Raw genomic sequence first — 144,179 nt, forward strand, 5'->3', positions numbered from 1 at the left:
TTTTCCCACTAGGCCGCACCTCCCAGGGACTCTACCACCTCCTAGTGGTGCTCAGCTTTTAACATATGGGTCTCTGGGAGTTCCTTTCAAACTGTAGCATATATATTTTTAGAAGATACATGTAAGCAGGTCTTAGAGATTTAGGTAAATGAGATGACATTAGGGTATTTTGAGGATGATAAAATTTACTTTTGGGCTATTTTGGTTTTCTTGGCTTTGCTTTCACATTTTGAAGGTTTTTCCTTAGAGAAGCCTCCAGGCAGTGATGGTGGATCCTTTGAAACTAGGGTCTGATTGAGCAGAGGGAAGATGAAGCTGCCTAGGTGGGGTGATTTCAGAGAGAATAATGCCCACTTATGTCAGTTTAGTTTCAACCATTGTTAGCAGAACCATGCCAGAAATAAAGCTCTAGTGAGAACACTCAGGCCGGGACTCCTCAGTACAGGAAACTCAAAAAGATGTTACAGACAGTTGTCCCAAGTCACGTGGGTGACTGGGCAGATGATTAAACTTGTTGGTCTTAACTTCCTCATCTAATAAAGGGAGCTCTTAAAATCTTCTGACTTTCACTTCCTATGATTCCATTCACCGCAGTATCTGAAACCTCTTTCTAAAAACTGTGTTTGCTCCATGGGGCAGACAAATGATGAACATGAGGTATTTCAATGTTTCTCCTGAATACTTTAAAAGATTTCAACTTAAATTAGACCTATAAATAACTATGTGAAATACTTCACTCACAAGTAAAATAGTGGCAACTGCTTATAGTGTGGGTTATGGAAATATGGAACTACCCATCTGAAAGGAAATCAGTATACAGGTTGGTTGGTTGGTTTCTTTGCCTTTATAAATCAAAATTAATGTTAAGTGTTTTAATCAACTTTTTCGCTGATGTGACCTAAAGACCCAACCAGAACAATTGTATGGGGAGGAAAAGTTTATTTAGGGGCTCATGATTTCAGAGATCTCAGTCTGTAAGTGGTTGGCTCCATTCCTCAGGGCTCAAGGTGAGGCAGGACATCATGGTAGAAGAGTACAGCAGAGGGAAGCAGCTCACATGATGAACAGGAAGCAGAGAGAGAGAGAGAGAGAGAGATTCCACTCTCCAGATACAAAATATATACCCCACAGCCATGTCTTCAATGAGCCTCTTCCTCCAACCACACCCCACCTGCCTCCATTTACTACCCAGTTAATCCCATTAGGGATTAATCCACTGATTATGTTAAGGCTACAATAGAATCATTTCTCCTCCAAATCTTCTTGCATTGTCTCACACGTGAGCCTTTGGGGCATACCTCACATCCAAACCATAACAGTAAGGTTCATCTGAATAAAATGTAAGCCATAGTATCATTGTTGAAATCAAGTGAACTTTTCCTTTGCAATACATTCATGTGGATTCCTAGCTTCTCCACCACTACCCCATTTGGCTTAACTGAATGGGATACTCCTGAGATGAGACACTGCAATCTGCATTTAAAAGGCTCTCTGGGCATTTCTGGTGTGTCATATCCTGCACTTGGGAATGCTCTAACATGGCAGAAATGTCTGTGTATTGTGACTCTAATGAACTAATTATTGGCCTTGGAGCAGCACTTAGAATTTTTATAAACATTTTAGAGAAGTGTGGGGGTGTGGTGTGGGACCTGGGAGGTGACAACTGATCCAAGGCAAACATGAATTGTATTGTTTTGCATTTTCTTGTGTCTGTAAAAATGTTGATTTTCCATTTTTAAGATGGAGAGTTGTAGTCTTGGTACCTCTCTACTCCACACCCTCCCTGGTCTGATAACTCAGAGTGTTCCATCTACGTGAACAAAGATGTCTGCCCTGACATTTGATCTCATTTTAGTTATGTTGGGATTTGTGTTATGTTGGGAGCTCTTTAACCTAGGTAGAGATCACTTTCTTGAGCAAAATTCATCCAAAGACTTAGGGAATCTCTAAGCCAAAGGGCTCCATAGAACTATGGTTCTATAGTTTAATACTTGGTTTCTAACCTTTTTAATCTTTTTTCCTACTATCTCCTCTCCAATTTGTTAGCCTCATTTTGGCTGCTGTGAGAGGTTATGGAAGACAGAAAAGTATTAAACTGCTTCTTTTCCCCTATATTAAGCAAGAATACTAGTCTGATTTCTTTCAAATTTTTGAAGTCTCAAATTGATTTTCTTCCATTCTCATTATCTAACCTACTGAATACTAATTTGGTTCATGTTGCTTCTACTTGAATCATTATGGCCTCCTTGATATTTTCATGGTCCATTCCCTGATGAATTTGGCATTGAGTGGTCAGAAAATTGATTCTATCAATGAGGCAATTCCTAGCTTGTATTTTAGGCATTTTGAAAACCAGAGACATTCAATGAGTTTGAGTAATGAGGATTACTAGAATAAAATGCATAGAATTAAGAAATCCCATGGCAACGAGAGTATTCTTGGACACTGGGAAGTCATTTAGGTTAAAATAGGCCTATAATGACATGGTTATCTTGTTACTCTGTGGCAGACCAATCTCAACTGGACTTTTGCAGCATCAAATATAATGACTTAATCACTCTCTGTATGACTCAAGATCAGACCTCTCAAGAGAGAATCTGCTGAGATTGGCTTTTGTGTTGGGCCACCTCGGTCTGCTGGCCAGCCTCCACATGGGCTGCTTTTGACTTGGGCATGCACAGTTAGTGACTAAGGAGGTAGGGAACACATCATATGAAACTTGGTCATTGTCTTAGGTTGAGTTCCCTTGAAACAGATCCTGAGGATTCATGTGAAAATGACTTATCAGGAAATGTCCTATTGGGAAAAAAATGGTAGAAAAATGGGGCAGTGCGATTCAGGGAGGAAGTCAGAGAAGGAGAAGGTAACTTAGATTCAGTCCCATAGGAGGATCTCTGGAGACAAGATAAGTCATATCTCTGAGGGGTGCTGATCAGAGGCAAAGGAACTAGGCTATATATACTCTTGCATTCAATAGTCTTTGATTAAGGGTTGGCCTGAAGTACAAATTCCAGGAACTTCCAGGTTTTCTTGTACAAACAGAGCAGATTCTGACAACCTGAGGCAATCCTTCGTCAAGGAGATGCAGGAGAACACTGTCAGGAGTAGCTTGTGCTCAAGAAAACAGTGCAAAGACTGGGCTTGGTGACACACACCTATACTCTCAGGTACTCAGGAATCTGAAACAGGAGGATCACAAGTTTGAGGCCAACCTGGGCAATTTAGTGAGCCCCTGTCTCAAAATTAAAACAACAACAACAACAACAACAACAACAACACAACAACAACAACAACAAAGAAACAGACCTGGGGATGTATCTCATCTGTGGAGTGCTTGCCAAGTATGTACTATGTTCTGGGTTCCATCCCTAGTATTGCAAAGAAAAAAAAAATCCAAGGATCCAGTGGGACATGTGTTGAAGCACGGACAGCATCTGCTGTAGCCACTTAAAGAATTAGCTAGAGAAACTTCCTTCACCAGGGGATGTGATCATGACTGACACCATCAACTGAAGAGTATTTTCCCCATATAGCCTGCCCATGACAATAGTAAAGTGGGTTGGGGGCCCAGGATCAGGTTGCAGTCTGTGGTCTACTACTGTCATCTCTACAGCCAGGCAACCTTACAAATGCCTGACTGAAGCAAACAAAAGCTATCACAAATCAAACTCTAGTTAACATGAGCCAGATTCCAGCTGATTCCAGTTTTTAAACAAAAGATAAACTGTTTTCAACAATGTCAACCAAAATAAATTAACTTTCTTATGAAATCACTGAGAAATGTCATTTCAGATGTTTTATAAAAATCCTGCACATCTATTGCTATATAACTCCACTTTTATTTCCACAAACTCTTGTCAGTTTAAAGATCCTTTAGATATTCTATATAACCTGTATTATAACCTTTTAGGATTCCCTGGGAGATGGTGCTTTTTCCTCTTCTGAACTCCCAAGAGATCTAAAATGTATGCATATATATGTACATAAATTTTAGATACATTTTAATAATATTGAAAGATGTATAACAGTTTATAAATAAATAAAAATAAAACACCATATTATAAATTTTGTATAGCAGATTGATTTTCAAAGAATGCTTTTATTGATTTTTGTTTGTATCTCTAACCTATAGTTGCAATTAATGAACAAAAAGAGTTCCAACATGAATGTTGGTTGGTATTTTCACTTGTGCTAGCAAGTGAGACAAAAGTGGAGATGTGTTTTGGAATAAGTGTACATATGTTGGAATGAAGTGGATGTATGTTGGGATGTACTTTGGAAAGACATGAATAACTGCTCAAACATTGTTTACAAATACAGGAGGAATATAGCTTTGATTTTTGTAGTGCTTGTCATAATTTAATGGCTATAGGTACGAGACACTTTAAATTTAATGTGTATGATAGCATTGTTTTCATTATTTTCTTGATGGAGAAATCAACACAATCATCACAATCAACAAAACAGTAAGTCAAGACTTGATTTGTAGCTTTTGATGATCTCCATGATGAAAATATTCTCACCATGGTCAATCTCAAGCTACCTATGTAATATCACTGAACTCAAAACTGGGAAAAGATGTTTAGTAGGAAATTGTTACTTAGTATTTCTATCATGAAGATACAATGGATCAAAATAAGTTCAAGGGTAAAAGAAGTAAAATAATCAGAAAGTGAGGAGTTACTCTTCATTTTAATATATTTGATTAAATAGTAAATTTACATAAGTAGTTTTAATGATGACTGGACTTAAAAATCAACTTGCAAAAATTCTAAAAATTTAAAAGCAGTCTCTTCAGAGCCAGTTTGAGTCAATTATGACAGCTCATTTCCAGTCACCCCTCACAATTCACTGCCTTGTATGCTACTAAGAAAACATTCAATGAGTGAATGAATGGTGGCCAGTTGGAGAGACTAACTCTTTGACACATTCTGCCCTCTTCTTGATAGAGTTCTATCACAGTCCCAGAGGTACCTGAGCACAGAAGCTAATTTTTCTAAACTAATAAATGTCTGATTGGCTTATCTGGATGAAATATAGTGTGTCCCTGATAAAAATCATTCTTCCTGGGTCAGTTAGTGTCCCTTTGCTTGTACCTGCCATATTTCCTTAATAATACAGTTTCTATAGAAGTTTAGAGACCATATTACAAAATGACCTTAGATCCTAAAATATTTTGTGTAGCCTTGATATAGTTCCCTGTTTCTTTTCAAATCCATTGTACAAAATACAATCTGTAACCTAATACTATTCATAACCAACATTACCATTTTGTGATGCTTAATGACATTAAACTCAATGATTTCCTTTCTTCTTCTAAGTATTGTGTGTGGGTCTTTAACTCCTTTAGATTGTCAGATCTCTGTACAATGCTTTATATGAGTCATTTTTGTAGTTGTTATCAATAATTAATTTATGACACAGAATTATCAATAAATATTAAGACTTTCTAAGTGGAATTTTTAATTAAATTCAGGGCAGTGCCAGATTATAAAAGAATTCTTCAAGCAATTGATTGTCTAGCCATTTCAGCTGCTGGGGTAATTGCTGATTACTCCATCATATAGCTTGCTTGATAATTCCAATCTCAATTTCTTTTTCCTTGACTTATATTTCTCCCAGGAAAAAAGGGAAGCAGTACCACTGCCAATCACTACAGAAGTTGATGCTATTCCCAATGCACTCTTCTAGAACTGTTGACACATGAGCATCTGAACTTCAATTGATTTTCTGAAAAGAATGTCAATAGAGCACCTGATTAATTCCATCTCTTCCAGGCAAATGAGATATTTTTATGGAGCATTCCAACTGACCTGGGGTGATTTGGGGATGTTTTCAATATCACAGCACCAGCAAGTGCCAGGAGGGAAGCTGTTCCTTCTTTCTAGAAGTTGGCACCCATTTATTAATTAATTCATTCAATAAACATATACCAGATGTACATGACAGGCCAAACATGATGGTAGGTGCTAAGAATAAAAGACTAACATGTAAAAAGAATGTATAGATCTTGAACAGGGAGGAAAGATCACGGACTTTAGGGTCAGACAATCTGAGGCTGGACTCTTGACTATATTTACCTTCTAGATAATGTGGTATTGGTCAAGTTAATTAAACTTTATAGCCACCTAAATGAGGAGTGATTTTGTCAGTCTTGTGGGGTTATTGTGAGAGGTACAGATGAGATGGTGTGTTTATACAGACAAGGTGCTTTAAACTGGTTCCTGTGACTAAGGCTGGAAAAACACTGTCCCTGTGTTTTTTCCCCATGGAACTCAATTTAATAGGACAGACAACACGTGGAAATACATGACAATACAATAGTGGCTCCTGTGGAAACAAAGAGAACATGGGAAGCTCACCTTATTCCATGTGGTCAGGAGATCACAAGCACAAATATGAACTGGGGCGTGTTGTTTAATGCCTAAATCACAGCTCTCCTATGTGCTAAACAAGGGGTCAGATGATGATATCTAACTTGACAGAGTTTGCATACCTGGGTCCCTGGAACAACTCCCAACAAGGTGTGCCCTGCAATTTCATATTACAAAAAAGTCTATGCAATTAAAAAAAACTGACTGCAGTACACACCCTTATTAACCGCCTAGTAACATAAGAAAACACAACAGTGACAATTGATATCACCCTACCATTGCTGTAAATGATAAAAATTCTCAATGGCAGGCATCACACACACACCTCAGTTTCCTTATCACAGTCCTCCACGAAGCCCTTCTCTATGCAGTGTTACAGTCTGAATGTTCAGTCCATTTGGATCCCACATCCAGACTGGCATTCAAAGACTGACATTTCTGTTTCCAAAGTACTGATTCCCAATGAAGAACACAAGGGAAATAATACCACGGATGTTGGTGGTTCAAATTTGATTAATGTGTCACAAATTCTAAGAACAATGATGAAGACATTTCAATCAGGGAAGGAGGAAGGGGAAGTACTGGGGACAGAATTAAGCAAATTATAGTCCATTCTTTTGTAATTATTTCAAAATGAATCCTAGTGTTATATATAACTAAAAAAGAACAAATAAAGAAAAAGAATACATTTCAAGAGCCTATATTGTTGTAAAATGAGTATGGTAAATATTTCTATTACCTCTCCCACAATGCAAATAATTCCAATTTTCCTGTATAAATTACAAGAAAAATGTAATTGTAGAATTAAGGAATAAGCAGATTAGAGCTATTTGGCTATAAAGACAATGTTTTCTATTTCTTTTTCCTAAACATTTTTCTAAACGTTCTCTCCCCTTCAACACACCCATACCCCCATAATACTTCTTTTATTTCTCTTATTCACTTTCTCCCTCTTCCTTTATTTTTTCATAGGCCACCCTTTAACACACACACACACACACACATACACACACACACACACACACTTTTAGACAAGACACTTAAAGGGGGAACAGTAAAAAAATCACAATGGATTTGGAATTTTTTTATTGAATATATAGATAATCATTTATTTCTATATTGCTTTGGACAATATCTAGCAATTAGGGGACATGACCATATATTTTCTCTTTTTAAACTGAAACATTTTTAGGACATTGAACATATATCACTGTGTACTCATTTCTGTCACATTAATATACATTTGCAAATATTTCAAGCATCCTAGTCTTGTACCATAGACATTTTAGTACTAGCACAAATAAAAAAAAAAACTTCACATAATGGTCACACCCTGCATATTTTGCAAAAAAAAAAAAATTTTGCAAAAAAAAATTTAGGCAGTGAAGTATGGTAATTTTGAACTTGGGAAGTGCTGCATTATGCTGAAGCAGATTTCCCAAAATAATGTTCCGTGGAATATTAACAATTATTCTGAGTTTTAAAAACTCTGTAGTTAGAATCCCATGGGGAAATACAAACACATGTTAAAAGACTCAGAATTTCTGTCTTAGAGAAACCTATTTAGCTCTCTTTGTGCTAGAAAATCACAGCTTTATTTGATTCTAGAACTGATTGATCTAATGTTCCAGGGAATACATTTTGGGAGACATTGATCTAATGCAATAATAATTCTCTTTTTCCTATGCTAAAGAGCTGAGGAAAGGAACTCATTGACTCTGTCTCAGCCTCCAAGGGTTGCCTCTCCCATGGTAGAAACAGACTCTGCTTATATTTTATCCCCAGGCATGTTTAACAAGCTTCCCACTCAGTATCCTGCTCTGTCTTCCAGGATGAGCAGAAGTTCATCCACCAACTTATTATGATCTTGCAGATCTTTAAAGGATTGCACAAAGTAGCTGTGGGCTGGCTTCAGCTATCCAAGCCTGTGCTTTTGTAGTTCAATCAGACGTTGTGCTAACAGTAAACATTGCCTAGAAGAATTTCAGTCCCTGAGGAGGTTTTGTTTAAACTCTTGTATGATCATTGCACCCTGCTGCTTTAGTCTGCTTTTCTTTTACCATAACAAATCATCTGACATAATCAACTTAAAAAGAGAAGAGGTTTATTTTGGCTTACAGTTTCACAGGTTTTAGTTCATAATCAGTTGACCTGTTGCTTTTGGAGCTTGTGGTAATATGGTACATCATTGCATTAGCACATGGTGATAGAGCCAAACTGCTTCCAGGGTGACCAGGAAGCAAAAAGAGAGGCCGGGTGGGGGGGGGGGGGGGGGGAGGAAGGGAAGGGAAGGGAAGGAAACAGAAGAGAAGATAAGAGAAGAGAACAGAAGACAAGAGAAGAGAAGAGTAAACAAGAGAAGAGACGATAATTTTGGTACTGGGGTCCCAAAATTCCTTTCAAAGGTATTCCTCAATGATACAACTTCCTTCCACTATCCCCCACCTCCCAATAGTGCCACAGGTTGGGGACCAAGCCTGTAACACATGTGTCTTTGGGGGAACATTTTAGATCTAAACTATAGCATCCACTCTGTGCACCCTTCTCTCTCCCACCAAGAAAGCACATTGTTTAGACTGCCTTATTAAAGGTGTTTATCCACATAAAAGTTGATCCTGAAACCTCTCAACAGGAGACCTTTGTCCCAGAGTCAGCCTTATCTACTGTCATCAGTCCCACAGGCCATCAGCATTTATTGACCATGTGCTGGCACAGTAATTCCTTCCTCTCAGGGATGTTGGGAGAGTAGAAGGAGTTCATGGGTGAAAAGGAAGTGCTTGGCAAGGAATAATAGCTGGTACTGTGTTTTCAATTTATTATTTATTTCCTAAGAAAGGCAGCCTTGGAGAAAGGGCAGGCTCATCATTGTGTTCTCTGCATGACAGGATTATTAACAAGATGGAGACACTTCCGACTGTCAGGGAATTTATTACTTATTTTGCTATAGTATAGAGGTAAAGAGGTAAAGAGCATGTCAAAGCCAGACAGACCTAGATTCAAAGCAGGGCTCTTCCTTTTTGTCTCGATGACACTGATTAATACACCCAACCTCTAAACTTCCATTACCTAATTGAGAAATTAGAAATAATAATCTAAATGAGAAGCTATATGTCAAACCCTATCAAAATGAGTGACCTATGGTGCAGAGTGAGAATTCAATAAATATTAATTGTTATTTGTATTGTTGCAGTGCAACAATGTTGTGTGTGTGTGTGTGCCTGACTGCAATTATAAGGAATGTTCAGACTGTGAAGACAGACACATTAAATAAATGTAAAACCAAATGGATTGCAAGAGTTCTCTATTCACAAGAGATTTCTTCCAAGGCCCCCGTGGATGACCGAACTCATGGATAGTTCTGAACTGTATATATTCTATGCTCTTTTTTCCTACACCTACATATCTATGATAAAACCTTACTTATAAATTATACACAAAAGATATTAACAACAATAACATGGATTTTATCAATCTCAGCATATGATTTTTCTTTCCTTAATAATTTGAGAACTTTCATCTTTTCACTTAAAAGTAGCACTTTACATATTTTTGGCATATCCAAATTGTTAGCAGCATGTTTGCTCTTTGGGGGTCACTATTAAAAAAATACTTCTACATAGTAATATCATATCACAACAGTGGATTCAATTACTGAGATGACTAATGGGTGGGTAGCACATATAGCTTGAATACACTGGAAAGATGAATAATGATTCTGATCTGGGGTGGGACAAAGTGAGACAATGTGAGATTTCATCACACTACTCAGAATGACACACAATTTGAAACTTATGAATGTTTTACTTCTAGAATTTTCCATTTTATATCTTGGACTCTTGTCGATTGCACGTAACTGAAACCATGACAAGTGAAACACGGATGGGAGGGGTCTACTGTACATGTGCTACACAAATGAACACTAGGAAGGAGACATTATTTCTTTATTTAAAATATATTTTTAGTTGTTGATGGATGTTTATTTTATTCATTCGTTTATATGCGGTGCTGAGATTTGAACCCAGTGCCTCACATATGCTAGGCAAGTGCTCTACTATAGAGCTACAGCCCCAACCCTGGATTAATTATTTCTGATGTGTGAAACAAAAGATATTTTGAAGGTAGCATTTGATTTTGACACAAAAAACTGTGAGTAGACTTCATACAAAGTTGTGGAGGAAGAGAACTAATTCTAGGTGGAGGTAGCAGTATGGGCAAATCACGAATGAAGAAAAATGGCAGGATGTTCTTGGTGAGACGGGAGCAGAGGTTGTGTGTTCATCTTGTTTGGGATGCTGGGGTGGGAATGGGGAATCTGAAAACCAGTCTGGATCCAGATGATGGAGGGCTTTAGATAATGATTTGAGGAGTTGGATCGCCTTTAAAACTGAGTAAACAGAAAGGTTTCTGAGCAAGGTAATAGTAAGACTCATACCTGAATGAACCCAGACCTTCACTCTCTTCCACAGCTCTTTGGAGGCTATTCTTGTTCTGCCACTGGGTTCATGCCTCCTGTTTTCATTTCTGTGATAGTATTTGCCAAAGGAGCAGACATTTAGCAGAGACATTAAATAAACATACCTGGGTTTTATGAACATTGGAGAAGTCTTGCCAATGTCAAGGAACTTTCCCCTCACCATTTGTGGAATGATTCAGAACCAGAAAATGTCTGGCTTATAATCCCTCTGTAGAACTGTGAGCTCAGTTGACCTTTAGAAGCTGTCAGAGGCAGAATGCCCTTCCCCTCAGGATTGCACACTCCTTAGTGCCAGGCACCAGGTGAACTTCTGAGTATTTAATGCTGAACAAAATAGATCTGGGTCATACTCTACCTTCCTGTTACTTACAGTCTGGAATGGAATTTAGATGTTAATTAAATAACCATGTGACACATAAATAACTGGAAATATGATAAATGTCATAAAGGAAAGAGTTGGTGGAGTATAACAGGGTGACCCAGTTGAGTTTGGATAATCAGGCATTACTTTTCTGAGGTAATTATGTTTTTTGGGGAAAAAAAGTGATCCTTCCTCTGCCCTGTAGTCACCAAACTTCCTCTCCAGGGGCTCTGGGGCTTCCTATCACTCGGCGATTACTCTTTATCCAGATGCACCAGACTCCACCCACTGGTTTCATACTCCTGACTGACTCATGCCCACAGTTCCTTCCTCCATTCCTACTCCCAAACTGAAGTCGTGCTACCAGTTTAGCTCATGCTGCTCACTACACATCACTGCTACTCACGTTCAGTCTACACTTCAGAAGCTATTCTTCAGAAATCTGTTTACTCAGTTTGGTGCATTTCCCTAATATACAAAAGAACCATTTCTCTTAAAACTCACTTTTCATACCTAGACTTCTGGTGAGTGCAAAACTTAACCTCCAGTTACATGAAGACCAAATCCTTGCCATGCCCTCATCTTCCCTTCCCTACTTTACCAACCCCAGATCTCTTCTCTTACTCATGACCTCATCCTTAGAAAAGGAAGATTTTCTCATTAACAGTCACTCAGAACCACGTGGCTTCCCACCACCCAGATACTTTAAGAAGCTCCTTTACTATACAACCACCTCCCCTTCTCTTTCTCCCGAGGAGCTTTCCCTTCCATTGTCAAGCATATGCCAACAATTCTTGTTATTGAATTAAACCACTAGGGTTTCCTGTTTCTTCAAGTTATCCACCTACAATTCCCTTCCTTTCCCTGTCAAATCTCTCAGTAAATGGAATACATTCATGGCCTCAACATCAATTATTACCTAGTGTCATGACTACCACTGTATCCAAAGAATTATATTGCACATCTAAATTGTTATCTCCTATGTCCATGTATCTGGTCTAGTGTCTGGTCTAGTACAACACCTCCACTGCCGCCCTTCAATATAATTGTCCTAAATTGTAAGCTCCATGAGCTAGAAAAATATTTCTCACCTATCCAAATTAAATCCCATAATGTTTAGTACAAGTCCTTCTATAAAGTAGGGACTCAATGTTCAAAGCAAAACCTTGAAGCTCTTTTGTCCCTTTGCAGCTCCTTGCCCATATGAGATAAAGTCACAGACTATGATCTCTCATTCATTCAATCACCATTTGTGAGTGCCAACTTCTATGTGTCAGGCATTGGAGAGAAGACAACAAAAAACACACGTTCACTACACTAAAGGAGCTACAAAACTGGGAAAAGTAGACAAAATGGGTAAACCCATGAGTGAGTCTAGCTGTTCTGGTGCTGTGACAATAAGCTCAGAGCACAATGAGGGTACCATGAACTCAACTCTTGTTTGTGCAAGGAAAATTAAAAATTGTCTGGGAAAGGGTATTCCAGACAGAAGCAGAAGCAAAGGCTCAGAGATTGAAAGTGGCTGAGAAGGCAGACCAGCCTTTCTACTGTGTGGTCCATCCTGAATCCAAGAGCTAATACAAAATGTAGCATATTATGGTTGAAAGAATAATAATAACAAAAGTAGCTCAGAGTGAAAAACATTAAAGCCAGAAGTAGAAAGAGCTAATGACAAGGAACATAAGAAAACCAAAGAACAGCATTGGCAGTGTCCTGGTGTGGTATATGGTAGCCTAGACTTGGCTTGTTGAGTCCTGAATCCAGTCCAAAGAGGTGTTTCTCTTTCATCAGATGTTTCTTGTTTCTACTTGGGAAAATATTCTAGGCTTATCTCCATTGTTAGAGGGCCATGCTGTGTATGTAAGTAAACTTTGGTGGCAGCATTCTAACTTTTCTATTTTAAATTCCAGTGAGTTTGGTTGGCCTTAGCCTCTGATAAATCAGAGATATCCACAGCACCAAGTTTCTGAATGACTGAAGCTGAGGACTACCCAACTTGGAGTCTCTTCAGTAAGTAAAGCAAGTAAAGCAACACCCTTAGGTGTTGCTTTATCATGAAAAGTCTTCCAAGCAATACCAATAATGACTAACTGGGGACTTTATTTTCTCCAGTGTTAATAGTTACCCAAGTAACAACAAATTCTCCTGTTGTTCAAAAGGTAGACTTGCTGCTTCATAGAAAGCATCTTGAACCTTGACAGAGCTGAGCTTTAGTGTTAGTTCTGCTGCTGGGTGACTATGTTTAAGTCAGTTAAAATCTCCTAGTTTAGCTTCCACATCTGTAAAATATAGACTTCTATTACAGGGTTGGAAGGAATTTACATGGATGAACAATGATGTGTGTAAAACATGTGGCTTAGGGACTGGATGAAACTTTGTTACTGTTTACAGAAAATTTCTCTAGAGAGGGAAAGTCCCCAATTTTTTCTTAAAGTGAGGAAGGAGGGGAAGATGATTAGATAATCCCGTCTAGGAGACGTTCTGCTGGAGAGAAGACAATCATAAAAGTTGGGGGCTTGTCAACATTCCAGGACAGTTGTTTAACTCCCCAGGCAGCCCTGTTGGGCTTTAGAATGGGCCACCAAGTTCCATGCTTCTGGATGAGTTCATAATGAAATGCTTCCAGAGACAGGGGAGTGGCCCTGTCCTGTCAATTGAGTTGCCCTCACCCCTTTCGCCTCTGGGACCCAACAGTTCTTTCTCGGGACCGCGGTTACTAAGCGCGAGAGCGTCCTTGGCAACTGCCTTCCGCGGGGTTTCCTTCCTGGTCTTGCAGCTCCTGCCTCCCGCCTCTCCCCTGACCGACCAATCAGCTCCCGGCGAGTCAGCCGGGGCGGCCGTTGAGTGGCCCGCGGGAGATGATGCCACAGATGGGAAAGGCGGGGCCAGAGGCCGGACCGGTCGGGGTCTGAGCCTCAGTGGGCGATGGTATAGTGGGTCTTAGACCTTTGCTTTCACCGCCCCCTTCCCCGCCCCTCGCCGGCATACAATGACAGGTGAGTGGTCTCCTCGACCCCTGCCTGCCGCTGGGGTGACCTCCGGCAGGGCAGGGTCCCTCTTGGCCTGTCAGGGCTCCAACATCTGGCCTCAGCATCGCGGGAAGGTCGCGGAAACCCTGCATTCCTCCCCTTCATCTTCACTTCTCTGTCTCAACTTTCTCCGCAAATAAAACCGTATAAACCCAAGACACCTCCTACCCAGTCTCCTATGCTCTCATGATTTATCTTTATGATGCTTTTCAGGGGTTGAGAAGTTATTAGTAAATGAGGAACCAGAAACGGGGCATCCGAGCCCCAGAGTCATACAATTTCCAACACCTGTTAGCAATGTCAGAAAGCCGATAAAATATTCTTCTCCTTTTTTAAAAAAATGAAATACTTCACACAATAAGCATAATATACAAGCATCCATGTACCTAATCCTAGCATTTTTTCCCACTGTGGTGCTGGCCACCCCAAACATGTCCCTATTCCTTCTGCTTCACTGGGCAGGGTTTTGCAGCCACTGGGGAGTCTTAACAATCACCTGGCGGTTCAAAGATAGAATTCTTTAAGTTCAGAGTAGTTAGGTGTTTTCTTTCTGTCCAAGGTCTTTTCTGTTCATCTCTGTTTGTGAAGCTCTCACTTGGGTTTTGGCAGTTAAACCAAGTACCTTATTGTTTTCTTCTAGTGGCTTAGGGTGTTGTAATAAACATTTTGGAACTGGATAAAATTATTCACTTGGTCATTGTAAAAAAAAGAAAGCAAATAGTTTTATTAATAGACAAAGTGTTTTGAGGAGTTTGATAAAATATTCTAATCTTTTTTTAAGTGGAATACTTCACACAATAAGCACAGTAAGCAATTATCCATGTACCTAACCCTAACATAGTTTCCCCCCCTAAACAAATGGTTACAGGTACAGTTGAGGCCTCTCGTTCATTCCCCTCTCTCCTTCCTTACTGTACTCACCTACCAGAATTTAATGTTTACTTATATTCCATGTATTTTATACTTTTACTACTTATTAACCAAAGACCAATATATATGTAGTGTTTTTTAAAAGTTTATGTAATAGTATTATGCTGTACATTCTCTAGGTGATTCACTTTAACTGACATGTGCTAATTCTTACACGAATTTACCAAAAGTTATGTATATATTCTCCTGTTCATGGACTTTTAGTTTGCTCCCTTTAAAAATTATTAGAGAAATATTTTTGTACATTCTGATTTTATACATATTTGAGTTTCTCTAAGTGTACATCAAGGAGTTGAAGAGCTGAGTCATAGGGAATGTCCCCTTCCAAGTTTTCTAGATACTGCATATGGCTGACAAGTGTGTAGTACTTTATACAACATCAATAAATAGAATTTCTTTCCATTTTGGGGGAAGAGAGATCTTTTGGCTTTTCCTTCATTATTCAACCTATGCCTAAAGAAACATGACAAACATTGAAATCTGGTATCGTTTCTTCTGATTCTGTTATAACGTATATGTGGTGATGTTTTATTCCTTCTCTAGTTTGAGTAAGTGAATAGAACTAAAGGAACCAGGGAGTGGAATATGAGAGTCTTTTGAAGTCTATGCTTGCTTGCCCCAGGTCTTAGGCTAGGAATGGGCAATTCCAGTAAACTTTTTAAACTTGTGTCATCTAAAATATAGATGTTTATACTTTAAAATATTTATGATCTTAAAGTCTGACTTGAAGTCTGTGCTAATAAAACATGTCATTTTATTTGAGGCCAGATTTTGTATTGTCAATGAAACTTTCCAGAATTTAAAACGTCTGTGATTGGTTCCATATTTAGCATGTCAACATTTATAGAAGACTATTATAACTCTTTTCAGTATGTAAATACGTATTGATCACACATTAAATGAACATAGCCAAACACTATGTTTGATTGGGTAGCACATGTCTCAATTTCTTAAAATGCTATTTGGTTATAATTAAAACTATAATATAAAGCAATTGCATGATCAAGGGGATGAACTTTTCCATAGCTATTTTCACTCATTTTTTCCTAAGAACTTTGTTCAATTTCCTTGCAAATGTGAGATATTTATAGCATTAGTTAATAAATCTTAGTATGTGCTGCACATGCCCCCTTTGGAAATGACTGAGCTAAAAATTAGAGAAGGTAAACATTGTAAAGGACACAGATCAGCAAATTAAGCCATATGCTTTTAAAAGCTGAGGAACTATTTCTTCCTTAAAAGTTTGGTAGAATCTGCCAGTGAATATATCTAGGTCAGAAGTCTTAAAATATTTGAGGGAAGACTTAATAGATCCTGTTTCTTTAATTACTTCAGGGCTATCTATCTCTTCTTTCATTTTCATTATATCTTTTAACAATTTTATCCATAATTGTTGTCAAATTTCTTGGCATAAAGTTGTCAGTAATATTTATTTATAAACTTTCTAACATTTTCTAGGTGTGTAGTAATATTTTCTCTTTTGCTCCTGATATTAGTAATTTGCTCTCTTATGTTAATAAGTCTAGCAAGAGGTTTACCAGTTTTACTGAGAGGGTTTCATTAATTTTTCCCTAGTTCCCCATTTTCTGTTTCATTGATTTTTCTCTTTATTATGTTTTCCTTCTACTTTGGGTTTGTTTTGCCATTTTTCTAGATTAAAGCACAGGTCATTGATTTTTGCCTCCTCCTTATTTTCTAATAGAAGCTGATAGAGTATAACCATCCTTCCAATCACTATTTAGACACATTTCACAAATTTTGATATACTGTTCTTATTCAGTGAATGCCATTTTCTAATTTCCTGTATGATTTCTTCACTGATTTGTGACTTATTTAGAACTGTGTTAATTTTCTTCAGCTTTGAATCTAATATTTATTTCTAATTTAATTCTGATATGTTCAGAGAACATATGTACTTTGTATGATTTCAATATTTTATGATTATTTGAGACTTGTTTTATGGGTCATAATATTGTCTACGTTGATTAACGTTTTCTGTGCTGTTGGGAATAGTATCCAGTCTGCTTTTTGGGGTAGGTGTTCTAAGATGTAAATTAGGTCCAGATAGTTGTAATGGAATGCAAATAGTCTATGTATTAACCAATTTTCTGTTTACTTTTTCTATGAATTACTGAGAGAAGAATGATGAAATATCCAACTACAATTGTGGATTTGTCTATTTCTCATTTTAGTTCTGTCAGTCTTTGTGTTACATATTTATGTTAATGATTATATAGACATTTAAAATTGTATGTCTACTTGATCCCTTTATTCTTATTTCTATCTTTATCTCTGATAATAGTTCTTGTTCTGAAGTCTATTTAGTAGCCACTTTAGTGTTCTTTTGGTTAATGTTTACACAGTATATATTTTCTGCACTTTCATTTTTAACTTATCTGTGTTGTATATTTAAAACGGGAATTTTCTAGATAGTATATAGCTTAATATTGTTATTTAAAAACTATTCTAAAAATCTATGATTTTTAATTGGATTGCTTAGATCATTTATTGTAAATGTAATTATCAATATAGTTGGATTTATATCTATAATTTTGCTATTTGTTTTTGCTTTGTCTTGTTTTTGTCCTTTTTTCTCTTGAATTAATTATGTGTCTTTTTTGTCTTCCATTTTTTTCTTCAGCCTTGACTTATTAGTTAGAAGTTTGTTTTCCTTAGTATTCACTCCAGGTCAGCAATTCAAAAACACTTTTGGTATCTGGGTCAGGATCCCTTTACATAATATTGAGGATCTCAAAGAGCTTTCTTGTATGTAGAAATATATATACATATATGTGTACATTTATATATGTATATATATAAAATTAAAATTTAGAAAATAAAATATGAATTTATTTAAAAAATAGTATATACTAACAAATTACATTTTTATTAAACATAAATTTCTACAATAAAAATTACTGGGAAATATGGTATTGTTTTACATTTTTGGTAAAGTTCTTTAATTTCTACTTCAGTAGCTGAATTTACTTATATTTTTCATTCATTCTGCTGATATCACATGTGATTACATCTCTGGTAAGCACTATAAATTTATGAGATAACAGGGCAAAAAGAAAAAAAAGTAAGGTGAATAGCATCCAAGTATTTGAAAATAATTTTAACTTTTTTACTCCTGAAAAGGTCTTAGACTGTGCATGGGAACTTAGATTACATTTTTGAGAAAACTACTAAAGTTTGCAACTTGCATTTTTAACTATCGCAGGATATATTTAAATAACATTCCATTCAGTTATAAGACCCTTATTATATTTCCAGCTAAGCCCTCAATCATTTATACTCATTACCATATAATTACTTCTATTTTATAAATGCCAAAAGAAATTTTTGTTATTTTTATTTTAAGTAAATTTCAAAGGAAATTTGAAAAGAAATTTGAAAGTCAGAAAAGTTTTCTTTTTAGCATTAGCACACATGCTTACCATTTCTGACATTCTTCATTTCTTTGTATGGTTCCAAGTTTCCATCTGGTATAATTTCCTTTTGCCTGAAGAATTTCCTTTAACAATTCTTTTATTACAGGTCTGCTGCTGATGAATTATTTTGGTTTTTGTTTCAAAAATTTTATTTCATCTTACTTTTTCAAGGATATTTTCAGTAGATATAGAAATCTAGTTTTACACTTTGATTCCTAGCAGAGGAATAAAGAAAGAAAAGAAGGAAGAAAGGAAAGAAGGAAGGAAGGGGAAAATGATAAATAAGCAATACAATAAAGATCTTGTTTAATTATCTTCTGACTTGCATAGTTTCTGATAATAATTCTGAAGTAATTCTGATCTTTGTTGCTTTCTACTTAATCTGTCTTTTCCCTCTGATTTTGAACTCCTCTCTTTATCACTAGCTTTTAGCAATTTGATTTTGATGAGCCCTGGGATGGAAATTGTGGTCGTGGGGTGTGTGCAGGTATGTGTGTTTATTCTCTTGGAGTTTGTAGAGATTATGATTTCATCATATTTGGAAAATAATCATGTATCTTTACATATTTTTGTCCTCTCCTCTCTCCTAATGACACTCTAAAGAGATGACATTAAACCGCTTCTCCTGTACTGTAAGCTACTGAGGTGATTTTTCTCTTGTTATTTCAGTTAAGAAAAACACCTCTGTGCTTCAGTTTGGTTAGAATTGAGCTCATTAATCTTTATTTATCTAACGCCTAATCTGTTATTAATCACATCTAGTGAAATTGTACAAGTATATATTATGTTAGTACATATTATATGCTTTATCTCTAAAGTTCCATTTGGTTCTTTTGTTGCAGTACTGGGGGTAGAACCAGAGGTGCTTTATTACTGAGCTGCATCCCTGGCCTGTTTTATGTTTTATTTTGAGGCAAGTTCTCACTAAGTTGCCTAGGCTGGCCTAGGACTTGTGATCCTTCTGCCTCAGGCTCCATAGTTGCTGGTATTGCAGGCATGTGCTACCACTTAGGGGGCTCCATTTGGTTCTTTTAAAAATCTTGCATATCTTTCTTAATTATGTACTTGTACTAAATACTTATACATACTTTCTAATCACACCACCTCGCCCATTTCTAGGCTTGCTTCCATTGACGTATTTTCCCTAAATATGGATCTCATTTTCCTACCTCTTGGTTTGTCTGGTAGTTTTTGATTGGATGCTGGACATTGTGCTATTACATAGTTGAGTATCTTGATGTTGTCTGGCATTTAAGTTACTTGTGGATCAGCTTCCTATCTTTGAGGTCTGTTTTAAGGCTTTTTTTTTTGTTTCCCTACAGTGAGTCTGTGGTACTTTCCCTCAGGAAAAGTTCTGACTTTGCTCAAATGTATGCCTCTCTAAGGTTTCCATAGAATGCTCCAAGTAATCACCATTAATTTTCACATTTGATTAGTCTGAGTTCAAAATGTGTCTCCACCTTCAGTGAGCTCTAGAAATCACTCAACTAATAGCTCTGCCATGTCTCTTTGCCAATATTTATGGAAGGTCCCATGATGTATGTAAAGACTTTCTTAGTGAAGACTTACATGGATTCCTATATAGATTTCTGGAGCTCTTTGTTGAGCTCACTTTATTCCAGAATCCTATTTCAAAATGTCTAACTGCCTCAGCCTCCCCAAATTCTGATTTCTTTCTTGGCTCACAAAGTCTGCTAGGCTCATTTTTTAAATTTGTTTTTCCCACAATGGTGTGGAAATTGCCTCCATGTGCAATGCCATTGTAATTAGAAAATTATCTTATTTGTTTCTCTTCTCTCAGGGGTCAGAGTCCTGCACTACTCGTTGACCAAAATATAAAAGCAGTTTTGTATATCTGGTGTAGGTTTTTCAGAGTAATAGTCTAGTCTGGATTTTATTCACCTATCATGGTTGGAGGTAGGAATTTAAGTGTTTAAATGTTTTTTAGGCCATTACAATTTCAGTTTTCTTGACCAATAACAACAACAACAACAATACAGGAAAGCAAAATACTTTGATGGGACATCACCATGCAATGTCTTTTATTCAGTCTTTCTGAATGTCTTCAAAAGATGGTTGGCTAGAGTTTACACTCCAGATGTGGCTGTGAAATATTTTCTCTTCATGTGATTCTTACTGTCATATATGAGCAACTCTACCTTGTGAGTTCTAACTAACTTGAGTTTTATGCTTCACGTTCCAGATTCTAAGTGAAAACCCATCCCTAATTTTAAAAAAATCTCTAAGTGCTAATTTGCACTATCTTGATTTTTCGCAGTCCATATGTCTCCCATGGTTTATGAATTAGGGAAGAGGTGACTCATGTTCAATATTTGACAGTCCTGGGTTGAGATATCTCAAGATGCCAACATAGCCTGTATTAGAAAAACTCAAATGGTATTCTACACTGGGAATTCCTTGGTCAAAATACCAAGTGAGCCATTGGTTAGTGGATCCACTATTGTTAAGAATTATCAAAAGTGAAGTAGGAGTGGTCTATTCCCATTGAAACTTCTTGCTGGAAGAAAACTATATTATTCCTAGATTTGACATGGAGAAAGGGTGAGAACTAAGGCAACCTTTGGGACCCTACAGCCTCAAGTTACTTTGAATTTCCTTTTTCAAAAATCAGTCTTTAAGTTTCAAACTGAAGTGAAGAACAACAAATGGTTACTAAGGCTTCCTTTTTACCACCATTTTCTAAGCTTGCCAAGTAGAAGGTATTTGGGGGCTATAGAAGAGAAGGATGCAGGATAAAGTAAGAGAGCTAGGGTCATGCGTATAACCAGCACAGTCATGGACAGTTAATTCTTTATGTGGGCTGAATGGATTTTAACTTGGATAGACCTACAAATAGATTATATTGTGGATTGGGCACCAAAGGCTTCAAGACATAGCTATTTAACTAATCATTTAAGGATTTTTCTGTTTTTTTCCTCCTGAGTAGTGCATAGAAATGGATCTGATTTTCTTTTTCTTTTTCAGTAAACAGGTCCATAGACACAAATCCCCAAACAAAATGGTATTTGGATACTGAAAAGTTTATCATTGTCTCTGGCATCCTTGATTAAAAGTTCCAGACAATAGAACTTCCTAAAAAAGGATGAAGTGGATCTATGTCTTCTAATATGGGAGATGTACAAAATATGAACCTCTTAAACTTAAGCTTAAAAAAAACATGTTTGAGAATGATAGGAATGAAGATTAGGATAATTCAAGTTTTATATTAAATAGCTCTGTACAATTGTATAAATTGTATATAGATAGATGTCTATAGTATATAAATACCATAAGTTAGTCAGTACATGAATGGGAAAGATCTGGAAAAATACAACTACTTATGAGCTGTTCACAGTGGCTTCTACCATGGAGTTCACTTTTGAGAGAGAAAGGATATTTACCTTTTACTTTACATACACGTTTGCATTACTAATTTAAGAAGCTAATGTTTATTGAGGACTTACTATATGCCATTTCAAATACATAGTATTAGTCCTTGTAACCCTGTGGCTGCTCAAGAGTTTTTATATCAGAGGTACTTAGAGATGGCAAGTTGCCAGGAAAAAAGACCTAGTACTTTCCCTGAAATGTGCTTGCACACCAATCACACAATTTTTACCCAGATTGAATGTTTATTTAGTATGACATGGGAGGATGATGCTGTCAAAAATCCCTTACTGCTAATACTGCTTATAATGATCTAAAGAATAAAGTACTAGTATTATTCCCTAATAATATGTGTGTATGTTTTTATTAGGGAATAATAATAACGATTAATTATAGATGAGGCAGCTGAGACACAGAGAGATTAAGTAATTTGCCTTGTGTCACATAACTAGTAAATAGCAGGGCCAAGATTTCAAACCCCATCTTTTAGACTGCATAATTTAGGTTCTTGATTTTAATTTGTTAAAGTGAGACAATACCACTCTCTTAATTTAAAAAAAAATAAAAATTCATATGGCAAATTTTCAAAAAATGAGACCTTACTCAGAGAAGAAAACAATTTTTTTTTTGATTATCACTTGGAAGCATGGGTAACAAATTAGAAAAATATCTAATGAGTTAGGGAGCAATGTAACTGATACTAAGATTTTGCCATTTTTTTGGTATGTTTCATGAGATTCATTAATATTACTTTCTATTTTTACTTTGTGTTTAAACAGGACAGATTTACAGATCGTGTTTGGGCACCATGGAACCTTTAGGTTCTACTTTAACAGCAACTTACGCCCATCCTCCACCAACACCAACCAGCTTTCTACCAGCCATTAGTACTTTGGCATCAAGCTATAGGAACCGCTTTCCCCATCTCAATTTGACTCACAGCTTGAGCCTTCCTTGGAGACCCAGCACATACTACAAAGTGGCCTCCGACTTTCCGACCTTGGCCCCATACAGCACCAGAGCTCAGAGGCTGTCCGAGAGTACCATGCTTCCCTTTGTTTCCAACAGAACCACTCTCTTTACAAGATATACTGCTGATGATTGGTACAGGTCCAATTTAACCAACTTCCAAGAGTCTAATACTTCCCGGCATAATTCTGAGAGATTCAGAGTAGATACATCTCGCCTTATTCAAGACAAGTATCAACAAACAAGAAAAACCCAGGCAGAGTCAACCCAAAATTTGGGAGAACGTGTCAACGATATAGGATTTTGGAAATCTGAAATCACTCATGAGTTGGATGAAATGATTGGAGAGACAAACGCACTTACTGATGTTAAGAAAAGATTGGAGAGGGCTTTGGTGGAGACTGAAGCCCCTCTTCAGGTAACTATAAGAGTTTATGATAAAAGGCACTGCATTTTGCTTGTTATAGCCCACTGGTTGAATTTCTGAGGTTATTTTATATCAGAATGTGCTTCATTTCACCTGTAGACACAACTTCCTACCAATGAATCTGTAACTGATTTCAGTAATGGTAAAACCATTTGAACACATTCTGCAACTACTTGATACAAAGCAGATAAGACTAATTAAGGAGACACCATTAGAATGCACAATGCTTGAGGTAAAAATAGCGTCTTCTTAACTCTTAAAAAGGCTTCTTGATCACTACTGTTCCTAGATTAAGATTAAACATATTTAAGGAAAAGAATTTTATTCTCTTAGCTTGTGTCATGAACTGCCTCCTGTATATGTTATGATTCTGTTTCAGGGCACAAATTATCAAATGAGACCACCTTACAAAATAGAATGAGCTTTTTAAAATAGAGACATGGGACTGAGGTTAGGCCATTGCCATGATAATAAGAACAGTGTCCAGTTAGTTACTGGCTTTTGAGTGAACTCAAACCACATCTAACCCTAGTTCTACATGATAGGCTCTCCAACCCCATGCTGCCCTCCACCATTGAAAGGGGACATTCCATATTTGAAAATATGCAAATCATAGAAATTATTTTAGAAGTTGTATATGTTTTGATGAGCATAGCTAACAACATTCATCTTCATGTTTGCATGAATTATTTCCTGTGTGATAAGCATTTGCAGTAGGTCTTCACCATGGTATCTGTAGGTAGAAGAGTTTGGAGAGCCAAGGAGCTGTAAAGTCTAGTTGTTTAATGAGTTTGTTGAGCATCTTACACACTGTCACTTCCTGTCACAACCCCTTCCCATTAACCACAAGCACACAAAAACAAAACTCCCAGAATCCTGAGGAAGGTTGGTAGTATACCAATGTTTTTTTTTTTATAAAAATTAATTCATCCTGAATTGTTCAGAGTTAGAAAGCCTCTTATTCTTCCCAATTCGTTCTGAGGATTATTGTTTATAGTATAGCCCCCACTCTGCCTTCATGGATTGAAAAGATCCTTAAAATGATAGTTGGTTGTCCTCTTAATTTCCAGATGAGATTCAGTTTCTTAGTATCCATTTTAGTGATGACTTTCAGTGAGATTATTCTGATTTGAATTTTTTATCTGCAATTTTTGTCTGAATGTTCTTGTGTGCTAGAATACTCTCAAAACAGGATTAGAAGGTTCTTATTAAAATTAGAGTTAGTTGCCTAAACATATAAATCTCAAAAAAAAAAAAAAAAATAGATGATCAGTTATATAAGAAAAAATGCTAAATTTAATAGACAACATTAATTAAATCAATGAGGTGACCATTTGGACTATCAAATTTGTGGTAGTATAAACTTATAACCCTATGATTGGCAAAGGAGCAGAAAACGGGCACTTTATGTATTATTGGTGAGACCAAGGGTTGGTAGAAATTTCCTGGAAAACAATTTAGGAATATATCCTAAAATAATCACAGGTTCTCCCTGGCCCATGAATTCTCCTTCTACTAAGTATAAATTACATTAAATAATTAGAGATATATGTAAGGAAATTTTTCAATAATATTATATCTGGCTTACATACTTTTATATTTTACGCTTTTAAAAAATTTAACATTATACAGTAGACTCATGTCATAAAACAGGTTTTCAACAAAGCATTTTAACAGCCATATAAGGTTCTTTCATACATTATTTATTGTTAGCATCTAAGTTGTTTTTCCATGGTAGTCATTAACCTACTCTGTCTCAGCATACTTTGTGACAGGGATCTACTATTTAACATCAATTGTATAAAGCATTATATATAATTGTAAGGACATAATGGCTTCCATTTTGAAAAAATAAAACAAACACAACAATAACAGAAATACAGTCAAGTTATATTTTCTACATTTTTCTCCTTAATAAAAGCATATTACTTTTATAATTAGGAAGTAATAAATAACACTTTTAAAAAAGCAATACTTGGATTTTTGGCTATGCATATATTTTATATCTTGAAAAATAATCACTCATTTCTCCCTTACTCTTCTTCTTAGAAAATATTTGGAAATAATATCTTTAAGTCTATGTTTCATGTTATAGAACTATTTTTCTTGAACAAACTAATGTCAAGTAACTTTCTCAGATGCTAATTTGTGGAGATCAAATAGATACCATCTGCTTAATTTTGTCAACTTTCCAAATTGGGAATTTTTTTAGGCACTTTGAAGAGGTAATTCTTTATCTTTTAATTTGCACAAAGATTTATTTAGTGGTCACAGTCTTTTTCATAGTAGTGTACCACAAAATGAGAGTGCCTATTGACATATTTTTTTAACATTTTTTTGGAACTGATAGATACAGTTTATGGTCAGTTTGTATTAACATATTCTATTATTTGTTGATCTGTAGGTTGCCCGAGAATGTCTCTTTCATCGGGAGAAGAGAATGGGAATTGATCTAGTTCATGATGAAGTTGAGAAACAACTGCTGACGGTAAATATGGGGGAAATGCTTCAATAAATGGTTCAATAATGAGAAACTTAGTAATTAACTTGTGTTTCTAATGTAGAAATAAAATGGTGTTACATAAAGTCACTTATAAGAGCATATCAGATGTCTATAGCACTTAAATAAGATACATTTTTCATGATTTTAAAAGTAATACATGTTAACTAGGAATTTGAAAATATAGAAAATAGTAAAGAAAGATAAACATTGCTTGCAGCTCCACTGAACAGATATTGACATCAATTTTGGAGTGTTTCAGTCATTTTATTAAACATGCTTAGACATACCACCCAACTCACACAGTGACACACTGACATGTCTTAAAGATTAGAATCATGCTGTGTTTATGAATTTCAATAGTGCTTTATTCATGTAAAGTTATATTGGAATAATTTTTATCATTAGATATTATTTGAAGATATGATTTTTAATAGTTACAGCATTCCAAAATATAAAGGTGCTATCATTTTTTAAAAAGTTGATCCTCTCTTAGAGTAGTTAGGTTGTTTCATTATGCCACTCTTTTTCAATTTTAGTTACACTGCAGTGTGTAAAATTATTACTATTGATAACTGTATAACTGTACATACTTCTATTACATCCTTAGATTAATTTCAGGAAATTAATCTAAGAATATGCATATGTCAAAAGAATATGCATTTGGAAGAAAGCCTTTATACATCACCAAATTGCCACCCAGAAGCTGATAGTTGTATCTGAACTACTCTGCTGATTTCTCCCACAGTCTCTCTTCCAATCTTGATTTAGTTCTGAGTTCTCTGATTTTTACTTTCTGGACTCGTTACCATAAGATCTCTGCCTTTAAGATTTCAGTTATTATGCACTTGAGGCCCTTCCCAATCTCTTTCTCCAATCCAGATATCTTATTAAGCATGAGTTCTACAGCCTTAAGTGTCTCAACAACTATTTTTTAATGTTTAACATGTATTAATTGTACATTTTGATGAGTTTCAGTATCTTATTTCCACACAGGCATATAACATACACTGATCTAAACTCAAACTCCCTTTATCCTCTTCCTGGATCCTCATACCCTTCTCAACCTGCTGTACTCTGTTGTCTACCCCTTTCTAAAGATGGTACCAGTGTCCTCACGTCATTGTGACTTGGGGTGCAACCATTGTCTCCTAGACACCTTTAATCAATGTTCAGTTCTTCTTTCTAGCTGGTTCATGTGAAATTCCCAGACCCTTTCCCTTCCCCAAGTTCCACTGTATAATATACATTTTCACCAATTTATTCCTTCAGGTAAGAACTATTCCTTGACACTCTAATTTCTATAGAAGAAAGTCACCAAGGCCTTCCATTGCTGGCTCCCATCTAACTTCTCAGTTTTGTTTCCTTCTCTGAATAACATTTCTGCTGTGATGAATTTATCTTCTTCATCCCTGAACTAGCTTTGCAGGGTTCCACCTCTTTGCCTTTGTCTGATTGGTCCTTGGTAAGAAATGGGTCCTCGGTAAGAAAGTATGATGATCTAACAATATGGTCATTAGAGTAATTTCACCTTTATATTTTATCAATGCCCTATTTTTTTCAGTGACTCATTACTTTGAGAATGATAAGCAGGGGCTGGGGTTGTAACTTAGTGGTAGAGTACTTGTCTAGGACATGGAGGCACTGGGTTTGATCCTTAGCATCACATAAAAATAAATAAATAAAATAAAGGGATAAAAAAAAGAATGATAAGCAGAAGTTTTTCCTTTGCGTTTTCCTTTCTTTCACTGTCTGATTCTCAGAGAGAAATATGAACTGAAAAAATAAATTCAGGAAATCTTTGGCTATTACAGGAAGTCTATGCACTTCACTCTGTAAAAGTTATGGTCCCTACTGCTGTATGTGAGTAATTATGAATAGGAAATCCTGAATGAAATAACTGCATTAATGGGTTCCTGCTCTGTAGTTTGTTTTTTTTCCCCAGCTTCTGATGAATCTTGCAATACTTAAAATAATCTGCCATGTACCTTGTCATCCTAAATGGGAAGGAATTTGATGAATCTGTTCCTTGGCCTTTTGTTCTCACTGATCCTGAGATGTCTGATAGGAAGTAAAATATAAGCTACTTTTAACAACTTCAGTTCAGCACTTTGCTCATAACCATACATATGGTGTTTTTAAGAGATTTTTTTGAAACTTGGCTATCATTAACATTTCTATTATTGTAGGAGTGGCCCGCAAACATGCCTTTACATTAGAATCATGTGATGAAGGTCTTAAAAATATCAGTGACTGGGACTTTTCCCCAGAGATTCTGATTCAGATCTGGAATGGGGAATGAGCATGAATATTTTTCAAATATTACCATGGAAATATTTTTTAACTTTTAATATTAAATTTATTTTTAACTTGTACATAAAAAACATATACATTAATAGGGTAATAGGATGTTTTAATATATGTATACATTATGTACATATGTATTGAATCAAGTTTAAATACCTATTTAAATCAAATTAAACATATCTGTCTCCTCAAACATTTATCATGCCTTCATAGTAAACATTTTCAACATCCTATTTTCTAACTTTTTGAAATGTTCAGTACATTGTTTGCCATAATCACTTGTGCATGATAGGTCTTTCAATCCGGTTTATTCCTTCTCAACACTAATGAGATGATAAACCTTCAGATTCAATACTGGGGAAGATTATATAAATGCCACCCCAAAACCTAAGATACAGGGCTCTAAGTGGACCATATGAAGCTATTGGGGTTATGACTGTAAGTTTGAGTAGTTACTTCTAGTGTGTATTATAAGTTTTGTAAACAAAGTGTCAATTGAATCTAGAATATTGACCTTTTCCATCATCTCAATAATTATTTTCCCCATTTAAAAGATTGTCCAACTTTGTACAGATAACACTAAGTGTAAAATTTTGAATAAAATATTTATTTTCCAAAAATAAATCAGAGGAAGTTTGTAATGGACTTGTCCATTTTCTGGTAGTAGTTATATGCGCCACTTAACCAAGGGAGTCATAAACTAAATGATTTTGTTATCAATATTACATACCTATTCCAATTGTATTACTTTTATGAAACTATGCTTGTAATATCTCAATCTGATCCAGATGATAGTTGCCATGGAAATCTTAATGAAAAGTTAGAATTAAGAACAAGTGCTTCAAAAATACACAATATTGCTGAAAGAAACGGAAGATGATCTGAATAAAAGGACATACCCTGTTAATGAATTGGAATACTTATTTGTGTTAAAAGAGAAATATTTCCCAAACTGATCTATAGATTCAAAACAACCTCTAGCAAAATTCCATCTGGCTTCCTAGAGGAAATTGAGAAGTAAATCCCAAAATTCATATGGAAATCTAAGGAATGCAAAATAGTCAAATATTACTGAAAAAGAAGAAAGTTGGAGGATTTTCACTTCTCAATTTCAAAACGAATTGCAGGGTTATAATACTTCAGTCAGTGTGGTATTTGGTTAAAGACAGAGAGTACAATGGAAAGAACTCTGAAAACTCAACACTAAAAAAAACAACAAAAAAACAAATAACCCAATCAATAAATTGGCTAAGCACCTGAACGACACTTCACAGAAGATGATCAATCAACAAATATATGAAAAATGTTCACCATCTCTAGCAATTAGAGAAATACAAATCAAAACTACTCTAAGATTTCATCTCACTTCAATCAGAATGGCAATTATCAAGAATATAAGCAATAATAAATGTTGGCAAGGATGTGGGTAAAAAGGTACACTAAAAAAATGCAAATTGGTGAAACCATTATGGAAAGCAGTATGGAGATTCCTCAGAAAACTTGGAATGGAACCACCATTTGACCCAGTTATCCAACTCTTTGTCATATACCCAAAGGACTTAAAATCAGCATACTACAGTGACACAACCACATCAATGTTTATAGCAGCTCACATTAACTAAATTATGGAATCCTCCTAGGTGCCCTTCAATAGATGAATGATAAAGAAAATGTGGCATATGTATATATGATGAAATATTACTCAGCTTTAAAGAAGAATGAAATTCTGGCATTTGCTGGTAAATGGATGGAGTTAGAGAATATCATGCTCAATGAAATAAGCCAAATCCCAAAAAACCAAAGCCTGAATGTTTTCTCTGATATGCGGAAGCTAATTCACAATAAGGAGGGTGGATAGGGAAGAATAGAGTTACTTTATATTAGGTAGAGGGGAATGAAGGGAGGGGAAAGGGTATGGGGGTATGAATGATAGTAGAGTGAAACAGACATCATCACCTCATGTACATGTATGACTGCATTACTGATGTGATCCTACCATATGTACTATCAGAAAAATGAGAGATTACATTTTACTTATGTATGATCTATCAAAATGTATAAATGCATTCTACTGTCATGTACAACTAATTAGAACAAATAAAATTTAAAAATCGAAAAAAGAAAAACAAACGAAAAAGAATTTAAATCTTCAGAAATAAACCTTCACAGTTACCATCAACTGACCTTTGACAAGGGTGCCAAGACAAGTCAATGAGAAAAGAATGGTCTCCTCAGCAAATGGCACTTGGACAATTGGATATTCATGTGTGAAAGAATGGAGCTGGATCATGATATCACAACATATAAAAAACATCAAATGGATCAAATATTTAAATTTAACAGCTAAAGTGATGGAGCTCTTGGGACAAAACATGCGCATAAATATGTGACATTGGAGGAGGTGCTGTCTGTTAGACATGACGCTGAAGCACAAATAAAAAAGAGATAAACTGAACAACATCAAAATTAAAAATTTGGTACTTCAGAATGTGCCCAACAAAGTAAAAGTAAGATTTTTGCAGATTGTATATCTGATAAGAGACATGCATCTAGAATACATAAATAACTATTATGATCTTTGGACAGAAAAAAGATCAGTTAAAAAATGGGCAAAGGACCTGAATAGATAGTCCTCCAAGGAGGACATACAAAAGGTTCGTAAACATATGAAAAATTGTTCAACATCATTAATTATTGTGAAATGTAAATCAACATCACACAATGAAGGGTAGCTTCATAGCCACTAGCTTGGCTACAATAACAAAAAAAATACAGAAAATAACATGAAAATGTGAAGGAATTAGAACAATTATATACTGCTGATAGCAATGTAAAATGAGGCAGTTTCTTGGAAAATGATAGAACAAAGTTACTATATGATCCAGTAATTCTACTTCTAGGTATCTACCCAAAGAAAAAAGAAAATTTATACCCCCCTGAAAAAAAAACTTGTACCTGAAAGTTTATAGTGGCGATATTCATGACAACCCCAAAGTGATAAAAACCAAATTTCTATCAGCTAGTGAGTGGATAAATAAAATATGGTCTAGTCATATAAAGAATGCTATTAAGCCATGAGAAAGAATGAAGTGCTCATGTATGAATGACTCTAGAAGGCAGAATGTTAAGTGAGAGAAGTTGGTCATGAAGAACTATATATTGTATGATGTCATTTATATGGAATTTCCATAAAAGGGAATTTTATGGAGTCAGAAATTGGATAAGTGATTGCCTAAGTTTTGTGGATTAAAAATTGGGGTGGCAACTAATGGGGTGCTTTGTTCTTTTATGGGGAGGTAATGAAAATATGATAAATATGGTTATGGTGATGGGTATAACAACTCTGAATATATTCAAAAACATTGAATTTCATAGTTCAAATAGTTCAGTTAGGGCACGTGAATTTTATCTCTAGAAAGCTATTCTTTAAAAAGAAGAAATTTTAGAGCTCTATATCTTCAAGGTCAGTAGTACAGTTTGCTTCATCTAAAATAATTGAATCTGCAATTAGAGTAATGACTCATGAATTGAGGGGGTGCCTTGGTCACTGCGAATTAATTCAAGTAGTGAATATGTCCTATCACTTACTCAAGGTAGTGGCATTGGCATATATTTTTTAATATTATTATTATTATTATTATTATTATTATTATTATCATTTTACCAATTGGGTCTCAAGATTTAGAATAAATAAATGAGCATTAGCAAAAAAAAAAAGACGTAGCCGTAAAAGGCCTACTCTTGAAAGATATGGACACAATGAAAAATTTTTTCATGGATTCTTTTGACTGTTATATTCCATTCATGAAATAGGTTGAGAATTCCTAATTCAAAAATCTTAAATCTGAAATGTTCCAGAATCAAAAACTTTTTGACATCGCAAGAGGAAAATTCCACACCTGACCTTGTATGATAGGCCACAGTTAAAACACAGAAATATAACATATAGTTGTTATATTTCTGGGCTTGGTCCCAGCTGGCCAATTTCCTTCCCACAAGTGACTTTTCCTCCTTACTGATGTAGAAGTGGAAAGCAAAAACATTCTAAGTGCAGAGGCTTATTGAGAATGTGCAAGCAATGAGTTCCAATGATGGAGCAACATCTCAGCCTTTCAGCACAGTCCACCCCAGATCTCAGGATGGAAAGAACATTTGGGTGGGCTCTGACCACCACTAATAAGAACAACTCTCCTCACATATGTTTCCACCCAAACAGGTTGTGGGATTGAAGGCTTCTCACAACCAGCCATGTTGGAAAGGACAGCTGCTTTGTTGGTCATCTCTGAGATTCTGAAACAAATGCTGAGAATGCAAAGCACTAATGAAAGGAAACACCTCTGCTAACCAAACCCCAGGATCATTGAGAATATGAGAATATTTGATGACGATTCCATTAAATAGCATTGTATATAGAAATGAAGTGACTGCTCACATGGGTGAGACCTGCCAGTAGCTAGATTCATCTGGGTTTGATCTTAAAAGTTTAGTTTTAGTAGCCTATTCTACCTGTTAGACTGTGGGAGTTTACCCACTTTCCCTAATCTTAAAAAGACTCAGAATCCAGGTGTGTGGTACATACCTATAATTCCAGGAGGCTGAAACAGGAGGGTGGCAGTTTGAGGCCAACCTGGACACTTTAGTCCATGTCTCAAAATAAAATTAAAAGGGCTGAGGACATAACTGACTTTGCTCAGTAACTTAGCGGTACTTGCCTAGCATGTATAAGAACGTGGGTTCAATTCCCATATGTAAATAAATAATAAATAAGTAAATGTCTCAGTTACTGTGGATAAATAGAACCACACATATGGCTTCAACCTACTGGGACCAGGATTGGGTTTAACAATGACATCCAAGAAGTGATTTATATCTAATATTCAGGATATAGCCCAGGGCTAACACATCTCAAAATTTATGGTCAAATCACAAAAGTTCTTGTGAAATGGTCCATATTCCTCGGCTGAGAGTACAGCAGAGCTTACTTCTCAATTGAAGATTAAGTTCTAACATCATGCAAATTGTTCTTCTTGCAACATCAAAAGACCTAACACTTATTGAGCGCTTACCATCTGCCAGGCACATCATTATCTACCCAACAGCCTTGGGAAAGGTATTATTAGTCTTAGTTTATAACTTGTCTTTGCTCACAGTTTAGCAAATGGCAAATCAGCATTTGAACTAGCACTGTCTGATGCCAGAATATGTCTTTAACCACTCATCCACCCAAGACCCGGGTGGATAAATAGAACCACACATATGGCTTCAACCTACCGTGGGAGTGAGGCAGCAAGTGGTGATGTTTAGCAAAGGACTATACAGTCTTTGTTGTATCTACTTTACCCTTGTCCAGAGAATACAGTTCCCAAGAGGGAAATTGTAATGAGAGAGGCTTCACAGAAATTTCAACTGCTCAGATGGTAGGATAAATGGAAATTTCTTCAAACAACTGGGCTTGATTCCTTATTACATTTCCATCCAGAGCTCTACAAAATAGGCCAGGTTTTAATCATTATGGCCATTGAGATGTTGAGAATCTCAGAGAAGTAGCCAGGGCCATTTCATTCATGAAATCCATTATTCCTTGCCAAGTCAGGATTCAGAAGTGTTAGACCCACTTTCCAGCCTCCTAAATGTGCAGTTCTCAAATGCTGTGCCAGAACCTTTGATTCTCTAGGTGGAGGCTGCAGACACAGGTCTATTGGATCCAGACTTTTCTCACACTTTGGCCTTCTGTGTGTACCCACTGTCTTCTAGAAGTTTACTTCTTGTAGGCTGGTAAAGGAATGCTTTGCTCTCCATTTACTTCTGCTGTGGCATTTCAAGGTCACCTCCATGTATGAATAAATTGATAAGTTAACATGGGGGACAGCTCCAGGAGTCCTTGGTTATAGCCTTTCCCTAGTCTCATGAACTCTTTACCCCCATCCATTCTGACATTCACATATGACATTATTTAAATGTACATGAAAAAATATTGTTTTTTTAAAATATCAAGAGTTTCATTAAATGCATTTTCCCCGTTAAAATTCATGAAAGTTCCTCTATGTGCAGTGTGTAACCACACTCTACATAATGTGAACATACTAAGATGTAGGGTTTTAAGTGATACTTTGCAAGGATAACTCCATGCATCTTTTGCTAGCATCTCATCAAAACATGCACACACACACACACACACACAACATACATACATACCAAGTCATTGAGACATGTGAAATCAAGCAACACGAAAATCTAAGACCGGTGCAGCAACCTACAGCAAGGCTGTGTGAAAAAACTTGGCTACCTGTGTGAGCAGGAAGAACTTTGGTGTCAACATACGGTGATAGAAATTTAATTCCTTATTTGCTCCATTAATTCAGAGTATTTAAGAATCAGACAGTGGAATTGTCACTGTTGGTATACTTGATACTTTTATGTTAAATAATAAAAGAAGACAACTTATATAGGTGTTTAGAGTGAAGAAAGTCTTTATAATAAAAATAACTGTTTTAGTCAGCTTTTCATCTCTGTGTCCAAAAGACCTGATGAGAACAACTTAGAGGAGGAAAAGTTTATTGGGGTCACAGTTTCAGAAGTTCAATCTGGCTGACTCCATAGCTTTGCACCCTGAGGTGAGGCAGCACATCATGGCAGGGAGTGGCAGAGGAAAACAGCTCAGGACATGACAATCAGTAGCAGAGGAAAACAGCTCAGGACATGACAATCAGGAAGCAGAGGGAGAGGGGAAGAGGCCACAGGGAAGATGAACCCTTCCAGGGCACACTCCCAGTGACTCACCTCCTCCAGCCATGCACCACCTGCCTACAGTTACTACTCAGTCCATTCATTTAAATTTTATCTATGAATATTTTTGCATTAACAGAAGTTTTGGGAGGAAACCTCATGTCCAAACCATAACAACAGCAAAGGCAGAAACCAAGAAGGGATATTTGATAGATTTCAATATAAAAAATACCATGCACAAAATATAAAGGCAAGGGTCAAAATGGCATAAAAAATTATAATATACATGATGGGGAAGGACTGAATTTTAAATATCTTTAAAACCCTTAAAATTAATTAAGAAAATACAACAGAAAAAGTGGACAAGCAGGTGAACACACAGATCACAAAAGAAGAAAGTCAAATGAGAAAAAACTACATATTATATTAACTTGCAAATTCAGACAAATGGGCTCTTTATTTGGGGGAGCTCCCATCACATTGGCAAAGATGTAGAGGAGCGATAATGGCTACCTGGGGAAGGGGTCAAGACAAGTGAAGACATTCATCATTGTAGACACATAAATCTTGGAAGGGCATTTTGGCTATACTTGTCAAAACCTTGGAAAAAGTCGTACTCTTTGGCATCATCTAAACATTTATTGAGGTTGTTAACAACAATATTGTTTAATGTCATAGGAAATTGTTCAAGTTTAAAATACCACAAAACAGTATTTATAGGATGGTCACTTTTGATGAAAAAGTTATAAGAATAATTATGTGATTATGTATACTTTTTAAAAATGTCTTCTTGGTGCTATTCAGAGTTCATAAATTTTCTACTGTGAATATTAATTTCAGAGAGCAATCAATGTTTGTCTTAAAATCTCTGATAAAGTACATGTTTATGGAACAGTGCATTCATCCTCACAAGCATCCAAATGCCACCTGCCTGGTCAAGTGGAGAGTTATGACTAACATGGTGTTGGCACAAGTGTAGAAGCTGGGCTTGGGCACAAACAGTATCACAATTGACTGACCTCCATGTTTGGATCAAAGAGTTGGGTCCATTGAGGATGATATGCACTTCCAAGGACAAGCTCCTGTTGGTTTCCCCTTTTCTATCCTTGATTTACATTGATTTTGAAGAACAGCTATTATAGAAGAAAACACACACTTAAGTTCAACCTTGCTTATTACAGGGGCTTCAATCTATTTTTTCTAATATTTTAATTAAGGACAAAGATAAAAAAAAGAGCAAACCTCTAAAATTTTAATCATATCCCAATTTGCTCCATAATATTATTTCCCTAGAGTCCTTTAAGGAATGAGTCTTAATATGTTATTTAGATGTTAATATCATGGGGCATACAGGTGAATAAGTAAATGCAAAATTGCTTTCTTGCTTAACAATTTTCAAGAAACAAAGTTTTCCTTATTGCTGACTTTGGATGTTATGCTCAATAATGAAAACATTAATGTATTTTTTGTTTCTTTTTAATTGAGTAGGAAGTTGATGTTATTCTATGTTGTCAAGAAAGAATGAAGCTACATTTGGATAAGGCTATTGCCCAACTTGCGTAAGAGCTTTACCTCATTATACAATTTAAAAGTTATCATTGATCTGTACTGTCATGCCTCCCATTCATATTTCTCTTAGCTTCTTCTAAGAACACACACATGCACGCCACACACACACACACACACACACATTTTTTTATTCAAAGGTTGAGATGAGTGCTTTAAATTTTTTAAAAGAAATAATTCTGAGACCCAGCTTCCCTGATTACATCATTATAGCATCCCCTTGCATTTTAAAGAATATTTTTCTTAGATGTTGATGGACCTTACTTTATTATTTTTATATGGTGCTGAGAATCACACATGCTAGGCAAGCACTCTACCACTGAGCCACAACCCCAGTTCCCCCATTGCATTTTGATCATTTATTTATCTTTTATATATTTTTTTATCACTGGGGTCCAATCTCAGGAGATTCTCTTGGGACCATCTTTTAAATACATACAGAATACAAGCCCTTCTTGCCTCCTTCGCTGCTGTCCCTGGTCTAAGACACCACCATCTCTCACCCAAATCTGTGATGGTCTCCCAGTGGCTCTCCCTGAAGCCTATTCTTATTCTAGCACCAGAATGATCCTTTTAAATTGCAAGTTGAGAGTCTCCATTTTTATTCAGAGGGAAGCCTGACCCTTTCCAATAGGGCCCTGCATGATCTGATTGTCCCTTTTACAAGACTTTACTTAATGCCAGATGGGGAGATGTTATCTTGATTATCCTATTTAAGATCATAACTCACCCTCCTATCCCCCTCAGTCCTACTTTGCTTTTTGAAGTTCTTCTAATAACATAAACTCCTTTCCTTATGGGTATCCTCTGTCTCCTTCCAGTAGAACATAGCTCCTTAGAGAGGAGGTGTCTCTTTGATCCATGGATGCATCCCAGGCTCACAGATACAGATACATTGTGCCTGCCATGTCGTGGGCACTGAATGATTATTTGCTGAGTAAACTATTATTCTAAGAGCAAAGAATGACTCTATCTCTTTAGGAGTGAGCTGTGGGTCTGCCTCTATCTGGCAGGTCAGGGAAGATCAGATCAGTGCTCACCTGCGTCTCTTAATTTGCAGGAGTGGGACTGCTGGAGCGTAGAGCTAGAGAGGACACCAATTCCTGATCTCTCTGTTATTTGTTTTTATCTTTTGTATGGTACTGGGGATTGAACCCAGGGCTTCATACATGCTAGACAAGCATGCTGCCTCTGAGCTACATCCCTAGCCCCTCCTAATCTCTTTTAAAGAACTCTTAGCTCCTTCCTTGGAGGTTGATTTTGACACTTGGTTTATATCTCCTGGCAAACTTCTTAGCCATAGTATGAACACAAACTGAGATCATGGATGTATAGGGAGGCTTGGCTATAAAGCCTTTCTTGGGCAATAATCTATACTCAAAAATAGAGGAGTTGATGGTTGGGATATAGAAGAGGAAACAGAAGGAGGAAATAAAGGCCCAGGGATGAACAAATTACTTGAAACCAATGACCTGTCTGGAACTCTTGGAGTGTGTTAAGAAGATGCCTGGCTCCTGTTTATCTATACCTCTCTAAAGTTCCACCACATCCCGTGGAAGGGAAAGTGTGGGCATGGCAAGACAGTGTTCCAATGACTCACATGTAAGTCCATCTCCAATGAATGCTGCTTTTGATTGGGAAGTTGAGTGTGTGAAGGAGAGACTGGGAGAGTGAGAATGAGAGTCCCAACATAAGAAGGCTTCCTTTTCCTTGTGGCATGGATACTAAGCTTCATTTGCCCATTTCGTGTTCCAGAGCTAATAGAGCTGCCCAGCATGAGCTGGAGAAGGACCTAAGTGATAAACAAGCAGCTTACCGGATCGATGATAAATGCCATCACCTGCGCAACACTTCAGAGGGCGTCAGCTTCTTCCGTGGAGTGGAGAAGGTGGATGCGACGTAAGTCAGGCACACACTATTTCTGTGACTCATTTATTTTTAACCCTGGGCCACTGTACCACTGAGTTATTCTCCCCCCATCCCTTTTTATTTTTATTTTTTTTAATGTTGAGACACGGTTTTTGCTAAATCGCCCAGGCTAACCTTGAACTTGAGATCCTCCTGCTTAGCCTCCTGAGTAGCTGGGATTACAGGTGTGCATTACAGCACTCAGCCACTTCTGTGATTTATTATGTCATTCATTCATTCATTCATTCATTCATCCATTTCTTCCTTCCTTCTCTCTTCTTTCAAAATAATGTACTTTAGGGTTGTCTCAGTCAATTTTCCCTTGTTATAACAGAATACCTGAGATTAAATGATTTATAAAAAAATACAGGTTTATTTGGCTCACTGTTCTAGAGACTGGGAAGTCTGGTGGTAACTTCTGGCATGGACTTCTGTACTGAAAAAGGAAAGGGTGAGCGAGCACATGCAAAAGAGAAAGCTTGGGGGGCAAGTCACTAACCCCCAACACCTGCTGCAGTATACTGGGAATGGAACCAAGGAACTCATGCATGCTAGGAAGTGCTCCATCTCTGAGATATACTCCTACCCATTTTCTTTAATTTTGAGACAAGGTGTCACCTAGTTGCCTACCCTTGCCTCCAACTTGTGATCCTCCTGCCTCAACCTCCTGAGTTGCTGGGATTACAGGCATGTACCACTGTACTTGGCTTACGCACTTTTATAATAATCTGCTCTAAGGAAAACTAACCCACTCCCATGATAATTAACCCACTTTCTCAAGAAAGGCATTAATACCTCTTAATGACCTAATCACTTCTTAAAGGCTTCACCTCCCAACACTGCCATGATGGCAACCAAATTTATGAGTTTTGGAGAGTACGCACCATGTTCAGACCATAGCACAGGTTAAAATGGGAAGCACACTGCATGTCTGGAAGGTGAGGGACACACCTAGCTTTGGTTGTGTTCAACAAGCACATCCTGCAGTCAGGCCTTGGCAATGACATCATCCTGTATTCTTTTTGAAAAAGAATATTTGTTTTTTTATTGTTTGAACTATGGAAACAACACCTATGTGGTGCAGAAACCTCAAAATACATAGATGAACACACAAAAAATCACATGTTGCCAATTCTTGGATGTCCTGGACTCTGTGACAGCCTGAAAAAGCCAAATTCTTTCTTACTACTGCTTGTGAAACTTATCCTGTTAATGGATTGTTTGCCAGACTCCTGGATGAAATCTTAGGCAGGGTTCATGGATTTGGCCAGCCACTAACTTTAAAAATAATCAAATTGATTGAGGAGAAAATTTACACACAATAAAATTAATCTAGTTTAAATGGTAATGTCAATGGGTTTTGACAAATTTGAATGCCTATGTAACAATGACCACTCTTGAGATAGTATCAGCCACCTAAAGTTCTCTTGTTCTCCTTCCCATACTTATGTCCCCTCCCACTTCTAAAGTGACCCTCAAGTGGATTCTCTCTTCTGGAGTACCTCATCCCCAACACAGCCCTCTCTGTTGGCTCACCTGTCTGGGTCACAGTGCCAGTTACCAACTTGAACTTAAAATTCTTTAGGTGTGAGTAAGAAGCAGACCTTGTGTTTTAAGTAGTTCCTACAAAATGTCTCTTACTTGACTTGAGGTGAGCAGGGAGCATCTCCCTTGCCTTCATGGAGGGTGTGAAGTGATCTGGGATGGAACCTTGTACTGTGATTAATAGCCCTTTAAAAGCCCTCTTCTGTTTCTCACATAAATTCTTAGCCATCTCTTATAGAATGCTAGGGTACAGGGCATCCGTAGTGTTACGAACTTTACACAACCATACACTTCATTAATTTTTTTCTGCCACTGAATTGGCAGAAATAGAAAATGGGTTAGCAGTAAAATAAGGAACAATTAAGAAAAACTTAAAATAAGCATTGCTCTGATGTTTGCATTTTATGCGATGCCATGGGGACCAGTGACTTGGGGGTTTCTCTTTTACAGGGTAGATGGTGGCCTGCAGACCCAATGGGCTGATTCATCATTGTCACCACTATCTGGATATCCTTCCCTTTTTTAGGGTCTCAGTGCCTGAGTCCTGGGCCAAATTTACAGATGACAATATTCTCCGCTCTCAGAGTGAACGGGCAGCTTCTGCCAAACTAAGAGATGAGATTGAAAACCTTCTGGTTGTGACTGCCAATGAGATGTGGAATCAGTTCAACAGAGTGAACATGGCTTTCACCAATCGCATTGCTGAGACTGCAGATGCTAAGAATAAGATCCAGGTTCATTTATCAAAGGTAAATCAACCACATGTGGTACCCCTTAGCTGACCTGGACAAGGCAGGGTTCTCTGGGACCACAAATCTCTCATCACTCCCAGAAAGACACCATAAGGCACATGCCCTCCTGCCCATGCAGAGTAGGAAAAATTAAAAACAGTACAAAGCATACCATTTATTTCAGCCAGGTAGCCAGGTGTCAAAATGAAATTGGAACCCACTGGTGTTTGGAAAACAAAGAGTGCACTATGTAGGGAAAGGTTCTTCGTATTTAATGGAAACACAAATATTATTATTAAAGTTTAATGACTCACTGTATATAACTAAAAAGTGAATTTATTATTATAACATATGGTAGGAGTGCTTTCTGTTCAATGATTTCAGACCCTTTTTCTGGACTACAGAACCAAATACAGGAAACTATTAGGTAGTTCAAAGTATTCCTGATGTTGTAAACTTTTAAGTGCTCTAAATATGAGGGTTTTACAATGACAGTAAAAGAAAGAATTCATTCAGAAATCATATGTTTCAAGATAAAGAGGTAGCCCCTTCTCTATTTAGTATCAGTCTTGTAGCTCTTCACCATTTCTGTGGACTATGCTGTATGTCCTCAGTCATTTCTTAAGAGCCTGACACTGCTACTCATGTTGCACCTAATTGAAGGTGCCATGTTTTCCAAGCCTGCAGCAATCCACTCTGTCTTCTTGATGCAATAAATACTAATTGAGCCAAACAAGTCACTCCATTGTGAAGGGCAAAGAGAAACTTAGAATATAGTCTTTTTTATAGTAAGATTCTTTTTAAATTGTTCTAATTAGTTATACATGACAGTAGAATACATTTTGACACGTCATACATAAATGGAGTATAAATTCTCATTCTTCTGGTTGTACATGATATAGAGTTACACAGGTCATGTAATCTTATATGCACATAGGATAATAATATCCAATTCATTCTACTGTCCTTCCTACTCCAATGCCCCCTCCCTTCCCTTTCGTTCCCTCTGTCTAAAGTACCTCTATTCTTCCCTAGCCCCCACTCCTTATTGTGAATTAGCATCTGCATATCAGAGAAAACATTCAGCCTTTGGTTCTTTTGGATTAGCTTATTTTGCTTAGCATAATATTCTCTAGCTCCATCCATTTACCAACAAAGGTCATAATTTCATTCTTCTTTAATGCTGAGTAATTTTCTTTATTCAGTCATCTGTTGAAAAGCACCTAGGTTAGTTCCATAATTCAGCTACTGTGAGTTGAGCTGCTGTAAGCATTGATATGATTGCATCAATGTAGTGTGCTGATTTTAAGTTCTTTAGGTATAAACTGAGGAATGGGATAACTGGGTCAAATTGTGGTTCCATTCCAAGTTTTCCGAGACATCACCATACTGCTTTCCATATTGGTTGCACCAATTTGCAGTCCGACCAGCAATGTATGAGTGAACTTTTTTCCCTACATCCTCGCCAAATTGATTGCTGCTTGTATTCTTCATAATTGCCATAGAACATATATTCTTTGTTTCCAAGAAGCTCGTATTTGTGGAGAAGAGATGCATGCATATGAAAAGCATGTGAGCAATTGATAACAATAGGAAATTACAAATTGTGATTGCCAAACAAATGCAGAAACTGTTTTTGGGGGTTTAGAGGGAGAAATGAATATACCAAGTGTGTTAACATCCTGAATAAAGGAAACAAGCTAGCAAATCAGAGGTCAAGTTAAAGTATACTAAAAGGCCATTGTGGCTGACATGGACAGAGTGTGTTGTAGGAGGAAACACTTATAAAAATAGGTTGCAGTCAGATTATAGAAGACGTTGTGAAGGTGAATGGGGTCAGGATAGATGTATTTTTAAAGATTTTTTGGAAGGCTGATGTGATAGAGTTTCTTTGTTAACCAATGTGTTATTCACTACAGCTGGCTGCTGTAACATAAAGTAACTGGGTGACTTTAAAAAACAATAATTTTTTCACAGTACCAGAGGTTATAAGTCTGAGCTTAAGGTATCTCCAACCTCTCTCCTTGGCTTCTAGGATGGCATCTTCTCCCTGTGTCCTTGCACTATCTTCTCTGGGTGGGTATATGTATCCAAATTTCCTCTGCTTATAATGGTACCAGTTGTGTTGGATTAGAACCCACTCTGATAACATCTGCAGAAACTTAATGCCTCTGTAGAAACTCCAAATATAGTCACATTCTAAGGTACTGGGTTAGGACTTCACCATATGAATTTTTTAGGAAGGGACACACCGTTCATCCCATAAATATATTCAAGGGAGTGTGCCTGGCATGTTAGGGGGAATATTCATATAAATGTCACATTGATCTGCAATTCTGTGTCTTAGAGTAAGGCAGGACATGCATGTAGAAAATCCATTGGGAACAATGCAGAAAGCACTACTTGTAACTGTAGATAAAATACTGTTTAATAGAAGGAATGGTGATTTCCATTGGTGAGATATAGGCATGCCTTTATGGAGTAGGTGACATCTGAAGAAGGCCTTGATGAAGAAAAATGTGTAAAATGATTGTTAACGGATTGCTGAAAGCTTGGGAGAGAAGCAGTCCAGGTTTACATGACAGACTTAGGAGCTCCTGAATTACACAGTGCTAAAAAATGTGCTGTGTGGACTCTCTATGGGGGATAAAGGATGTAGAGGCCAAGTTGCCCAGACAAAACTTGTTCTGGGGGTAAATGAGGAGTAGGTAGAAAGAATAACAGTTAGCCAGAAAAAAGAGGCAGGGTTTCAAGGACAGGGAGGTATCCAAGAGGCTCAAACTTGACTAGACGGGCAGTTTCATGAGATCAATGAGGGCCAGAGACAGATTACAGGGGTAACCAGGAGAATAAATGGGTAGAAAATGGAGAGAGTGCTCACAGGTCATGACTGAATATGTTTGTCAGTGAACATAAGCAGAGAAATTGGAGAGGAACCTATTGGGATTGAATGTAAGGGTGGTGGTAAACATATGAGAATTTTTAAAGGAAAATTGGTGTCAGTTGGGGCATATCTCCAGGTAACAGGGAAGGAGTCAAGGGGAAGGAATAAGCAAAGGTAATGGGGGAGATGTGGAGCTCAGTGCTAGGAGAAGGGCAGGTATTCAGGTAGAGGGGGAGGAACCAGGAGAAGACCTAAATCTGTACAATTTGGGGAACCTCTGTAAGAAACAAAGAAGATTAAAATCAGGAGTACAAAATTGCTGGTGCTCTTCCTTTCAAGTGAGGCATTCAAAAGCTGAAACCCAGTGTGCTTCATGGCAAACTTTCGGGAGCAGGAAAACAACTGTCAAGTTGATAGGAAGACAGAGGGGCAAGGAGGGAGGGGAGGGCTTCTCAAATCTCATGGCCCCACTTTCCTCCCTTTATACACAGATATGCACTGGTAAATAATTACTAAGGGGTGATCCAGAGTGGGGTGTGCCACGAGTAGCCCTGATTTGTAGCATATGTCAGTTTCTGTGGTGTAATAGTCCTACCTCATCAATTTCAAGCCACCAATGTGAGGTCACTGGACCTAGAATTGGGAAGAGAAGCACACAGTGAGCTCTCTAGAGCACACCCAAGCAAGATCTAGCACCACACTGAAGATTCTCTGGAGGATGGGGTAGGAAGAAACATGGTTCTCAGGGAACCAGCCTCCTTCTCCTCCCACAGGTTCAGGCTGGTAGATAGGCAAGAGGCCAGAAGCAGGCTGCTAAGGGATTTGCAGAGATTTACATAGTTGCTTCTCTTTATCACAGACACTACAGGAGATTTTCCAGACTGAGAGGACCATAGAATCCATCAAGAAGGCCATCAAGGAGAAGTCTGCCTTCCTGAAGGTGGCCCAGACCAGATTGGATGAGCGAACAAGGAGACCCAATATAGAGCTCTGCCGAGACATAGCTCAATTACGGTAAGGAGGAGTACGCAGCTGGGTGGGAGGGAAAGGCACCAGGGCTTACCCCAGTACAGCCCATTAGCTTGAGAGCTTTCTATAACACACATCATGTAGGTACCTCTTTAAAAATCTTAATAGTGGGAAGTTGTGGGATGGATGGATAAGTTACCATTTGTGATGATGGAGAAGCTCTGGAGATGGATGCTGGTGATAGTTACACAGCAGTGTGAATACACTTAGGTCACCAAACTGTACACTCAACCCATGGTTAAAGTGGTAAATTTTATGTTATATGTATTTCACCATACATTCTTTAAAGGTAATGATATCAATACATCACAAAAAATGTGCTGATAAACACTTAACTCATTCAGAGCGTTCAAGGTGATGTTTGGGTTTCTGAGAACTTCCCTGGAGTCTTTGGAGTTTCCAGAACACCTATCTTACTTGTAAGAAGCAGAGGTTATTGGTTTTCTGTGTATTTCTCAGTGTGGGGGATTCTTGTCAAAAAAGATACTTTGGGTACCAATTCCACTGACCTGTCAACATTCATTTGCTCTCTGTGGTCTCTTTTGGGCATTAATATCTGTTCTTGCCATTAAGACCATCCTTGGTATCCTCTGAGACCCCTGAAGTTTACATTTAGGCTTACTTTAGTATTTTATGTTCTCAGTAGAAATAAAAACAGCTGCTCTTCATCAAGCTCAGCTCTGACATACACATGGCAGGAAGATTCTGACTCCACAGTCCATCTACTAAACACTACATGAATCTTATTATTTAAACTTTAAAGACCACTTTTAGGATGTACTCATAGGAAATTGGCCAAGATTCCCCCCATCTCAGTCTTATTCTGGCATCCTTTCCTGTTTCTCAATGCCTGTTAGTCTGCCTTTTCCTTCTGGAGTCCATCATTACTGTCCTTAGATCATGAAGCACTCCACACAGATGTGAGTCAAACTGATAGTGACTGGAGGAACAGAAGGGCAGTGCTTGACCTCCCAAAGACTTTCCAGTGTCACTTGCCTGGTCTTCTACCTTGTCTCATGGCAAAAGTCCCTTTTCATCAAGAAGGATTTAACCTAAGAAGAGACCTACTATGGAATGGGCACTGCCAAAGAGAACATCTATGGTTGGAGACAGTGACCTCCTGGAGGGGGAGGAAAGGAAGGATCTTTGTGAGACCAACAATGATGAGGATGATCATCATCATAATATTAAAGACACTGATGATGACAATAAACGCAATGATAATAGCTGCTACTATATTTTCATCTACTTTGTGCTGAGCACTGTCCCATGCACTGTATAGTATCATCATTTTTCAAATGAGGAAACTGAGGCAGAAGCAGTTTGAGTGACTTGGTCCAGGTCACACGTGGTGGTAGAAGAGAGCCATGGTTTGAATCTTGGCCTGTCTTATGACAGACAAGGATGTTTTAATCATTGGAAGTTGGGAGGTAGTGAGATGCCCCAAAAGCAACTCTACTCGACCAAATGATTTGCTTCTGTTTCCTCATCTTCTATAGTGTATAATGCTTTATCCGTCCTCTGTCATGTACTTGATCTCACTTGATCTTCTTAATGCCCATAGGAGAGGAAATGATGAAGTCAGTGACATATCCTTATCTCCTTTATACACAGAGAATGAAACTGAGGTCACAGAGGAGATTGTTATTGTTAAACACTCTTCATGTATGGCATCCTAATATAAAGTGAACACATGTTGTTATGAAACATGCATAGAATATTCAGACAGTCCCTGATTTAACGATTGTTTGACTTAAGAACTTTTGACTTTATGATGGTGTGAAAGAGTACCCAGTCAGCCATTTTTTTTTTTTTTCCACTTCAAATGGCATCCAATTACTTACAGGAGATGGTCAACACTCAATGATAAATAGACTTTGTATAGGATGATTTTGCCCAACTATAGGCTAATGCGAGTGTGCTGAGCATGTTTAAGGTAGGCAAGGCTAGGCTGAGATGATCGGTAGGGTAGGTGTATTAAATTTTCAGTTTGCCATGGATTTATCAAGATATAACCCCATTGTAAGTCAAGGAACATCTGTACACAGACTTCATTCCCTAGATTAGCTCCACATAGGCATTTACCCATGCTGTATGGTTCTCAAAGTGTTTTCCATAGAACCTCTCTTCCTACACAGCACATTATTTGGGACAAAACGCCCTTTATCCCAAAGGCTAGAAGTGACTCTGCACAGCCAGCCTGGAATGTCTCCCTGCTTCAGAACATACCCACTTGGCCAGGTAGGCTTAGATCATGAATTTTGATTTTAGGCAAATATTGTTAGGAGAAGCTGAGCTAACGTTTTAATCTCCAAAAATTTCTGCAGAATCATCAAAAGTAGAAATAGGAATAAATTCTTTAGACAGCCATTCGACAAACTAAGTATTGCTTTTTCTTTTTTCCCTTTGAGTTACTAAAGACTGAACCCAAGGCCTCACACATGGTAAGCTAGCTCTCTACCACTGAGCTATATCCCCAGACCATAAAAGGTTTTGAGCAGCAATTAAGATGACTTTGGATTATCAAACATTAAGACATTCACAGATTCCTCTGAGAGGCTGAGTGATTTTTGCTCTTTCCTCCTTTCCCAGCTACATGGAATTTGCTTTTTCTTTTGCTTCTTGTCAACTTACTAGTATGTTTATTCCTTCTGCTTCTTTATTGACTTTGGGACAATACCTCCTTTTGCTTCTCTCAAGATTTCTTGGTAGAAATCCTTGCCAAAAATATGTAGGATTGTTATTAGGGAGAGAGGATCATTTTCCTTCTTAACCTGATCATTCTGAAAGCAACCATTCAGCTATCTAGTTTAAGAAAAAGCAAAGATCATAAGCTCAGGGGAGTGTGGAGAAAAATTGCTGTTTTCATTTCAAGACTTGTATTTTCACTTAAAATGTTACAAATGGCTCTTTTAAAAGTGATTTTAAACCTTCTTGGCATCTTTGGTGGTAAACCAAATCAGGCTCTACTTTACTTAAATAATCTTGATATTAAAAATAAACAAACATAGTAACTTTATTTGTATTTGAATGCAAAATGATTTTTGTGTCTGTAATTCCAAAAACCAAAAAATAACTAAAAAGTTAATGACTTCAGTTACTGCCAAGGACAGGAAAACTGGGAATGGAAAGTAACCTTGAAAATGATGAAAAATGTATTTCTAATGGTTCAACTTGATGGAGGAGCATGGTGGTGGCCCCTAGCTGTGCTCACAGTGGTGGGGAGAGAAAGACTTAACTGCCTGTGTTCTATGGATTTTAAATTCTTTTATTTTTAATATGATATTTTAATGTATACATTTTCAAACAATCCCTCAGATACATTTTCCATTGGATGAGTATTTGGCCATGAGAAGCAAAGGCTTATTTATCACCCTGCTCTGTTTCCTGCGGTCGGGCTCAGGGTTCCTTTTGAAGTCAGCAATGGGTGAGAGACAAGAGACAGGCCCTGTGGTTTGATAAACAACCCACAGTCATAAATCCCATTCCCAGCCGTCAGCGGCAGCCTCCCCAAAGATCTTTTTATTTGCTAGCGATATTTTATACCCTGGGATCTTTTGTAAAAAGGCTTTCTTTTTAATTCAACTTGCTCTAAACAACAACAAAAAATATGCTTTCAGATGAGTTCTCAGATCTTGTATTCATCCCGATCCAGTGAAACTTGGGTACTTAGTTTTAATTTCTTGCCTTCACCACAGAAATGGAGAAAAAAGCAGTTTGTTAGATGAAAGGAGATGCATGGGGTGAATGTTTCACTGGCTATTTTTTCTTTTTTTTCTTTATGGGAGCTGACATGGGGCTCTTTACAGGTGCCCCCACTCTCTCAGGCTGGATGAAGCTTCCTTATTAAAGGACACCTTGAGGTTCTTCCTGCCTTTGCTTCTTCCACTTGGCATTCTTTTTCCATTGGTTCTGGTCTTCCCCTTGATAAATCTTATGGACTTGGAGCTTTGGGAAGCTCCCTCCCTCTCAAGACTACCTCCTTCACCCAAGACATGGAAGTGGGCCTTTATTCAACAGTACTTTTTGCAATCTTATGAGCTGCAGAAGGAGTTGTGAGACATAGCTGTGAGCATTGCTACCTCAGTCAACCCTGCTTCATGGAGTTGACAGTGTGTAGGGCAGGTCCAAAGCAGACCTTTACGAGTGTCAGTGTGCTACTAAATGGTTTGTTCTCTTGGAATGCACAGGATGGGACAGCAACCTAGTCCCAGGTGTCCTTTCACCTGAGATTGGATTGTGGTGTTCATTAGTGGGATAAAGTGTGGGTTGAAAGTGATCTCGGCTGAGAGGACAGCAGAGGAAGGCAGGCCCTGAAGTCAGAGAAGGTGTACATACATCCAAGGACAGATCTAGAGAGAGGGGATGGTGCAGGGGGCATGGAGTGTCTTTGGAATATAAGGACATGATTTTTTGATTGAGAGACATGAGGAAGGGGGTGAAGTCAGTGATGATCACAGGTTTCTGGTTCTGGCATCTGCAAAGGTGAGATCAGCATTGTGTGAGATGGAACACACAGGTGACCTGGAGTGCTGGGGTCACATCTACTTCATACCTGACCTCTGACAGCCTTGGAACCCTTCACTAGTCACTGACTGATATATGCACCCAAGAGCGTGAGTCCAGAAGGTGGGTATAGTGTGGTGTCCCTGCAGAGTCCCCAAACTGTCTTCATTTGTTTGCTGTGCTCCCTCAGCAAGATGCAAAGATGTTTGCCCCAGTGTGGTGCTTATCAGTGGGGCCTCTTCAGGTAAGCTCTCTAAATGGTCAGAGAGTTAAGTCCCTTCAAATTACAGTCCCTCAGTATCTTAGGATATTAGTTCCAGGACTCCCCATAAGTATCAAAATCCAGGCATGCTCAAGTCTCTTATATAAAATGGTGTAACATTTGCATGTAACCTATGCATATTCTTCTGTATATTTTAAATCATCTCTCGCTTACTTATATTACCTAATACAATGTATAAGCTATGTAAATAGTTGTTATCCTGTATCATTTAGGGAATGTGACAAGGAAAAAAGTTTGTGCCTGTCCCGTACAGACTCCAAATATTAAAAAATATATATTTTCCATCCAAGATTGGTTGAATCCATGGATGTGGAACCCACAGATTCACAGGAGGGCTGTATGTTTATTTTAAAAAATATTTTATTTCTGGCCTTAAGAGTAGTATGTGTTCATGATCATGGTACAAAATCCAGAAAGTGCAGAAATTGAAATAAAAAGTAAAAACTTCTACTCCTTATGCTATCCAGGGACAAATCTATGTTAGTGTTTTGTTGTTATTTACTTCTCCCTATTAGTGAGAGTACTTATGCTGCACAGAATTTTAGATCCTGACTTTTTCAGAAAAGCAACTTTATATTGTGAATTTCTTTCCCCATGGCAAGTAAAGATTCTTCTCAAAAAATGTCACTTGCATAGTATTCTATCATCTGCCTATAGCATTGACATCATTTCAATAGCAAGTTAAATTTGAATTTTGGATAATCACTGAATATTTTTGCATAAACATATCCCAAATATTGCATGTAGTACTTATATTAAAAACACTTAATGCTAAGTAAAAATACTTATACTGAATTTCTTCAGCAATAAAAAGAGAGATGATTTACATGTGGTACAACTTGGAAAATCCTTGAGGAGATTATGCTCAATGGAGTAAACCAGCACAAAAAGATAAATACTTTATGCTTCCACTTACATGAGGTGCCCTGAGTAGTTAAATGCATAGAGACCAAAACTAGAATGGTGGTTACCAGAGTTTTGGGAAAGAAGGAATGGGAATCAAGTTTCATTTTTGCAAGATGAAAAGAGTTCTGTGGTGGATAATGGTGATGGTAACACAAAAATATGAATGTATTTAATGCACTGAACTGTACTCTTTAAATGGTTAACATGGTAAATTTTATGTTATGTATATTCTATCATGATTAAAAAATGCACTTGCACTAGAAAAATTACTCATTTGTCTGAAATTCAAGTTAATTGGGCATCCTGTGAGAATTACTAATAGAAAGAAATGATGAGATGAGTCATCCCCCAAGAACTCTGGTGCCCCTTGGTCAACTTCCTGGGTCTCTGCTTCTGCTCTTTAATTGCAAGGAGCTGAGAGGGTGAGGGCAGGAAATGTCACGAATCCTTAGTATAGTCACTGAGGCTCCACATTTCCTTCTCAGCTTCCTGGATAACCTGGCATGGTTTATAAACACATGTGGGCTGTATGTTTGAGGAGAGGGCCGTTCATTAATCCTCCGGGCTCAATTTCCTCATCTGCAAAACAAAGAAGCTGGGCTTGATGACCCTCTGACTTTCCTATTCCAGTTGTAAATCTCTGATGCCATACAGTTGCTTTGGTATAAAGATTTTAATGTAGTCTGGATATTTTTCTGACATCACAAAATATTTTTCTATTTCTAGGGACATCAATATCCCTATTTGTTCATAGTCATTGTTCTCTTTGTATTTTTAATTTCACTTTAATCTGCTAATAAGTGAACTCCCAAAGTAAAGGCAATTATAGCACTGCCTCACTGTGATAAAATGTGATATAAAGTGATCTCTCCATCTCCTTGGGAGATTGATTTCAGAATTCCCCTCAGGTACCAAAATTCAAAGATGGTTAAGTTCTTTATATGAAATGGTGCTGTATTTGTGTATGACCTAAGCACATCCTTCTGTTTATTGTCATTCATCTCTAGATTATTTATAAATACCAAATACAGTGTAAATAGTGTTATCCTGTATTGTTTAAAGAATTATGACAAGGAAAAAATTCTGTTCATGTTCAATACAGATGCAATTTTTTCCCCTGAATACTTTTGATCTGGGGTTGGTTGAATCCAGTGGATGCAGAATCTGCAGATATGAAGGACAGACCATACTTGGAGTTATGTTTTGAACAGTTTAGAGCCAGAGAGGCAGTAATTAAAAGCAACCGATTGGTAGTTCCATACAAAACTGTAAGAGTTACCTAAATTCCTTGTACCTCAGTTTTGCCATCTGTAAAATGGAGAAAAGCATCGTATCTAATTCTTGATGTTGTTATAAAGGTTAAATTTTCTGATTATGTAAAGAACTTAGAATAATATACATGTGGTGGAGTAATCAATAAATGAGCTGTTATTATTATTTTTTTCTTTTTATAACCTATTCCTATTCTTTCCTTTAAGGGTCATGTGATCACATCATTGGAATATTTTTGGGGCACAAAGGGAGCCCTAGTTTAATTGCTCTTTGGGAAGAGAAAAGACTTTCTAAATTAAAATACAATAGAAGAAATTTCAAAGGAAAAGAGGAAAATATTTGGCTTATTAAAAATTGAAATCTTATGCATAACAAAACATAAATGAATTTGAAAGGCAAACAACAAAATAAGGGAACACATTTTCCAAAAACATAACAATAAAAAAATCAGTATGCCTAATGTATTTACAGAGCATTATGCAAATACTAAGATAAATAGAAACATCCCAATTGAAAAATGAACAAAAGACAGGGAAAGGCAATTAACAGAAGAAATGGAAAATAGCAAATGGACAGTTAGGTAAAATCTAATAATACAAAGAAATGAAAATTATAACAGGGTTGATTAAAATAATTTGAAGAGATACCAGATTTCCATGAAATTATACCATTTTCCGTTCTATTTAATAAAAAATGCATGTTGTTTTTCATCATTGAAACACAATTAGACCTGCAACTTGTTTCAAGGTTTATGTAGCTGATTTCACACACTATCATTTTTCTGTTGTATTAATTTGGGGGGGGGGGGTGGCGTACAGAGGATTGAACCCAGGGCTGCTTAACCACTGAGCCTCATCCCCAGTCCTTCCTTATTTTTTATTGTTTTTATTTTGAGACAGGGTCTCACTAAGTTACTGAGGGCTTCCCTAAGTTTCTGAGGATGGCTTTGAACTTGTGATCCTCCTGCTTCAGCATCCAGAGCTGCTGAGATTATAGGCATGTGCCACCACACCCAGCTCTCATTAAGTTTTCAAAAAAAAACAAATGTATTTAACTCTGGGACCTTGTGGTATTCCTTTGGGATGTTGCTGAGAGGATGGACACTAACATTTGAGGAGTTCCCCATTAAGTGTCCCCCTAGTGGGATATGTTAGCAGGTTGGGTAGACTTCTAGCCACTGAAAACTGTTGGGTGGCCCTCTGCTCTCAACTATAAAGATAATTTTCAATGCCAAAATAAATGTTAAAAAACCTATCTTAAGTTTTCATTTTCTCTATTTTTACTATTAAAAAAAATCAAATGTTTAAAAGTTTTCCTCCTCCTTTTGAAATATAATATCTAATATATCTAATATACATTTATGTGCATGTATAAAGTGTGTGTGTGTGTGTGTGTGTGTGTGTGTGTGTGTGTGTGTGTAAATTAAGATTTCTGGTGCCCCAAGAATATTTTTAGTTCACCTTTTGGATTATGGGGCATAGTTAATAGGAAGGACCTTTATATGATTCTTGAATCATCTACAAACATTTCTTTCTTTCCTATATAAAGTTGTTCTGACATTGGAGTAGTCCCTGTGCTGCTGGGGATTCTGTGTGTCTTGCACCATAGCAGCTACATCTCTGATAGGAATTCTGTAACCACCATGACTTTAATTTAGCTAAAATCAAGCCTTAGGAGTGTGATATCTGCTAATCCAACTATGCTTATTTCCTCACACAGCCTTGTTAATGAGGTCTATGAGGTCGATGACACCATCCAGACCTTGCAGCAGCGCCTGAGGGAAGCAGAGGACACTCTGCAGTTCCTGGTCCACACCAAAGCTACCCTGGAGCATGACCTGGCTGTCAAAGCCAACACCCTGTACATCGACCAGGAAAAATGCATGGGCATGCGCAGGAGCTTCCCCAACACCCTCCGACTGGTTGGCTACTGTTAGGGACCCTGCCAAGAGTGGTTTTGATGGTCCTAAGCAAAAGGAGAACCAGGATGCTGACTTAGCTTTTAACTGAGTGCTATATATATTCACATATTAAAGCATTGTATTGATAGAAATATACCAATTGCTTGTCTCGGAAAGATTTTTGTATGTGTCTAAACCTTATTTTCTACTATCTCGTAGGCTTCTGGGTTATGAGAAATAGATAAAGAAGTACAACCAATTAATGGAGAAGGTAGGCAAGATGATTTGTTGGATTCTTATTGTTTTAGACAGCTTTTTTGTGGTTTGTGACCACAAGACCAAATAAGAACAATTTTAGAGAAGAGAAAGTTTATTTGATCACAATCCACAGATGACTGGCTCCATTGCACTGGGCCCAAGGTGAGGCAAAACATCATGGTGGAAGAGTGGTGGACAAAAGTAGCTCAGGACAAGACCTCAGGAAGAAGAGATAGAGCTCCAATCACCAGGAACACAGTATAAACCCCAAAGGCACATTCCCAGTGGCTCACCTCCTCTAGCCATACCCTACCTGCTTATAGTTAGCACCCACTCAATCCATTCAAGTAGATTAATGTACTGATTAGGTTAAGGCTCTCATAACTTGATCATTTCATCTCTGAAATGTCTCTTATTGTCTTACACTTGAACTTTTAAGGGACATCTCAAATCTAAACTGTAACACTTATTATTCTGTGTATAACATAAATGGGCTGGAAAGCAGGACTGCATTATCCATGAGCCGCCCAGGTCAGGAATCACAGTGCTATAGTTCGGAAGTTGAATGTCCCCCAAAGGTTCATGTGGTAAAGGCTGGATCCTCAGTGCAGTACTATTGGGAAGAGGTGGGATCTTTAGGAGGTGGGGCCTAGTAGGAGGTCCATAGGTCATAGGACTGTGCCCTGCCCTTGAAGGTGATTGTAGACCAGCCTTTTCCTCTTCTTTTCTTTTCTGGCCAAGGGGTATGCAGTTTTCTTGGCCACTTTCTTCCATTGCCACCCAGCACGCCAGAGACCCAAAGCAATGAATCTGCAGATCTTGGCCTAGAACATCTAAAACTGTGACCAAAATAAACCTTTTCTTTTTATAAGTTAATTACCTCAGGTACTTTGTTATGGAGAACAAAAGTTTACTAGCACCTCAAAACAGGTTTCATTTTGAACTCTGCCTCAAAGGATATGCATAGAGAAGTGGAAAGGCCTTTGGGTATGAGGTGGTTGCGGTAATATGAGCAAAAACATTGGTAGGAAAACACAAAGTACATTTGGAACAATAGTAAATAGATATTTTTGTGATTCATATTTTAGGGTATATATAAAGAAGTAAAATAATGTGATACCTGGAAGAGAAGCAGGCAGGAGATTTTCAACTCCAGGTGAAGGCACTGGGGAGCTGATGTGTGTCTCTAGGCAGGGAAAATGTCTTTATGAAAGTAATGCTTGAGCAATGAAAGTTTGAAATGGAGAAATGACAATAGAAACAAAGAAGATGTGCAAAAGCTTATGACAAGTCTACAGGGCTTGGGAGAAATCTTTACATATGGGGTGCTAACAGACACAGGAGGACAAAGAGGAGTTGATGTTAGATGGGATGGTAAAAGGGAAAACTGCTTAAATTTCAGGAGGCCCTATGGTATCTCAAAGGTTGCCTTTTAAAATAACTTTTGCTATGGTTTAAGTATGTCCCTCAGAATTTATGTACTGGAAACTTAATCCCCAAAGTCCTATGTTAATGGTATGTGAAAGTGAGGCCTTTGGGGAGTGATTGGATCCTGAGGGATTTGTCCTCATAAATGAATTAATCCATTCATAGTTAATGGATTAATGATTTTTTTTTAAATTCCCCACACTATGTTACTCAGTCATAGCAACAACAAAAATGAAAGATAAGACAATTGTTTTGATTGCAAGTGAAAAACATTGACATTGCAAATGAAAAACATTGACATGACATGTATTTTTTTAAAAAACAGAGAAAACAAAAATTCACATACAATAAGATTCTTGAAAAAAATTTCCTGAAAATCACTCATTATTACAAAACCCAGAAATAGTGAAGTTTTTCAAAATTTTATTGAACGTTCATTTATCCATGACTGTTGTTTAGGTTACACATGAGGTGTCCTTCAAAAGCTCAATCCAAGAAGTTTAGAGGTAAAATGATTGGATTATGAGAGCATTAAACTAATCAGTGCATTAATCCCCTGATAGGGTTTAACTGGGTGGTGACTGTAGGCAGATAGGGCATAGGAGGAGGTGGGTCATGAAGTGTGCCTTTGGGGTATATAGTTTGTTCCTGGTGAGTGAAGCTCTCTCTGCTTTCTGATTGTCATGTTCTGGGCTGCCTTCCTTCACCACACCTTTCCATCATGATGTTCTGCCTCAAATCAGGCACAAGGAAATGGGGCCAGCTGTCTTATGGACTCAGACCTCTGACACTGTGAGCCCCCAAATAAACTTTTCCTCCTCAAACTGTTCTTGTCAGGTCTTTTAGTCACAGCAGTGAAACAGTAGACTAAAACAACTATATGCACTATACTGTTTTAATTAGTTTTCCTTTGTTGTGACAAAAAGACCTGATGAGAACAATTTAGAGGATGGAAAGTTTATTTTGGATTCATTTTCAGAGGTTCAGTCCATGACTGGCCAACTCCATTGCTCTGGGACTAAATTGAGGCAGAAGAGCATGGTGGAGGAAATGTGCTCAGCTCATGACAGCCAGGAAGCAGAGACAGCATAAGGAGCCAGGGATATAGTCTCCAAAGACACAGCCCCAGTGATGTAAGTTCACCAGCCACACCCAACTGCCTACAGTTACCTACCACCCAGTATCCATTCAAATTATTAATCCATCAAATTTTAATCCAAAGATTAGGTCATGGCTGTCATAGCTAATCATCTAAGCTCTCAATATTGCAGTGTTACCTAACACATGAACTTTCAAGGGATATCCAAACTATAACCTATACATATGTGTGTGTGTATTTCCAAAGATAAATAGTATGTGATATTTATATTTAAATGCATAATTAATAACATATTTGGGATCACACTGCTAAATGTTGCTTGTGAGAATTTCTGCACAGACCAAAGAAGAAAATTAAAATCTTCCATACTTCTTAATTAACTATATATTTTAATATATGTGTATTTTATTTCTCTATATTAATATTTTCCTCTCAAAAAATCAAATCATACTGAATAAAGTAGCTAGCTAGCATTTATAAAGTACTAATTGTGGGTCATACATACTTCTCAATGCCTCAATCACCTCACTTATCCTTTCTCTGTCTAATATACTCCATCCATGTTGTTAAACTTTACAACTTCATTTTAATGGCTTTTAAATATTCTATTATATTGAGGTTCCGGAATTTTTTATAACCATTTCCCTATTATTGGATATTTATATTGTTCCTGTCTCTTCTCTGGCATAAACAATGTAGCAAGATTTAATCTTACTAGATAAAAGTTTGGAAACATTGTTCGTATTTTTCCTTGGGATAAGTTTATAGATATGGAATCCTCAGATCAAAAGTTATGCACATTTTGAAACGGTTTTCACAATGTGTTGTCAAATCGCCCTCCCTGAAGTTCCTGTCATTCATTCTTCATTCCCATCGGCATGTCTGAGAGGGCTTGTCTTTGTGCATCTTTGATAATCCTACATTATATATGTTTTACCATTGATAATCTGGCATATGTATCATTGTTTTAACAGCTATTGGTTGGGAGATTACTGATATAGAATTCTTTCCATTTGGCATTGGTATTTTTTCTTTTGGGAATTGCTCATTCCTCTTAATGGCCTGTTTTCCCCACTCTTAATCATTTTAACCTTCTTTTTAGCCTCTTAAAAACTTAAAGTTTTTTCCACTTATTTTTTAAGAGTTGCCAGCATATAAATCATGATATTTTTATTATGTGTACTGAATGTATATTCTTTGTTTCTTGCCTTTACATTTTTTTTAAGTACAGAATCAAAAACACATAAATGTATTCTGTATGAATTAGACCTTTGTGGTTATGCTCAGAAAGCACTTTCTCATTCCAAGAGTATGTACTTCTAATTGTTTTACAATTTCTCAAATTACACTTAACTATCTGTGATCCCTGTTGAAGTGTTGTGGACTGTATACTAGCTATGAAATGGGAAGATGTGACCGCAGAAGGTAGAGGTTTTCTCTCTTTCCTCTCATATTTCTCTCTACTCTTATGTCCCCCATCCCATCCTCTTAGTGTTTCCATATGTCTTTGTTTTCCTTGCTCGGCCTTAACCATTGTCTATTAATTCCAAACTCCATTTGCTCCTTCATTTTCTCCTCCTCTGCCTCCTGCTTCCTCTACCTCATCCACCTTTCTCTTCTTCCTTCTCCTTTTTCCTCTCTCTCCATCTCCCTCCTCTGTTTCTTAAAAATGCTTTAAGACCTTGGTTAGTCAATTTCACAAAACACCTTAAAATGCCAGAAGAGCCGACATACGGATGATAAACTTGTACCAGAGCTATTTTTGAAGACTGAGGATATCATTTTAGAAATCAAATTGTAGGTTTTGTAATTCTCCCTTAGCTTCTAATGGAAAGAAAGATATATGAATGCCACTAAAACATTTGCCAATTAGAGTAATCAAATGTTAGCAGTCACAATTGTATGGGTTTTCAAAAATATAAATTCCACATATCTCTTACTTGTTGTGTTTGGGGAAAATCTTTCTGACCTTTTCTATGAATCGCATTATTTTTAAATTTTTGAGGACTACATTCTCATGTGGTCTTTTTTACTTAAGTCCATATTCCTGGCATTACAAGACTGTGATGGGAAGAAAATGTAGTGCAGACATAGAAAAAAGTCTAGTTTTTTTGTTATTTTGGTAAACCGTGGGCAAAGCTAAATTTTGCAAATAAACATTTGGTTTCCAGTCTAAAACATTGCTGCTGCTTTGTGGGGGTACTTATTCCAACATTGAAGTCCACAAGTAGCCAAGACTTAGAGAATGTGGTCATATTTAAAAATCTCAGGACTACAAGTATATCGTCTCATGATCTGCCTTTATCTACTTAGGCACAAACTATCTTTAATATTATGTGGCCTTAGAAGGGTTGCTGGAATGTCAAAGGCTTCCACTTACCCAAGCATCATTCAGATTTAGAAATATGTGTAACTGCCCCTAAATAGCCAAGCCACCTATAATTTTAGTAATTTCCATTTATGTCTCTGGAGAGTGTTGTCATAAACACCTCTCACCTGGCACTTTTGCCTCCCAAGTTCATGCTGTAAATAGCTGAACCATGGAGTCTGGTTTTAGGTTATAATTTTTTTTGTTTTGTTTTGTTTTGTTTTGCACTGAGAACATGGATGGATTCCTTCCCTTTGTGTATGTGGTGGGGGTGGAGCTGCTGCTTGTCTTTGTACCTCATGTCTTCCCTTTCAGCCTCTTTCTAGCCTTGGCTCTTGCACTGTTCCCAGGGGGGCTGAATGTACCATTGGTTCCATTGCCAAGACCAGTCTTGCATGCAAAGTGCTCCAATAATATTTTCTGAACGCTATTGTTTTAGTTTTTCATTGCTGTGACCAAATGACCTGACAAGAACAACTTAGAGGAGGAAAAGCTTATTTTGGCTCATAGTTTCAGTGGTTCAGTCCTTGATTGGTCAACTCAACAGCTCTGGATCTGAAGTTAAGAAGAACAACGTCATGGCAGAAGGGCATGGTGGAGGAAAGCATTTCAGGACATGACAGCCAGGACATAGAGAGAGAGAGAGAGAGAGAGAGAGAGAGAGAGAGAGAGAGAGAGAGAGAGAGAGAGAGAGAGAGACAGACAGCACTCTGTTCACCAGGGACAAAATGGAAACCTCCAAATGGCATACCCAATGACCTACTTCTTCTAGCCACACTCTACCTCCTTATAGTTTCCACCCACTTAATCCATACCAGTGGATTAACCCACTGATTAGATAGACTAAAGCTCTCATAATCTAATCATTTCTCTTCTGAATATTCTTGCATTGTCTCACACATCACACATGAGCTTTTGGGGGGACACCCCATATCGAAACCATAACACCTACCCATATTAAAACATCTGGCATGGCAATTTTTCATGCACTCATGGGGGAGAAAGGTAACACCTAATCTCTTCATCAGGGATGGCAAATGGATTTCACCTGAGGTGTGTGGGGCACCTGATCCATTGGGAATGCTTATTTGGAGTGTTGAGTTGGGAGGGATCCTGAGGCTACATTTGAGCCTAGACCTCAAAATAATCTAGAGGTCAAATAGTTCTAGCTGCAGGTAGTCCAGAATGAATAAATGTTGGCACATGCATATCATCACTGCTCTCTTAACCATTATGAAAACTCCTTTTAGTTCAGGTCCTCCTCTTTTAAATCAGAAGGATGCTATGTTTTACCCTACGGCTCATTCCCCTGGAAGCTTGTTTGCTGATTTTGCAAGGAGTTAACAGCAGACCCTTTCTGCTACTTACTTTTTCCTCTCAGCCTGTGAAGACCCCTAAAGACATCACCATAAGCCAAAAAGCAACTCAGATGTCACTGCAGTGGAGTGGAAAAAGAGCCCGATTGGGGATAGAGATACCACTGCTATTCTCAATGATATCTCCTGCATATGGGTAGGCTAGGGGAATCATAAAATAACTTCTATTTCTCATTCATAACCTTTCCTTCCTATAAGGTAAAGGTTAACTTTAAGGCGAAGTTATATGTCTGGACTAGGCTTCAAATTTCCCTTTTGTCATTTGAGTCCCTGTAGTTACTCATACATACGAACACCCTTCCTACTTTCACAAAAATGGGGCCCTCACTTTTCTGAGAACCTGCTCTTTAGGGGAAACTAAAGTATTTTCTGATAACAAAAATTTCTGTTTGTATTGGATAATGTCCATTTGCTTTCAACAAGTTGGTTGTCTTCATATCCTGATACCAGCCCACTCTATGTGTGAAGACAAGACAGAGGGTCCTTAAGGAAAACATGGATGGGGAACCTGAGAGGAGAGTAATGAGCTAGCACTACACACAAGACCCCAAAGCACCACATATACCACAATGGAAAAGATTAAAGCATCAAGGCTTTGCAAGAGTGCTGGATGGGGCTAATGGGGTCCCCAGTTCCCTAAGGTAGAATGTTATGGATGTCGGTCAAGCTCTTGAGGTGTTCCAAATATTCATGTCCTTGTAATGCCTCCCTTCCTTGAATGTGGACTGACTGTGATTACTTAATCCAAAGAAGGCAATGGAAGAAGCTCTGCGCCAATTCCAGACCTAAACCTCATAAAGTCCTGGAAGGTTCTGCTTGTACGCTTCTGGAAACTTGCTTCCACGTAAGAAGTCTGAGATTACCATGCTGTGAGGAATTCCAAGCAGCGACATGGGGAGATTTATGTGGAGGAAAATTAAGTCTTTGTGGTAAATGGATGAAGTTGGAGAATATCATGCTAAGTGAAATAAGCCCAACCCCCCAAACCACAGGCAGAATGTTTTCTCTGATATGTTAATTCACAATAAGGGGTGGGGTGGGGGTTGGCTAGGGAAGAATAGACTTACTTTATATTAAGTAGAGGGGAGTGAAGGAAAGGGAAGGCATATGGGGATCCTACAATATATACAATCAGAAAAATGAGAAATTGCACTCCGTTTATGTCTGATTTATCAAAATGTATAAATGCATTTTACTGTCATGTGCAGCAAAAATTTTTTAAAAAACTAAGTCTTTGGCCAGTTGTTCTAGATATGCTCTCAGGCTAGGCCAGCACCAATGGATAGCATACAGTGAGACCATTTTGGATCTTCCTGCTCATTTGGTACCTCAGCTGACAGCACATTAAGCAAAAGAACTACGACCTTGTCATTGACAGTAGCAACATTCAAACCTTACTACATTCCTCTTTTCCAAAGTAGCTCAGATTTAAATTCAGGTCTTGCACAAGTACAACACAATTAGTGAAACCGAAACCAGAGTTAGAGCTATGAGACAGTCTAAGAAATAAGTTTTTTAAGCCACCATAACACAGTAGGGTACACTTTAGAAGATTTGAGTAGATATTGAGGTGATGCCACACCATCCCAACTGGAACAGGGCAGAAGTGGCACTTTGGCAAGAGATTGTTCTAAACTAACAAATAGGGGTTTGTATTTTGGAGAGAGTTTACAGAAATACATAACAGTTTTTTTTTTAAAAATACTTTTTAGGTGTCAATGGATTTTTATTTTATTTATTTATTTGTATGTGGTGCTAAGAAATGAACCCAGTTCCTCACACATGCAAGGCAAGTGCTCCACCACCGAGCCACAACCCCAGCCCTATATAACAGTTTTGAATGAATGAAATTGTTAAATAAAAACATATTATTGGCCTTATTACTTAGAAAAGAAACCACTTGCCACAGGTGTGATTACACACATAGGAGAGAGTACACTACATTTGTTTTAAATGAACACTTTCCGTATTTTAAGAAAATTATTGATGGAAGTGTCGTCCCTGCTTCCTAGAGTAGAGAACTCAAGAAAAGTCACCACTGATGGTATGCCACTGACCTTCATGTCAAATACTATTTGATTTGTTTTGTATTCTACTTAACCAGTATGTCCCATTAACTTATATTTAGGACACCTATAAAAAAATTAAATTGAGCAACAAATATACCACTTATGGTCACTTCAAAATAAGTATTTATGTTTTCAAAGTTCTAAGCTTTTGAGAAAAGTAGTAGGTGAATGACAAGTATGTTTAATACACATATATAGAGACATATAATTTATATAAAAATATATAAAGGATATGTGAGTTCTATGTTATGATTTCCAATCTATTTTAGTATATTCATGTCAACTTCATTGAAATATTGGCAGAATTGAACACTCTGGATTTAATAGGTTAAATTATAATATTTTGAAAAAAAATAAATGATTATTTTCCATAAGGAAGAATTGTAGCATGGATCAGGTTCAGACAGATCCCTCAGTATTTGTAGGGGATTGATTCCACAGCCCCTTGCAGATAACAAACTCAATGGATACTCAAGTCCTTTATGTAAAATGATGTGACATTTTCATATGACCTATGCACATCCTCCCATATAAGTTAAATCAATTCTGAATTACTTATAATACCTAATTCAATGTAAATGCTATGTATAAAGTTGTTATACTCTATTGCTTAGGGAATAGTCAATAAGGAAAAATTCTGTACATGTTGTATATAGATGCAATTTAAAAAAATATTTTAGTTGTCAATTCATCTTATATTTAATTTATTTATATGTGATGCTGAGTATTGAATCCAGGGTTTCATACATGCCAGGCAAGTACTATACCACTGAGCCACAACTCCAGCCCCAGATGCAATTTTTAAAAAATAATTTCAAACCATGGTTGACCAAATCCAGATACAGACCTCATGAAAACAGAAGGCTGAGTGTAAATGTAAAATATAAAATAATTTTGAGGTGAAGGAAGCTATTGGGTACAATGCAGAAAGTAGGTAGACACATGATGGCTTATTCTACATGCTGAGCAGAAGCTATAACACAGAAAGAAAAAGAATTGAGGACGTATGAATTAAACTTTGCAATTGGGAACCAACTAGGGTAGTCATTAGTACTATAATCAAATTATTTCCAACATTTCACCTTTCTGGCCCTTTGTGGATGGGTACCCCCATGTGACTGAATGGAAGGGAGGTGAGTCATTTCAGGCATATGTATTTGATTGCCAATGTGAGACCCTCCAAAATTCTGTTCCATTTTACATGACAAACCAGAAACATTTCAGATATTTCTTGAGTGACCACAATAAGAATTTACCTGCTTACACATTGTAGCCATGTAACACAGGTAAGAAATATATCTATGGTTTTAAGTCACTGATAATTTTGGCTTGCTTGCTACTACACCCTAATCTAGCCTATCCCGATAAATACACCAGTCATAAGAAACTGCTGAGTACAGGGACTATATGGTGGATGGTCATTTTCTCTGTGAAATTCAGACTCTGTCCTTTCTCAGAAGGCAAGTTGTGAGATCCAAGACGGCGGACTAGAGGGTGGTTGCATCTCCCATTGCTCCAGAATTCAGGATTCAAGAAGGGGAGGTATTGAGAGACTCGGACCACCATAGAGCTGTGGGGTAAGTCTCTCCCACCAGGTGAAGCTCGGCCGGGGTGGCAGGCCCGGCCAGGGGCAGCTTCTTGGAACAGGGCAGGGCAGCGAGAGTCTTCCCCAAACAACCCTGCTCTCTCCTGTGGCAGGCTCAATCCACAGCCAGATTTTAGGATCAGGCCTTCCCAGTGAGAGCTTTTCCTCACAGAGCCAACCCTAAGCCCTGGACCCAGTGGCGGGGCAGCAAGAGACTTCCCCAAGCACCCCTGCTCCCTCCGGCGGCAGGCACGATCTACAGCCAGCTCATCAGAGCAGGCCCGCCCAGTGAGAGCTTTTCCACACAGAGCCAACCCCAAGCCCTGAACCCAGCTCAGGCCCTGGCCTGCAGGTGGCTTCTAGGACCAAGGCAGGACAGGGAGAGGCTTTGCCTGAGCAGCCTGGCTCCCTCAGGTGGGGGCAGGCCCTGTCTATAGCCACTTCTAGGAGTAGGACCACCCTGTGAGAGGATTTCCACACAGAACCAGCCCCCAGCCCTGGACCCAGTAGCGGGCTAGGGGCAGCTTTCTTCAGAAGCACTGCATTATCAAGTTCCTACAAGACTTCAGGCTACTGAAGCCTGGGAGGTGATATACTGGAAATCTACAGGGATACTATAAGCCAATAGAGGAATCTGCAATATCTCAGAGTCCCACTGATATCTGACGAATATTAGAAAACAAGGGAAGAAAATGTCCCAAACAAACCTAGATACTATATCAATAAAACCCAATGAGAGCACAGCAGAAGAAATGTCATAAAGGGAGTTCAGAATGTACATTTTAAAACAATCAGGGAAGGAGACGAGGAGATGAAAGAGCAAATACAGGCATTGAGGGAAGAGATGAAAAAGCAAATGCAGGCATTAAATGATCGCACCAAACAACAGTTAAAAGAGCAAATACGGGAAGCAAAAGATCATTTCAATAAACAGTTAGAGATACTGAAAGAACAAACAAACAAACAAACAGAAATCCTTGAAATGAAGGAAACAATAAACCAAGTTAAAAACTCCATAGAAAGCATAACCAATAGGATAGAACACCTGGAAGACAGAACCTCAGACATTGAAGACAAAATATTTAATCTTTAAAACAAAATTGACCAAACAGAGAAGATGGTAAGAAATCATGAACAGAATCTACAAGAATTATGGGATATCATCAAAAGGCCAAATTTAAGAATTATTGGGATTGAGGAAGGCTTAGAGAAATAAACCAAAAGAATGCACAATCTATTCAATGAAATAATATCAGAAAATTTCCCAGATCTGAAGAATGAAATGGAAAACCAGGTACAAGAGGCTTATAGGATTCCAAATATACAAAATTACAACAGACCCACACCATGGCACATTATTATGAAAATACCTAACATACAACATAAAGACAGAATTTTAAAGGCCGCTAGAGAAAAGAATCAAAATACATTCAGGGGGAAACCAATAAGGATATCAGCAGATTTTTCAATTCAGACCTTAAGAGCTAGAAGGGCCTGGAACAACGTTTACCAAGCCCTGAAAGAAAACAGATGCCAACCAAGAATCTTATACCCAGCAAAACTTACTTTCAGATTAGACAACAAAATAAAATCCTTCCATGATAAACGAAAGCTAAAAGAATTTACAAAGAGAAAACCGGCATTACAGAACATTCTCAGCAAAATATTCCATGAGGAAGAGATGAAAAACAGTGATGCAAATCAGCAATGGGAGGAACTAGCCTAAAGGAATAGCCAATAAAGGAGAAACCAAATCATGTCAAAAACCAAAAATGAGTCAAATGACTGGGAATACAAATCATATCACAATAATAACCCTGAATGTTAATGGCCTGAACTCATCAATCAAAAGACATAGACTGGCAGACTGGATTAAAAAGAAAAATCCAACAATATGCTGCCTGCAAGAGACTCACCTCATAGAAAGAGATACTCACAGATTAAAGGTGAAAGGATGGGAAAAAACATACCATGCACATGGACACAGCAAAAAAGCTGGAGTATCCATCCTCAATTCAGATAATGTGGACTTCAAGCCAAAACTAGTCAGAAGGGATAAAGAAGGACATTACATACTGCTGAAGGGAAGCATAAATCAACAAGACATAAAAATCATAAATATCTATGCCCCAAATATGGGCTCATCCATGTATGTCAAACAAATCCTTCTCAATTTCAGAAATCAAATAGATAACAACACAATAATATTAGGTGATTTTAACACACCTCTCTCACTGCTGCATAGATTGTCCAAAGAAAAATTGAATAAAGAAACCACAGATCTCAATAACACAATCAACAATTTAGACTTAATGCACATATATAGAATATACCATCCAACAAAGAATGAATACACTTATTCTCAACAGCACATGGATCCTTCTCTAAAATAGATCATATTTTATGCCACAAAGCTACTATTAGCAAATACAAGAAGATAGAGATACTACCTTGTATTCTATCAGATCATAATGGATTGAAATTAGAAATAAATGACAGAATAAACAACAGAAACTTCTCTGATACCTAGAGATTAAATAAAACGTTATTATATGATGAATGGATAACAAAAGACATCAGGAGGGAAATAAAAAATTCTTAGAAGTAAACGAGAACAAAGACACATCACATCAAAATCTTTGGGACACTTTGAAAGCAGTAAGTAGAGGAAGATTTATTTCAGGGGCACATTCAACAAAAGAAGTAAAAATCAACAAATAAATGACTTAACAAAACAGCTCAAAGCCCTAGAAAAAGAAGAGCAGACCAACACCAAAAGTAGTAGGAGACAGGAAATAGTTAAAATCAGGCTGAAATCAACAAAATTGAAACAAAAGAAAAAATCAAAAAAACTAATAAAATACAGAGTTGGTTCCTTGAAAAACTAAACAAGATTGATAAACCCTTAGCCACACTAACAAAGAGAAAGAGAGAGAAAACTCAAATTACTAAAATTTGGAATGAAAAAGGAAATATCACTACAGACACACGTGAAATACAAAACATAATTAGAAGCTATTTTGAAAATCTATACTCCAACAAAACAGAAAACCTCGAAGACATCAACAAGTTTTTAGAGACATATGAATTACCTAAACTGAACCAGGAGGACATACACAACTTAAATAAATCAATTTCAAGCAATGAAACAGAAGAGGTCATGAAAAGCCTACCAACAAAGAAAAGTCCAGGACCAGATGGGTTCTACAAAACCTTTAAAGAAGAGTTCATTCCAATACTCCTCAAAGTATTCCATGAAATAGAAGAGGAGGGAACCCTCTCAAACTCATTCTGTGAAGCCAATATCACCCTGATACCTAAACCAGACAGAGACACATCGAGGAAAGAAAATTTCAGACCAATATCCTTAATGAACATCGACGCAAAAATTCTCAACAAAATTTTAGCAAACCACATACAAAAATATATTAAAAAGATAGTGCACCATGATCAAGTGGGTTTATCCCAGGGATGCAAGGTTGGTTCAACATCCGGAAATCAATAAATGTCATTCAACATATCAACAGACTTAAAGTTAAGAATCACATGATTATTTCAATAGATGCAGAAAAAGCATTCGATAAAATATAGGATCCCTTCATGCTCAAAACACTAGAAAAATTAGGGAGAGTGGGAACATTCCTTAACATTGTAAAGGCCATCTATGCTAAGCTCATGGCCAATTCATTCTAAAATGAAATTGAAAACTGAAAGCATTCCCCCTAAAAACTGGAACAAGGCAGGGATGCCCTCTTTCACCACTTATATTCAACATTGTTCTTGAGACTCTAGCCAGAGCAATTAGACAACCAAGGAAATTAAAGGGATATGAATAGGAAAAGAAAAACTCAAACTATCCCTGTTTGCTGATGACATGATTGTATATTTAGAGGAACCCAGAAATTCCACCAGAAAACTTTTAGAACTCATAAGTGAATTCAGTAAAGTAGCAGGTTACAAGATCAATGCTCATAAATCCAATGCATTTTTATACATAAGTGATGAATCTTCAGAAAGAGAAGTTAGAAAAACTACCCCATTCACAATAGCCTCCAAAAAAAAAAAAAATACTTGGGAATCAATCTCACAAAAGAGGTGAAAGACCTCTACAATGAGAACTACAGAACACTAAAGAAAGAAATTAAAGAAAATCTTAGAAGATGGAAAGATCTCCCATATTCTTGGATAGGCAGAATTAATATTGTCAAATGGCCATATTACCAAAAGTGCTATACAGATTCAATGCAATTCCAATTAAAATCCCAATGATGTACCTTACAGAAACAGAGCAAGCAATTATGAACTTCATCTGGAAGAGTAAGAAACCCAGAATATCTAAAGCAATCCTTAGCAGAAAGAGCGATGCAGGGGGTATCCCAATACCAGATCATCAACTATACTACAAAGTAATAGTAACAAAAACAGCCTGGCATTGGTACCAAAATAGACAGGTAGATCAATGGTACAGAATAGAAGACATGAACACAAACCCAAATAAATACAATTTTCTCATATTAGACAAAGGGACCAAAAATATGAATGGAGAAAAGATAGCCTCTTCAACAAATGGTGCTGGGAAAACTGGAAATCCATATGCAACAGAATGAAATTAAACCCCTATCTCTCACCCTGCAAAACACTCAACTCAAAATGGATCAAGGACCTCGGAATCAGACCAGAGACCCTGCATCTTATAGAAGAAAAAGTAGTTCCAAATCTTCAACATGTTGGCTTAGGATCAGACTTCCTTAACAGGACTCCCATAGCACAAGAAATAAAAGCAAGAATCAACAACTGGGAAAGATTTCAAACTAAAAAGCTTTCTCTCAGCAAAGGAAACTATCAGTAATGTGAAGAGAGAGCCTACAGAGTGGGAGAAAATCTTTGGCACTCATACTTCAGATAGAGCACTAATTTCCAGAATATATAAAGAATTCAAAAAACTACACCAAGAATACAAATAATCCAAGCAACAAATGGGCTAAGGAAATGAGCAGACACTTCACAGAAGAAGATCTATAAGCAATCAACAGATACATATAAAAAAATATTCAACGTCTCTAGTAATAAGAGAAATGCAAATCAAAACTACCCTAAGATTCCATCTCACCCCAATTAGAATGGCGATTATCAAGAACACAAGCAACAATAGGTGTTGGAGAGGATGTGGGGAAAAAGGTACACTCATACATTGCTGGTGGGGTTGCAAATTAGTGCAGCCACTCTGGATAGCAGTATGGAGATTCCTCAGAAAGCTTGGAATGGAACCACCATTTGACCCAGCTATCCCAGTCCTTGGCCTATACCCAAAGGACTTAAAATCAGCATACTACAGAGATACAGCCACATCAATGTTCATAGCTGCTCAATTTACAATAGCCAGATTGTGGAACCAACCTAGATGTTCTTCAATTGATGAATAGATAAAGAAACTGTGGTATATGTATACAATGGAATATTATTCAGCCATAAAGAATGATAAAATTATGGCATTTGCAGGCAAATGGATGAAATTGGAGAATATCATGCTAAGTGAGATAAACCAATCTCAAAAAACCAAAGGATGTATGATCTCGCTGATAAGCGGATGATGACATGTAATGGATGGTGGGAGGGGTTAGTGTTAGATTTAGGGTTAGGTTTAGGGTTAGGGTTAGGGAGAGTGGCAAGAATGGAGAAAGGAACGACTGTATAGAGGGAAAAGAGGGTTGGGAGGGGTGGGGGAAGGGAAAAATAACAGAATGAATCAAACAACATTACCCTATGTAAACTTATGATTACACAAATGGTATGCCTTGACTCCATGTACAGAGAAACAACATGTATCCCATTTGTTTACAATAAAAAATAAAAGAAGGCAAGCTGTAGTGTTGGCTGAGCAATTGAGCATGTGCCCTGTGCATTCCTTAGAAATAGCAGACTAAGACTAGATCTTTTGCCCTTTTAGAAAATAGGACTAGTGGAGGTACTCCAAGCACAGTACCTGTAACACAGAGTTGTAGGTGTTTCCAAGTCTGAGAGCCAGGTCAACTCAAGGCACTTGAGTGTCGATTCTCTCAAAGCCTAGAGGGCTGGAATGGCAAACTCAAATGCTGACAGGGGCAGCCAGGAGACTAATTTTCCTGGTAAACCTCTACTATGATAAAACAACAACAACAACAGTACTATCATGAAGATAAGTGGCAGCTGAAATTCAGCTTCTGAACTGAGGAACATCAGAGAGTGTTGGAGAAGTGAAGAGGAGACTTAGAATAAACTGAAGAGCATGTGCTCATCTAAAGGAATCCACCATTCTGCTCTAGCCAGTTCTCACCAGGAATGTGTTTCTGTGTGGTGGAATATCTGTATCCTACTACTGAAGTTATTGTATCCCTACTAAAAGTCAGGAGGCTCTGGCTTGGGGAGATAAGAGAGGGCAAGACTGAAATACTATTATAATATCTTCATATGCTTATTTTATTCAAACAACTTAATAAGTAGAATAGTAGGATCAAGGAGCCCTGATTTAGTTTTAGAGCTTAGATTTATTATATTTGTACTTCAAATTGTAGCATTGATGGTCACTTGGGCCTGAGATGAACAGAGGCCATGGAATGCATGAATGTATCAAACAGAAATGATAACATGATGAAATCTTAATTTACTGTACCAGTTTAACAGTCCAACAGAAAATGGGGAATTGTATCATTCAGGAGGAACTAAGCCTTATAAGCAAAACTTTAAATCATTGTTGAAAATCAAGAAATATGACCTAACCCATACATCCTTGTCTGCATAAGCAGTATTCTAGTATAGTTTAATTTTGTTTATAAAAAGCAAAAAATGTTTGAAATTCTCTAATACAAACTTTGAGATGGCAATAGGGCAACTAGAAGGAGAGGAACAGTAGCTGAAGGCATGGGCTTCACGTGGCAACTAGGGATCTTGCACAAACTCCAAACCGTAACATTGAAGGACAAGGTGGCACAGAATCTTGTGATTCTTTTCCTTTATTTGATTTTACAGACTGGCTTCATGGTTAGAGCATAATTTGGAGATGAACAATTATCAAATAAAAATTTGAACACCAGACTCAGTGTTACTGCAACACTGGCTCTTCAAAGACATTGAAATAGCTAAAGAATGAAACTAGTCCACAAAATCAGTCAAATGATAAAATGCTCAGGAAAACAAGTTATGTGACTGTTATCATCAAATCGGGTGTTTGTTTTTAAAATGCACACACATGCACATTTGGTTTAGGATGTACTACTTTTAAGGATGTTAGTTTGAACTTTTGGGGGCCAAGATAATGAAGCAAAAGACTTATATTTTATATTTTAATATTATTTAAAATTCTTTGATAACAGAGATACATTATTCTTTAAAAATGATGAACAGTAATTTACGTAATAGGGTAAAATCATATTAAAATGATCTTAATGAACAAATTTTAGTAAGATAAAAGGTCTTCTATAATAGTCATGTGAAAATGATGCAAAGTTTTATATTTAGTATGAAAATATCATTGGGAATATATAGTCAAAGGAAATAAGCTAGGAGAAAACATTAAAATCACATGATGGAAATATGTGAAAGAGGATCCTGGGGATCGATGGGGGGTAGATGTTTGTATGATAAAGTCTCCTGATTGGTATAAATTGTAATTTTTTACACATTTCCTCAATCTTTTCTCTGAGCTAAATACCAACCAGTGCCCTTTGCCTTTTCAACCAAAGGTTTCAATTTCTCAAGTTGATTAATAAACAAAATTCTGAAAGCTACCACTTCCCATTGGAAGCCATAAAATGTCTTTTGGAATTGTTTCATATCTTTGATTTAATAATAGGGGCCCCTGAGTAAGGGAGGGCTACTTTCCATGGTAGCATTTTCCTCTTCCTTCCTATCATTCAATGAACCAGATGATTAGGATGAGACTTTTCAATTATCTGTCTGAATCTCCACTAATCTAATTTCATAGACAACTGGAGTACATCCCAGAGATGCTTGGCTGTCTCCTCCACTTAGTGCCGTCATATTTCTGTTGTCTGTGAAGCTTTTGTTCTAAGCATTTCCCATAAATACTATTTTATGTCATTGTTGGCAGCCACACCACCCTTGTTTTTCCTCTTAGTACTATCCAATAGAATATTCTACAATGATGGAATTGTTCCATATATTCTCTGTCCAAAATGGTAGCTACCAATCACAAGTAGGACTTAAAACTAACCAGAGTTCCACATGAAAATTCAGGACACTTAAACTCAGCAAAGTTGTGTAGTCGTTCAATGTAATGGAGCCAGAATAGAGTAAATCCTACATAAACCCAGATCTGCTGTTCCTCAGTGATCTTTCTCCTTACACTGAATGGATGGTCTCATGCAACTACTTATTTTAAAAGTTTTATAGACGGCCCATTAAATATAATAAATGTTTGGGCGGCACTAAGAAATAAAATTACTTCATTGGATCAAAGATGGGTAAGCAATAAAAGAAGAAAAATCAATTCATTGAACTCCAAGAGCCAAGAATAAAGGAAAGTCCCTGTGTTAAGTCTCAAGAACGCTGAGGAAGGTAGGGAGTATCCTCTGTTCACCTTCTGCAGTCCAGAGGTGCTATATCACTGGTGGTGTTTCACATGAGTCATGCTCTATCTCTGTACTTGACAAGCAAGGCTCTTAATCACTGGAGGGCCTTTAGCACTTTCCATACAGAGGCTACATGTGGTAAATCCCACTTATGCCACCCCATGATTTCAGTAAGAGTGAGGCTAAGTAACTTGCCCGATACCCACATTTATTAGGAAACCAAGTCCAGATTGAAATCCAGATCCTTGTGATCTGAGTGTTAGTTAGGGTCTCAGTAGATATAGATGATGCAAACAGAATCTGTGTACTGTCTCTGGTGGTCTTGTATGCTGGATTAAGACATTTGGACTTCATTTATCCTGCTCGCAGCAGGAAGCTGGCAAAGCTTTTAATTAACTTTCAGTGGAAGCTACTTAGGAAGTAGAAAGTGAGATGGATATACTAGTGGTGGTGTTAGAGTAGAAAGGGGAGGGTTTCCAAAACACCTCATGATTTTGCAGCTTAGGGACTCCTATTTCTCAGATCTAGAAGATGACTCAGAGATGCTGGGTACTGGTGATATTGTGTTGTCAAGGAGGGGAATTATTCTGGGAATCCACAGAAATTTGTCTTAGACTGGGGAGATGTTAACTAGCAGCAGATCCTGCTGTGAAAATCTTCAGCAGGTGCTTGATGAACACAGCATAAACCACTTCATGCTCTTCAGATGTGGGAAAGAGTGAGGTTAAGTAGCATGTGCCAGGCTACCTAGTCACATTTAGAAGAAAAGCATGTACAGAGAGCACACACTCAGAAAAGAGCCAGGAGCAGGGAGGAGACAGAGAATTTTCTACTAGAAAATTTAAAGGAAGTCCAGCGTTGGTACCAACAGAGGAACAGAGGTGAGTCCAGGCAGCGTGGGGACAGATGTGTTATATAAGGGGTCATAGGAGGTCAAAGATCAGAAATAGACCTGAAGGATATGAAGGAGGCGACTGATAACTTTTAATAGTTCTCTTGGGGAGAGCAGTGTAGTCAGATAACAGGAATTTAAGAGAAAGGGGAATATATTTCATGGGTAACAGCAGCTGACCAGCTGTGAAAGGAAGGAGAGAAAAGCAACAAGCAGAAAAACACAGTGAAGTCAATGCATGATTCTTCAACATAAAGAAAAGCTGCTCACACTTATAAGCATTGAGTGAGAAGCTGAATATATTAGAAAAATCATACTGTTGGTATTATCTGCTAGTGATAGATGAAATATTTGATAATAATGTTGAACTTATTTTTAAGATAAAACTTACCTTTAAAAAGTTTTTCAGTGGTTTTTATTTGATTATTCAAGAAAACTATGATGGTAAAACTGGGGTAGGCAGACAGATCAATAAAATGGAAAGTCCAAATATGGTCTCACATGCTATAAAATCAACAGTTCAAAACAGTAGGAAAAATTTAGATTATAATGTTGTGGGATATGCTAACATTAAGTCCCAAATTTTAAAAAGCCAAGAAAGTACTAAAAGAAAATGTACTGCTAAAATACATTTAATAATAGTCGAAACATATCAAAAACACAAAATCATAACTTACAAGTGAGTATAGGTTATTGAGACTAGAAGCAAATCCTAGGCAGCTCTGTTAGGAAGCATCTGATGGAGAACTAAATAGCTTGTGGGAAGAAACCTGCATTCTCTGCATCCACATTCTCTGCCTCCATTTATGCATCCAGAATTACAACAAGAGCATATTTAAATTCAAAGCTGGAGGCTACAGCAAGTGGTTCATACACATTTTGATCAAATTGGGTTTGGGAATTTTTTCAAATTCTGTGACATCATTTGGTTATAGTTATAAAGTATTGTCTACCAGATAAAATAGCATCTATCTCTTCCTTTAGTAATTAAAGAATATCACTAAATGCTGGGAAAAGGTTGAATTTGTAGTGATTAATTGGTACCTAGTATTTATCTCTATAAGAATCTTCATTAACTGCCAAATATTTATCAGATATTCTACATGCTACATGAGAAAAATCACTTGGCATTATTTACGTGACCATAATTGATCTTATCAGTGCCATGCAGTAATGTTGCAAAAACAAAGCAACAAATAAATGACTGATTTCAAATACTCATTTGAGTCTTTTTCTCAATACAGTCTTGTGTGGAAAATACTTTATATTCCTGGCCAATACCTCCCTTCACGTTCGTTGCATGCTGTAAAGACCTACCAAATAGGAACCACTTAATTTTAATTTCCAATTTGCATGTATGTGCATCTCAGCTAGTGTGTATAATGTTTAATTCCACCTAGTAAGAAAAGGGACATTGAAGAGTAACTTATGTTCATGGCATTGCTCTTCTTTTAAAGAAATGTTTTGCTAGTGCATTATAGTGATTTGTAATAATGGGGTTAATTTTGACATATTCATACATGCATGCAATAGAATTTAATCCACTTCTGTCCCCTGCACTTTCTTTTTCCCTGCCCTCCTCCCTCTCCTTGCTCCCCTTCTTCTACACTACTAGTCTTACTTCTATTTATTTATTGTTTTTATTAATTGATGTTTTGTAGATACACATAAAGGTGATATTCACTTTGATATATGCATACAAATGTACAAATGCATAGCATAATTTTGTCAATTTCATTTGGCAGTTCCTCTTCTTTCTGTCCTTTTCCCTCCCCCTTCATCCCCTTCCTCTACTTCACTGATCTCTCTTCTATTTTCCTGGATCCCTTCTCCCTTTTCTGAACCCAATTTCCTCTAGTTTTCACATATAAGAGAAAACATTCCCTCCTTGACTTTCTGAGTTTGGCTTATTTCACTTAATATGATGTTCTCCAGTGCCATTCATTTACCAGCAAATGATATAATTTCATTCCTCTTTATGGCTGAGTAAAATTCCATTGTGTATGTGTACCACATTTTCTTTATCTGTTCATTGTTGACAGATACCTGGTCTGGTTCCACAACTTGGCTATTGTGAATTGTGCTGCTATAAACATTGCCTTGAATGCATCACAGTAGTGTGCTTATTTTAGTTCTTTTGGATAAATACCAAGGAATGGGATAGCTGGGTCATATGATATTTCCATCGCTAGTCTTTTGAGGAATCTCCATATTGCTTTCCAAAGTGGTTGTACTAATTTGCAGTCCAATAAACAATGTATGAATATACATTTTCCTCTACATCCTTGCTGCCATCTATATTTATTCATATTCTTGATGATTGCCATTTTAACTGGAGTGAGATGAAATCTCAATGTAGTTTTGATGTGCATTTCTCTGACCCAAAGCCAATATCATACTGAATGGAGAAAAACCAAAACACATTTTCTCTTAAATTAGGGACAAAAAATTTCTCTAAAATTAGGGGAAAGACAAGGATGTTCACTCTCACCACTCCTATGCAACATAGTTCTTAAAACTCTAACCAGAGAATTCAGGCAAGAGAAGGAAATTATAAGGATACAAATAGGAAAATAAAGTCAAATTATCTGTTTGCTGATGACATGATCCTATACATAGAAGACTCTACTGGAAAACTTCTAGAGCTGATAAACAATTTCAGCAAAGTCTCAGGATACAAGATCAATAGACAAAAATCAATAGCTTTCCTATGTTCCAATAGTAAATTGGCACTGCCCTTCTTCAATGTGCCCTGACTCCAGCACACATGTTCCAGACTTCCCCATGACTCACACAATAATTGTTAACTAAAATGAGCACCTCTTCTCCTGCAGCATAAGTTTCCAACAGAAAATGTCACCAGCCACTTTTTCCTTCAATTTATTTCACTTTTATTCCAAAAATCAATTCAAAAGTTGCTACCCTGGTGGTTGCTATGATTTGAATGTGCCCCGTGGATCATATGTTGGAAACTTACAATGTATCAGTGTTGAGTGGCGGCACCTTTAAGAGAAGATTGGGTTGTTGGGGTTCTACCCTTATGATTGGTTTAATATCATTAAGAGTTGTTTTTACCAGGAAAGTGGATTTGTTTAAAAGCAAATCATACCCTGTCCTGGTGCTCTTTCTTGCCCTTCCGCCTTCTGCCAGAGGATAATGCAGCAAAAAAGCCATTTACTAGACTCCGGAGTTATGCTTCTTATCCTACAGAATTGTGAACCACATAAAAATTTGTTCATTATGGATTTCCCAGTCTGTGATATTCTTTATAAAAGCATTAATGGACTGAGAAAGTGGTTTAATCTAACCATAGGCCCAAGTCACATACAATCCCTACCCCTGCCCCACTACATGACATTGATCATTAGATGCTATTCACAGATAATCTCTTTATATGCTATTGATTGTCTGCAACATCCAACTTATGTCTAATTATTAAAGAATTCCATCAGTCACTGTGTATCACTGATGTTGGGCTAAGTTATGCTGCAATAACAACTACCACTTCCCCCATAATCTTATTCAGCAAATTTCATGTCCAGAGCAGGTCAGCTAAAAGCTGTATGTCTTCCTCATTCTGGACCCAGGCTGGTGGACAAGCCATTACAGAACAGTGCCAAGTTGTCATGGAAGCAGGGGGAAAGAAAGCATGATGAGTCATATAGTGGCTCTTCTACTCTTATTTTCTGACTGAAACTGGTCATAACGTCGCTCACACCTTACATTATAGGTAGCAGAACAATGCAATTCTATGATGCATACAGAAGGTAAAGATCTGGAAGTAGGTAGTGAACAGTACAAATGACTTCCACAAGCTTATTCTACTCCCTTTCTGAGCATAAATTTCTATAAATTCATATAAAATTGGGTTTATAGACTTTGGGAAATATTTTGACCCAAAGATGTTTATGCTTTGGAGAAGGCTTTGAATGTTGATTATGTGTTTTAGACTTCTTAGATAAAAGTAACTGGAAAAGCAATAACTTATGCCTTGTCTAAGACTGAAAAAAAAAAAAAAAAACTCAATGGGTTTATTTAAAAGGTTAAATGGAAAATGATGCAAAATCTTCACATCCTTATTTAATAAAAGTTTCTAAACAGATATCATTGCAAAGCAGAAGCAAGTACCTGGGTCCAGGGAAGTCCAATTTAAAAATTCATTGTCAAAATTCCCATTCATCTGCTCAGTTGGGGTTGTTTGTAGGAAACATACTTAGCTATCATTTTTTCTAGCTCATGCAGTTTCATGGTCTATATTTGAACTGGAGTCCTCTTTCCTATTTATATTTATCCTGTTATTTAGAGCTGTGATGTTTATATTACTATTTTCATTACATTCTCACTCTTTAACAAACCACTTTTGAGTCATCGATTCTTTTTTTGTGAATTGAGAATGTAATGCAGCAGAAGAGCAACAACGAAATAAGGAGAAAAAGTTTAAAACACTAATAATTTACAAAAATTAAAGTTGAGTGCTAAATGAATTAAGATAGACTTCATTGTACACAATAGATATATTTGATAAAAGTGGATTTTAAAATATATTCCACTTTCTATAATCTTCAGCAAGAAATGTTTTCCCTTTGATGGATTAGGAAGGGGATTTATTTAGAAATTAAGTTTATAATATTTCTGAGTACAGTATTTAAATCAGAGGTAGCTTACATGCCTTGAAGCTCATATATGAGTGACTTGTGAAAGAACTCTGTATACCTAGAGAGAGATAATGCACAGGACCTTATCTTTGATTATCAAAAAAAATGAAGAATAATCTGAAAAGGTAAAAATTTGAAATCTCCAGAGATCTTGATTTATTTTCCTCCATGCTGTCAGACGATATCTCTCTTAATACCCACAATGAGGGATTTTTCCCCTTTATGCAAGAGCTCTCCCAATTATTAAAGTGACCTCTGCTTTCCCTTCTGACCTGTAACAATTTCTCCAGCATGAACAGAGTTTTCTCCTGCTGGAGTTCTTGCACAAGTCTTATTAAGCAGCAGAGAAATATTTTCATTTTTTTACTTCATTTTCAGTGAATTATTTGGTATACCAATTAATAGCCCTGATATATCAATATAATAACTGGATTTAAGAAGAGCTCTCAGGTTTAACATGAGAGGGGGTATCTTCCTTTCTAGTCACTACAAATTTGGGGACCCATATTCTCAGGTGCCAATAAAGAGATGGAGAGAGATTGGGCCTTAAGAGGAATTCCTGATTGTTACTGGCACTCCTACAAGATAGTAGATATGGAGAAAGGTGAAATTAAGTGGGGTCAGGAGTGAGGGCGGGAGAAAATATGAGCAAATGCAAGTGTAAACCAAGTGAGTGAGTGTGGATTTTCTCTTTATTTATTTTATTTATTTAGTTTTTTATTTATAATCAGATAAAGCTTATTTTAGGAGATAGAATTTAAAGAAGGACACCAGTGAATAGAATGAATTAGGACAGTCAGAAAGTATAAAGAGAATGCCATGAGCAAAGGTATCAAAAGGGAGGGACTGGGAGTTAGGACCTCAGTACATAAAATTTGGAGCAATATGATTCATCCCATAACACAGTCTTCCACCTGTCAGGGTGATGCAGCCTTGGCAGTTACTGAGGGATCCCAAGGGAAGGAAGATTTGCAAGAAGAAAATGGCGGCTTCAAATCTGGTCCCTTCCCCAAAGAAGGGGTGGCTTCCTTCCATGGCTACTTTCCATGGTAGCCTTAGAATTTCTGGTGAGTTTTCTAGTTGCCTGGAATGAAGGTTTCAGGGAGTGGGGAGTGATAGAGGGCATGACTTGGAAGAATATTGGGACCATGTGGTGAAGTCATTTGACCTTGACAAACAAGTCCATGAGAAGACATTAAGGGGCTGAGCTGTGCTTTGGGAAGACAATGTGGGGTATGGGTCTATGGAAGGAGGGCAGGAGGATAGGGAGTGGGCAAGAGAGTTAGAGGTGGATGGGATAAGGTTTGGTCAAAAGTGAGTTTGGCCAAGAGATAGACTGCAAAGAAATATGATTCTTATGAGTAAAGAGGAAACCAGAAATTCCAAAGCTATTCTGAAAGAAGAATCTCTTTGCCAGGAGGGCAGGCCAGACTCAAAGCTGCCGTTTTCTTCACTCAAATCTTCCTTCCCTTGGAATCTTTCATTAATTGCCAACACCCAGCACACTGACCTGTGTAGGGGTATGTTACAGGCTGCATTTGTTGTCCCCAAATTCATATGTTGAAATCCTAACTACTGTCCCTCGGAATGTCACTGTCCTAGGAGACAGGACTTTTAAAGAGGTGATTAAGATTCATCTGTAATGAGGTCATATGGGTGGGCTTTAATCCAATCTGAATGGCATCTTTATAATTAGAGTTTGGGACACAGAAACACAGAGGAAAGGTGGCATGAAGGTAAGGACAGCAATCGACAAGCCAAGGAGAAAGACCTCAGAAGAATCCAATCCACTGACACCTTGATTTTGAACACTAGGTTTCAGAACTATGAGAAAACAAATTTCTGTTGGTGGAGCTACCCAGACTGTCATATTTTGTTATGGCAGCCCTAGGAAACTAGTATGGGGTATATGGAAAGTGGTACTTCCTTTGGTGTCCTATAGCATGGATCGGAGAAGATATTTAAAATAGGCTTTCATAAAATTTGGAAGACTGTAAAATGGAATTCAAATTAAATTAAAGCTCGGTCACTGAACCTGTAAGTTATGGCTTATTTTTTTGAGACCCTAATCATTAAAAAAAGAATCTTTCCAGGGATCAATGCCATTCAATTCCCCTGCTGCCTGTTGGCTCCAGAGGGGAAGTCCTACATGGCAGCTACTATCATTTTGTCATGGATCCATGTGCTCACATGTACTGAGTCAAGGGTTGGGACACAGAACCACAGCAGCCTGTGACTGGAATTTGTGGAAAGAGAGCAGTAGCATTCCTAAGCTACATAGAAAGGCTTGTTCACAAACCAGTCTGGATGACCAGGAAATTCATATGGTCATAGTGTCTCCATGCACGTGCTTGGGGGCCTGTGCAATGAATGGGGTGTTTATAAGAGTTTGGATGAAAACTGTGTGTTCCTGCATCCCTGTGACCTGCCTGTGAGCAGCAGAACAGACAGCTGCTCTCGTCATCTGCACGTACAGAGTCGGGCTGGTCCTTTCCTCTGACTCCAGAGAAACACTGTAAGAACATTCTCTGGCAAAGACTAAGCCCTCCAGGGTGCTCCAGGAAAATAGTTTTTCACACAGGAATTGCCAGGTCTGGATAAACATAGTTCAGTCCCTTAGATGTTTGGAACATGACTCTATACTCATACTTCATCAGAGGCCTTCAAATAACTCACATAAAATCTGGGTCTTGTTCCAGGCAGCAACCGGTCAAGTGTTAGATCCACTGTTCTAGTAACCAAACACCGTGAAGTGTTTATCCTTCTGATATAAAAGCAATCCAGTGAGAAAGCTAGTTTTAGACAGAGCTCGTGGAACTGCATTATGCTCATGTAGGAGGGCCCACCTCCAGTCTTGTTTGCTAATGGTCTTGAGGAGTTTCTCTAGTCTCTGAACCTCATTTTTCTGTTGTCTAAAATAATAAGAATGATGTGTTTTCACATTTCTCAAAAGAAGAAATGCAAATGGCCAACAAATATATGAAAACAATGTTCAACATCTCCAGCAATCAGAGAAATGCAAATCAAAACTATATGGAGATTTTATCTCACACAAGTCAGAATGGCAGTCATCAAGAATACAAATAATAATAAATGCTGGCAACAATGTGAGGGAAAGGGAACACTTATACACTGTTGGTGGAAATGTAAATTAGGATAACCACTATGGAAATCAGTATGGAAGTTCCTCAAAAGCCTAGGAATGGAATAATACCATTAAGCTATACCACTCACTGGTGTTTATACAAAAGAATTAAAGTCAGCATACTTCAGTGATACGTGTATACCTGTGTTTACAGCACAACAATTCACAATGGTGGTCAAACTGTGGAACCAGCTTAGGTAGTCTGTCAATGGATGAATGGAAAAAAAATGTGATATATATATATATATATATATATATATATCTCACATTTATATATAAATAAACACACACACACACACACACACACACACACACACACACACGTGGAGTTTTACTCAGCCATAAAGAATAAAGTGATGTTCTCTGCAGGAAAATGGATGGAACTTGAGACCATTATGTTAAGCAAAACAAGCCAAACTCAGAAAATCAAGGGTCATATACTTTCTCTCATGCATGAAAGAAAGAAAAAAGGGGAGGAAATGGTGGCATCTTATGAAAATAGAAGGAAAGCCAGTAGAATAGAGGAAGGTGATCAAAGGGAGGGAGGAGGAATTAGAAAGGGAAGATAATGTGGAATAAAAAGACCAAATTATGTTACGTATATGTACGAATTTGATGAAGCCCACTATTATGTATAATTATAATGCACCAATAAAAAACCTTATTAAAATGAAATTAAAGAAAGATGTGTGACCTCCAAATTTTTAATCAGATTGAAAAGTAAAAAGGGACTTTGCTTTGCCCTAGGAAAACCCTCAAAGTCTCTGCATATAAGAAGCATTCAGGAAGTATCAGAGATGGTGGAGGTAAGAAGATAATTACCTGAAAGCCTTTCAAGATATGCTTATCACTGCATGAGGAATTCTGGAGACATTCTATGATATCACAGTACCACATTCTTCTTTTTTGTAAAAATCCTGTCTTGAAGTCTAAATGACACAATGGATACTGAATGATTTATTAGATTGGAAATCTTAAAAATTTGAAGTAATATAAGTAAATGATAAATAATATAAGTACCAAGAAGTTCAAAGTAATGTCTAACTGCCCAAATGTGGTACATTTAAACACAGGATCATCATAGTGTAGGCATTCTAATAATACACGAAGGTTTGGAGATTTGTGTTTTTCTAACTACACTTTCATTCATTCATTCATTCATTCATTCATTCATTCAACAAATACATATTTTATGATCTGGACTATAATTAGGCATAGGAATATGAAAATGATAAGACAAGTCCAGTCTTCTACAGACTGATATCTTAGTAGGAGTAATCCAATAAAGAATCATGCAGTAAAGCATAATTATGTCCATAGCAACTGGGTTTTGTATTCATAGTGTCAGCAGTCTGTGAGCAGTCTCCCAGATCTGTGACACTCAGTGATTTTAATTTTGCTGAGGCACAGCATGAAATGTACAGGCTTGAGAGTAACAAGCAGGGACAAGTCACCAGACAATTGAGGGGCTCAGCTGGCTTCCCATATTTCAGAGATGCTTGGGTCTCCATGGCAGCCACAGTAGGTGCTATAAAGTTATCTCAGTATTGTCGTGAATAATCACCTGAGACAAAAACCAACTTCACTGGATCCTGATGGAAATGAGGGAAATTGAAAATCTTTGGAAAGAACAATTGTTCTTACCCAGAAAACAGACATTTTAAGGGAAATAATATAATGTATTGGTGGAGACCAATATGGGAAATCATGACATGCTCAGAAAACATCTCTCATGAATTGGAAGGTTCTTTTCTACGTACAGTGTGCAGTGATAGGTGGTAGATGTGAGGAGATTTGCAAAGGAGAAGGTCTTGAATCAGATGCTTAGAGGATAAGTCATGTTCTAGCCCTGTCAAATGTTGAGAAAGATCCTCACTTGTTTGCAAAACACATGGTCAAAAAAACCAAAGGGATTTCTATTTCTGCCCAGGGTAGAGTAATAGGGATATGATTTATTCTTGGACCAGAAATGACAACAATGAGCAAACAAACATCAGACAAAATAAATAGAATGACAGTGTTCAAGACACTGGGCATCTGATGACAAAGAACATCCCTGAGAGATGAGAAATAAATGAATTGAAACCTGTGAGAGCCCCAGCTTTCAATGCTGTTTCCAGCCCATGGCTCAGGGAGGAGGAATTCAGGAAGAGCCCAGGGAACTCTCCGAGTTGAGGAGAAAGAGCTGAGAGTCTGGGGAGAGTGAGGCAGTTAGAGTTCACAGGGATAGAGTACAAGAGAAGAGAGGAGAAGGGGAGAGAGAGAGAGAGTACACAAGTGAGCTTGAAAATTAGGTAGAGAACCCATCAGCACATATATGTGAGAAAAGAAAAACAACTTGAGACTCAAAGAAAGAGGCATCCAAAAGGAGTATAGAGAGCTATACTCAGTGCTTACACAGAGCTGGGGAAAAACCATTCAGATTGAAGAAACTCATCATGGGATAGAATAGTTGAGGGGTCTTGCTTCTTCAGTGAACAATAATAACTCTAGACTAAATAGAGTTTGACCTACCTAACAATCTTAAAAGGAGAACTAGAAAGGAACAAATTTTTCCAAATAATTTTACTGTATCATGGAAAAAAGTTTAAGAATATGTTTAGGAAGACAAAATAATCTAGCACCCACAAAGTAAAATCCATTGCCTGGCATCCGATCAATAATATAAGGCATGAGCTAGTTGCAGTGACGCATGCCTGTAATCTCAGCTCCTCAGGAGTCTGAGACAGGAGGATTATGAGAGGATTATGAGTTTAAGATCAGCCTGACTCAAAAACAAAACATAAACAACAACAACAACAAAATATTGCAGGGGGTGTGGCCCTGGGTCAAATCTGTAGTACCTACTACTACTACTACTACTAATGTCATGCAAAGAAATAGGAAAAATGACCCAGAGTGAGAAGAAAATAGAATAATTAAAACAAACCCAGAACTGACACAGATCTTAGAATTAGCAGATGGAGATATTAAAACAGGAATAACTATATTTGATATGTAGAAGATAAATGGTCCACATACAAGGATTCAACCAACTGTGGAACCATGATATTTTTTTTTCAAATTGCATCTGTGCTGAGCATGTGCTGACTTTTTTTCCATATAATTATTCCTTAATAAATACAGTATAACAGTTCTTCATAGAGCATTTATACAGTATTAGGCATTATAAGTACTCTAGGGACTATTTAAAGTATCCAAGAGGATGTGAATAGGTTATAAGTAAATGCTACACCATTCTGTATAAAGGGCTTGAGCATCTGTGGGTTTTGGTATTTGATAAGTTTGAGAAACAATCCCTCAGGGATGCTGAGGGACAACTGTACAACAAAAAATCAACCTTATAGAAATTAAAAATACAGTGTCTGAGATGAAAAATACATGAGATGAAATTAATGACAGATTACCCCTTGAAGATGAAACAAGAAGACACAGCAATGAAAAATATCCCAGATGAAGCATGCAAATGATAAGATAATTTTTTAAAAAAGGAAAAGAGCATCCTTGCACCATGTTGTGTAAAATATATGTACTTGCAGTCTCTAAAGAAGAAAAAGGAGTAAAAACAGAACAAAATATTTGGAGAAATAATGGCCAATAATTTTTACATTTTATGAAAACAATAAACCATGGAAACTCAATGAAACTGAAGCACAAGAATGAAGAACATGACATCAATGCATCACATTCAAATTGCCCAAAACAAGTGATAAAGAGAAAATTTTAGAGATAAAAAAAAAAAAAAACCAGATTGTATATTGAGGTAGAAAGAGAAGAATGAAGACAGACCCAGCTTCATGGCATGTGTCCTGTGTAGTTGCAAAAGACACCACCCTTTGAAGGGCCCCATCCTTGTTTTAATGCCTACAGTTACCACCCTAAAATTTTTAATAATTTATGAACAAGTGTTCCACATTTTCACTTTATATGGGGTCTCACAAATAATTCAGCTGGTCTCAGATGATGGCATAGTTTTGATCAGAAACAATGCAAGAAGATGTGAAGTAACAGCTATAAAATACTGAAGGAAGAGGGAAATCTGTTGATCCGTGATTCTATATTCAGGAAAATACATCTTCTAGAAATCAAAGGTAGAAGAAAGACTTACAAAATTGAATACTTCAAACTTGTGTGGTTTACTTCATGTCAACTGTACCTCAATAAAGCTGTTTTACAAAGAGGAAAAACTAACAAAACCCATTTTGTTCCCTGTCTATGCTCTAACCCTAGGTCATTCTCTGCATTTACCTGTATCTATGGGGGAAGGCTGACAACTTCTCCACCCCAAGCACAGCTATCTCTTCATCTTTCCAAGGCACCACAGACATTTTTCAGCAGGTGCACAGGTGCAGATGATAAAGATTTAATGGTTCCCAGATAACTCTCAACGGACCAGTTATAGGAATCAGCGGAAAATATCCCAGATGAGGTGGAGACTCAGAACCTAGAGAATCCTCCCAATGTCTGGTAACAAGAAGACTAATATTAGATCCTCCTGCTTCAGGACAATGCTATCTAGCTCAATCTGAAACATCAGGGAGATGTTCTGAGGTGTGCCTTTAACACACCAGGTCATTTAAAAGTCCACAGTAGGAATGAGCCCCACATACCCACAGTGGTAACCCCCTCATAAAATAATCCACATTGGCTTTTTTCCCCTCTCTCCTTGTCTTACTGTTTATTCCTGGAATCACCTCCCTTGAAAACAACTTGCGTTCCAGTCCTTATCTCCAGGTCAGTTTTTGGAGAAATCCAATTGAAAACACCCTCCCTTTTGATCAACTTCTTCTACCCAAAATTCCCTTCCTCTTGTAACTTGAAAAACCCTTGGTTGCTAACCTCTGCAGAAGATCCTCATCTTTAATAAATCACAGTGAATAGAGGTTTCCTTTGGATCCTGGGTTCTTTTTAATTAGTTAGATGGTTTATAATGTAATTTTGTCCTAACTCCTCTAATTTGACATCTACATCTCCAATATCCGATATAGTTGCCACTAGTGACATTGGGTTATTGTGCTTTTGAAATACGGCTAGCCTGAATTGAGATATTTGCTGTAAATGCAAAATACACTCCAAAATTTAAAGACAATTAAAAAGGATAAAATATTATGATACTTTTATATTAATTACATGTTGAAAAATTTTTATACCTAATTGGGTTAAATCAATTTTATTATTTAAAATTAATGTTTCTTCTTGTATTAGCCTCTGTCACCATAACACATGCCATGATAATTAACTTTTAAAGAGAAAAGGTTTAATTTGGATGACAGTTTGGGAACTTCAATCTGTGATCAACTGGCCTCATTACTTCTGGGCCTGTGGTGAAGCAGTGTATCATGGCAGGAGTGTTTGGCAGAGTAAACCCCTCACCTCAAGAAGCCGAAGAGGAATGAGGACGAGGTTGGGGTCCAATTATCCCCTTTAAGGGCATACCCTCAATGACCTAAGAACCTACTCGAAGGCCCCTCTTCTTTACCGTTCCACCACCTCCCAGTAGTATCCCCAGACATTTATTTGTGCCTTTAACACATGGATACTTGGGGAACATTCAAGATCCAAATTATAGCAGTTGTTTTACTTTTTATAAATGTGACTTTTAAAAGTTTTTAATTTACATATATGGCTCATATTACATTTCTATTAGAGCCTATGTAGAGAGTTATTTTGCAGTTTTAGAAGATAGAAAATGATTTTCCCATCCTTTAATTGATATTAGTTGATTATTATAGGCTTCTTCTATCTAGAGGGCAAAAGGAGCTTGAAATACAATTTCAATACATAATATGGGGGAGGAATAGACCTTTATTGTGCCAGTTTCAGATTGTTTGACACACATAATTTCCAGAAATAATTGAAAGAAATGCTTACAAGCCTACTTCTAGCCCTTGTGATATCATTTTCTATAGAATTAGTTTTAAGTGACAGTTTCATCCTGAGCTAAAAGCTCAAGAACCTCTACCTCTCTATTATGGTTTGGATGTGAAGTGTGCCCCAAAATCTCATGTGTAAGACAATGCAAGAAAGTTTAGAGGTGAAATTATTGGGTTATGAGAGCTTTAACTTAATTAGTGCATTAATCTCCTGACAGATATTAACTGGTTGGTAACTGTGGGCAGGTAGGGTGTGGCTGGAAGAGGTGGGTCATTAGGGGTATGTCTTTGAGGTATATATTTTGTTCCTGGTGGTTGGGGTTTCTGCTTAATGGTGCCATGTCTTGACCTCCTTTCCTCTTCTGCCATAATGTTCTGCCTTATTTTTGGGCCCAGAGCAATGGAGCTGGCCATCTACAGATTGAGGCCTCTGAAACTTTGAGCCCTAAATAATTTTTTGCTCCTTGGACTTTTGGTCACAGTGAGTGAATAAAACTCACTTCCAGCCCTCTAGGTTCAGCTAAGATAGCCTGAGGTACCCTCATCCCATCTGTCAGTGACTACCTCTATGTAAAGAACAGCCTGTCACAGGTTCCCTGCCGTGTCAGGCAACAGGATTATAAGCAAGTTTACAGTTTTGTGTTGTGAGAGCACATGCAAGAAACAAAACAAAGCAAAACCTTTGGTCAATGACTCATGCCTGTGACACACTGGGCCACTTATCTTCTGCTCAGAATTATAAGTTCATTTACTTTTATTATATAACCATCTCAGAGTATCTACTATGAGTCAGAAATAGTGCTTTCTGGGGCCATTTTAAAATTTTATTTGACAATCAGTGGTCAGTTCTCATCTACATTAACTGTAGATTTTTGAAAGAGGTAACAGGGTCATAGGTCACCAAAGCATAGAGCTTGTTTGGTGAAACTTCATCCTCATTACACTCCTGGACAATTGCACACAGATACAATATGGGACATTCCTTATTCCTTTGACCTAGACAGTGTCATTAAGCCTAGAATTCATGCACTCATCTGAAATCCCATCTCCTTCATGGTAAATCTCCAGATCTCTCTGAGTTCCTGAGGGGCATGTTCTGGAAGTTCACTCCATGGATATGCCTGTGACTGCTGATGTATTCTTGAATCACCACTTCATTGATGGCAGGACAGCCCTTCTTACCATGCTCTATGCAAGGCCATTCTTCCAGACCCAGTGAAAAGGAAGAACACCAGCGATCATCAGAAATGGTGCCTTTGCCCAATGTAGAAATCAATGCAGGAAATAGACAAATAAAAAGGAAACACATATCCAATAGATTGTGGTATTTGTTGGGATATATACAGCACTGTAAGAACATAGGAAATGGTTTTCTATCAAGTCCTTTCAGGGAGTTTGAGAACTTGGCCAAAAATAATAAACTGATACTTTGTCTTAGTTTTCTACTGCTATAATGGAATACCTGACTCTGGATAACTTATGAAGAAAAAAAGTTTGTTTTGTTTCATGGTTCTGGAGACTGGGAAGTACAAGATGGAGTGTGCATGTGGTGGGGACTTGTGTTGCTTCAGCTCATGTTGGAAAGCAGAAGAGTAGGTGAACACAGGCAAAAAAGGCAAAACAGAGATGTATCCTCAACTTATAACCACTTGATCTCTCTCATGGTAACTAATCCAGTTGTACAATGAGAACTTACTACCTCAAGAAAAGCATTAATTCATTTATGAGGATTTCATCCCCATGACTCAGACTCTTCCCACTGGGCCCCACCTCCCAACACTGAGGCAATAAGAAATTAAGGTTCCAACACATAAACTTGTGAGGAACACCCTAAACCTAAACAGACCTGGGGGACAAATGCAAGTCAGAGAGTTAAAACAGAGATGGAGGCCACAGAATATACTCCTGGTAGTGAGAAGAACAAGTGCAGAGTCTAAAGACAGAACACACATACGTCAGAAATGCCAGGTAGTAACACAGCTATCACTTAGGAAGGGAAGTGTTTTGGGTAATAGTTCAAAACATCAACTGCCACATTTTGGATTACAGGAGAAAAGAAAGCTTATTGGCTTATAAACAGGCTGTAAATAGGTTTTAATTTTGTTCTTGTTGCAGGACTTCTCATATCCTTCAGAATTCTTTTATATATCTATGAAGATAGTTATCTGCATAGCATGGGAGGATGAGTGAATGTGCCTTTGCTTACCTGTCTGTGATTGTACAGAGGAACACAGGAGGCTAGGTTCCATTACACGCCATCAACTGCTCTGTCTCAAGCTGGAAGAATCTCAGAAGACCTGGACATCTCGTGAGGTGGTGAGATGTTTCTTTTCCCCCCAACCAGGGATTGAACCCAAGTGTACTTAACCACTGAGCCATAGCCCCAGCATGGTACCATGAACTCTCATCTGTGACACAAGTTTGACTATTAACATTTTTTTCTTTGAACACTTATCAAAATGGTGTTTCTTCCATTCCCAGTGCAAGGCCTATGGAAAATCAAATAACAGGAAAACTTTTATGAAGAACAGAACCCTTCTTTAGAAAGGCTGCTAAATTATAAAAATAAGAAATCTCCACACTTAGCACCTCATTGACTGGAAAAAAAATAGTTGGAGTAAGAAGCACTGCTATACAACCATGTGTGAACTGGACTTGTTGGCAGCATTGTTAGTTTGAGAAGTCCTGCTCTGTACTGCACTTCAAAGTGCTCCAACATCCTTAGGACTCTTTTCAGATTTATAGGATTGATTCTACACAGAACCATAAGAGTATCAGCAAATGCTTGAGTCTCCAGAATCTCAGGAATCTTCTCAATCTCTCTGGCTTTACACTCTCCTATTTTGGAGATGCAGCTGGGCCAAATAGTAAGTCAATTTTTTCAGATTCTAGATATGCAGAAGCAAGTGAAAGTTAATTTGCTGTTGCAGGGGTCATTGTCTCTGCCCCAGATGGCATAGAGTCCTTTTCTAAATATAATGATTGATATCTAACCACAGTTCTAGGAATAATCTAGCTTCTGCCGTGTAACAAATGACCCCAAACTCATTGACTTAGAGTAGCAAATTATTGGATCTCACAGTTCTAAGGGATGGCTGGGCTTTCTTTGGCAACTCTTCTGGTCCAGATCACACTCTTAGGTTCTCTCTTTGGTTGGTTCATGTGTCTAGGTCCTCAGCTGGGATGACTGGAGTCTCTCAATCAACATCCTGCATCTTGCCTGGGCTTGTTCAGATGATGGTGGAAAGGTTCCCATAACCAAGAGAACAGGTTCTAATGAGTAAGTACTTTACAGTCTCTGCTTATGTCATAGTTAATATCACACTAGCCAAAGGATGGACAGGTCCAGATTCAAAGAATGGAGGGAGAGACTCCATTTCTTCCTGGAGATTACAGAAAAGTTACATGGCAAGGGACCAGGCATATAGGACTGGGAAGTATTTGTGGTTATTTTTGCATTCGAATAAAGATTGAAGGGGCTCCTGCCTATTGTTCTAACTTGGTAGGTATCTACTGAGTGAATATTATTTCAAGGGGGCTTCAGTTTTCCTTCTCTTCCCATAGATGAGATTAAATGTCCAAAATACATTTCTTCCAGAATTTGGTTCTGCCTGTGGATGGCTTTGGATGCCAAATACCCTTAGTCATTTTCTGTTTACTCTTGCCTCATGGAAGAAGTCAGCAAAGTCCAGTGACCTAAGTAAGGGGAACTGTATGACTTTTGTTTCCTTTATTAAAAAAAAAGAAAAGAAAAAAACTGCTGGTGTAGACAAGGAATTGATGCTGCAGTGTGAAGCTGTTAAGGCATTCACACAACATGTATAGAAGGGGTAAAGGTTGAAAATCGGGTGCTGAAATTGTAGACTGAAAAATGGCTCCCTCAGCCCCCTGAGTGGGAGCATATGTCTGGTGTGCTATATGTGTAGTACCCTGGTGGCCTGCCACAAGGCTTACACAAAGGTTTGTGTAACAACTGATTATTTACCTCAGCTCCAAAGCTGAGTAGCCTATGCATTCAGCCTCATTGTAGGTCTTCCCTCTTAACTTGATGGTATGAAGTCCTTTTTCAGAGACTTTCAGCTAGAAGTAGTCTGTAATTGGCAATCCATATCAATCACTTTCACCCTAGATTCTTTGGAAGAAATCCTTCAGCTGGGTTGTTTGAGGAAGCTGGGATGGTCTGTAGGATGTCACCACCCGGAAACTTCTGTTCCTCTAAGGATGAAGGATTTCCTTCATGTCCCTCTTTGCATACAAGAACACTTGGAACATCATTGATTTTCTGTGCCCCAGCTCCAGTATTCTTCTGTTTCACCTCTTTCTGTCCATAGGTGGAGATTCATTCAAGGGACTTTGAGGACTAGTAGAGAAAAAAGATGTGACAACAAGGGGCAGTGAAAGGCAACAAACTTTATTGGTGATGCTTGCATGAGGAGAAATGCTCTTCATGGTATGATATTTCCCAGGGGTTACAACTCAAGACCCATATCCAAGAGGGGAGGAGGAAAGGAACTCTTAGGGGGAGAGAACATCAGAGAGGGGCTGATATGCCCAGGTGATAGCTCTGCCACTCAGAAGTTCTCTGGGTCAGAGAACTGTGAAGTGCTGTAGCAACTTGAGGTCTTATAACCATGGGGCTCTTCCTCATCCATGGGTAAAAGATATGTGTTGAGGCTTTGCAGGGTATTTAAAATAAATAGGTTCTATACATCTAAAAATCTGGGTTTTTTTAAAGTTACTTTAAAAGTAACTAGACGTATAAACATTTGAATCTGACAGCAGTCAATTTTTGAGCTAATATGTCTCAGCCTGTAGCAAAGAAATGAACAACTCAATATGCAGAGACCATCTTGGGCTCATTTATATAACATCTTAACTGAGTCTCAGGGAACTCTTCCAAAGATCATGAGAAGGGTATTCCCTGAGCCACAACACTGTGTTCCTCCCCAAAAGGAGAATAAACATACGATAAGAGAGCCTGAGCAGTCATGGGGAACAATGTGGCCTCTATCTTGGAGCACTGTGTGACCTCAGACCACATCTACCCAATTCCTCACCCCAGATCATAGCAACAAATCTCGTTGGGATTTCTACTAAATGTTGGCCACTACTGATGTTTTCTGTTCCCTGTCTGGGGAAAATTAGCTGGCCCAGAGTCCTTAGTCAACGCCTTCTGCCTTCAAATCTGCCTTTTCTTTTCCTGAGATCATAATAGTCTATTTCATCCACTGAGAAAGACTAGAATGTCAGTGGAGAGGGCCACATAAGCCAATGTTTCCAGTAGGGAGGTCTATGGAACCCAAATCTTGGTGATAAGCTGGGAACAAAAGTTCTATGGCTCAATGCACTTAGGAAATGCTTTGTAGTCCAGTCTCTTTCTAGGGATTTACAAGGCATAAATGCCTATCAAGGGACTGAAGTATGTAAGAATGAGACCTAGAAGAAGTCTTCTCTAGAGGAACACTTGTGAAAATCCCTTGCTGTGATGAAAAATTTAAAAAGGTCCTGAGGTTTCCCAATAATTGAGGTTTCTCACAAGGTAATGGAATTCAGCTATCAATGTTATTTCATTATGGGTAATATTGTGAAGCTGGGAAGTGAAAGAGCTGGAGTAAGGTAAAAGAAAATAGGAAGAAAGAAAGAGACAGAAAGCGAGAGAAATTCTGAAAAATAAGATAAAATGGTAGTAGGTGATGGACCATTGGCACCACACAGGGCTTTCTCCCTTGGATAATTGACCATAATTTTTCAGGATACTCATCTGAATTGCAGGTCTAACCATGATTTTGCTGTGAGTAGTAAGGATTCTAATCTTCAAAATCACATACCTAAACCAATAAACTTTTGGCACATTAAAAGTCCCTCAAGGTAAAGAAAGATCAAAGTCACTTTTTTTCCTTTTGAGTATATGGATATAATTTTAAAAGGACAGAATAAGATTATCAAACTCTCACTCCACATAAATGCTTGCATTTTTCCATCAACATTATGAGACATACAACTTAGTTCAATATTATCATACTCCCTCTGTGCCTGAATGTGAGACTCCTTTTGAGGTTGTGCAAAAGATGAAGCAATGCCTTGCCAGTGGCCCTCCTGGCCACTCCTGGGAGTAGACCCAGTGTGTACCTCCTGCACTTAAGCCAAAATGTCACAGATTCATTATAATGAGACCTGAGATGCATGATTATTATCCCAATTATCCCTATTGTTCAACTCCATGCAAAGTTGTGTTTCCCATCTTATGTCAGAACTTTGAAACTGTTAGCCAGTCTTCCATTGCTGTGATAAAATACATGAGAGAGACAACTTATAAGAAGGAAAGATTTATTTTGGCTCATGACTTCAGAAATCTCAGCCCAGGGTCAGCTGGCTCCATGGCTTTTGGGCTTGAGGTGAGACAGAGCATAGTGGTGGGAAACACATAGTGCAGGAGAGCTCCTGATCTCATGACATTCAGGAAGTAAAAAGAGAAAAGAAGTGGCATGCCTCCAGTAACCTAACTTGCTTCCACCAGGCCTGGTCTCCTAAATGTCGCACCACCTCCCTGTTGTGCCACAGGCTGAGTGCCAAGCACTTTAGCATATGGCCTTTGGGGGACCCTTAAGATCTAAGCCACAAAAATGCGGTCTTAAAAGAATGCTATTTCATTGCATTCTCCCAACTTTGTAATCTTTCAGGTTTTGCTTTTATTGTTATCACAGTAGATGTCTAAGACTATACATCTGATGGAGTTGAGTGGTTAAGAATACAGTGCCTTGGCTTCAGATGACCAAAGTTCACATTTTGGTTCCACCATTTACCAGCTCTGTGGGTGTCTTAGGGGGCCATAATTCTTCCACTGTGGGATTGTTGTAGGTATTAAATGAGAGGTTTAGCAAGTTTTCCTCCACATTATTTTCAAGACTTACATAATATTTCATCATATGACTATACCAAAATGTACCTTGCATTCCTCTAGGTTTGAGATTTATGGCATTCACATTTTTCTTCATTATAAAATGTTGCAATAGATACCTTTACAGCCAAATTTTTGCATATTTGTGACTATTTTAAGGTAAATTTCTAAAATTTTAATCTCTGAGTGACAATTTTAAAATAATTGCCAAATGAGGCCCAAGCTCACCACTGAAGTCCTCTGGATTAGATATTTCCTAATCTTTAACAATGAAGAGGAAGCATGCTTGAAGCTTTGCCCAGTTTTCCTTTGAACCTGTCAAAAGGATTTGACCTTTGCCAGTGACCTTCCATGCCTGAGCTGAGGTTTCACACTTGAGAAGTGGTTCAGGGACTTGGAGATGAAGAAAACATCTGCCCTCAAGTTCATTCTAAGTGCAGCTGCTGTTCCTCAAGCCAGAGGTTCACAGAGAACACACATGATGGGGACAATGATGGGGTTGTCCCACCATATTCCCATCTAGGAGCTTTTGTGTTCATTTTGTCCTTTTTACTGGAGATGAATGCCCCATTTCTTGGCATGTCTGAATCAAGCATTCCCTTGCGTTATGTTAGACTTTCCTGTCTACCTCACTCCGTAAGGACATTAAAGCTCAAGCTGCCTTCCCAGTAGTATTATGCTGGTTTGCAGGAGCCTAGAAAATCCCTTCATTCCTATTCCTCTCCTTGCCAATCTTATGTGGCAATATGTGACTCAGCTTTCCCACCTCTGTTAGAGCAGAAGCCTATCACTTGGGAGTAAGAGTTTTAGAAAAGTTTCAGAGCCTACTTTCCCAAACACAAATCCATCTCTGACCCTCTCTTGCTTAAATTTAACTGCTCCCAAATCCTTCCTCCATTAGCTCAAGAGATGTGAGAGAAAAGACTGTGTTCTCCCCCTCCACTTGCATCTCTGGAATCTGGCTTCCCTAAGCAAGAATGAATGCATTTAGGAACAAAGAGTTCTTTGTACTTTGTACTTGTTTAAGTGTTTCAGTGCTGGGACATAATCATTCTGTGCTTTCTCTCTCCCACAGGTGAAGAGGCTAAAGATGCACTTTACTCCAAGATGAAGTTGTGAATTTTAAAGATGCCATTTAGGGAATGGCTTGTGCCATTTTGTGTATCTGTAGGTTGCTTTCTGTCTGTCTTTGTTTATAGGGAACATCTTTCAGGGACTTGGACAGGACATAATTTCAAATGTATCTATTTATAGAGGGGTCTGCCATGGAAGTCAAACTAGCTCCTTTCTTTCTCCCTTCTCTTCCTCTTCCTTCTCCCTGTCTCTCTCCTTCCTTTCCTCCCTTGCTTTCTGTCCCCTGCTTTGCTTGCTCTTTTACTAAGCTGCTCTCACCCATGGTCAGAGCAGCCTAAACAAGTCCAAATGAGGGAGAAACCTGGCTTTTGAAGACTCTTTCAGACCAGCTGCATCTAGGCCCAGCCAAGAGCTCCCACGCAGGGCTCTGGCTTCAGTGAAACAGGAAAGGCTTCAACTGTAGCGTAAACACTGTCCAGATATCGATGGAGAGCCTGTGTGATAGATGCTTCAATGACCACTTCACACCTGAATGATGACCCACTTCAGACTTGCTTCTAGTTTGTTCTTTGAGGAGTCCACAGAATGGAAAAATCACAACTAACGGAACAGAGGATATGGTTTCAAGTTCCACCTTGGTCTTCAGTAGCTGGTCCCTGGAGGTAAACTGGTAAATTTCTCAAGCCCCTCTTCTTCACATAAAAATTGTTACAGTGATTCCTCATCCCATAAGATACTATATGCAACAGTATTTTACTAGCTACAAAGTGCAGAAAGGGCTTCCTCCTTTTCTGGAGTCTGCTTGGGTTCCTCTCTGCATGGATGATAGTAACAGTCTTAATGAGATCAACTGTTTCCCACAGGCAGATTTTGCCCCAATTGCTGGTGCTGTACCTGTGACATGGTCCTTCCCATAGGAGGACATGGCTTTGTTTCCAAGATGAGGCAGGATGCTGGAAAGGGGTACTCATGTGATTCTGTGCTCTCTCCCACAGGTGAAGAGGCTAGAGATGCAATTTATCCTAAGATGAAGTTGTGAATTTTAAAGATGTCATATAGGGAATGTGCAGTTAGTGGATGTCCTGGAACATTTTCTTGTCTTTTAATGGAAAAGGAAATGTGAATACCTAAATAGGTACACTATGTCAGTATCTTTCATGAAATAAGGAAATTAAATTTTAGGGTCTATGGAAACACAATGAAAAAAGATAGATGTGCTAGGAATGTGCTAGACACAAGTAAGAGAACACAGGATGCAAGACAGCATGGGCTCTGTAGCAGTGTGTGTTGAGAAAGCTACTCAATGTCTTGCTGTGCCTCACTTTCCCCTTCTCATGAAAACATTTCATAGTGGTGTCCATTCCATAAAGTAAGGACTAAACTATTTGATTCATTGAATTATTTAAATTGGTGACTGACTCCTAATAGGCACCAAATAAGAGCTATTCTTATTATTTTAATCAATAACTTATGAATGATTTGTTGTTACTGCTAGAAGAAAAGCACATGTACTAGAATTAACCACTCTGATGTGATTTGACCTGTATTTCCTCAGAGTAGTTTCATAACTCTCATTTTCCCTATGTGTGAAAGGGAGGAAATATTAATGACAAATGCGATTGATTGGGTGATGGTTCTATGTGATCATTATATAAGGAAAATGGCCCAGAGAAATATTCTCCATGGCCCTGCCAATATAGTGCTCAAAACAAATGTCCACAATAGGTGTTCCCATCCAGCTGAGGAAAGGGCTACTTGAAACAGGAAAGAGAACAGAAAGGCATTTTTCTCATTTGGCCCCATGGAGGTGTGGGGGAGAGAACCCAGTCCAGAAGGTCCTTCAGGGCTTGTCTGCTAGTGATAGAGAGCCAAAGGGATTCAGGGTCAGGAGAGCAGGTCCTGGAAAGAGAAGCTCATGGAAGAAGAGTGGGATGGCTGATTGGAACAGTTCTATCCAGTCAGAAACAAAATCCATACCATCACCCCTCACCCCATCCAACACTCTTCCTCTAAATTTTTAGCTCTTGGATGAGGAATAGTTTTCTCAGATGTGTCCTGGCCTGATGGGCAGCCGCCTCTGTAATACAGCTTTCAGGGTCTAATCATGGGGATAATGTCTAGAGAGGTCAGGAAAACCATGCTCCCCGGTTCCTAGCTGCCCCATACAGAAGGATTTAGGGGTGCTCTCCTTTCTTTCTCTCTCTCTCTCTCCTTCTCACAAACACACACTCACACACCCTGTTTTTCTGGGCAAGACTAAACCTCAACTTGCAAAATACTGTAGCCCACATTGATCTTTACCTCAATTTGGGTCCCACCACAGAAGGGAACTGGAAGGAAAACAGGGACATGCTAACTCCAGACAACTTGGCTGGACAATGAAAGAATTTGGGGAAGAAGAACATTACAAATTACCCATATCTGAACCCCATCTCTGACCACCAACAGCAACATCTCTGGGTGCAGGTCTAGGCTAGGTCATTGGTGAAGTGCTTGGGTGGTTCCAAAGAGCAGTCATGCTGGAAAAAATAAAAATGACTTAAGCAAATGGTAAAAAGTGGAATTGTTTCATTTGGACTGGAAAGAGACTCGCTGTGAGCAGATAATTGAAGAGGACCTTTGGACTTGTTTGTAGAAGACCAAGGAGCCCAACAAGAGATAAAGTTTCTGCAGCAGACAAGGACCTCTCCGAACTCTGCGGGTGCTTCCAAATTGGGGATCCCTGACATAAGAGATGGTAAATTGCCAGAATTCCAATGTCATTCAATGAAACCACATCCCCTTGTCTTAGAGCACTCATCTAGGAGCAGTCACTAGAGACTGGGAACTCTTTTTGAGAGCCTGAAAGAATGAGTAGAAGCTTAAAAGAACCTGAAGAAGATTGTGCCTTTGTTTGCCAACTTTTCTTGACTATCCAATTGTTCATCCAGCTTACCCTGCCTGACAGGTCAGAATGTTTTCTGTAGAGATTTGTTTACTTGAATTGAATTATCTTATGAAAGTCAACATTTAATAATGAGTTGATGAAGGGATCATTAAAGACAGAGCCGGAAGACCCATTTCTCTGAGCTTCATTCTAATATACTGCCAGTGCAGTATATTGGGGTGGAGCAGGTAGCAAAGATCCTTAGCAAATGGACCTGATTTGGTGATTTTGAGACATTACCTTCCTGGGGTGATACTCTGAGGAGTTATCTGTGCCATGTTGAAGTGCTTAAAAGGATGTTGTTGATTTAAATGAAACTTATCCGTATACATAAAACATGACTCATATAGATCCTCACACAGTAGATTTCATCCCTGCAGCATTAACTGGGAGTTGGAGGGAGGGTGCTAAGAATTGCCTGAACTTCTCTGCTAGTGTGCTGGTTGGTACTCCCAGGAAGAACAGCCTTGGCTCCCAGGTTTCAGGCACACCCTAAGCTCTTGTCTCAGTTGACTCCAGACTCCCCATTCCCTGCAGGGCCTTTTGGGATCATGCTGTTCTGGATGGTTCACAAAGTTGGACACTGTCTCTTTAAATAGTAGAGACTGAGAGCTTCTCAGGCCACCATGACATATCCCAGCATTGGACCAACCCCTAAATAAACTGGAAAGACGCCTGGTTTGACTTCAGTTACAGGGAGCACCACCAGGGAACATCTCCAGGAACCTGGTTGAAGGCAGCGGGGCTTAGTTTGACTGCTGTGGGTCACTGGCTTCCCGGTGGGGAGGGCCTTGCCTTGCTATCCTTTGCATTTGACTGCAAAGAAATCTGCGTGGAGGAAGGGGTTACGCTGTGTGGTCTGGTGAGTTTTATTGGCAGAATGTGCCTCTGGGTGGTGTGTGCTTTACAGAGAGAGTTACTTAATTCCCTAACCCCTGCAAACTGCAAAAGGAAAGAACTTCAATGAAGATAGCACATTTGTGTTGGAATTGACTGGAGAATCAGAGGATTTTTACAATTTTTGGTTAAGAGCTGGATATACACCCTGGCTGGGGAGGCAAGAGAATCACCCGAGAGCATCTAGAATCCTACCACATCCAGACTGAAGAAAGAAAGGGGTCCAGAGGCTTTTTCCCTGATGGGAAACAGCTGGCAAGTGATCTTGGCAAGTAGGTTAGGAAGACCCCTCCACCTGTGGCTGGCTAGGTCCTGGGTGTGGCCTAGTCTGGTTGGCAGGGCACTGAGCTGCATTTCTTCTCTGCCACCCGGAGCCAGGCAGGAAGCAAGAGGCTGGAGAGAGATGGATGGGTTCACCTGTCTGGAAGCTTAAGGTGTGGCTGTGACCTAAGTAGTTATTGATTAAAATATTGGGTTCAAAAGAAAGGAAGAAGCAAGCTGTTGTGCACTTATAATGCATGAACTTTTCTAGATGTATATTAAAATTTATTTAAAAGTTTACTTAAAAAACAAAGGATAGGCAAGAAAATCCTGCATTAAATATGCTAATATTTGTGAAGCATTTACAAATACCCAAATACTACCTACCCAACACTGGGTAGGTAGTGAGTACATAAATACTGATCATATAAATAAGAGGTAGAATAGCACAAAACTAGGCAATAATTTCTAGGTCAAATCTGACTTATAAAATGACCCACAAAGTGGAAAAAAAATTCCATTTCTCTAGTCATTCCACTTGCATATGCACTCTCATGTATTGGCATTAAGCTATTTTAGAGCAGGGGTGTGCTTTGAAAAGTGTTGATGTGACGGTTGAATGTGATATTATAATAATAGTGGTGAAAATTTGGGGAGGGGGCCCTTATTTTATTCCATATACTATGCTGACTGCTTTATATTATTTATCATCAAAACCCCTTTGAAACAGACAGTATCAGCCCTCTTTGCAAACAAAAAAACTGAAGTGAACTTCAGAAATGGCCCAGATTCACAACAGAAGGGAGTAGGTGATCAGATTCGTCTGAGTCCAGAGCCAGAGAGCCTATACACTGTACCACACTGCTTTCCATGAACCCTATGTGGCATTTAATGGGAATTGAATAAAAATTTTATGAGTATTCTTTTTAATCCAAAAAGATTTTTTTAAATAATTTAAAAATTACTGCATTTATTTTTACTTAGAATAGAGATATAAGATTAGTTAAAACAGTAGCTACTTTCAAATGGTGAAATAATATGGAATTCTTTGAGTTATTTAGAGTGATAAGGTCGTATGACACAGTATGCTGGCAGGTAGGGAAGGTATGTGTGAAAACTGCTGCATTATTAGCACGCAAAGACATTTCTCAGCTACATTCTGGCTCCCCGTTTGGTGCATCAGGGCTGGCCTGCCTGAAAGCATCTTAAATGGGCGCACCTGCAACAAGCCAAGAAGGGCTAGCCACTCTCTCCCTAATGCTGGGCGGACCACACTCAGGCGGCTATGAATCAGCTGATTTCCCTGGCTGCTCTTCCCCCACCTCAAATGGCCACTTCCCTCACACCCCGTGGCCAGGACGCCAGCCAAGGCTGGGAGCCAAGCCAGACTGCCTCAGGCAAACTTCGCCTGGAACTTATTCCTTGGTAGTCTGGTTTTGCCTGGGCTAGGAGCAGCGGGATCCAAGGTACGCTGTCCCACAGTCAGTCTGGTTCTTCCTCCTCCCCCTAATTTTCATCCAAGCAGGGTCTTCGAGATTGATCCCCTAGAATCTTAGAAGTCAGCACACTTCCTAGGTGCAGACACAGAGGGGACCAGCTGGTGGGGAAATGTCCGGCTAAAACGCCAGGGCTACCAGGCGGTGTCAGAGACCCAGAGGAGAGGGACGTCTTTCAGCGTTTAAGCGCGGGTTCGCTCCTACCGGTAGAAGAATTCGGCCTTAGCCCACGCGTGGGCTCAGTTGGCGCCAGAGCGCCCCGAAACCCCGCGTTGGACACCCGTGGGGCGACATCTGGCTGGCTTGTCCTACGTGGACTGAGGGGGCCGAGGGGCGAATTTATCGGTCAATTCTAACTTTCCATGAGCGCGGCGGAGTCAAGGAGAGGTGGGAGGTGAGAAAGTTCAGCGGCCTCTAGTATCCAGTAAAAGTCGCCTCGGTTTTGCAGAGATCGGCTTTTTCCCCAGGCGCATTAAAGGCCAAATAACTGTCCTCCGCCTGCCCTCCCTTTCTCCCTCCTGCCGGCTCTCCTCCCTGAATCCCGCCCTCCCGCACACGCTGACCCAGAGACACACCCTTCTGCAGCGACGCAAACAGGGCGTTGTTCCGGTTAAAGGGGAAAGCCAGGAGCCTCCCACTGCCCCCTTGCTTCGCACGCGCAGCCCCGCAGCACAACTGTCTTTGGGGACGCCAGCAACCGAGCGTACGACTCAAGTTTGTGCCTGAGGCCGCTCATCCAAGACAACTATTCCTTTGGGCTGTAAGTAATTTGGTGGAGAAAGTGAGGAGATGGGGAGAAACATGGGCATCTTCTGGTGGGAGTGTGCCAGAAGGCTCAGAGAAGGCACCGACTCTGACCAGGTGTCTGAACTGTCTGTCAGGAGCTTGCAGATCCCTGCCTGTCTCATTTCCTTCCTACCTGGGAAGTATACCGTGAGGAGTACCTTTCTGTTCTGTAGACCACCGCACCAGGCGGGGATAGTGGTGGTGTCTGGATAGAGGCTACTTAAGGGCGGTGCAGTAAGACTTGCTGGAGAGGTGTCGACTCCAGGACGCATTGGTAAAGCAATCCTTAGAGTAGACATCCCAGGATTACTGGACCCCTGTGGTCCTCCAGGTCCTAGCCACATGCCCAAGCATCCTCTTCTTGCTCCTGGGCACTAGGAACCATCGTATTTAATTTTAATCCTTCTGAAAGACATCAGAAAGCCTTGTTTATTTCTTCTGTGCTTTTCAGGGTTTCTTGGGATGTGTTGCTTGTGGAGAGAAACGGAGGCTTCGGGGATTGGGTGCTTTTAAAACACTGAAATGCCTCTCTGGCAGAAGACTGTCATTAACTGGTCCTCACGGATGCAACCGTACATATGTTCCAACGGGTCATCCCAACCTTCAGTTCCCCTAAAGTCTGTAAAATGAGGGTCTGGGAGCTTAAAAAATCGGATGGAAGATGTACTGCCAGCGCTCATCAACTGGAATTCTCAGACTCCAGTCACTTCTTTACCCTCTGTCTCTCCTTCCCGCCAGACATCTACACCCCTGAAATCAAGCTCTTAGGCTCCTGTTCCCCTGCCCCGCCCAGACTGAACCGAGGCTGGACCTGGTCCGCTGGGGTCTATGTGCCTGGGGCTGAGACTAGACCCCCTGGGGAACACACACACAGGGCTAGCCCGAGCAGAATGTCCCCCGCCCTCAGGGGCTGCCAGGGAAAGCGCCCCCTGGGCGGGAAACTCAGGGTTTGGGCAACCCTTCCGGACCATTCTTTCCTTTCCACACTCCTCTGGCTCTGCGCTGTCTCTCCGGAGCCGCCAGTTGGTCTACGTAGGCCAGGCCGAGCTAGGGCCTGGACGGCTCCCCTACGCTGGCAAAACTGGGTGGAAACTTGGAGACTAATGGACTGCAGAGCGCTTTGGGGTCTTGGAAACCATCTTTCCTGCTGCGCTCTCGCTCACAGTAGGCTTCTGGTGACTTCAAGCCTCTGGCAGAAATCTGGAGCTAACTTCCCTTATCCTTATGTCTACCCTAGAGGGGTATCCCCATCTGAATCTGTGTTTAGGAGAGCGCAATCTCTGTTCCTTCCCGAGTCAGGGTGTCCCTGGAAGGCTCCCGGACGGTTAGAGGCCTCCTGTGGCATCCACTAGTCATTCTAGAAACTCCTCCCGGGGTGATTGAGACTTGCACACCGCTTGTTTTGTTCCCAAAGCAAAAGATGTTCAGTTGCAGGCGGGTCCAGTTGGCTGCTGGGCGGGGATCTTATGGTCGGCTGCCGCCCCCTCTTGGCAGCGGTGCGGGCGGGCAGGCGGGCAGGCGGGCAGCAGCGCTCAGTGCCAGGCCCGGCATTCCGCTAGCCCGGGGATCCTCCCTCTGCGCGCTCCTCCCTCGCTCCGCTGCCGGTGCCTCTGGCTGACCAGTGCGTTCGGCCTCACATCCAGTTTGGGTTCTCTCTCCGCGCAGGCAGGAACTCCGCTGAACAGAACTTGCCGCCAGAATGCTCCTCCTGTTGCTGGGAATCATTGTCCTCCACGTCGCTGTGCTAGTGTTGCTGTTTGTCTCCACGATTGTCAGCGTGAGTGCCCACCCAGCAGGGGAGACTCTCCGGGTGGAGGGCAATTCCTCACCGTGATTCCCAGCCAATGCCCTCCTGATTCAGAGCGGGGTTGTTATTTGCAGACTACTAGAGGTCTCAGATGTTTCCCCAGAGCGGTTTCCCCCGCTTTCTTTCAGTTTCTGGCAATGTGCCACTTTTCAGTTGTTTTGAGAAAACCAGAGCAGATTCTGGGGTAGAAAGCAAGCAATCGCTGAAATAAGTTAGTTGTTCAGGCTTCTATTTAAATCAAAATAATTTCAAGGCCCATCCACTGTCCCACAGGCTTCATTTGATAAGATTGTTTAGCAGGTTTTTTTCTTGATGCAACCTCCCAGAGGAAATAAGTGGAGTAGTTAAGAAAAATTTTTATCCAAACAGTAGGTCAGACGTGTTGCTTACTTTATAAAATACCACTTTAAGACTTGAAGTTAAAACTGGCTTTTCCAGAAAATGTTTTTAAGTTCCACATCTGCTTTATGGGTGTTAGTCAAACTTCCACTGATGTGAACAGGTCAGCAGAATTACTTGTTACAAAACTATCAGACAAAATAGATTTTAAACTTTTTCACTTGCTGGTAAAGATAAGCACCAACTCAGGTAGTTACATGCCTGTGACTTTAATGTCTTAATCGAAGGCAAGCTGTCCACATGATTTTCTAGTCTATTTGAGAAATAATTATGTAAGAAACTTGTGAGTTGCTTTATCATTTATAGGCATCTTCACAAGATATAAATTATGGGTGATGATAATCTTGTCAAATTGATAGGAATTTTAAGGAAACAGACTTAAAGAGACGGTGGAATCATTTGGGGAATGATACCCAAGACATGAAGGAGGGAAAGATGGTTGAATGCAGTTGTGTCGGGGTGAGGCCATAGCTCCTCCTTCTATACTACTAACCTCTGTACATAATTATGTGTGTTACTTTTCCATTTGCCAAGTGCATGATGTCTGTACCAGACTGCCACCTCTCTGGAGGTTTCTGGATCATAACTGAACTTGTCCAGGGAGTGGCCTCCACCTGTTCAATACTGGGGAGAACAGTGGCAGGCCAGGCAGCCAGGTGGATGGGGCTGCTCATTGCCATCCCTCTGAATGCTTCCTCCCCTTCCTTTCACTCCTCATTGCCTCCTTTGATTCAGGATGTCTGATTCTTTCTAGCAATGGATTGTGGGCAATGGACATGCGACAGATCTCTGGCAGAACTGTAGCACATCTTCTTCAGGAAATGTTCAGCACTGTTTCTCATCATCAGCTAACGGTAAGACTGACTTTTCGAGTCCAAATTTGTCCTTGGGTGTCTGTTTCTCGATTTAGACCTGGAAACACCTATTCGTTGGAAGACATCAGCTAGGAAGTTATTGCTGAAGTGAGGGGGAATGTGACAGCCATGAATCTGAGATGGAAGGAAAGGGGCAGTTGCCTCATTAGGGAAACTAAGATCCTGGGTACCATTGTGATTCTCTCTTCATAGAGAAATGCCCTTGAGTTTCTTCCTAATCACTTTGTGTAATGCTCTTGTTTTTTGTGAGTCAAGAAATGGAGTTACAGGTAAGCGATAAAGGCCAAACCTTAAGCAGATTACACTGGGAATGTGATCTAAAGGATGTCTTTGGCTTGGTGACTGTCTGTGTTCAGAAATGCCCTGCCTTTTCCTGCTGGAGTGACAGCAGACTGTCCTGAGGATGATTGGACCAGCTTTGGGTTCCCTCATTGCCAGGTAACTTCCTAGGTCTTGGACCTCAGTGGTGCCACCTAGTATCAAAACCTTTGAGTGTTTACTTGTTGCAAGATGGGGACTTGAAACTATCTGCAAAATCCTAAACTGAGCCTGGTGTTCCTTTATCCAGAAGATTGCATTTCTCCTCTGAGTACAGAATCTTTGCCAGTGAGTTATTTGAAGCCAGGCTTACTTAGGGTCAAGTTAAGGGGACAGTTATCAGGGGAAGCACCCACTAGATCCCCCAAGTACTCAGAGTAGAGTGAGTGCTCAGTAGGAGTCTTGTGTTTTGGGACAGAGGCTTTGTGTTTTGCACAGAGGTAGAGGTGAATATGATGTGTTGTTTGGTTACTGGGTAAGGCCATAATAATTGGTATTGAAATATTAGTGGGCCTGATTTGATATGGTCTTGAATTCCAAAGGAAGTGTCTTCAGCCTGGAGAGGCAAGTAGCTACAGATAGAGTAGAACTTCCCTGGGTTTGGAAGGCCAATAAAGTACAATTTTAAGTGTTGCTGCAACTACTCATGTCTTCAATATTTATGTTGAAGATCCACACCTCATGAGAAGAATCAGTTTAGATCCAGCTCAATAGAGCAGGCAATGAAATGGCACCATCTCATTTCTTTGCTAGACTTTCTCTCCTGTGGGCTCTGTACCAAGTAGTACCCAAGCATGTTACACACCAAGTACCTTGAACCTCAGTATAAATAGAAGCTGCTAATATACTCATTTGGTAATTTATATGGGTAGAGTAGACAAGAAGTAGATAATTGTATTTTATGTTTCCACTTTCCTGGGGGGAAAGGACAGGGTGAAAGACCCGAGTCCTATTGAAGGGAGCAGTGTGTCTTTTCTCTGAGTGTGTGAGAAACTTTGAATTAAAATCATCCTAGAGATTGCATGGTGAGTTTGCATGGTGGGTTGGCAAATAAGTAAATGAAATATTCATGAATGCCTGAGAACGTGATGATAGTGCTGCTTGTCCCCACAACCACAGCATCCGGTTTCTCCCAGTTCAGAGTCTGGCAGAAGTTCCCTGACGACTCAGGATGGGAATCTTCCTACTTGTTACTGACACCTGGTGGCCACAAGTGGCAACTGAACCCCAAAGGGCAGGCTTTCTGAGGTTCTGGTCTTGGTGTCCACAGGCGCTGTCCCCAAGTGGCATCTGGCCACGCGGGGTTGGCACGGAATCCTGGACTCTTAGGCCCGGAAGGGGGAAGTTTTGGCAGGCATGTTAAAGCCTGACTGAGTTTCAGCAGAAAGAGGTGGCAGAGGAACTGCTAAATTGTGCTACAAACTCTCTGCAGGAAGGAGAGCGATACTGTCCTGTAGCCTGTTACTAACCTGTATTCTGTGTCTGCTGAGGTTGTAAATAGCTGTCACTTGGTGCTAGAAGCAGATCTCAAAGAAACACTGTCATTATATTAAACAGGAAACTTCTTATCTCTTAACTTGTTCCTTGTGTGCCAAGCTAATATTCGTGGATTCACTTATAATGACTTTGAAGTCCTGAGTGTTGGTTCCATATCCATTCAGTACCTTTCCACGTGGACCCCAGAATGTCCATGATCCTCCACAGTTGACTTCTTGGTTCTCACAATAAAGACATTTTGAGGAAATCTGGACTTGCCCCTAAGCAAGCTGGGCTTGTTTCCACTTGGGCTTAAACTTCTAAATTAGAAGTTTCCATTTAAACTTCTCCAGTAGTAATTATCTCTGCTGACATCTTCCTGATGTGTTGGCCTGTGTTACAACTTTAGCTCTGTGTAGTGAATCCTTGGAGGCCTTCTTTGCTTTTTTGATTTTGTTTAGAAATTGCTTTGCAAAGAATAAGGTGAGAAAATGCAGAATTTTAAAAGTATCAGACAATGAACTACTAGTACAAATCATTTACCTTGTCTGTGTTTACTCTTAGAATGTTTGAAATATACTCTGTTAAGTGATTCAAAGTAATTGTTGATCTTGATTTGTAAAGAATATGTTGCAAATGGGAAAATACCTTGGTTTTACATGGCTTTTTTTTTTTTTTTTTTTTAAAGACAGGGGTGTTGCTATATGTCCCAGGCTGGCCTTGAACTCCTGGGATCAAGTGATACTCCTGTTTGATTGAGTAGCTGGGATCTATAGGTGCACAGTCTGCAGGTTGTTTTTTTTTTTTTTTTTTTTTTCAGTGAAGGGACTCCCTTTCATATGTGCTACTCCTCCCTCCAGGGTGTCACCCTTTGTTTGAATGGAGACACCTGGTGTTGTGTTTTGAGGCATTCTAACATTTATGCTATAGAATTTGATGGAGGTATATCAGATCTTTCCCCCAAGCTCTCCCTTTAAACGGGAGTAGTTCTAAGTTTCTTACTAACTGCCTTCCACTCTTCCTGTCTTCCTCTTACTTCTTAAATTTTATTTATAGGCCTAAAGGCAGAGGTTAAAAATAAGCAAACAAAAAACAAAACAAACAAACAAAAATCACCTCAGAAGGCATGTTCTCTCAAGTCTCAGGAATACATACATGAACTAGGGCACCTTGGAGGCCATGCCCTTGATGGTATGGAGCCTCAGTGAGGTGTCAGGGAATAAGTATGGAGAGTTGACTCAGATGCCCAAGGAGTGGGGGCAGGCAGACAGCACCAGAGTTCAGGGGAGGAAGTGATGGGGAAATCTCCGGTGGGAGGTGGAATTTGATCCACCCTCCAAAGGATGGGCAGGATTTAAGTAAATACAGGCAAGGGGGAGGATATTCCCTTGCAGCCGAAGCAATGCATGGGGTGTGATAGACCAGTTGACTAGAGTTCTGGTTAGGATTAGAATTGACTGCTTAGTATGATACATCTTCAAATGGCAGTGACTTCCATGGACTTATTTCTTTCTCTTTTAAATGAAGTCTGAAAGTAGGCAACCCAAGAGAGAGAGAGGATGATTTCATGAAATTGTCAGACACCCAGGTACTTTCTAGCTAATTTCTTTACCATTTGTGGGGGGCGGTGGGCTTGGCTTTCATCCTCATGGACCAAAAGGCTGCTAGAGCACCAGCCGTCTTATCCATGCTTTAAGTAGTAGGGTGGAGAAAGAAGGACAGAAAGAATATATTCTTTTCCCTTTTAATGGAATGCATCTAGATAGACCACACACATTTGTTTCTTTTACTAAAATTTAGTCACACGGTTACACCTATACTTATTTAGAAGGGAACCTGAGAATTCAGCCTTGTGGGAAGTTTAGCTTCTCAATTTGTAGAAACTTAAAATCAGGCATCTCCCTGTAATCTTGTTTTAAAATGAATCTCCTTGAGGCTTGACCACTCTTACCATACCCATTCATATTCTTGTACGATAACTCAGCCGGGTCCTCAACAGTTTCAGGGCAGGACTTAATTATTTTACCACTCTCCAGATATTCTATTGCTACTGTATCCTGGGCTCCGTCAACACCAACCCCAATCTTGCACTGACCCATATTGAAAACTACGAAATCTTCTTAGCCTCTCTCTATTTGTCTCCCACCTTCCTAGTCATGAGAAAAGTCTTGCTGTGGTTAATGATGTTTCTTGAATCCTTTGTTTTCTCCCAATCCAGATGTCTCTTCTGAACTCTAGACTTACATTTCCAGCTGAATACTAACAGTTGCCCTGGAATGTCTGAGGGGCCCCTTCCCAAACCAGTATCTCCAAAGTTAATTTTCGTCTTCTTCCCCCACATCTACCCCTTTGCCTCTTTCTATTGCTTAGTCAGTGCTGCTCCACCAGCTGGTGAGCCCAATGTCTAGAGTGTCTTGACGTGTTTGCTTCTCTCTCCCTTCTCAGAATCACTGTGGGTCCCACAAATCTTCTTGTCATTCTGGAGTCTGTTGCATGTCTGTCTCATTGGTGAGAGCCACTGAGGCAGCCTCTGAGTAGTTGGCTTGAGCCCTTCTTGTTCCTTTGTGATTCATTTTTCATATTGAAGCCAGGGTATATTTTTAAAAATACAAATCTAATCATATTATTCCTGATTTGGAAACTTTTCAGAGGCCTCTCTCATTGAGCTTCATCTCCAGATGAAATCTTTAACAAGGCCCCTAGGAATCTTCCTGATGCATCTCTTCTGGCTTCTACTAAATCTCATCTCACATCTCCTATCATCATCTTCCCTGTCATCCTAGAATTTCAGCATTCTCTTCGTCCCTTAAACATAAATCCCTAATTCTGGATTCTCTCCTTTTCTCCTCTCATTCCCTCCCTTCTTTCTGTTCTTTCCTTCAGGACTATTCATTGCACACCTGTTATGTGACAGATGCTGTTGTAGGCACCAAGGACATAAGAGAGCTTACAGTGCAGCCGGCAAACCAGTCAATAAACACGGGTAATTTGGGAGCAGCTTCAGGAGCTATAAAGAGAACAAGACAGGGTGATGTTTTCAAAAGGGATTGCAATGGGGAGAGTAGGTATCTTTGAAGAATGACCCCTTGAAATGCCCAGGAATCAGTCATATGAACATTTGGAGGACCATCAAATGCAAGATCACCAGGGAGGTGGGTTGGGGAGTTTGACTTGGTGGGGAGCTTGAAGAGGAGAGAGTAGGCCAGAATCCTGGGAACAGAGTAAAGGAGTGGAGAGTAGCAAGTTGTCTTGAAAGTCCTTCCAGACACTAGGAAGAAGTTTGATGCATATGGATGCATTTTCAATTTTTCTGATTACATTTGGAACTGCTTTAAATTCTCACTGAGCTGTTTTATCCCCACCCATAGCATAGCAATAGTCCAGAAACATTTGTAAGGCAAAATATTTTGGAAATCCTACAAAGCAGAAATGTACTGATATATCATCAAATGATGATCGCAGATGATGGAACCTCATCTGCTGTGTCCCTAACCTTTGGTACTTTCACATTTCCCTTATTTTTTACAACTGGAAAATAGTTACAAACAGGATTTTATGTTAGAAAATTAGTACTAAGTAACAAGAAATTAATCTCTGCCTTAAGAAATGGAGCCTTGGGTTGAGGCAGACAGGGCCCATGGGGAGGAGGGTGAAGCACCCACACAAGCCAATTGGGGCAGAGGTGATGGCACCAGTTTCTAGGCTCCAAGTCTTTAAAACTGATAGCTCTGGTTTGGGTAGACGGTGTGTCAATCCTCGACCCCAAGTCTCTGTGGGCAAGTTTAAAATCTACTGACACAGAGGGTCTAGACAAAACATTAGCTTGCTATTAAGTGATCTAATGCTTTTTGTTTTTGATTCTCCAGTTTATTAATTTCAAGTATACAGAAGCATTCTTCCATTCTTTCTTTCATCTGCATGGACCAGGTGTGTAGCAGAATGGGTCAGATTACTGGAATCAGGCCATGGGCTACTTGGGTACCTGAGAGCTAGAAGGGCATAACCCTGGCTTTTCCCTGTCCCTTGGTCTGGTCTTTATCAGCTTCAGAGAACCAAACTACCAAACTGAGACAGGGTCCAGGCAGAGTTTGTCTTTCATAAAACCCAGCTCCTATGTCCTATTCTCATTTATGAAGGCCTCTCTTGTCTTGGAAGCAAAGGGGTTTGGTAAACTTTTTTAAACTGAGGAGTTAGGCACATGTATAAAATAAATGTGTACATTCTGGAATCTTTTCCATTTTTAAAGAGAAGTTCTGAAGCATGAAGGGAATACTTGGGACTTCCTCTAATCTGTCCTCAAAGCATCCTTCACCCCTCCACTTTGACAGTCCTCCTTTTCTGATGACAACAGGCAGATCTGCTCCATTGCCAAGTGTGGACTGAGGCCAAGTCCACAAGCTGAGAATACAACCATTCCTTGCTTTTTCTTTCCATTCTAACCAGGAACAACAAATTCATGACATTGAATAGGCTGTGGGTAGTACTGGATCAATGCTTTGGATTGAAAAAAACTTAGAAAAAAAAATCTCACCAGCCTCAGCAGCCCCCAGTATGAAGCATTGGTGAACCTTTGTTTCCATCTTCAAAGTGATCTCAGGCTATATCTTGCTTTTCCATTTAGTGACACTGTCCTTTTGGCAAGGATGCCAGACCATTTCCTCATTTGTGGCTCAGCTTTGGGTCAGATTTTAGAAAACACAGGAGTCCCTCTGCATTTATGGCTTCGTATTTTGCAATTTAGAATCTTTGTGGCTCCCTGGGCCAACCCATAATTTCTACCCAAGTAATGGCTCTTGATTTTACAGGACCCCCCTTGGGATACTGAGGCCCTATATGAGAAATGAACTATAAGAGATTGGATGTGGTGTTAAAATACTGTTATTTTAATCCTTCATTTTTCTTATCAGATGCCAATATCTAGGTGTAATGTGGAGTGCTTATTTGAGCCACCATTTGAAGGACAATTCCAAGCTCATAGTTAGTCTTTGCTTTTAAAAACTTCAGTGGTAAGGTTGAGATAAGAGGATTGCTTGAATCCAGGAAGAATTTGAGACCAGCCTGGGCAACATAGTGAGATTCAAATCTCAAAAACCAAAACAAAAAACTTCAGTTGCATCCCTAGGATTTTACTAGAACCAAAGAAACATCTCTATGTTTCAGGAACAGGAATAGACTAGCTATGCTGTGGCTTAAGGTGGTGGAGCTTGGTTTTTTGTTGGTGGTAGTTCTTGGTTTCAGGATGAGGCCTGAGTGTGCCATTACTGACACACAACATTTTCAGGTTTTTACCCAATTGAGCAGTAGAGCCCTCTGCAATATATCTACCACTTGTTCATCTTACCACGGATGGGGACCCTTCCATCTTTTAAGAGAGACCTTTTCATTTTTGAGGAGATACCAATGATATCCATTCATTTATTCTTCAAATATATCAAGCTCATCCTATGTACTAGACTCTGTTCCAGAAATTGGGTATACAGGGGTGAGTGAGAAAGACCAGGATCCTGACCTGTGAAGCTAGTTGGAGTTAGTTGGAGGACAGAAGCAATACATAATCAATAAATATTCATGGAGTGTGGAAAGTTCTCTTTAGAATTAAATAGAGAATCATCTCTGGGGAGGAAGGAGCTGATCACAGAAGGCCTCTTCCTTTCAATAGAGATTTAGATGTGAATTGAGATTTAAGTCAGGGAGGGACCAGTCATATAAAGAACTGGGAAGAAAATTCCAGAAGGTAAAGAGAAGAGCCAGAGCCATGAAGCAGGAAAGAGTTTGGTGTGGCTGAGTGCACTAGCTGGAGGAAGGCAATGAGGTGAGGCAGGAGAGGCAATTGGGCTAAATGTCTAGGACCTGCCAGGCCATGTTATTGAGGAGAATCATTGGGACACCATTGAAAGGTTTTAAACAAGAGTGACAAGATTTGATTTATGTTTTGAAAGCTCATTTCAGTTGTTTTATTAAAAATAATTTTGGGAGAGAGGCAAAAAGGAAACTGGGGACTGATGAGGTGATAGTAATGCTCTAGGCTGGGAATGATGATGACAATGAGATGATACTGATGGCAATGATGGTGATGGTGATGATGATGGTGGTGGTGATGATGGTGATGATGATGATGGTGCTGATGATGGTGGTGGTGATGATGGTGGTGATGATGGTGGTGGTGATGGTAGTGATGATGATGGTGGTGATGATGGTAATGATGATGATGATACAAACAGCTCACATAAGTGCCAGGCATTCTTCTAAAAGTAATGCATTTAATCTTTGTAAGAACCGTAGGAAGAAGGTGGTGGCTTGGCTGGGAAGGCAGACTGGAGGAGACAGGGCTGATGACAGGGTTTTGCTGCCAGGTTAGATGTAGGGATTAAGGAAAGAATGACTAGACACAACTTTTAGGTTTGGGGTCTGAGAAGCTGAATACAAAATGGGGTCTTGGACTGAGCTAGAGGAGACTGGATTAGACTGGATTAGAATGGATAGAAATCAGGATTTATGTTTGGGTTATCAGAGATGTCAGCAAGAGTCTCTTGGATTTAGACATCTATAACTTGGCAGGGATGGGGAGGTCTGGCCTGGAAATTCCCATTTGGGAGTCGTCAGTCTGCATGGAAAGGTATTCACTGTCGTGGTGCTAGATGACATTATTCAGGGAGCAGGTCAGGAGGGAGCAGAAGGAAGGACACACGTCTGGAGCTGAGTCTGGGGGAGTGATGAATGGAGCATCTAAGAGGAAGCAGAGACTGGAGAGGAGCAACCAATGATGTGGGAGGAATGCCTTGAGATGTTGTCAGTTAAGAAAGTTGCTAGTTAGACCAAGTCTGCCTCCTCCTCAACTGGCCCAGTCACTACTGGTTGTCTTCATGAGGCCTGATACGCTATATTGGGGCTTACCAAGTCTCATTATTCATCCCCAAGGAGACCAAACCTCTGTAGTGGCCCCTGGACTGGCACAGGGGTGACTGTGGTTCCTTTTCCATGTAACAACTCTTCAAATATTTGAAGACTACAGTTTCAACTTCTTTTCTGGTGATACCTCCTTTCCTTTTTCAGTGACTTCTCTGGTGCTGGCCGGATTCTGCTGGAGTCCTGGCTGCATAAAATGTGGTCTCTAGATAGCGAGTATGGACCTCTTCTTGCTCCTCTGAGGTTGGGTCAGTGGTTTGGTTCAGCAAGAGTTAAGGGGCACCTCTTTCCCTTTGCCACACCGTTCTCCCTCCTTCCTCTCAACACTTTGTGGATTATAAATCTAACACATGACAGGAGGATCATTTAATTCAGTATATTTCAAGCATATCATTGACTTTCCTAGTACTCCCAGTGTGCTATCATGGAAAACTAATGGACTGGACATCAGGAGCCCTGTATTATGAAATTGGTCTCCCTCTAATGAGCTGCATAAACTGGGGCAGTTACCTTGTTTCCTTAGTAGTAGAGTGGGAGCTGAGGTAGGAGTTGGAGTTATGGCCCTCTCTTGCATGGGATTCAGGGTCGCTGTGCACATTTGGGATATAATTGTGGCATAGGAAGAGCCGACAAGGAAATTGGAAATTGGGTAGAATTTCAGGTCATCATCTCAAGGCATTCTTCCCACATCACTGGTTGCTCCTCCTCAAGGGCCTTGGAAATAGAATTTCAGGAGGCCCAGGGAGCAGAAGGGCTTTGTGCTTGGAGAAGAGCTGGCAGCTTCCTGTGGCTGCATGTGGAAATGGTCTTGTTTCTCACTCTCAATTTCCAAGATGCTTGGCCTTGTTATATACTTTGGGAGGAAAAGAAGGAGGTCTTTGATTTTTCTTTTATGGAGAATTCCTTTTAAACCCAAAGATCTTGATGGCAACCCAGATATCTCCTCCATTCTCCATTTGTGCAGCTCATGATTATGCACTTGCAGCTGCCTTTTCCCTCTGTGGTCCAGTTCTGTGGCCAAATTCTATGCTTGTACATTGGCTGTTTTTAAGAAAAGTGGTTCCCCAGTAAATCAGTTTGAAAAATAAGCATGAAATTTTAAATTAAGTGGGTTCTCCTCTCCTCTTGCCTGCCTACCCTGCAGTACCCTGGTTTAAACCCAGGGATACTCTTCACTGAGCTACACCCGCAGTCCTTTTTACTTTTTATTTTGAGGTAGGGTCTTGCTAAATTGCCAGGCTGGGCTAGAACTTGTGAGCCTCCTTCCTCAGCCTCCCAAGTTGCTGAGATTTCAGGCTTGTACTCTGGCAGGCTTTTTTTTTTTTTAATGACAAGACTTCTCATATCCTTTAACAAGGCATTGTGCATTGTGAATGTCCAAAGAAAGATTAATATTTGACCATGCAATTGAAACCCTCCATTTATATCAACTAGTGGGATAAGTCTTCTAAGAGCAATTTTTTGTGAAGCACAACCTACCCAGATTTTCCTGATTCTATAGTTTAGCTTTCTATTCTCAGGTAATCTCTGATACCTCAGGGCTGCATGTTACTCCCTTTTCAAGGTAAAAACTAGTTAGCAGAACAAGAATGTGGGCATGAAATCACAAAACTAGACAAAGAAACTAGTTTGTTTGTCATGGAGCTTCTTAATTAGGAGTGCAATTAATGGAATGACTGTATAGGTTGAGCATCCCTTATCCAAACTGCTTGGGACCAGAAATATTTCAGATTTTGATCTTTTTTCCCCAGATTTTGGAATGCTTGTGTATACACAATAAGATACCTTGGGGATAATATTCAAGTCTAAACGTGAAATTCATCTATGTTCCATGTATAACTTATACTGAAAATATTTTCAGTGCACTTGCATCGTGACTGAAATCTGTCAAATTAGGTCAAGTGTAGAATTTTCCACTTGTGGCATCATATTGATAGTAAAAAAGGTCCAGATTTTGGAGCATTTTGGATTTTCAGATTAGTGATGTTCAATCTGTAGAGGTTTAACTGGAATTCCTTAACATGAAACTTCTTTCCAGCTTCTGTTTGTGTGTATTAGCCACCAGTTGCATGTTTGTTGTAGCTAATATGCTTTTCGTAATTACCTGTTGAGAGAGCTTCCCATGTGACCTTCATTGTCTTTGTAAGCTCCAGGAACATGGGTAATTTTTCCATTTGATTTGATTTGGTTTCTGCGTGGGTCACAGACAGTTAGCCTGGGAGCTGAGCCCCATTTCATATCTACCAGCTGGTCTCTTGAGAGCTGGGGCAGGACCCACACTGGGCTTCCAGGCATGTCAAGTTGGTGGGTGAGCTCTAAAGGCAAAGGTCACATTGTTTAGGATGGAGGCCTCTTGGAAATTCAGCTATTTTTGGAATGATATTCATACTAAGAAATATGGACAATGGTGATTTTTGTGATGATAGTGGGTTGGGAGGTTTGGGGGTGGTTCTGGTCTCGGGGCTTTTTTAAAACAGTGCAGCACTATGCAAATGGGAGTTATTAATGTTAGTTTTCATGATTCACTCCTCTGTTGGGGCTTTTCTTCATGGCCTCCCAATTTATGCTCTGTTGTGCAATCATCCTTCCTTTCACTTTCACCACAGCCTATTCTCTTGAGTCAGAACACTTTTATGAGTTGCCTAAAGTGGGAATAGAGGTGAGGCAGGGGTAGGGATGGGCTGCTGACCCATGCTGATGATGTAAGGTGCAGATGAACTGTTCATGTTTTCTGAGCCCTTGGCCCACTAGATTGTAGACCTCAAGTGAAGAATACTGCTGAGGGGGCAGATGCATTTCCTTCATTGCTCAGCTGCTCCTGTGGCAAGAATCTGACCTTGAAGGGAACTTTGGTCATTGTGCAACTCAGGCTTCCCCTTATCTGCTGGAGGAGTGTGCAGCCACAGCCAGTATCAGAATGCTGCCAGCAACCCCTGTACCTGACACTCTCATTGGAACAGGAGATCTGCAGAGACCTTCAGGGGTTTTGATTGCAGTGCCCCACCCCAAGGTTGGAGATTGGCTTAGAACACTGCATTGTCAATTCCACAAATATTTACCGGGCATATGCTCTGTGCTCTGCACTGAGCAAGGCCTAGAAAATGACAGTAGGTACTTGACATGGGCTCTATTAAATAATTGCAGACTTGCATTTTGTGGAGGACAGAATATCACAGCACTGAGGCTTGTGTAGAAGTCCATGGGCTTGCCCCTTGGAACTGGCCTTGTATTGATCTATGTAAAAGAGGTTTGTAATTAAAAACTTTCTACCTTACATTCAATTTCTCTCAATTCTAATAATTATTTTTTGTACATTTGACTTGTCTTGCTGTAGTACAGGTTGGCAAACTAGCCTGCAGGCCAAACACAGCCCACTACTTGATTTTGTAAATAAGGTTATATTGGATGAATGGGCCATGCCCATTGATTTACAGTTTGGCTATGGCTGATTTTGTCATACAAGGCAGGCAGAGTTGAGTAATTGCTGCAAAAATCCTATGACCTCCAAAGTCTAAAATGTTTGCCAACTGACTCTTTACAGAGAGTTTGCTTATCTGTACTGATTTTTGGATAGTAGATATGAATTACTATCAAAGTTATATAAAAATCTTATTGCAGTTCTGGTGGGCGCACTAATAATCTGGCTTCAGTGAACACTGTGTCCCTATTATAACATTTCTTGGCACATTTCCCCCAGATGGAGATGTGCCAGAAACTGAACTGCCTGATAATTCATAAATGCTTATAATGCCTTATAATGCTTATTTACACTACCTTCAACATTGAGCTTAATGGAGCTATTTTGCTTTTTTTTTTTTTTTTTTTTTTTTTTTTTTTTTTTTTTTTTTTTTTTGCAATGATGGGGGATGAAAGAGGGAAGGATAGGGTGAAAGCCCGGGTCCCATGCAAGCTAGACAAGTACTGTATGACTGAGCTACAGCCCTAGCCCTGCTCTATCCTTTAAGAGAAATTTCATAGCAACTCTTTTGTTTGAAAATTACAACAACCCTCTGAGATACATGTTAGTACCTCAAATAAGCAAAAAAAGTCAAGACCAAAAGAAGATAAGTGGCAGGTTAAGCTGGTCAGCAGAACCAGGCAATAGAGCTATTCCCTGGGCTTTTCTAACAACAGTACATGAACACGACTTCTGGGCAGAGTCTGGCTTTGTGCATCCTCTTCTGAGGTCCAGTTCTCAAATGGGATCAAACACCTGTCCTTTCCAGAGTGTGTGATATCTGCTCTCCATCACCACCTCCCTGGTCATCTGTCCATTTCAGTTCTGAAGAATGATTCTGGCTGGGGAGTAATGTCATTTGAGCCTAGGAATCTCCTCAGGACCTTGCGGGCTTCCCTTTGAACAAGGACAACAGAGTTCTTGAATCTTCAGTCAGCCTTTGGGACTGGAATGAACTTGGCTCTGTTTTCCTTTGCTGCCCATAGGTAGTTTCTAATGGATGGCGTTTGATGAAAGAAGTCCCTTTTCTTTGTGTGTGTGGGAATTCAACCCTGCCCAGGAGTCCCAGTGTTTTTTAGTTTGGAAGCCTAATTATTATTTCTGATTGTATGTCTTCTTTACCTTATAATCTTTTAAATTGGTTTTAACTTTTCAAATAGTACCTATACAGTTTTTTTTTTTTATATTTTTTAGTTGTCAATGGACTTTTCTTCATTTACTTATATACAGTGCTGAGAATTGAACCCAGCACCTCACACATACCAGTTCACTATACAGTTGTTTTTTGTCTCAGATTCTTCCATACCAAAACCTTCAGATGCTCAAGCATCTTATATAAAACAGTGTAGTATTTGCAAATAACCTATGATCATCCTCCCATATACTTTAAATCATCACTAGATTACTTAAAATACCTAAAACAATGTAAAGACTATTAAATAGTTCTTACACTCCATTGTTCAGGGTATAACGGCAAACATTTGTCCATGTTCAATACAGACACAATTTTGGTTTCAAATATTTTTAATCTGCATTTTTCGATCTGAACATGTGGAACCTATGGGTACATGGAGGACTGACTATTGTATGAAAATATTCTCCCTATTAAAAATAAATCAGGGCTGGGGATATAGCTCATTTGGTAGCGTGCTTGCCTCATAAGTACAAGGCCCTGGGTTCAATTCCCAGCACCACAAAAAATCAATCAATCAATCAATCAAAGGATATAGATGAAGTAAAAGGTTTTCTTGACCAAACTCTTCTTTATTTCAATTCCCAGTGATATTAGTTTGCATACCTTTTTTTCTTTTCTCTTGGAAACGAGCTTGCATACAGATGTATGCATTCACATGTAGATTCTGGTGTGTGCTTACATAATGATACACTGTGTCTGCGTACACGTTACTATTTTGATTACATTGAGAGTCTTCAAAGGCTGTTCATTTTCTAAACTATGATTTTTTTAAGTGCTGTAAAATATTCCATCATAGGGATGTGCTGTAATATATTTTCCCTGATAGGAATGATATTATAGTGAATGTCCTTATTCATGTATTTTTGATTACACATTCAAGTATTTAATTTAGTGATTAAGTTGTTGAGTCATTATAAGCACTGATTTTTAAATATATCCTGCCAAATCTCAAATTAAAAAAAGAATTATTATATCATTATTATTATTATCCCTATGTAGGTATTTAATTACACATTTACTCTGCTGATATAATCATGTTTTTTTTTACTTTTGACAATTTGATGAATAAAAATTGGTATCACATTCTTCATAGATTTTACTTGCATTTCCTTGGTTACTGGTGAGGCTGAGAACCTTTTAATATTTCTTGACTATTCATATTTTCCCTTGCCAATCACATATCTATATAGCTTTTTAATTTTTCATTAAAAACTTTATTTTGTGAATATGAGAGACCCAATTTTATGTTTTACAAATGGCTAGCCAACATCACCTACATCTGTTGTATTCTTTCCTTATTGATTTTTAGGCTATGTTTATTACATAATAAATTTATACGTACATGTCAAAAATGATCATTCTGTCCTTTTCTTCTGTTTTTCTTTCATGACTAATACCACATTGTTTGAACTGCTCAAACTTTATAATACAAATAAAATATATTAATTTAATAATTACTTATAATGATACTATTTTATTAATTTATTATATATTTAATATGTAGCATAAAATAATAGACATAACATATATGTTTGCTATCTGGTAGGTCATATTGCTGTCTCATTGGTTTTGTCTGTTTTTCTTATTTTTTTCATTTGTTGTTTGTGCTTTAGTTGTTGTTTTTGTATTTTGTTCAGATTTTTTCTTGTTTTTTTTTTGTTTTTTTTTTGTTTTTTTTTTTTGTCAGGAGGGTACTGGGAATTGAACTCAGGGGCACTCACCACTGAGCCACATCCCCAGTCCTATTTTGTATTTTATTAAGAGACAGAGTCTCACTGAGTTGCTTAGTACCTCACTTTTGCTGAGGCTGGCTTTGAACCCTGTATCCTCCTATCTCAGCCTCCAGAGCTGCTGGGATTACAGGCCTGTGTCACCCCTCCAGGCTTTTTCTTGGTTCTTATAGCTCATTGTCTTTTAGATGAATTTTTTAATTATTTCATCAAATTCCAATTGGGATATTGATTAGAATGGCATCTCGATTGAATAAAATTGGCATCTTTACAAGTTTAAGTGTTTTTATTTTTTAAATGCTTTTAGTTATATGTTGTGCCTGTATCATTTCTGCTTTTTTTGAGATTGGAGAGCATTTTTATTTTAAAATACATAGTTGGTTTATAAGATTGTCCTATATGTGTTTGAAAATAACTTATAGTCTTCATCATTTGGACACAATTCTATATATCTAATGAATTGAATTTGCTAATCTTACTATATGAATAATCCAGAGGTTTCCTTATTTTTGGGCTTCTGATATATCTCTTCTGAAGAAGGAAACTAAAATCTTCCACTCTGCAGCTTTCTCAATTTCTTCTCACATTTTATTTTTTGCTTTCTATTTTTTCTAGGTCTTGTTGTTACATGTGTATGTATATGTTGTTATTTCTTCGATTTTAGATCAAGGAAACTAAATCTGTGAAACATTTCTCTGGTGTTTTTTTCAACTTAAATTTTGTTTTTTTCAGACATTATTATTACTTTACCTGCTTTCTTTTTGTTAATATTTGCCTGGGCTGCTTCTTAAAATAGTTTGTTGCCAACTATTTTTTGTTTTGTTAAGTGTATCTCTCAGACTAGAATATGACTAGAATGATTTAAATCCAAAGTGATATTGCTTGTCTTATAATGAGTAAGTTGAATCTATTTCACATGTATTATAACTGATGATATAATTGAACTTACTGAATTTATATGTTTATTTATTGTGTTTATTGTTGAAAATTACCTTCTTCATCTTTGTACCACTAGAGCCAACCATAGGACTTGGCTCAATACAGTAGACATTCAACAAATGCTCAGTGAATAAAATTGTCCTTGATTCCTTAATTCCAGTCTTATCTGGGCAACAACTTAGGGAAAGATTACTCGTTTGTAATGGGGTGAAGACTAAAGTTCAAAGTATTGGTAAAAGGAGTTTCAACAAGGTTTTAGGTACATTATCAAATCTATGGTACTTTTCCTATTAGTGTAAATGTAACATATAAAAATTTCAAGTTTTCTCTCTTTGTAAGATGCAGTAATAGCTCACACTGATGAGGAAAGTGGAGGTAAAGATGAAGGTAAAGATCCAGAAATCCAGACTGTCCTCTCCACCAGGCTTGTCCCTCTTGCCCCCATGACATTTCCCAGCCAGAGTGAATCACACTGTTTTGGTTTCAGATTTGGGTTTCACATTTCTTTGTCCTTCAGCTGCTTCTAATGGAGTGCTCGAAAACATTTTTTAAAATAATATTATGGCAACATTAGTTTTATGGGAGAGTGCTCCTCTAGAATGATGCTAGATAATGATAAACATTTAATTAAGGATATTTTAAAATGAAATCAGAATGACTCATGACCCATTAGACATCATCTTCTTGTCTTAATTGACCAAAAGAGAGAAGGAAGGGAGGGAAAGAGAGGGAACGGGAGGAAGGGAGTAGGAAAGAGGGAGGGAGGGATGGAGGGAGGTTGAGAGAGAGAGAGAGAAGCATATGTTTGTTAGGGTGGAAAGAGTACTAGACTGAAACAAAGGGCCTCCCAGATTTGGCTGTGGCACTTAGGCTCATCAAAAACATCTCCGGAAATTTCTTTCAGTGCAAAGGAGCTGGATTAGTTGATCTCTCGGGTTTCTCCCAACTCTAAAATATTTCTGATCTGAGTCTGGAAAAAAAATCTTATATGAAACTCCAGTAACAGTCTAATCAGTATCTTTAAAATTCTTTAAAATTCTACTTGCAGCTCAAAAAAGGTTTAATCATATTCAGTTATAATTATAGGTTTAGTATCCCTTATCTGAAATGTATGGGACAAAAACTATTTCAGATTTAGGACTTTTTTTTGTAGGTTTTTGGAGTATTTGCATATATCTAATGAGGTATGTTGGGGATGGGACCCAAGTCTAATCACCAAATTCATGCATTTCATATGTATCTTATGCACATAGTCTAAGGGTAATTTTTATTATCTTTAATAATTTTGTGCATGAAACAAATAATTTTGTAAATGAAACAAAGTTTCATAGTATAGAATTTTCCTCTTGTGGCACCATGTTGGCTCCAAAGGTCTTACGTTTTGGGGCATTTTGCATTTTGGATTTGGGGGTCAGCGATGCTCAACCTGTATAAGCCATCCAGATTACTTAACTTTGAATACTGTTTTAAGCATTGATGGATGCATTTTTAAGCCACTGTGCATCAGCTGAGAGGATAAAACCCTTTTTCCTCCAGATGCTCTTTTCCACTGGGAGCAAGGCCTTACCCAATACCCACCCAGGGTGGGCAAGGCCTAATGCAGCCCATCTAGGTGGTGGACACCATGAGTTTCCCCCATTGTGAACTCAGGTTATTTCCTTATCTCTCTTCCCTCCTGAAATGGACAGGCCACAGGGGGTACATTCTTTCTTGTCTGAATTTCAGCTGGAAGCTTAGAGATTTGATTGAAGGTTGGGGGTTCAACAAAGATGAGGATATGTAACTCATGAACCTATCTGGTGATCTGACTGGGCACAAACTGCTCTGTGCTGAGGCTAAAAACCATGATCAAGATTGCCCAAGAAAAAGATACAACTCTGCCAAGCAAGTAGGTTTCTATTGCTGTATAAAGCATACCCTTCATTTCAGCACTTTTTTTCAACTTTCTTCAAAATTAGTTTGGTCTCCAGTAACCATACCCATGATCTCATTGGGGGATGCTGATATTTTGAACAGTGATTTAAATTCTTCTTTTTGGAATACAGTATAGGGGTTCCTATAAGCCATCTAATATCCCCAAGAGCAAGAATTCCAAGAATGAGCAGGGCTTGGGCCCTCTAACACACATACATACAGGTGTTTCTTGACTTGTGATGGGGTTATGCCCCAATAAGCCCATCATAAGCTGGAAATATTATAAATCAAAAATGCTTTTAATATGCCTAACCTTGAGAGAATCACAGTTTAACACCTCTGCATCCTGATTGGTTGTTTCTGCTCATCACTGTGTGGCTGACCGGGAGCTGTGCCTCACTGCCACTGCCAGCATTGCAAAGGAGGGACCATACTGCATGTCGCCAGTCCAGGAAAAGTTCCAAATTCAAAATTGAAAGTGTGGTTTTTACTGAATGTGTATCAATTTTGCACCATTGTAAAGTCAAAAAAGTACAAGTGGAACCATTATGAGACAGAGATAGTTTGCATAGCTCAGTAACACACTTGTCAAAAAGACTGGAAGGAAAATCAAAATGTTTTAAATTGATTTTAACTCCTAGTGACAGGACTGTAATTTTCTTATGGTTCTTCCCTAAAATGTCAACAGTTAAACAAGAAGAATATATATTATATATGTTATTTATATATATATATTATTTTTAAGTTTTATTTTAAATATATATGTATGTGTGTGTGTATGTATATATGTTTGTTTTCTTTCTCCCAAAGAAAACTATGAAATGAAGAAGGTCTTTTCAAAGTGGAAAAGTGAATCATCTGAGTTCTGCTAAGGGAAGAGGACAAGAGGGCTCCATCTCACTGAGGACAGTGGCACTCAGCAGTCAGGGTCTATTGGGCCTCGTGTGCCTCAGGGCAGGTCTTCCTCTTTCTGGTCATGTCCAACTTTTCTAACCAAGTATTTCTTGCCCTAGAATGGCTGCAGTCCGTCCAGGCCACCATGATCCTGTCCATCATCTTCAGTGTTCTGTCCCTGTTCCTGTTCTTCTGCCAGCTCTTCACCCTCACCAAGGGAGGCCGGTTTTACCTCACTGGAGTCTTCCAAGTCCTTGCTGGTAAGTTGTAGGTGGTAAAGTCCATGTAGAAGTGGGGCCTGTCCAAGGATGTAGCCCTGGAATGATGGATGTTCATGAGTCTGAACACTGAATGCTTATATCATAAAGTTCAGGTATGTGTGCATTTGTGTGTGTGTGTGTGTGTGTGTGTGTGTGTGTGCATGCATGTATCCTTGAACTTGGGAGTTCCCTACTTCTCCATGGATTGAGGTGCCCATGAAAAGACTTAGTGGCTCTGGAAGGAAGTTCCCCAACCAAGCCAGACCTAACACCAGAACAAAGCTACAATCTGAACACATCATCAGAGGTAAATACTAAGGGTAATAGTAGAGCCAAAGCCAGTCTTGACGGCTGTTTCCTGTAGATTACGTTATGCCTTAAGAAATCATCTCTGTATCAGTGTAGAAAACGGCCCTGATGTGCTGAGTGCTGGCAAGGTAGCTCTCAGGTATGTGTCTTCTACCTGTAAGGAGGAATGAAATTACTCAGACACATTTTTACCCTCTGTTCTCCAGGTCTTACATTTTATTAGATTTTGATTTTCTGTTGTCATCTTCTGATGACATTTTGGCAGCCCTATGTAATATGCCATCATTCAAATATGGGAACATGAAAACATAAGTGGTCTCCTTCTTCTCTTCCCTACATTGTCTTTGATAGGTTATTTACAGGCAGAGCGTAGAGAACTTCTGTTGTAGATGGAGACATCTTCCAACATTTTCTCTAGATTCTGGCTAGCATCTTGTTTCACTGTTATTTTCTGACTGTTGACTGCCTGCTGAATGAGTCTGCAGGGCATTGGAGAGAAATGAGCAGCAGACATAGTAGTAGCTTCTGAAGTCGCAGTTTATAAATCATAAACTACTTATTTACCAGGGTATGTCTGGGTGCTGTGAGGTGTTCCCAATTATAGTTCTCTAAGTAGGCAAAGGACTTATCATTTCACATTTTCATTGGTTGTCTGAAAGCTCATGGTGCTCTTTCCCCATAGTGACTGGAGGTTTGGAAACTGCCCACATGTGCTTGGTAGCTTAATGAGCAGATGTGATACTTATACAGGATTGGAAGGAAAGACAGCCTGAGATTGAATGAGATGACCTTTTCTAGAAGCCAGAGAATTCCCATTATAGAACAAGGAAGTAAAGTGAAGAGTTCCCCTTTCACCAAACACTTAAATACATTTCAATATTCAGGATTTCAGGATTTTAAAGTCAAACAGTGTTTGCTGTTTGCCTTGGTTTTATTATATCAATTTAACTCCTAGAGTTTCACCAGATTTGCTAAATTGCTAATTATGCATTGTGTTATCATTTCTGGGTATATGAAAAGCAAAGAGTTATTATTTGTTTTGTTTCCAGACATAATACAGAAAACTGTTTAATGCATTCTGGAATTTCACTTTTTTGCTCACTGATTATACAGCTGGATATCAAATCAAATGATCATGCCATTGCATCTATAGTTCAATATCAATTAAAATACAGTTAGGAACCAGATTTCATTTTATTGTTTTTATTAAATTTATGTAAGCTTATTGTTTTGGTGATGAATAAACTGAACCTAAGAGAGGGTACGTGAAGGTCACCTCACTCATGGCAGGGTCTGTTAAGTGCTTAAAACCCCTCCCATACCCTGTGGACCAAATATAGTTGGGCACCTCTTGCACCCCAAATTTTCAGGAGCACAAAATCCAAGGCATAAACTCAGCCTTTTCTGTTATCTTTTATTGAAACTTCCAGTGCAAGGTAAATTCACAAAATTTATTATTCCAAAGTTCCCAAGCATCTGTGATGAATGAGAGCTGGCACCAGCAGAACTCTTCAATGAAAAATATTGAACTGAAGAGAACTAAGTTACTGTGGAAGGTGCTTCTCAGAATAGGCAGAACCTCCACATTTATTCTTTGCACTGAGATATTTCCTCTTTAAACCCTCTATCAATGTCTTTTTAGCAAAATCATGCTAGGCCAGAACAAAAAGTCTAAGATAAGAACCACTAGGTCACATGTCACTGCACTGTGTGCTGAAGTATTTCTGTTCAGCCAAACACTTCTAGGTCTGGAGATTTTAGTCTTCTAAAGTACTTTTACTAATCCACCCTTGCTTCACGGCTTTGCTTCCCCTCTGAACTCAGTGCAGGCATTTCAGAACTCTGCCATAAATATCTCTTATTTTAAAAGCACATGATTTGTTTCTTCTTTATCCCCTGCAAATCAAGCTGCTTGTCTCTCACAAGGCCTCATTTTCAGCTATCAGTTTGTCTGTCGAATGATCCATATTTAAATGGGAAGTTATCTGAAGTTAGAAATGTCAAATTAAAAGACAAGTTATAGTTTTTAAATCTTAAGAATGTTCTGTGCCTGTTTGTCAACTCCAGTCAAAATGATCTAAAGACTGGCCTCCTAGGAACCAAGCATGCCTAGAATGTGCATTTGAAATTGCTGTAGGATCTTTCCACCAAAGCTGAGAACTAAGAGTTAGGGACTCTACTTAGAGACTTCCTGACTCCTTCAGGCTGTGACCATTAAATCAACCTTGTCAGATTGTTCCCCAACTCATGGCCTATTAAGAAGTTAGTAACTGGAGCCAGGAGTAGTGGCATGGGTATGTAATCCCAGCAACTTGAGAGGCTGAAATGGGAGGATCACAAGTTCAACTTAGCTACTGTGTCTCAAAGTAAAAAATAAGAAGAGCTGGAGATAGAACTCAATGGCAGAGTGCCCCATAGTTCAATGCTCAGTACTGGAAGGGAAAAAGGCAGTAACTGGAAAGAAAATTAGGGTTAGGATGGTTGGAGGTAAGAGCTGGTGAAAACTTGAAAAATGATGACTTGAAATCAAGGAAGAAGTCAGAAACTAAAACAATCAGGAGGGAGGGACGAGCAGAAGGAGAAGGAGAGAGAAAGGGAAAGAAAGGAATGAGGGAGGAAGGGGAAGAGGGGAGGAAGGAAGAAAGTAGTCCTGCAATCATGGGATCAAAAATCTAAGAGCATGCCTACCACAATCTGTAGATTCCATGCAGGGCAGATGACTCTTCAGAGCACTGAGGCATTTTAAGTGGAAACAACCAGGATATCTGCTATAATCCCCAAGAGGCTTGTTTATCTGCACAGCTTCCCTTTGAAGGACCCTCTGTGATCTTTATGGACCCTGCACTTGCTTTTGCAGGAGAGGCAGGTGGCAGGTGCATGGGCTCTTGTGGCTAGTTTCAATTTAGGAGTCACTTCTGCTTTCTTCCAGCTCTTGTGGGGTTAGAGGTCTCCCTGGTTTGCCACATCATCGCCTCTCTAGTTCATACTAAGCCACAAGGCTCACATTTAAGAACTATTATCTGAATTATCTGAATTATTATTCCTGAATTATCTGCTGGTATATGCTTCTTGAAGGCACACCAAAAGGCAGCTCCATCCAGTTCAGTGCTTTTCAATTATAGCTTCACATTGGAATCAGCTGGGGTACTTTAAAAAAGAAAGAGAGAAAGAAAGGAAGGAAGGAAGGAAGGAAAAAAGAACCCACCAATGTGCATCCTTGAGACTTTGATTTGGGTGTGGCCATTCCCTGAGTGATTCAGATGTGCTGCCAGGTTTGAGAACTATGTATAGCCATTAAACTCTCTGATCTTCTAGGACATCTCCTCACAGCCAGCTAATCCCATTCATAAGCTATAGATTCTTCTAAATCCTCTTTTTAGAGGAGTGTCCTGATCTATATGTGGATTTTGTAGTTTTTCTTCTTTTCAGAACCTAGTCACCTATTCCTAGATAGTAATTATCTTTGCCTTAGATCTTTTGGGTTGGATTACATTGGATGGGAAAAAAATCAAGAAATTCATATAGATATAGACCTAGAGAGAAAGATTTGCATATTTTGATTCATTTGATTACTTATACCCCAAAACTAGCACTATGAAGGGCACATAGAAGGCCCTGAAAAACAATTTGTTCAATAATTGGATAATTGTGTTACCATGGCAGAATCTGACTTGGATTAAATGTGTAGTCACTGTGATTAAGAAGAACAAAAAAGATGGCAGAAGGCAACTCCTGAGTGAGTCTCACCTTACCCATCTGTTTTGTTTTAATCAGCTGATGTAGACATCAAGCATTTGGACTGGGAGATGGCATAGTGGTAGAGCACTCACCCATCATACCAACACCAGGGCTACACCTTTCACCAACCAACCATCCTGGTAATTTCACCAGATCCTCTCTTTCTAGCCAGTTGCACTCTAGTTTCTATACATGGCTATGAAATAAAAATGCCTCTGCAAAGGCCATCAAGATGTACTGTAAAGTCTTTACCTGGTTGGATCACACCATTACTTTCCACGTGGTTGATTATTCCCTCCTTGAAACTGTATTCCCTGAGCTTCCAAGATACCCCGACTTCCCAGTTGCCTATGCTCAGCACTGAGTGGTCCTGCTCAACTTTCCTCTCCCTTACCCCAGATTCTGTTGCTCCTGAGTGAGGCCATTGCATCATTCCCTGTAGGTACCACACCCCTATAGGTACTTTCTCTTTACTTATTAACACCAGGGCTAATATGCAAAACCTTCCTCAATGCACCTTCGGGCCATCTGCCTTGTCCCTGCCCCACACCCATTTTCCGCATTGCTTCTAGAGTCATCTTTCTAAAACATGCATCTGACCATATTTCTCATGTGATGAAGGTTCCTCCAGGGTTTCCCATCATAGCCTCTTAAACATGCCACCAAGTCCTTCAGTGAGTTCTCTAGCTTCCCTGTCAAGGGAGAATGCTATCTTCATCTGTTGATAGTTTGTCCTTTCAGCCTCACTCTTGCTAAAAAGTGGAATTCTACCTGGAATTCCCTTTCCACCTTTCTCTGGTCACTTCATATACATCCTTTAGGGCTGCTTCAATCCCCCTAAAGTTTCTTCAGTGCTCCAGGGGGCACTCAATGCCCATCTGTGCTCTCAGGGCATCTGGAACATTTCTCTCCTTCTAAAATTATACCACATTATATCAAAAGTATGTGTGGATATGTCTGTCTTCTGAACAGAAATCCTTAAAGGTAAGGGCCTTGCCTCATTTATCTTGATGCTCCCAGCCTCTAGGACAGTGCCTGCATACAGTAGGCATTCATTACATGTTTCCTAAACCCAGGGGAATGGAAATGCTAAGGAAGTATTGAGAATTCCCGTAGTTGTTTTATCCCTATCTGTCCCCATGGTGGCTCCCTTCCAATGGCTTTACTACTTTGAAGGGACTTGAGACCTTCTCTTCCAAAGGACTGAAGAGAGAATGTTCAAGAGGTTGTTGCAGACCCAGTCATTGTTAGGTAGAAACTCTTGTGAGCCAAATGCCCAGTACCTTCATGCTATTTGAATAGGATCTTTGTCCTTCCACATAAGGCTGCTATGTGTCCCCAGACTTGGAACCCTCCTAAAGGGTTCCAAGATACCCCTGATCCTGTCACTACCAAAGCACAGGTAGCTCATCTGCTACCTGCTCATCCTTCACACATCTCTACCTACTGGTTGCTGGAAAAGCAGGGAGTCTAATCAATAATTAGGAGGAATGTTTGGCTTGGGGAAATGACTACTGTCTGACATTAATTGCCCAGAGTTGCAGACAGAGGGTACCAGGTCAGAGAGTCCATGTTCTATTCCATTTTTATGTTTCAGAATACCCATATCTATTGCTTAATGTGCATAGAGCCTTGTAATAGTTATATATTCTCTAAAACATCAATCTCCTCCTAACAATGCTAATTGTGTATTTTCATTGTGGCTTTGAAAGTATCTACGCTTATTGGTTATTGAAATTGAGCTTAGATTCTCTCATTTCTATTAGGGTGAAAGATAGAAACTGAGGTATCTAGTTAGTTGCTGCACTTGGGCATCCTGCCTCTCTCTGTCCCTCTTGTTCACAGATAGAACCTGATATTTTTCTCTGCCAGTGATTTCAGTCCATAGCTAATCCACATGGCTACCAAGGTGCTTTTTCATGCCAGGAGCTGATGGAACCCCCCCGCCCCCCCCCGCATGCAGAAGCCCTGCTTGCAAGATAAGCAATTGTCTTGCCCTTTTTGCTCTCTATTAACACCTCTGTGGATATGCTTCCCTCCTTATAGCTCTACTTTTGTTAGATGTCACAAATAGCTTAAGAGACAACTTCCATGTTTCCCTTTTTCCCCTGGTGCTAGGGATCAAACCCAGGGCCTTGTACATACTAGGCAAGAGCTGTACCACTGAGCCACCTTCCAGCCCTCATCATTTCTTGAACACAAGAATGAAACCTTTGTAGAGGTGGGCCAGGGAGCAGTAGGGCAAAATAATTGAGGATCTTGAACCTTAAGGCAAATCAAAACTGTTCTTTTCCTTGAACAGCAATCTACCAGCTCTAGTTTCCCTCTGACACACATGTCTTTGCTATTTCCTGAACTTACTGTACAAAGTGGGCAGCCCTGGATCCCATCCCTCTGTGGTTTTAAGATTATTGTATGGCTTTCCTTTTGGGGGCCAATTTGTGTGGGCCTTTTTCCCCCTCTTAACTGTAGAAGAACAATCTTATCAGGATGGTTAATGTGACACAGTCCCACTTTTGCACTTTGTTCAAACAAAGTTGCAGTGTCCAGTAAGATGGTAGCCCAAATAGCAGTGAGGTTAGATGTAGGTGGTCTGGGGCACTGGGAGCTTTGGAACCACATGAATTCCACACGGCATACTGGATTTATAATAGAGTCACTCAGAGCTTCTCAAAGACCCTGTTTTCAGGAAGAAACAGACCAGCCTTTGTGCAGCTCCAGGCTGGGGTGTTGATGTCACCAGACCCCTCCTTGCAGAGGGAGGCTGCCTGTCATGTGGGCATGAACCACTGGGTTTGATCTTGGTTGCTGCCCAGGGCCAGAGGTGGAGCCTTTCTTCCCATACCAAAGCACTGCGTTGGCAGGCCAAAGAGGGCTGACCTGACCTACCTATGTATCTGATGCCCTTTTATCTGTCTTTGAACTTCAAGCCCAACCTTGGGGCCACCAAGTGGAATGGAGCTGGTCCTTGATAGTGTTCTCCCTTTGTAACATTGGTTCCCACCTGTATTGTCTTCTCCTTCCTCATTTCCATCTCGCCTCATTTTATTCTTCTTTGCCCAGCAGTGTCCATAGGCATTGCCTGCTCACTTTCATGGGGCAACCCTGCTAAGGAGACTGTAGGCTCCAGAGGTCTGAAGAAACCTAATGCCTTTACCATGCCATGACACCAATAATGGTACAATGTCATTTCCCTTCAATTGGTTTCAGGCCATGCCACTGTAGGGTGGTTCACAGATTTCCAGGAGCCTCCAGGCAACTCACCCTTGGAAAGGGACAGACCTTGGAAAGGGTTTATCTTGCAATCCCAATGTTCACTTTTGGCCTAGGAGTTGACGACAGTGAAAGAAAAAAATGGTGATAGAAAATACACTGAGGACCTTCAGAAGTTATGGCCGTAGTAGCCTACATTGGAACTGGAGAACAAGTCGTTTTGCTCTTTCCCATCTCATCCAGCTGCCTCCTCTGGATTCTGAACCTGGAAGCAGACTCCTTCCAGAGTTAGAAATGCTCTCCTGGCTCAGCACTGTCAGAGTTGGGGGTGGCGGAGAAGGGTTGCCCCAGCCTGAACTCTCCCTCACCTGCTTGTCGCCCTCCCCAGGTCTGTGCGTGATGAGTGCAGCCGCCATCTACACCGTGAGGCACTCCGAGTGGCATTTCAACTCTGACTACTCCTACGGCTTTGCCTACATCCTGGCATGGGTGGCCTTCCCCCTGGCTCTTCTCAGCGGCGTCATCTATGTGATCTTACGGAAACGCGAATGAGGCGCCCTGACGGTCCGTCTGAGGCTCTGAGCGTACACAGGGAAGGGAGGAAGGAAACCAGAAAACAGGAAAAAATAACATAAATAAAATGCTAGCCAAAAGAACCCAAACTCAAGCCAAACCAAACAGAAAGCAGTTGAGGGGGGGGGATTGCTGTTGATCAAAGATGTATATAATATCTATGGTTTATAAAACCTATTTATAACACTTTTTACATATATGTACATAGTATTGTTTGCTTTTCATGTTGACCATCAGCCTCGTGTTGAACCTTAAAGTAGCTAAGGAACTTTACATCCTAACGGTATAATCAAGCGCAGTATTTTCATTTTGTTTTTCAATCTTCTGTTTTGCCCAGAAGTAAAGTAACTCGAATCTGACCCCTTCCCTTTCATCTGAAAGAAGATACCTCCCTCCCACTCCACCTCATGGAAAACCAAAGTGTGGGGCTTGAACCCCAGATGCCCCCAAACCCTTATATTGTGGGTGACCCAGTGCATTTAACAGAAACATTCACTGCCTAAACCTCTGTGTGAAGCCTTAAGCACACACGGCAAAAATGCCCCAGACTGGAGCCCTTTGCAAAAACACGGCCTGTGGCTTTGGAATACTTGCCCTTGCAGGTGGAGTATCTTGGTCACCTGTGTAAATGAGAAATCAGTGACAACAGACCTGTGAAATGGTGCTATGGATTTACCATTCCTTATTATCACTAATCATCTAAATGACTCACTGGAAATTCAATTAACAATTTTATGACATAAAATAGAATGGAGACCTGAAAATTCTGTGTAATGTAAATGGTTTATAACCGCTTTTGTACCTAGTTAGGCTGCTATTATTACTATAATTAATAAATCTTAAAGTCTTCATCACTTCCACATTTTTCATACGGTCGGAGCATCAGGACAAATGTCTAGACCTTTGGGACTTGAGTTCCCAGGGCTTAGCTGGGTCTAGAGTGTTCTGTGCCTCCAAGGACTGTCTGGCAATGATTCGTATTGGCCACCAACTGTAGATGTATATACGGTGCCCTTCTGATGCTAAGACTCCAGACCTTTATTTTTTTGCTTTGCTTTTTCTGATTTTATACCAACTGTGTGGACTAAGATGCATTAAAATAAACATCAGAGTAACTCACTGATATCTCTTGGGTTTTTGTGGGACCTAGGTATGGGTACAAGGTGCATGTCAGGGTAGGGTAAAGAGCTTCAGTGGAAAGCAAGGTTGAAATGGTGTTTGGGGTTTCAGAGTGGTGTTAAGGACCAGGATCACAGCTGTCTTACAGGCTAAGGGAAGGATGCGATGCTTTCAGATGTCTGTGCAAATGTCTGTTAATTGAAGAGCTGGGAATTGTAATGAAGATGAAGGCTGTAAATGGTCCGGAAAGAACTTGAGTTTCATTTAACTCAGCCCTCTTTCTGTGCTGTTTTCTCATAACCTGTGTTGGGAACACAGAGGCATGAAATGAACTGCCTAATATACAGGAAAGGTTGGCATGAGCAACACAGGTCCCTAATGTTGACAGTGGAAGGTCTGAATTATGGCAACCTAGGGTCAGACTTCTGGATAAGACATTTAGTCAGTGCCAATGGAACTCCTACCATCCTAAGACAAGGAAAAGGCAACCATGTCATCTGACTCCAGGTTTTGGGGCTGAATCTCACAATTTTTATTTGTCAATCTTTTATTGTGCATCTACATTATGTCAAGCTGATGATGCACTTGACATTCTTCAATGTTTATTAAGGCCATCTTTTCAACTGGGCACCAGAGATAAAGAATGACATTATTCCTCACATTGAAAGGTCACATTTTGAAGAGAGAATCAAGGAACACAAGTAACTATAATGGAGTTAAAAGCACAAAAATCAGGCACCCTGTGTTCGAGCCTGCCCTCTTCCACTTACCAACTGTGGGAGGCTGAAAAGCTTACTTAAACTCTTAAAATTTCATTTCCTTATCAGTAGGAGGTGCTGTGAATGGCAAGATTATGGGATTGTGAGGATTATAAAGAGATGATATAGGTAAAGTGTTCAGAATAGTAACAGGTGGTCCAGTTGTTGGCACAAGCCTGTAATCTCAGCCGCTCCTGAAGCCCAGGCAGGAGGATCACAAAATCAACTCCAGCCTCAGCAATTTAGTAAGGTCCTGAACAACTTAGCAAGATCCTGTCTCAAAATAAAACAATAAATAAAAAGGGATGGAGAGGTAGCTCAGTGCTATAAATCCCCTAGGTTTAGTCCTTAGTACCAAAATAAAAAAAGAAAAAAAAAAAGGAACTGGTACCTACAGAGTACTCTATGGGTTAGAGTGATTATCACAAATGTCACAAGAGAGGAGTATTTGAAGTTGCAAAAAGGAGGAGATATTGGATATTGATTTGTATGGGGTTCCTACACCAGGTCATACACTGGAATCTCCCATACAGGGACTCATCCAAGCAAGTTGGATTCCATGTGTTCATGATGGTAGTTACAACATGTAACCAGGGAAGAAACCTCAGAGCTAGTACAGGGTTTACCTGGAAATCTTGGATAATATAGATTCTTACTGAATTGATCTGAGTGGAACCTGAGATTCTGCGTATCCAGTTAACTCTGGTGATGCTGATGTGAGAGCCTACAATGAAGCCACCTATAGGCACCTGATGTTTTTCTGCCTGAACATCTGTGACAGAAGAGCTTCTCCCATGCTGTTTTAAAATGTTAACATGATTTTATTCATTCATTTGTTCATTTTGTTACTTGTTCTATTTAGGATACATGACAGCAGAGTGTACTTTAACATATTAAGATTGCACAGATGGCTGTGACAGGGATGTATGTGAGACTAAGTGATAGAGAAAACTAGGAATTCCACACCATGCTGTTATATTTTGAAAACACACATTTTACTTTATACACTGTTATTTAAAACTTTTCATTTAAAATTAGTACAGGTAAGAATAAAGAAGAAAGCAAAAATGTCCTTCACATCTCCCCACCCAGGTAAGCCTGTGGAGCTTTTAAAAAGTAATTTATAAATACAGTTATAGCATTCTAACATATCTAGAGAGAGTAAAGTCTGAAATTCTATTTCCTTCCTCATATTGTCTTGCCAAAGGCAACTGGTCATAATACATAATTTCTTCAAGAAAAAAAAATCCAATACATATATATCCATTCATCTACTTTAAAAATTTATACGAAAGTGATCATACTTCTCACTATTCTACATCTTCTATATACTATTTTTTATTCTGATAAAAAATTGGGGATCATTCTACATTGACATATACCTTATTCTTTGTTAATGAACTCTGCTTCATTCTTTTAAAATTCTATATAGCATTTTACTTTGTAGCTACACAAATCTCTACTTACCAGTCCCAGTCATAGGCACCTTTTGTTGTGTTTTGTTTTATATTATTATCCAAAACGTTTCAATAGACACCCTTATAAATTAATATTGGTGAATTTTTGAAGTATGTCCAAGTGTTACATTCCTGATAAATATTGCCAAGACAAAAGGACTTTTTTTTTAAATTTAGAAAACATTGCCAGCTTAGTGTCCAGAAAAACTGCACCAACTGCACTAGATCTATAGGCCTTACCTTCTGCATGTAATTCATAGGGTCGGCCAAGAACAAAGGAATGTTCAAATAAAGATACTTAAGTAGAAATAGCTTGTCTGTGACCAGTTCCCTTGGATATAACTGATATGATTTCCCATTCTGGGACAGTTTTACCACCCTGAGAACCTGTCTGCTGCAGCCTAAACTAAGTGTGATCTAGTATTTGATATGCAGCAAACAACCTGTTAGGGTGAATTTCACCAAGGAAGTGGATACTAGGGTACTTTATATCTACAGTTAGAGCACTAAATGCCATTATGTATTTTTTTTTCCTTTTTCCAAAAGGGCATTTATTATTTGCACAGATACATAAAAATGATTCCCATGTTTAAAAACATACTAAAATACACATTAACCACTAAAGTACTTACTTTTGAAGGAAAATGAGCACTGGCTATTTTTAAAATAGCAATAAACACAAGAAACCCATATATGTAAATCACAAGTGTACATCTCATTTCTGACAAAAATAATTCTATTTTTATATTAATGCTCTATCATCAACTTCTATGTTAGATCCTCCAACATTATGTACATTTTCTATGAAATTGTTGTTAGTATGTATAACTCAGACTCAATTTAGAGGTCAATGTTCTGAGTTCAAGTATGAAACGGAATTCTCAACTAAAAATTGAACATAAATAATTGTAAATATCAGAGATCATTGAAATGTTTAAAACTGTAATATCCGGAACTTAAATGATTCATAACCTAACAAAAAGGTATACAGAATGCCAAAGACAAAACAATATAAGGCAAAGGAATATCCTCAAAATCAAACTGGTTTTCCTCTCACTTGAGTTCATTTGAAGGTATAAAGCTGATTTTTATTGTTGTTAAAAATCCTAGGAAAGCTATATTAGAACAAAAAACAGAATCATGAAAATCCTTTTTTTTTTTTTAAATTCCTCAGCTTATCCTCTCCAAATCATGAAAATAGTATTTACTGATTAAAAACATGTATAGACTGGAAAGATATTAGACTATGTGGAGGAATCAAAATGAGCAGTTGAAAAAAAAATTAGCTTTAAAGCCACCATCTGAAAGAGCATTTGTCATTGGCCATTCAAATTATTTCTTTAGCATTCTTTTAGCAAAATAAAAATAAATTTACAGGTGGATAAATGAAGTTCACCAACATTGTGCAGAATCAAATTTTAAGCTAAAATTTAAATCCTTATTTGGTTGTGAAGAAAGGTGAAATATACCCACAGCAATATTCTACTGATGCTTAATTAAAAGGATGAGGTGACATCTTTATAACATATATGGTTTGACAGATACTTTCCTGGCTTTAAAATGCTTTTTCATATATGTTGAGAAATATAAGAAGGATAGGACCTATACTCTATATTGTCTGTACAGGACATAGGGCTTTTGTTATTGTCACCTTAGATGTGAATAGGTAGCAGTAGGGTCATTAAGTTAAAGCCGGCCTAAAATGTTTTCTAAATGCTACTGTTTCCAACTGATAATGATCCTCAGTTTTATGGATTTTCCTGGGTAATGATTACTTTTAGTTCTTTTTTTTCCTGGTGATATATGCAATAATTTTTGGCAGACATGTAAAGGGAACATCAGGAGCCTGCTGTCCAAGTTCATCACCACTTGCTCCTGATCCTTTTCAAGTATAAGTATTTGATCACCAGTTGCTCTACTACATGCTAGTTTTCCACAACTATCAAAAGAAGGCAAACATGATCCTACTTCACCGTCTTGTTCTCCCAGGAGCATAGCAAGCATTGCTCTTTATGCACAGAAGATGGTCATTCTGAAGGTTCTAGAGAATCTTACTCAATAATCCTTCCAGAAGTTAGATCACTGGTAATGTACAGTAACCTTAGATGTCTGAACACTGACCCAAATGGTTTTACTTGCTCAGTTTCAAGGAAGGTAGTGCCTTCAAATATTTTCTCTGCCTAGAAAACCAGACATCTGTTTCCATCAAAATCTGTTTTATTAAAGATCTGTTCCAAGAAGTCATGAGTTGAAGGAATATCCACATTTTTAGAGCTGTACGTACATCCATCTATACTCGCATCACAAATAAGTTAGATGAACCAATGAACTGTTTCATGATGTTTATACTGAGTTCTTTAAAAAAGCTTAACATTCTGGTAAGTCATCAAATTGTTTAGAAGTTATTCAAGGCACTACTTCTTTATAGAATCTTATTCATAGTCCCTGCTGATGTGTAATAGTCACAGACAGTTTTCACATTCATTGCTTCCTTCATTGTCTCACCACACTGCTGTATTAAACCATCCAACTGCAGCATACTAGCTGTTGCCAAAAAGGGAATAACTCTACTGGACTTTCTTAGACTTAGTCCCTATACAGTGATCCAAAGGCAATCTGCAGTGCTTCTGTATCAATATTCTGCTCAGGAATCTCCAGTTCAGTCATATTCTTGGTGGATTCCTTCCAAGAACTACAGAACATACTAGAAAAGTAGCCCAACTGACATAAATATATTTTGTGTAAGCTCCAATCCTGGAACACAAATCTTAAAGTCACCATTGTCACCATTCAAAAATAATTCAAAAATTCAGATGTCCTCTTTAATTTTTTCTCCTCCAGGGATGTTGAGGAGCCTCTGCTGCCTGTTGCCTTCCTCCTCATCCACATCTGTCTGAAGTTGGAATGAAAGCAGCGAAAGGCCCTTCTGCTCCACTTTCTGCTGGGCTCAGGCTGGACGCGGGTGGCACAGCACTGGGGCTGCTCAGCAGGCCAAGGGACATGGCTCCCTGCTACTTCAGGGAGCATGCTTCAAGAATCCCAGAGGAGAGGGTTTGCTGTCATGGCCAGTCTACCCACAGCCTCCTCCCTGCCCAGGTGCCTACACTGCTACTTTTTCACCAGCAGCCCCAACCGTTGCAGCACACACTACAGTTTCCATCCTCGGCCTGGCCAGAGCTGAGGGCAGGACCATGTACCCCTACTCCCTCTCCCCCACCCCCATCCCACTTTCATAACACAGAGCAGGCTGTAGGGAGCTTGCACACGCAGCAACAGTTCCATGTATTATGTAGTCTTCTCTTAGTCTATTTTCTGTTGTGAAAAACAGAATACGTGAGGCTATACATAAAGAAAAGGTGTGTGTTTAGCTTACAGTTTCAGAAGCTGAAAGTCCAAGATCAGGAGGCTCAAATGGTTTGGTAAGGGCCTTTGTGGTTGCTTCACATGATAGTAGAGAAGCAGAAAGGAAAATGGCCGCATGAAGAAGGGACCAAATGTGTGGGGTGAACTTGCATAACAACCTTCGCTCTTTAGAGCTGACTTACTCTTTGAGACCAGCATTAATCTCTTCTGAGGGTGGCATCCCCAATAACAACCACCTCCCACTAGATCCTACCACTTAAAGGTTTGCCACCTCAACATTGCCACACCAGAGACCCAGTTTCTAGTTTGTGAATGTTGGGGGACAAACTATATTCAAACCATAGCAGGGTCTCCATTTTTCTCAGCTATTTACTGAGCTGCAGGACATACTCGCCGTGTTTGTCCTGAGCAGAATTTAGCATCAAGATTGGTCATCCAGCGCTGCTGTCTCCTTCACCACTGGCTCTGAATTAACTGAGGAAAGAAAAGAGGCCAGAGTCAAATTTCTAGCATGACAACCTGAGAATGTCAACCCACCATTGGATACTGGTGTGAACTTGAAAAAAATTTTTTAAAAAGGAAGAAAGAAAGAAAAGAAAAAGTTAAAGTCTCTGAAAATGTTCCTAAGGACAAACAGCAAATACCTCAGGCATGATGCACACATGCCTCTAATTGCAGCGACTGTGGGGGCTGAAGCAGGAGCATTGCCAGTTCAAAAGCCAACCTTAGCAAGCTTAGTGAGACCCTAAGCAACTTAGTGAGATCCTATCTCAAAAATTAAAAATAAAATAAATAAAAGTCTGGGGATGTGCTTTAGTGTCCCTGGGTTCAATCCCTGGTATCTAGATAAATAAATACACAAAATAAAATAAAATAGATAAAAATGACAAACACAGAAACATCTATGTGAGAACAACTGTGAAATTTTGATAAGAAAGGTAATAGTTGATGCTTTTTGAACCAAGATTGCTCTCCTTCTCCCCTCCCAGTTCAGTGAGGTAGAAACTCCACTCAACTGCCCCAGCCAGTAACGCAGAGCTCCCTCCCCAGCTCCTAACCAGAAGACTTTCTTTCCAGAGGAAACTGGACTCAGCATTTTTCATTCTGCCTCTACATACCTATTACTGAGGCTAAGCTCCAGATGAGTGTGGCTGAGAGGTGGCCACTTCCTTTTACCATCCAAACCCCATTTTTGGAATGGAAGCTGTACCTTGGGTGATTTGTGCTAAGGATCCTGGGACATTGATCATTCTTGCCCTGCTTATGAGGTAAGGGTTTCAATCAGGAGAGATAAGCTGATAACCAGACCAGTCTCCAAACCCTGTTCAAGTGCGCAGCTCCTAGAGTCAGGGTGCCTGAGAGAAGTTTGCTGTTTTCCCCACCTCCTATAAGCCTTGGCTCAGATTTTGCCTGAGTGAAAAAATAGGTGATGTAATAGCTAGCTCCTCATCTCTTCCTAAGGAACTGACTTCATTTAGGTAATGAAGAAATTTAAGGTCTAAGGCACTCTCAAGGATAGTGGAAGTTATGGTGAAAGACAAGTGGGAGGAAATCCAAGAAAAGGCTAAACTGCTAGGCATGCTGCTTGGCCGGAGAGAACCAAGGAATAATACAAGGAGGAGGTCTCCTGGGGTCTAAACTAAATTCAAACACTGCAGAAACTATTCCTTGAAAGGAGTCAGAATTTGGCTGGATTCTTTTGTAGAGCTATTTATTACCCAGAGTATTGTTGAAAAGAGTTGAGCAATCAGCAATAAGCAAGTTTAATAACTGAAGTTTGGTCAGGGAGAAGAGGGAACCCTACAAAAATCACTCTCATCCTAGGTGACTATGAACACACCCAAAGCTCTGCCTGAGGAAACACATCAGAAGTCTGTAAGGAGGAAATGGACTTAAAATAATCCAGTCAGTCACTAAACAAACAGGACAATAACAAAAATAAACCCATGAGTAGGAAGACCCAAACCCAGAGGTGCTACCATACATATAATGTAAAATATTCAGTTTCACTTTAAGAGAAAAAATTATGAGACATGCAAAGAAACAGAATAGTATGACCTGTGGGAGGTAGAAGGAAGCAGATAAAGTGGTCCCTCTTGTCCTATCCCTGGATGATACCTTATAAGACCCTAGTACATTACTGAAACTGGATATTACCAAACTCTCTATCTAGTATATCTTTTCCTATACTTATATACCTATGATAAAGTTTAATTTATAAATTTGGCATATTATGACACAACAATAATTTAGAGAACTTATAATAATATACTATAATAAAAATTATGAAAATTTAGTCTCTCTCAAGATATCTTATTATACAGTATTCACTCTTTTTGTAATGATGTGAGATTATGATGTGATGCTTACAGCATGAGATGAAGTAAGGTGGATGACAGACATTGTGATGTAGTTAGGTCACTACATAGGGGTTACTTGAACACAGGTACTATGGTACTGTGACAATTGAATTAATAATCAAAATGGCTACTAAGTGAGGAACAGGTGGGTAGCATATACAGGATGGATACACTGAACAAAGATATTATTCATTTTCCCAGGAGAGACTACAAAATTTCATAACACTACTCAGGATGGCACCTAATTTGAAACTTATTTATTTTTTGAATTTTCCATTTAATATTTTCAGAGTGCAGTTGACTGCAGGTAGCAAATTGGAGGAAGCGAAACGGTGAATAAGGGTGACCTGTGCTATCTGTGAGAGAGACCAAATGTTGGATTTATCAGAAAAAGACTTTCAAGCAGGCATTATAAACATGTTCAAAGAACTAAAAGAAAACATAAATAAAGGAATAAAAGAATTACAATAATGTTGCATCAAATAAAGAATATAAGAGAGAAAATTTACGTAAAAGAACCAAATGGAAATTATGTTGTTGAAAGTATAAATTTTTAAAAAGATCATCAAAAGTATTCAATGTTAAATATGAACTAGTAGAAGAAAGAATAATTGAACTTGAAAATAGGTGGACAGCAATAGCCCACAAACTGAAGAACGGGGAGAAAAATAAAAGAATGAGCAAAAATAAGAGTCTCAGAGATTTATTCAGGAATGAATGAGAGTCAGATAAGCACAAAGAGATCCATAATAAACACATCATAGTAAAAATGCTGAATAGATGGACAGTGATACGGCACAAGCAGTGCCGAATAGGAGACCCAAACTAATATAATATATTATATGTAATATATATATTAACAACTCTGGATTTGGGTCTATATATATATATGTAGTTTTCATTATATGTAACTGTCCAGTTTCCCCAGAAAGAAAAAACTTATGAGGCATGCAAAGAAACAGAAAAGCATGACCCATGCACAGGGAAGGAAACAAAAGAAGCAGTAGTCCCCCTTATCCCTGAGTGATACATTCCAAGACCTCTAGTGGATGCTTAAAATTGTGGAAATATATATATATTTATATATGTATATATACATATATAATCTTTTACATATACACATATATATTTACATATATACATATACACACACATATATATGTGTGTGTGTGTGTGTGTGTGTGTGTGTGTGTGTGTGTATATATATATATAAAATCTTTTTCTTTTTCTTCCTGAAGAACAATGAGAAAAAAAAAGAATGCGCAATAATGAGAGTCTCAGGATATGAGAACACCTTTAAATTCATGAACTGTAAGAGAAAAATGACTCCATAATTACAAGGTAATTCCAATAGATTAAATCTGACTTCCTAGAAGAAACAATGAAGGACAAGAGGTAGCTGGGTAGCATATTTAAAAGGCACAAAGAAAAAGCTAGCAAACAAGAATCTTCTCTCCAATAATGCTATCTTTCAAAAATTAAGGTAAAATACCCTTCCAGATAAACAAAAACTGAGAATTTTGTTCTGGCAAGCCCATTTTATGAAAAATACCAGAGAAGTTTGTTGGGCTGAAAACTGGTGACCCCAGTGAGTAATTTGAATTCATATACAACCACCCCCCCAAACCCAAACAACAACAAAACAACCAGCAACCCAAAACACAAAGAACCCTGGTATTTGCCTTATTTCTCAACTGGCTTTAAAATTAAGTGTATAAAATAATATGTTTATAATATATTATTGAGCCTATAGCATATAGGGTAATAGGTATAAGCTATGATGATCAATAACAGCACAAGGAAGTCAGTGGGGGCAAAGTTGTTCTGGGCTAAGGAAATGAATACAGATGGAAAAGTAATTAAACAATATATTATTGGGTTGTGACATTAATAGATGCAATATGTATAATAACAATAACACCACAAAAAGGGGGGAAGAAAATAGAACTATATAGCAGTAACATTTCTACATATCACTCAAATTAAGCTAGTATTTTTTCCATACTAACCATTAAAGAAATTAAAATGCTAATCAGAAAATACTCCTTGAATGGCAAAAGAAAGCAGTAAAGAAGAAACAGAGAGAGAGAGAGGGAGAGAGACATACAGAAAACAAGAAATAAAATTGTGACCTAGCCAACCCTATGTCTTTAACCAAGACAATCAGAGCCAAAGATCACACCAGATGTCATTGGAGCAAAGAGGCAGGACTTGATTCAGAGGTCAGAGAAGGAAGGAACAGGGGTTTAGCTCTCAGATCAATTCTCCCCACCTGCAGTATGCAAAAGGAGTTCATATGCCTTCCTATAGTAGGAAGAATCAGGCTAAAGTATTAATGCAAGTAGGAAAAACACATCATAGTAAAAATGCTGAGCATCAAAAACAAGGAAGTGGGAAGAATATTTATGACTTTTCCAGAAAGATGCCACCGTATCTTCAAAAGTTTCATCACCCCCACCTCTGACCATATTTTTTTACTTCCATGGGTTGCCATAGAAATTCTAAATTGTCATGGCCTTAGTAGGTGGGCACTTTACTAAGGAAAAGCATTAAAATGAAATCTGGAGGGCAAACACTGGTCAAGGGTCATCCAAATCAGCTTAAACCGGTTTGGTTTTGCTAAACCCAGCATTCTGCTGTGACCTTCCATTTTTAAGATAAAGGTGGTTTCCTGTTTTTCTCAGAGACTAGCCAGTGTGGCATAAATCATACATTCTTGGTGCACCTATCATGCAGAGGTGTTCAGGTCAAGGGCCAGAGAGAGAAGCAAAGAGAAACAAAAGAGAGAGAGAAATGCATTATAGGGCAGAGGGTAAAATATGGCAGATCCAAATTCAATAACATTAAATAAGCTTGATTATAATAAAGCAATCAAAAGTTAGAGATGGTCAGACTGGACTAAAAGAAAAAACATGATCTGAGTAGATTCAAAGATATAGATTGAAAGTAAAAGTGTAATGTATCATTTTCACAGAATAAAAAAAAAAAAACAAAAAAAATCACATGATGTCTCAAAATGGACTCAGAAAAAGTACTTGACAAAATCCAACAGATACAAAAGTATGAAACTGACTTTTATCTAACACAAATGCCAAAATTAATTCAAAATGAACCAAAAACCTAAATATAAGAACTAAGACCATAAAACTTTTAGAAGAAAACAGGGGTAAATCTTTGTGGCTTTGGATTTGGCAAAGGATCCTTAGGTATAATGCTAAAAACATGAGCAACAAAAGAGAAAAAAAAAAAATCAATAAACTGGATTTTATCAAAATAAAAAGAATTGTGTTTCAAAGGACACCATGAAATTCAGGGTGCGGGGGTGGTCAGGGACTGAAATGGAGTAAATTAAATTCCATTCATGCATAATTTTGTCAAAATGAACCCAACAATTATGTATACCTATAGTACACTAATAAAAAGTGGGGGAAAAGGACACCATAAATAAAGTAAAGAGACAATGTACCAAATAGAAGAAAACATTTGCAAATCACAGATCAAATAAGGGACTTGTGTATATACTGTGTAATGAATCCTCACAACTCAATAATCAAAAGACAAATCAATTTAAAAATGGGCAAAACACTTGTCCAAGGAAGATATACAAATGGCCCATAAGCTCATAAAAAAAGATGCCCATCATTATTATTTATCAGGGGAGTGCATATCAAATCCACAATGAGATATCATTTCTTACCCCTAGGCTAGTTAAAACCAAAATTTTGATAAGAATACCTGTTGGTGAGGTTGTGGAAGAATGGGAGCCCTTACATATTATGGGAATATACAAGCAGGACATCCACTTTGGAAAACATTCTATCAGTTCCTCAAAGGATTAAACATAGATCTGACCCAGAAATCCATCCCTATGTGTAAACCCAAAAGAAATGAACACATGCCCACAGAGAACCGTGTTCACTGATGTTGATAGCAGCTCTATTTGTGGTGGCTCCAAAGAGGAAACAGACCAAATGTCCGTTAACTCATTAACTGATGAATGGACACAATGTGATATAGC

At 38.8% G+C, this 144,179-nt stretch overlaps 2 protein-coding genes and 1 pseudogene across 4 annotated transcripts; 2 read left to right on the plus strand and 1 right to left on the minus strand.

Moving 5' to 3' along the window:
* Positions 1–14,083: 14,083 nt before the first annotated feature.
* TEKT3 (tektin 3) lies at positions 14,084–61,165 on the plus strand. Its single transcript, XM_079131166.1, has 8 exons — positions 14,084–14,205; positions 22,769–23,376; positions 25,790–25,873; positions 36,407–36,477; positions 38,240–38,383; positions 40,464–40,686; positions 44,412–44,566; positions 53,268–61,165. Exons 1-8 carry the CDS (start codon positions 14,199–14,201, stop codon positions 53,482–53,484), a joined length of 1,509 nt encoding a protein of 502 aa, XP_078987292.1. The 5' UTR covers positions 14,084–14,198; the 3' UTR covers positions 53,485–61,165.
* Positions 61,166–98,353: 37,188 nt separating this feature from the next.
* Positions 98,354–132,223, plus strand: PMP22 (peripheral myelin protein 22). 2 transcript variants are annotated; one of them, XM_079133575.1, is made up of 5 exons: positions 98,354–98,523; positions 102,767–102,878; positions 104,062–104,161; positions 123,131–123,271; positions 130,920–132,223. In XM_079133575.1, the coding sequence occupies exons 2-5, from the start codon at positions 102,801–102,803 to the stop codon at positions 131,081–131,083; spliced, it is 483 nt and encodes a 160-aa protein (XP_078989701.1). In that variant the 5' UTR covers positions 98,354–98,523; positions 102,767–102,800; the 3' UTR covers positions 131,084–132,223. The 2 variants fall into 2 exon arrangements, with proteins under 2 accessions (XP_078989701.1, XP_078989700.1); XM_079133574.1 differs by lacking the exon at positions 98,354–98,523 and adding an exon at positions 100,929–101,075.
* A 3,149-nt stretch (positions 132,224–135,372) lies between these two features.
* On the minus strand, positions 135,373–138,236 carry LOC306655705 (germ cell-less protein-like 1; annotated as a pseudogene). The gene is made up of 3 exons: positions 138,192–138,236; positions 136,412–137,331; positions 135,373–135,410 (listed from the first exon to the last, which is right to left on the minus strand). The product of its transcript is annotated as a germ cell-less protein-like 1 (transcript).
* Positions 138,237–144,179: the final 5,943 nt, after the last annotated feature.

This window comes from Sciurus vulgaris (assembly GCF_902686455.1).
Source record: "Sciurus vulgaris genome assembly, chromosome: 3".
Classification (NCBI taxonomy): Eukaryota; Metazoa; Chordata; class Mammalia; order Rodentia; family Sciuridae; genus Sciurus; species Sciurus vulgaris.

Coding starts and splice junctions, on each gene's coding strand:
- TEKT3 (XM_079131166.1), top strand. Junction 23,377..25,789: donor AGACTGAAGCCCCTCTTCAG/GTAACTATAAGA, acceptor GTTGATCTGTAG/GTTGCCCGAGAATGTCTCTT. Junction 38,384..40,463: donor GTGGAGAAGGTGGATGCGAC/GTAAGTCAGGCA, acceptor TCCCTTTTTTAG/GGTCTCAGTGCCTGAGTCCT.
- PMP22 (XM_079133575.1), top strand. CDS start 102,801: ATGCTCCTCCTGTTGCTGGGAATCATTGTCCTCCACGTCGCTGTGCTA. Junction 102,879..104,061: donor TTGTCTCCACGATTGTCAGC/GTGAGTGCCCAC, acceptor GATTCTTTCTAG/CAATGGATTGTGGGCAATGG. Junction 104,162..123,130: donor TTTCTCATCATCAGCTAACG/GTAAGACTGACT, acceptor TTCTTGCCCTAG/AATGGCTGCAGTCCGTCCAG.